The 144179-nt window shown below is 39.4% G+C and overlaps 5 protein-coding genes across 12 annotated transcripts; 3 read left to right on the top strand and 2 right to left on the bottom strand.

Moving 5' to 3' along the window:
- The first annotated feature begins 15733 nt into the window (after nt 1-15733).
- bnc1 (basonuclin 1) lies at nt 15734-36805 on the top strand. 3 transcript variants are annotated; one of them, XM_007907041.2, is made up of 5 exons: nt 15734-15842; nt 29264-29366; nt 30321-30556; nt 32285-34251; nt 35484-36805. In XM_007907041.2, the coding sequence occupies exons 1-5, from the start codon at nt 15834-15836 to the stop codon at nt 36151-36153; spliced, it is 2985 nt and encodes a 994-aa protein (XP_007905232.2). In that variant the 5' UTR covers nt 15734-15833; the 3' UTR covers nt 36154-36805. The 3 variants fall into 3 exon arrangements, with proteins under 3 accessions (XP_007905232.2, XP_007905250.1, XP_007905240.2); XM_007907059.2 differs by having other exon boundaries at nt 32285-33902; nt 35484-35576; XM_007907049.2 differs by lacking the exons at nt 15734-15842; nt 30321-30556 and having other exon boundaries at nt 29285-29366.
- Nucleotides 36806-62612: 25807 nt separating this feature from the next.
- hdgfl3 (HDGF like 3) lies at nt 62613-84968 on the top strand. The gene is made up of 6 exons (XM_042344047.1): nt 62613-62760; nt 74701-74777; nt 75105-75243; nt 78969-79130; nt 81275-81427; nt 84448-84968. Exons 1-6 carry the CDS (start codon nt 62677-62679, stop codon nt 84451-84453), a joined length of 621 nt encoding a protein of 206 aa, XP_042199981.1. The 5' UTR covers nt 62613-62676; the 3' UTR covers nt 84454-84968.
- Nucleotides 84562-104190, bottom strand: LOC103187496 (transmembrane 6 superfamily member 1). 2 transcript variants are annotated; one of them, XM_007907021.2, is made up of 11 exons: nt 103914-104189; nt 102166-102269; nt 101855-101952; nt 99944-100047; nt 97168-97250; nt 96110-96228; nt 93765-93869; nt 93277-93369; nt 92109-92228; nt 87368-87571; nt 84567-84622 (listed from the first exon to the last, which is right to left on the bottom strand). In XM_007907021.2, exons 1-10 carry the CDS (start codon nt 104003-104005, stop codon nt 87380-87382), a joined length of 1110 nt encoding a protein of 369 aa, XP_007905212.1. In that variant the 5' UTR covers nt 104006-104189; the 3' UTR covers nt 84567-84622; nt 87368-87379. The 2 variants fall into 2 exon arrangements, with proteins under 2 accessions (XP_007905214.1, XP_007905212.1); XM_007907023.2 differs by lacking the exon at nt 87368-87571 and having other exon boundaries at nt 84562-84622; nt 103914-104190.
- An 11680-nt stretch (nt 104191-115870) lies between these two features.
- idh2 (isocitrate dehydrogenase (NADP(+)) 2) lies at nt 115871-126836 on the top strand. The gene is made up of 11 exons (XM_007907006.2): nt 115871-116190; nt 120702-120793; nt 121132-121297; nt 122190-122350; nt 122631-122774; nt 123057-123193; nt 123540-123691; nt 125362-125474; nt 126067-126164; nt 126267-126359; nt 126480-126836. Exons 1-11 carry the CDS (start codon nt 116082-116084, stop codon nt 126565-126567), a joined length of 1353 nt encoding a protein of 450 aa, XP_007905197.2. The 5' UTR covers nt 115871-116081; the 3' UTR covers nt 126568-126836.
- Nucleotides 126837-127407: 571 nt separating this feature from the next.
- znf710a (zinc finger protein 710a) lies at nt 127408-143001 on the bottom strand. 5 transcript variants are annotated; one of them, XM_007906986.2, is made up of 7 exons: nt 142908-143001; nt 137879-137981; nt 136888-136927; nt 133916-135338; nt 130376-130567; nt 128601-128775; nt 127408-128025 (listed from the first exon to the last, which is right to left on the bottom strand). In XM_007906986.2, the coding sequence occupies exons 4-7, from the start codon at nt 135311-135313 to the stop codon at nt 127811-127813; spliced, it is 1980 nt and encodes a 659-aa protein (XP_007905177.1). In that variant the 5' UTR covers nt 135314-135338; nt 136888-136927; nt 137879-137981; nt 142908-143001; the 3' UTR covers nt 127408-127810. The 5 variants fall into 5 exon arrangements, with proteins under 5 accessions (XP_007905177.1, XP_007905188.1, XP_007905159.1 ...); XM_007906997.2 differs by lacking the exon at nt 136888-136927; XM_007906968.2 differs by lacking the exons at nt 136888-136927; nt 137879-137981.
- Nucleotides 143002-144179: the final 1178 nt, after the last annotated feature.

Below are 144179 nucleotides of genomic sequence, written 5' to 3'. Positions count from 1 at the left end.
TTGCAAATGGCCTGACATTCAGTGGAAAACATGACCCACCAACCCCTCACTTACCATGTAACAAACTTGTGTAAACTTTCTGTTCTTTTCTTTGCAATTATAAAATAACAGTGAATTAATTGTCTGTCCAAGTCAGGGCAAATGTCCGGTCGTATCCACTTGTACAGGCCACTTATGACGTACACTCCCAGTAATTTAACTTGAACCGGCATCCAATTTCTCCTCACTCCCTTTGGGGACATGCCTAACCTCAATTTAGCCCATCCCTGGATAGACCTGTAGTTTTGGGCACTCATTGGCTAAGGTAATTTTGGGTTTGCAAAATTGCCTGAATCAATGCCTCAAGCTTCTACCATCTGATGAGCAATTTCAGGGTATTATGTTTGAAAGTGTGGAGAAAATGCTTGCAGGCAGCCTTTCTTCAATAATATATAACTGGATGCTTTAGCATTCCTTTTAAGATGACAGCAGGTGACTGTAAGGTGATATTGGTGAGCTAGTTCTTCCCTGAGGTGAAACATGCAGCATCTCTGTAAAGAGTTGTGACCAACACGGAGAGACACTGAAACAGGCTTTATTCTCTTCTTATGTCTCGTTGGCAGGACTGCTCTCAAATCATACTGCCTAATTATTGTCACATATGACTGGCCACATTCCTGAGAAATAACACAAGATTTACTGGGCTAGCAGAGTAGGTCGGACATAACTATATTTTTATGTACTGAAATGAAAACGCATCAATTTTCTTTGCAGTCATTCAGAATGTAACAGACCAGCTGGATTCCTGATGCCAAAAGTGCCAAGAGTGCAGCAAAATTGTGGAATTCTTTAATACTTGATGGTTGAATTATTTCTGCCATTGACATCTTTCTTTCATTATTGTAAAAAGTAAATTGTTGAGCAAGCGGGCATAATGATGCTTAAGGAACCCATCTAACCCTTTTGCGATGATGGGTTTGAATCCCAATAAAGATTTTCTCCACTATCTCACCTTTCTCCCCTCTTCTCCGATGCTGACTGTTCCCTAATCATATTGGGGTATGACTTCATAGGTGCCAAGAGCTAGTCTGCTGTAAGCCTGAGTATTAAAAGTCTATTCAGCTGTGGAAAGCCTTACATCTGAGTCCAATCCTCTTCTCAGTGAACGTCCATGCATGCTCACATTCCAGTTTGATCCAATAGATCTCTGTCAGGAGTCAAAACCCAAGCTGTTTTTATTTCATATCATTTCCCCTTAATTGATCTCCCCAATGAGATCAACGAACTCAGTATAGAGCGATAGCTGGAACTAGAACGTAATCTATATTGCCTATCGGGTGCATCAGATATTTCCTAGACTCATTGAGCAATTAAAATAATCTGCTTAGAAGTTGCTGTGTTGAATTTTATTTGCTCTCAGCAGAATTACTATGAAGTCCATAGAAAGGCTTGTCATTTGTGGGAGATGAGAATATCTTTTGAGATTGAGACTAATGCAAAAACAAGCTGATAGTAAACAAACCTAAGCCTGGTTTGGGATGTAACTGATTCAAAATTGTGGACCTTGTGAGATCAAGTACTTTCTGGTATATACAGGCACATAGACCAGAGAATTACATGTTGGGGTCGTAGTCTGTGACAAATTAATAGAACTCAGGCAGGCAGAAGGAGATATGCCATCTTAAGTATTCATACTCCATATACTATGGATTGAGAAAATCACTTAAGTTCCCATTCCTGATTACTACCTGCTGATACCTGCCGGAAAGTATGTATATATAGATGTCTGGTGAAGGCCCACAGTCAATTAACTAATCATCATCGTCCCAAGCATGTATAGTGACAGTTTAGGTGAGGTGCTGGTGAATATTGGTCATCCATGGAATTATATCTCAGTATGAATTGGTGCTGTGATGGGGGTTAAAAAAATTGCTTTAAATGGGATACTGACATGTTTCTCTGTTGATATCGTGTTATGCTGAGAATCACATAATAGGAATAAAACTGAAATTAAAAAAAATGCAGAGTGTAATGATGTAACGCCACAGAAAATTATGATTATTATTGCGGCATGAACGTGGGGACCATTTGTGAATTGTTTAGAACTCCCTTTTGTTAGTCACACTGTCTGGTTGCTAAGGGAACATTTATTTGGTGTGCAATTTTTTTAGTTGTGTGGGTGAAAGGAAAAATTTAAATACATTGCATATGTGACCAAAACTGTGAAAATTGAATAACACAGCTATGGTGCAAGTGAGATGGAAATTGGTAGATTGGATTTCTGACAATATTACAAGTTGTTACCCAGAATCTGTAGTGATATATACAATGGTTAAGATTTTTCCAAATGAGCTGCCACCCTTCAGAAGTTGGCAAACTTATATTTCTACCTCTGTTAATCCTTGACATTAAGTCTTGAGAAGCAGGAAAAGACATTGTGCAAACATTATCAGTTTGGCTTGTACACAACATAAGTGAAAACATTTTGCTTCACCATTTCATTCAGATGGCTTTCCTGAGCAGGGCATGGGTATTGTAATTCCACAAAGGACCATAGATGCACATATGAATGAGTTGAGAGTAATCTGGACAGAGAGTGAGTAGGGTGCCTATTCCTTTACCTATGGATTCCGAAAAATGAAGCAGTATTGAACTGGGCATTCAATGGCAATACCGGAACAGCATAGGTTCCAATTAAAAATGCATATACGCACGTAGATGACACAAGAATACTTTATGATTATACTAAATCTAAAATTTCTGTTAAGCATGCGTCTTGCAACTGGATCCTGTTGTTTAAGTTAATGTCCTTAACGCTAACCCTAATGAGTAAGTTCAGGGACAAATAAATAACCAATTGTTACAAATCTATAACCTTAATTTCTGTAGTCAGATGTAAATATCTGCTTTTAGAATAAAGTTGCTATTGCATTTTGTAGATTCGAAATGTGGGTGAGTTAACAAAATTTGCAAACTGATATCTTTAATACTATGCTTTCTAATCAGGCCTGGATAAAACATGAATTTGCATGCTTTACTTCATTTTCATTCTTCCTGAAGATGGAGTGTCATCTCTCATGAAAGATTCCAGAACCATCTCCACCTCTCGGGCTGTCAGGCCAGTCCTAGTGTCCTGACCTTTAACCTGAACTGGCTGGCTTGCCAGAGTATATGTCAGTGCTGTTTACACTGCAAAAGACTGATGGCATCCAGGTGGCCTTCTTTCGGTACTCTGTTATTGACCAGCTATGTTTGACCTCTGGTCTGAACTGCGTAGAGACTTGGTACTGATACAGTACGCTCAATATAGGACTTAAGGACACAGTGATTGCAGTTTTAATTATCGTTTCACTGAGAAGAAATCAGGTAATTTTTACAATTTTTAAAATTTTATATATTTCAAATTATGTGATGCAAGACAACTGTGTAGCATTGTGATAAATGGATGAGTGCCTTCGTTGCTAATCTGTAAAGGACAAAGTTCTGGAATTCTATTTTTCAATTTGGTTGAAATCTGCATAACTTCAGTGCCCAGATGGCTTGCTGTTTTTTTAACAGGAAATTACACTGCTCAATTTTGGATTTGATCAGAAAGTTAAACCAGGTAAGAAAGAGGTTCAGTTTGAAGGCTGAAAAAGAGCTTTCACTCTACCCCTATAAAAAGCATGTGTGGTTTGATATCAAGTTACTGCAATATTCATTTTATTTAATCTTGTTTCTGTGATCTCTTAAGCATCTGCTGTACAGCCATTTCTATGAAAATGTATGTTAAACAAACTCAGAATAGCTTTCTAAAAAGCATAGCAAATATGTTTGTGTGTTAACTCTTCAGTTAAGTCTGCAATTGTGTAATATTTGCAACAAATCCTGTGGAATGCTTTGAGATGTCCTCTCGCCTTGAAAGGCACTATGCGAAATGCAAGATTTAGGATTTATTATAATCATTTTATTAGATGCAATTGAAAATGTTTGATTGTTTTCTACATTAAAATCTTACAGAATGTGTGTGAGTTGAAGAGAATTAGTTTTCTGGTACATAATGTTCTGGGAGAAATTGGAATTGGGGCAACTTAGTTAAATTGGAACTGATAGCAATTTGAAGTCTTAAAATAAATAGGTTACCAATGTGTAGCACTATGCTATGGAGATATGTCGGGTTTATCAAGCCTGCAAATCTCACCTGCACACAAGGAAGTGGAGTGGAAATCGACCATTTCCCTTTATTTGATTGGAGGGGAAAGGGAATCTGAAATCACCCATGGTGATTCACTTTGTGACTGTTTGTGGGACATTGATGTGCCACACAAATTGGCAACTGTGTTCGATTACAAAATACATAGCCGCTATAGTTTACAATAGATTACTCTGACATGACTGGTGCAATGTCAAATGTATTATTATTTGGCACGAACTTGTTGGGCAGGATGGCCTGTTTCCGTGCTACATCATTCTCTATAACTTTTACATTCAAGACTGTTTTCTTAACTACCAACCTCTTGTTTTTTACTCAGGTGGCTTAGGCTTCCACCGATTTGTGCAACTGAAAGCGGGTGCGGAGAAATCAAATTTAATAAGTAAATTTGCAGCGACCTTAATACTATATTTGTTTCAGTGCTCTAAACCTAAGGGAGGATATGCATGATATAAACCATGCCTCCTTCAAAACCAATCTCAAGACCCTCCACTTCGACCATGCCTTTGGTCACCCTCCTACCCCTACCCTCCCTGCCCTCTACCCCTCGTGATCCCAACCACCTGCTCGGGTGCAGATCCCTGACTATCCAGTACCTTGGGACATCCTCCAGACATGAAAGGCGCTATACAAGTGTAATTTGTTGTTGTTATTGTTGTTGTTAGCTGATGATCTCCTTTGTGATTCACTCTTCTGATAAATGAAGGACATATGAATGGGGTGTTGATGCTTTTGGATCAGTATTATCATGGAAAGGTAAAACAGAAATTGTCCTAAGCTTTCTTCCTGATTACAGTGCCAACTCTCCTACATTCTAGGTTGGGAGTGTTAAGATTGCTTCTTGATGAATACCACATCCAAAAAGCAAGAGATTAATAGGCCTGTGCCTAATTTCGAAAAGACTATCTCTGCAGACATAGAACATTATGTCAGATGCATCTGCTGTATCTCCAAATGCTAGACTGCTGTGACAGAACAGATAGAAAGAGATGGCTTTTTGGCTCCAGTTAAAAGTTATGCTTTTTGAAACTATCTGGTCTCACTTGAAGTCGGACATAATAAATCAGCATGTTCCAGGATGGGTCTCCCATGGCTTCTATCTGGAAAGAGAAACAAAAACATCTTGCTATACTTCTCCCTTGTTGATTGCAAAGTAGTTTTTTTATAATAGGGTATCGTGCATTTTATAGATGGGAAACATTATGTTATGCAGTGTAGCTGTGTATGTGTCCCAGTTTCACCATATTTAGATGTGTTTTTTTTCACTCAAAACCTTAATGATGTTATTAAATTGCAAAAAAAATCTAAATTCATTGAAACCTATCTGCGGCAAGGTCGTAGTTTAAGTAACAAAAAAGTAGATGTGGATGATTTTACAAATGGTCCACTTGGACTTTTTCAACAAAGTGTGAGTCTGGTGGCAATATCCATGTTGACGGGGAATAACCCATTCTATTTTATTTAGTGTAAAGAAACCAGTCTAGATGGAATTAATAGTAAAACCAAATTAACAATGCATACTGATAAACAGTATCAGATAGGCAGCAGGGTTATATTGTCCATAGAAAAATCTAATTGGCAACATTTATTTGTGAACATTTTGAAAACATCTTTTAAAAAATAAAGCTCAAACCTACAGATGCCTCAATATCCTGTAGATAGGTAGACAGTTGTAAGTAAGATGGTGCAAATGCACCCATTATTATGTGTATGATCAGATTGTCCTAAAAGCATTATAATTTGCTGATGCACTAATCAATATCATAATTCTGTTAGTAATAAGGTAAAAGCATCCCTTTACATGAGCGGGTATTCCCGTAACAATGGGTCAGATATCAACCATCACCAGCTTGACCTAAGCTCTGCAATGGCACAGTAAATGGAGAGAAATTCTGGTCAGTGGTCTCTGAGATTTGATTTTCAGCTTTAAAAAAATATACATTATCTGTTTAAATACTTCCAAGGCCTTTTGTTTTAATCGTCTCTATCTATTTGGGTGAATCACTACACATTCAAGTGATGTCACATAGCACTGCTAGTAAAGTGGCCAGTTGTGTTGGGGCATGGCATTTTACTGAGGAAGAGTTTATAAGGCAAGTAGTGGGGAACTGGTAAGTATCTTTGTTACTCTGTCAGTCGCCTTTTGAAGTTGAAAGGGACAACGAAGAGCTGTGCCACAGAAAGGTGCATCACATAAGTATTCATGTCGGTGAGCTCTAATCGCAAGCCATGTCTTACTTGATTGGAATGACGTGTGTCGCACAGGTGTGTTGTGTCCACAAGTTTGTACTTGACATCTTCTGACTGAGAGTGAATTTGTAGATGGTTCTCAAGACCTATCTGTTAGAATAGTGGGTCAGTGCAGAAAAATGTCAAATCATTTTTAAAAAATCAGCAAATCATAATTAGGAGAATCTCACAGGATTTCTGCAAAATATGAAAAGATCTAAAGAGGAGTGACAAAGACTAAGTGGTATAATTGTGTTCCTCTGTTTCCTACTTTAAAATGAACATTTGATACAGATCATCATCAGTGTATATAATTGTTACCAGCAGCAATGCTGCACAGTTATTACAGAAATGGATTAAATGGTGAAAGATGAAAAGGTGTTATATCACTTGCTTTAAGTTTATTTTAAATGTTCAACTTGTTTGGCCCTTCCTATTGTTTCAATAAACGGCACTATTGGGATTTCCCTATATTTTCTAACAGCACTATGATGCGACGATTGGATTCCTATTTGAGCTGTTCAGTCTGGATTCTATGGCAGGATGAGAGAGCGGAGGGAAGAAGTCCTGAGAGCAGAAATGTTACTAGCTGTGATCGTAATTTGTTTCAATCATTGAACACTTCATTTTAATGGCACACTTTAATATTGTAAACTTCAGGTTATCAAGTATCATTTTTTCCCCAAAGTGTACAACTTATTTGCCACTTATTCTTTGGCGGGCGGTGGCAGTGTGGAGATCTGTTTTTCTTCACAATAACTGTCCAAGTAAAAAATACAGTGCAAAATAGTCTATCTTGAACACGGTGGCTTTCAGTTAAGATGGAGCACAGTTGCCTGCACTGTTTTAGGAGACTATCTCAGGCATGTCCAGCTCCACTGAACATCTCGGCCCATCAAAAGAAAACCACAGGCGGTGCGTGACCCTTTTACATCAAATCAAGCAAAGGAACTGTTGCAACAACGTAGCATCATTTTGCCCACAAAATATACAGTCAATTCACTTTACAGTGTATTCTGTGAAGCGCTTTGAGACATCTCGAAGACGTGATAAAGCACTATATCAAATGCAAGGGTTATTATTATTATCATTGGGTTACAGCCAGGACCACTTAAAAAAACAAGGAGATAGACTCCTAAAGAGGCACCTCAGAGACCTCCAAACATGTGTGTAAAACTCGTGAAAACAGTTTGCCAAAATGACCAAACCAAAATGATCACCTGAGAACTCATTCAGTCATTCAGCACTTGGGGTAAGACCAGTATATCTTAATGTTACAGTGAAGGAAATGGCATCGATTTTCAAACATTTATTAAATACAATATTTATCCTTTGAATGATGTGAATCAAAATTTTTATTTTTTTTCTGCTAAAGTATATATGCACCTGTTTATATTGGTTTGGGTTTAGCCATTTAGATACTCACCATGATGTTTTTTTGGCTGGCAAAGCTACTGTGCTGCCTCAACTTAATTTAGAAACAAAACTGCCTGCTGTCAAGGGATAAAAGGCTCCGTTTTTACAACTCTTGTTTCAAGAAGCGTTCTATAAAATGGGTTATTTTATTTTATACACTGAGACTGCTCAGCATGCTTGTGCAAAACTGGGGACATAGCTAACAACATTTGTAGTCCACTTAAATGTTATCTGAGTCCTATTGCTTCTGGCTATTTTCTTTAAACTCAAGGATGGCATGTATGCATGGGTGAACAGAAACACAGGGAAGGTAATGCAATTTTACCTAAGTGATAAAGAAATGGCTCTTCTCAACATATTATAATGTTTGTTTGCTCCAAAAAAATGTGTAATGATTATTCAAAATATTTATATTTATTCTTTAATGTTTTGATAGTTTCTCATTGTTCACTGAAATTCATAAGTATTAGGTCATCAAAATATCCAACTGTGTGTGAGTACATCAGTTCCTAGAAAACTTGTACATAGAGATTCACCCATACATATAACATACTGTCTAATGTCTTACCCAATGTTACTTGTGTATTTTTGAATCGTACATTTTCACATTAAAGTGATACTGTATAATCATTTAATATAATAGAGGTTCATTGCTAGCTGGCACAAAGCAAATGTTAATCTTCAAGAAAATAATGCTAGTGTTCTTTGCTCCTTAAAGGCATTATTACATTGAAATTGTAATTGTAGCTTAACGTCGTACACTAATATTATAGGCTGGTGTACAACTTTGCCTGTTATATACGAAGCATAGTAGAACTCAATGGAATACGTTATAGTACTACAATACCTATTTGTTTCTAGTAATGAAGTGTACAGTATGACATTATTACAATTGTTTAGGTAATACAATTTGGAGCAGATCCATTTGTGCTAGAGTTCTTCAGTATGTTATGTATTATAAGAATATAACCAAACCATTACTATATGTTCCCTATTAAGCCCCGCATTGATTGACCATGTGAAGGAATCTGCCTTCCTATATGTCTGCTTATTTGCTGAAGAATGCTGCAGACACATTTGATAGCAACTCCCACAATGAAGGGATAACACCTTTTATCATTCTCTTTGAGAGTTGTCCTCCCGAAATGAAAGGTGCTTCATCAAATGCATTGATAATTATTATTTTATAAATTAGCTCCTTAATTAGGACCAGTGCATTACAAAAACACAGCCAAAATCTTTGATAGAAAATGCAAAATACTTAAAATTCCATTGTTGCTATCTTACTCCCTTATTATTTAAGTGGAGAAACGATCTCTGGCTTCCCTAACCTTGAATTCATCTGGTTTGTCTTCCAAATTAGGTCCAAAATATGAGACGTTGTCTTCTTGCTAGGTCTGTTAAATTGTACAGCCTGTTGCCTGCTCCAACCGTGACTGACAGCTGAAGTACAGGTTACTTGAAGCATTTAGAAATTGTAGCGTGGCTAACCCTCATCAGATCAGCACATCCTAATAACACTCTTAATTTCTGTTTCCAGAGCGCTTTTCGGAAAACATTGCCTCAGTTTTAAACTGTGTTGGAAACTGCAAACCTCCATCTATAATGAAGGATTCTTTTGTTGTCCGTAGCAATTGCTGCTTCCAGATGTTGGCAGGCTGTCGGGAATATAGCCAAACTCCCAAAACCCATCCCGTTTGAAATTATCAAATGCCTGTAGGGTTCAGCTTCTGTTCCCTGTGAAATTTGACTAAAAGTGGCAGCAGCACTCTGAGCAAAATTTAAATTAATAATCATTAAGTTATAGCGTGCAAGAATTTTATGCAGATCTTACTGTAATTCTTCATTAAGATCACATGCTACTGGATGATTGGGTTTGTATCCCAAAACTTGTGATAGACATTGCAGTGCATCTTAACCATGCTTGTACGATGTACTTGAATATATAAAATGAATAGTCTCTTATTTTAATCTGGCAACATCTGCAGCTTCATATCTCCCCATTACACTAGTGGAATTCTATACCTATTGGTACATGTGTCCTTTACCTTTGGGTAAAGTTCTTCTAATCCCTTCTCTTTGCTCCCCATTATTTACATCTTAAACCATTGGCTAAGATTTGTATGGGTTCCTTTTGCTTGCTTTGAATGGAGAGACTGCATGATACAGTGCATATGTCATACTGAGTGGCCTTTCTATTTCTTGCATGTGGGGAAAAAGTATACAGTACTTTAAGGGGAAAATAGAAATCTATTTTGGGAATGGTTTTCATTCTCATCTCAACTAGGACTTAAACTCCCTTGGAGATGAAAAGGACATTGTGGTTTTGAATTTAATAAATAGTTTGTTCTCAGTTAATGGAGCTTGATAGCCTTTTTTTTAGTATTGCTTGATATTAGTTTCACATTTTATACTGTACCATTTCAGCCAACAGAAGAATTCACAGGTGAATTTGCTATTGTCATGGTTGCAAACAGTCTATCTACTTCTTAAAGAATGCATTCTGTCCCCTGAAGCTCACATATCATGAAGTAGTCTACAGACTACGACAATAGTTCTGAAACTTAACTTAAACACAGAGTACCTTGGAGACATTCGTTTTAAGGTTTATTCTGCTGTACTCATTACCCTTGACTGTGTAGTACTTGCCCCTTGAGGTGCTGTCAAAATGAAAGGCATTGATTTCTTTGGAATAAACTTCATGGATCAAATGAATAAGTGGTGCACCTCAGATGCACTCCTTTGAATCAGCATGTTCAGGGCAATGCTCTGCTCTTTGCCTCAATTTCAGTCAGTTCTGGTGAAGGCTTGGGTAAAGTGACCTTCAGAATTGAGGTTCTCTGCTAGTTTCAGAGACCATGTGGTATCTAGGTCTGTGCTTCAGCAAATTCCCATCCCACTGATAATTGTGCTGCTGATTTCTTCCTTATGTTGCTATCCTTTGGCTCAACTAGAAATTGATCTGTTGCCCAGCATGCGGTTAATTATATTGACTTTATCACAGCTGGGCTCTTGTTGAGCCTGTAGGTGCAGTGTAGAAAGGCATGCAACCAGACCTCACTGTGCTTTAGCTCTCGAGCCAACCTCCTCAGACAGGAATACTGTAAATGCAAACCAGCATGTAACTGCCAACCTTGGCACGTTAGTAGGAGTGAGGTTTTCGAAGTACAAAGAGAAAGATATATTACAAGTCCACTTTAAATATGTGGGATGTGTTTATTTTCAAAAAAATTGGGGCACACAAAAATGAATTCCATTTTTAAACCAAAAATAGGACGTCTCAATGTGAAGAATGAGACTTGGCAGACCCTCTTGTAACCTTCGAATGCTGCTTGCACAAAGACGTTCAGCAAAGGTAAATATTGAGGTCTAACTTGCGACATTCACAAACCCATTCAGAGGTGTTCATTTCAATCTTAGGTTTGCAACTTCTGTTTCGTGAAATTCACTGGCACTGAAATGCAGAATCGCGGACACAAAGTCGTAAAATTTTTTCTTTCACGGAAAGCAGTTAAGAATTTCCCACCGACATTTTGCTTGCAATTCTTATTTTGCATTTTTCCAACATGGTATTTGCAAATTGCTGTCTATGTGTTTAGCAACCTAAATGTAGTTACCACAACAAATCCGTTATGCGAATGTAGCAGATTAGAGACCCTGTTGTCTTTTATGACTTTTTTTGAGTACACCGATTACTTTTAAAGAAAGACCAAATTTCAGCAAATTTCGGATTGAGAGGAGTGAAGTCGTTGGAATTCAATAAACACTCTCATTCATATACCAGCTCATTGCACTAATGACTATAAAGGCTGATATCCGTGCTAGCGGCAACATTTACATACAAATAAGCAACGTGAGGAAAATTAGGGGCTCCAGGGGAGCAGACATATGGTTTGTCTAAAATAGAAGCTGGAATTTTGCAACTAGTAGTACTGTACAAGCAGTTAAGAGTGGTTTCCAATTGGAAAAAGCAAAGCACTTAATTAATTCTGGAAGCGAATTAAAAGGGGAAGTAGATGATTTTTTGCTGCCTCTGAGGCTCACCCAACATGGCGGTATTAAATTATGGTCATCAGTGGGTATAAACTGGGCAAAATGTTGGCCGGTGCTACAGAGATTTAATGTTAGGCTTTGGCATGTGAGGTATTTGAGGAGAGGTAAAATGGCACAAGTGATATACTCGCCCTTTGAGATGACTCGACAACGTGATAAGGCGCTATATCAAACACAAGGATTATTATATATTCTTACTCTCTCTTACGTGAGAGGGTCTTTAATCCCTGACTCTGTTAATATAAACCTCAGCTCAGAGAGAGATGTTTCATGGATTCATATTGGGAGCTTTGGTTAAAGTTGCCAAAGTGCAACAGTGTGATCACTGGCAAATATAAACTAAATGGTAATAGAAAATATCATGAATAAATGCTCAAAATATTCCATATGTATATTTGCAAGTATTTATACCTTCTCGAATTCAAGATCCTCACCCTCACCTACAAGGCCATTCACGGCCTTGCTCCCTCCTACCTCTCCGACCTACTATCCCCCTACCTACCTGCCGGTACCCTCCGTTCCTCTGGCTCCGGTCTGCTCCACATCCCCCGCCCCAACCGCCCTACCATCGGTGGCCGGGCCTTCAGCCTCTCAGCCCCTCGGCTCTGGAACTCTATCCCCCAGTACCTTCACCTTGCTTCCTCCCTTTCCTCCTTCAAGGCCGGTCTCAAGACCTTTCTCTTTGACCGAGCCTTCAGCTCCCCTCTCGACTCTCTACCCCCTCCTCGCTCCCTCCTTCGCTCTCCTCCCCCTGACCATTTCCCCCTTGCTCGGGTCCTGACCCAACTGTACAGCGCCTTGGGACGTCCTCCCGACGTGAAAGGCGCTCAATAAATGGAATCTTGTTGTTGTTGTTGTTCTTCAATCTTTTCCTCACATGTGGCCAAGAGCTGCGAACCTGTTTTTAGGTCTTGGTAAAAGACTCTCCACCAAGGGCTGGAAGATGGATAGGAAGATCTAATTTTCCCTGTGGTGAAGTTCATGGTCTCTGCTCAGTGCTTCTGATAGACATTTGCGATCAAGAATCTGCCATTTCTGTCCTAACGTTGAACTTGCACAGCGAGACTTAGTTTTCAGTGGAGAAATAATGTTTTCTTCCCTACTAAATGAGCACTGAGTTTGGGTATGAGTTTACGTTTGCTGAGCACTGTGTGAAATCGTGTTATTGACATTTTACATCAGGAAAAATCTATGCTGGACTTTGGAGCTATTCATGCTGGATTCCTCTTTGCAATACTAACTCAGTGACATGAATAGTTTAAGCATCCCAACAGCTAGGACTGCAACATGATAAAATAAAGATCTGTAAATTAAAAGTCAATTTTAAAAATCCTAAAATAAAGAAAACCTTTTTTTCTTTTGGCCTTCATCACAGAGATTAGACCTTGCATTGATATATCACTTTGAGTGGAGCTTCTCAGTGCTTACTGTAAAGTGTAGTGACTGTGTATTTTGTAGGTGGGAGCAGCAGCCAGTTCTGCACACATCAATGTCCCACAAACAACCATGACATGAATGGATAATTTTATCTGGGAGATTGCTGGACAGAACACCCTTTTTTCGAATGGTGCCACGGGATTTTTTATATCCACCAGAACAGGCAGATAGGACCTCGGTTTAACATCTCATCCGAAGGATGGCACCTCCAACAATGCAGCACACCCCCAGCGCTGTATTGGAGTGTCATCTTAGACTATATGAGTTTGAAGACCCAAGGTGGAACTTGGAGGGTAAAATGCTACCAACTGAACCAGGCTGAAATTAGGCTGATGGGATTTTCCTTCTGACTGGGCACATTTTATTATGTTTATTATTATGTGCATTAATGACCTGCTTCATACTTTTGCCTGTTTGGCTACCTAAATTTTACAAAGTGTAGGCAGCTCAGCGAAACCTTTTGGTTCCTCTCACTGTCAGTCATTAGATGGGGATTTACAAGCCACTTTCCTTGTTGGTACTGAAAACTAACATGAGCAAAATCTCCACACACACACACCCCTTCAAAAGCAGATCTGTAATGTCCTAAAATTTATAGATGGAACACATAAAGCAATGATTCTGTGCAATTAAATTTATATCTCTTGAGATACTACAGAGTGATACAGGCAGGTAAGATATTCAAGACAGAGATAAAGAACAAGTTTCTCTTTTAAACAAAAATAACTTGAGATGCCTCTTCTCTTCGAGTACATGTTCGTTTCAGTTTGATTTTCAATTGTACATTTCCTGTTGATTTGAAAACAAATTGCCTTCAATGATGGTTTAGTCTCCCCCTACCCCCAAACACCCCCCTCCCCCCCAGACCCTATCCATCCACCCACACCCCCAAGAATAGCTATAAGCTGAAGTGACTGTCAAAAGCTTTTAATGACTGACTTTAAATGTAGGTAATCTGGATACATTCAGGACCTGAGGAAAGCAATGGCATTTTGAAACTCCCAGCCACATCCAGACGAATGCTGAGTAAACTAGTGCCTTACCATTGTTTCACCAATCGGCAGGATTACACACATAATTTATGAGCTTTTAAAACGTAGGTACACAACACCCCCCTTCCTCTTGTAGCTGTCGGAGTATTTGCAGTATAGAGAGCTTGACTTGCCTTTACTCTTTCAAGTGTTTTCCAGTCTGCCTTCAGATCTCACCTGACTTGTGTGTAAATCCCAGATCTGCTGCAAATGATCAGGTCAATGCTTATAAGTGGGCGATCTGGATCTGGCTCTGTCTGCATGCACATATACAATCATTGTGCCATCAATGATCGTCGGCACTACCTGTGCTACATGTGGCCCTGTAAATATTTTACAACGACCGATTAACGCGAAGTCAAATGCCAGTGTGAAGAGTCATCTCGGGGAGAACGCGACGTTTCTGTGTGCATTGAGTGTATCCTGTCTCACAGCTGTCAATGCAGAGATTAAACACTACATTACCCTTCCTTTCTATTCATCTCAAGGCGTGCAATTAGCTGTTCTCTTTTTTTATTATCTGGGAGCACACCTCGCCGATGATCCAAAGTCGTTTTCCCTGTTGGAAAAACATTCTCTGCGGACTGGACGTAGAAAGTTAAATGAATTTGGGAACGTCAAAGCAGTTCAGAGGTGCTGTACGAACAGCCAGAAGAAAAAAAACACGACAATCGCAGAGTGGGTGGGTTGTAAAGCCGACTTTAGTGTAATCCATGTGGCTTTTTTTTTTGCAAAGGAAAAGGTGAAAAAAGATGCTTTTCTCCACCCCCCACAAAAAAAGCTTTAACTGCATTGATTCCAGCTGCCACCGTTTGAAGGACAATCTGTTCATTTCCCCCCTTGCTCGGGTCCTGACCCAACAGTACAGCGCCTTGGGACGTCCTCCCGACGCGAAAGGCGCTCAATAAATGGAATCTTGTTGTTGTTGTTGTTGTTCTGACTGCATTTCACAGGATGCCCCAAAAACAACCCCCCCCCCATCCCCCACCACCCCCCCCCCTCCAAAACAAAAAGCTTCTGCGATTCTTTTTGATCAAATCTCTGTGAAAGATGAGTGAGTGTCATGCCCTGTTTCAACCAGCTGTGAAGGGACTGCCCTGTGACTCAAGAGGCATTGCTCAGCACACACTGGGCTGGGGGGGGTGGTGGGGGGGGGGGGGCTGTGAGGTGAGAGTTTGCTCCAGAGGTGAGAAGCACATCCAGCCTCATAACTCTGGAGAACACAAGAGAGTGGGAGGAGAATCTCATTCCACTCCCCTGTGCAGTGGCTGAGCAGAACTGCAGCTGAGATTCAAGCCACATTCGACGTGTTGCTGGCAACTTGTACAGACAGGAAGAATATTGATGCAGATCATTTTTTTTTTTTGCGTGTTGTGTTGTGTGTTGTGCTGTGCCTGTGTGTGAGAGAGAGAGAGAGAGAGAGCATGCAAAGAAAAAAAAATCGTTGAGGAATGGCAAACTGTGTGGTGGCTGTGGAAGTAGAGGAGTCGTGAAGAATGTCCGAGGTAAGTAAGCAATTGAACCATCATCGTCTCCAGGTGGAAACTACCTGTTAAGTCGCCAGTTCGGTGCCAGTTGAATTGCAAAAAAAAAGAAAAAAAAAAGGCCTTTTTCATCGTTTATTCTTTTTCCAGCCAGATACAGCCTTTTTTTGCTCGTCACACACACACACACACACAAAAAAATCTCAATCGCTCCAAACACTTCTACCTTTCGACTCGTGCACCAGTGAGGACGTGTGGGAATTGAACCCTGGAATTGGGGGCATGAAAACATTTTACTGGACAAAATAGTTTTCAAGTGAAAGATGAAAGAAAGAGGGAGAGTGGTGGTGGGGGGGGGGGGGGAAGAGAGAGAGAGAGAGAGAGAGAGAGAGAAAGAAAAAAAATCCCTTGCACTGGATCATGTGTGTTCTGAATTGCTGGAACCGTTTCTGGTCTTGATAGCTTAGATCTTTTCTTATTTTTTCTTTTGACTTGTTTCAAGCATTCTTGGACTTGGGGTGCAACCATCCCGCCTTCAAGAGAAAGCTGCGTTTAAACCGTTTGCCTTGTCTTTTTATGTGTGTGCAAAGTGTGTGTGTGTGTGTGTGTGTGTATAGAGAGAGATGTGTGCAGATGTTATTTTCTTTTAAGCTGTTGTGCTGATAGCGGTCGGTTTCGTTGGTGCCACATCAGTTGCGCTCCTGGTGTTGTGTTCACTGCTCCAACTTGTCCTGTAGCGCATTCTGCGCCGCTCCGGCTGTGGGTGAGCCTTGTGTAAGGATTTGTCAGCCCAGATGTGACAAGATCATCATCCAGAGTCTCGGAAAGAAAGGATCTGATATTAATCAGCGCATAGCTCCCGGCTAAACTTTCTGATACGCAGTGTGCTAACATGTTTTTCTCATTTAAGCACTCTTCGGTGTGACCACAAAACTGCCACAGTCTTTTTCGCCTGTTTCTGGCTGAGGGGTTTTTTTTTTTTTTGGGGGGGGGGGGGGTGGGGGGAAAAATCCCACAGAAAAGCCCTATTGTGGCAGAAGCCAAAGCAGCGATCCAAGAAACAGGCGACAGCGTGTCATTTGGCATCTTGGCTCCTCTTCAGCAAGTCCACGAGTTGTCTGTCTGATGGCTCAATTTGGAAAGTTACTTTGCTTTTCTGCTAAATGCTTCATACATTCCCCCACATCTGTGGGAGCTAGTTGTTTGCCTGCTGTTCCTTTCCACCCCCCCCCCCCAACCCCTACCCTCAACCCACCCAATTTTTTTTCCATTTTACTTTTTTCTTTTCTACTCTTAAGTCTGCACCCAGCAGTCATGGAGAGCAAAGTTTGTTAATTACCAGGACGTTTAAAAATTGCAAAGGTTAATACAGACTTCACTACTAATATATTCACAAAGAATTTGAGATTCAGGCAAGTTCACTGCTCTTTAATTTAATTCGTGGGTGAAAGTTTTTGTTGGAAAAACTCAAAAGCTACTCAAGGTCTCATCGTTCTTTTATTCCTTTATTGTTTGGAGGGAGGGGGGAAAAAAAGCCCATTGGCATTACTGAACTGGAAGAGTTAAATCTCGTTTCATGCATGACTATGAATCGCCATCTGTTCAGTCCAAAACAGATGCAACTGTTTTACCTGCAGGTCTAATTTAGTTTAGTATGCATAGTTTTAGTGCCTGCTTAAATAAATGGATCTTAAGAATGAAGCCCTGCCAAAATGTGCTATTAATGTCACAAATTTGTTTACGAAAGTTTAGATGTAGGAGGCCCCTACAGCAGCATGGGAGGGTTAGACTTTTAGTCATTGTGATTATACTTTTAGTCACTGAGACATGTTTATGTAGACTGTGATAGAGTTGAGTTTATTCCAATCCCCTTTGATAAGCCATTCCATATTGTATTTCTGTAAGATATTTTTCTAGCAATTGGTATCTCAAGTTTCTCCATTGGTGTGTGTAAATAATGTAGCTGAATAGGAAAACTGAGTCCTTCCATGCATAAACAGTGTTAATAATAATAGAATAATCCTTGCATTTGATATAGCACCTTATCATGTGTTCCAGAAGTCTCAAAGCGCTTCACAGAATACACTGTAAAGTGAATTGACTGTATATTTTGTGGGCAAAACACACTATGTGGATTCAATAGCAAGAGATTCCAAAAATATTTATGGTATATTATAGCACACATTCTATGGAGTACACATTCAAAATCCACATACTAAGTATGAGCAAACCTGAGGCACTGCCACCTGAGTTCAATTGTATTAGCCCAGGAAACTTGCTTGAATAATACCAATCATAAATTTATCTGCAGTAATTCTGAAGGGAAGAAATCAACAACAACTTGCATTTATGTAGCACCTTTCACGCCAGACGGAATCTCTGAGCGCTTTAAGCAAACTTTCATTTGGGGATGAAAGTAGGATTAAGATATTTTGTCCAAGACATAATACAAACTTAATGTTTTAAATCTTCATAGAATGTGTTATAATAGAGCGGTAGGAAAATGCAGAGAAGTACTGAGAAGTATTCATTTTTTCTGCCCAGTTCTACAATGTGCACCAAGATGTTTGAGTCAGTAAATGGCCATATATCAGTATCAAAGACTAACATATAAGCTGATAATTGAGATGGACAGTGGTATTTCAACTTGAGGAACCACGATCAAAGTAGCTTCAATCATTTGTTTAGAGGCATGAAATATTGTGCAGTTAATTATCTCAACATAAAATGCCAATTACTTATTTGTAGTTGTGAAATTTGAAATGACTATGTTGGTCTTTTGTTTATTTCATATTGCAATTCCATTGAAATTTCAATGCCTGATAATTTAGGAATACAGAAGAAGAATGTAGAATAAGAAAGAAACATGCAATGTGCAGAATTCTGAGCCACTTTTCTTTTCTCAGTCATCAATCTGAACTTTTTGGATAATTGGCTTGTTTGCAATTTGAACGATATTTATAAAGATGTCTGCGAAGCCATTGGGGAACTAAATCCCTAGCAGGTGGCCAGGGTGAAAGGAGAGTATGTCAGAAGCTTGAGAAATATAGTCATGATTTGTGATTCTTCAAAACATTTCACTCTTAAGATTCTGGTCTGATATTCTGACTCTCTTCCCCCAACCCCCACCCCCACCAACCCCTTCAACTATTATTCAATTTCTTGCATTATTTCTTTTAGACTTCACAGTGACTTCAACAGAGCAAGGTTATAGATTAGCTGGACAGAAAATATTAGAAAACTTTTTATTATGATTAAAAAAAATCTCTTTTTAAATGTAGTTGCCAAATTTTGACAGAGTTATCAACGTTTTAAGATTTATACGCTGCTTTTTTGTTTCTTGTCTGTGACCTACAGTAAGCTATTCAGCAATTCCTAAGACATGACATACATACTGTGCTTATTATTAAGTATTGTTAAGATAAACTTGATGATAAAGGTGTTGTGCATGGGGGCAGAGTTATCAAAATTGATTGATTTTGGAAATTGGAGAAATAAAATTCCACCATCATTTTTATTTTGCTTTAAACATATGTTGCCTTTGCTTTTTGTTGGGAGGACAGAAGCTACAGCCCAATAGCTTGTAGATTATTAGTTAGAACAGTACAACACCAACAACTTGCTTTATATAGTGCCCTTCATGCCGGACAGTGTATCAGTGCGCTTGAAGTTAGATGTATGGGATGTCCTCCCGATGTGAAAGGAGCTATCCAAATGTAATTTGTTGTTAATAGCATCAATCATAAATGTGTATAATAATAATCCTTGCATTTGATATATCGCCTTATCACGTCTTTGAGATGTTTCAAAGTGCTTCACAGAATATACTGTAAAGTGTATATTTTTAGGCGAAATGCGGGAGCCAATTGTGCACAGTATATGCAGCAATTCTGAAGGGAAGAAATGAAAGTAGGATTCAGATTTTTTTTGTGCAAGCCATAATACAAACTTAATGTTTTAAATCTTGATAGAATGTGTCATTTAAGCTATTGTTTGCACTTTAAGTCTCCTTTTATATTCACGGTTGTGGCACCTGAGAGAGAGCTCCAGTCACTGGAATGCATTTTTCATTGAGGAACCTGACCAAGGTAGCATTACAATTTAATTACATATATTACACAAAATCTTGCTCTTGTAAATATAAAATGGCCACCAAGCTATTTGAAGTACACCATGGATGGAATTTCCTCTCTTTTCCCAGTGTTTGGGGAGATAGAATTCCCCTTTATTTGCCTTTCTGGCTCTGTCAGCTTCTAATGTACAGAAAAGCCCAGTATAGTGTGACTTGACCACAGAGGAATTTGACGTAGAACATATGTGGTCTCTGTTTTACAAAACTCATTACTTGTGGATTAGTTTAAATAACATTGGATTTGTTGCTTCTTCTGCTATTTAATATTTTTTTTACAGCTGGATAATTAAAACTGCAGTGGTTGAGAGCTTCCATTAAATATTTAACTTTCTTGCATCAAAAAAACAGCAGGATCTTGTGCAGAGCTGCTTCTGATTTCGAGCCCTTTACATCTCCAACCCTGTTGTACGAAAAATGATTGTGTTCCTATCGTACTGTCTTCACACTTGTGAATCTTTAGCAGAAAATTAACTCCCTCGTCGAAATTCCCCAATCTTCTTCCTTGTGAAGTGAGATAATAAAATACCTACAAGTTAGTTGCAGTGGACTTACGCAACAGAACAATTTGGGTTTTGTAAATTGTGAGAGCATCTTATGAGTCGTTTTCCTTTGGAGGCTCCAGGCTTATAAAAATTGTTACCATCTGTTTCTGAATTTAGATGTTTTAAACAAAAGCCCAGATATATTTAATTGTCACTGTAGTTTAGTGTTTACTGTAATACCACTGCAATTTTTACCATCTCTAAATTTATCTAACAAACTCCCTGACTACCAAAAGGATACAGCCAAGCTTTTCTATAATGTTATTTTTTTCAGGTAAATCACAGCATTATTTACAATTTTATATATGTTAAACTATATTCCTAACATCAATAATAGAATTCATGAGTTCATTGTACTAATAACTGTTAGCACTGCAATAGGATGTTTTGATTTTAGAAAGCACTTAAATGCTAAACTAAAAATCTTTACCATGTATGCAATTGAAACCCATTACATGTACTTAGGCTTTTCTCAAGGGACTATCTTACTCAGAAGTCACATAAATACATTGCTCAATATCAAGTGGCATGAATGGGCTACAGCGTTTTAATTGATGGAAAATGTGCTAGTGGTATGGGATGTGACACCACTTCTAACAATTTTATCGATGTGCAGATTTTAACTGTGCAGTACAAATATTCTTAAGCTAATTTGCATCGTCACTGTGCTCTAACCAAGTTACATATTTTAAGTAGAAATTTCATCTGCAAAGAAAGCTTGTGATTCAGTTCCCAATGTTATACGGTTAAAGAGGGTCACACTAATAATACTCCATGCTGAGAAAGAGGGAGAAAATAGGAGCGAGTATTGTGATATTCAGTTGCTGTCCAGGTAAAGGAACAGATTATTCATTGCTACATAGTGCTAGTGCCTTTCAATCCAACTGACTTTAGATGTGAATTGTGTACATAGAAGAGTACTGAATTATTTCTGCAATGTACATATTCTAAATTAAACCTTTGTAGTTTTATAGCCTGGATTATGCATCAGAATATACTGTAGTTGGTTTAACTATTCAATTTAACAAGTATCTTATGTTTGTGGCATCAATAGGAATGATCTTTTGGGAATAAATTAAAAAATATGCTCTAGGGTGAGTTCAGCTCATGGTCCTTCAAAACTGCTTCTTAAAAATGTTCTTCACCACATTGTGATATGTGGCAAAAACAGCACTTCATAATTAATCTTACGACAAATCGAAACCTCTTGCACCTATATTAATGTGCTTACACTTATTAACAATTTAGCTAACCTATCATTTTAAATGCTCACTTTAAACTGCCAGAAATAACATTTGTGTAACAGGTGCTGTGTCTATTGGTTTCAAACAGACCCGAGTGTGTTTTGTAAGTGACTCTTTTAATCCACGGATTGTCTGGAAGTCCAGGGAAACTCATTTCTCTGGCCTGGTCATCTTTCTTTGTTTTCAGATTGCATAGTATGACACTGAAGAATGCAGTAATATAAAGGAATACAGCTACTCTGTTTTGCCTCCCAAGATACACAGTCACTGCACTTTATAGTAAATCCTGTGAAGCGCTTTGAAGAGTACTCTTGACTTGAAAGCCGCCGTATCAAATGCAAGGATTGTTTATTTATTATTTACACTAGCTTTAATACAGTACAGCTGCTGTAAGACTAAAATATAATTTGAGCATCTGCAAGCTTTGCCTTTTGTCTCTTCATTCTCACTTTTTTAATCTTGTAGAGTCAAGGTGCATCTATTTATTCTAACCTTTTAAAAACACCTCATCACCTTCCTACTGTGTAGTACTGTCTATTAATTGTACTTAGCACGCATTGAAGTAAAATCAGCTGGAACCAAAAGAAAGGTTGGTAATTCTCAGAATACAGCAAAACATTGAAGCATTTGAAATGAAGGAAAAAANGATTTTATAGTGCCATCACATGTTGAAACATGTCAAAGCGTACTTCAATAATTGTAGGCCCGTGAGGTAGCCAATTGTGGAAGCAAATAGCCATGATGTAAATGGCTGATCAAGCTGAAAGATTGTTGGCCAGGAACTATTAATTTTGAGTTCAATATATCCTGTAGGCATTCTGTGTTTAAAATATAAAATTGTACTGTGGTTACTTTCAAAATTATGGTGTTGCGCAAATTCAAAATAGTATTTTCATACAGTCTCATTGAATCTTTAAGTTCCACCTGAACAAGCAGATGCAACGTCGGGTTTTCTTAACGTCTTATCTGAAACATGTCACCGCCAGCAATGTAGCCATTACTGTACTGCATTGTCAGACTAGACTTAAGAGCTCAAGTCCCAACATGTGGCTTGAGCCCACATCCTATTGACCCAGAGGCAAGAGTGCTAACAAACGAGTCAGGCTGACACCCGATGTGCAAAACTTTAGACGTTAAAATAGTGTTGAGTAAGTAAACATGTGTTTAAAATTAATCAATTTAAATTAATCATTTAAATACAACATATCAACCAACAACATCCTGCGTTAATATAGAAATTACATAGCTACTTTTAAAATTGTAATGCATTGTTTAAAATATTGCAAAAGGAATATGTCAGCCTGGCTCGGTTAGAAGTACACTCATCTCTGAATCAGAAGTTTGTAGGTTTAAGCACCAGGACTCATATAGTCTAAGGGGCTGACAATCCAATGCAGTGCTGGGGGTGGAATTGCTGTCTTTAGGATGAGATGTTAAACTGAGGTCTCTTCTCCCTGATCGGGTGGACGTTACAGATCCTATGGCACTATTCATAAAGAGAAGGGAGTTTCTCCCAGTGTCCTGTCCAACAATTCCTCCAGAAAATAATTGATTACTCCCTTTTTTAGCTATTTGTGGGACATTGCTGTGGGCAAATTGGCTCCCGCATTTGCCTACAAATCAGTCACTAAGCTTCACAGTACAACTTCTGAAGCACTTGAAGACATCATTGTGACGTGAAAGGCGCAATGTCAATGCAAGTATTATTATAATTAATCAAGTGCTGATTTCTCCTTATAACACTGCAGCATTTAACTATTGTGAGTGAACTGATGAAAAAAACTGTGATTTCTGTGGCAAAACCCAAAATCATATCCCAAGGCCCTCTTTCTAAGCTGTAATCTCAGTATTAAGAGGCAGCTCATATTCTTTCATCTGAGCCACAATACAGTGCCGTCATCCATACCTACCCTCTAGTGCAGAGCTATAATGCCTCGTCCCAGGTTATCTCCCACCCCACCTAAGAACAAATGTGGTTCAGATCTGGGCCAGCCCCAAGATACATAATTCAATCAGTTGAGCATGACAAAAATAACAAATCAGACTTAAAAATATATCTCGACCAATATTATGATACTGAATCTCTAACATGGACATTTAATTTTCCTTCTGAACACTCTGGAACTCCATCCCACGGTCCCTTCACCTCGCTTCCTCCCTTGCCTCTTTCAAGGTTGGTCTCAAGAACTTTCTCTTTGACCGTGCCTTTGGTCTCCCTCCCACTTCTCTGCCGTCCCTCATCCCTACACTACCCCCCTCCCCCATGCTCGGGCCCCGACACCGGACTGTTCAGCACTTTGGGACGTCCTCCCGACGTGAAAGGCGCTCTATAAATGTAATTTTATTGTTGTTCTAATCTTTGATTCTTGCGTCTGCACGAGTGTTAACCAGAATTATGGTTGGTGGGAGTATGTCTTTCATTTCAGACCTAATTCTGAGCAGGTGACCATTTATACAACTTAATGTAATAAATGTAACATTCCTTCTGTTAAGAAGGCAGTGTTAAAATCGCAGTGACAAATTTTGCTAATCACTGAATTGTCAGCGCACTCTTCAAAACCGCAGGACTTATAGCACAGATCTGAAGCTTTACACCTATTCAGACAATGACTGAACACCCCATTGCTGGAAATTCTCAGGCACAAGGAAAATTGCTTTTTCCCAGCCTAATTGACATTGGCGATAAGTGCTTAAGTGCTGTTATCAGCGGTGAGCACAGTGACCTGACTTGTCACCAGTATAAACTTGTATTGCTTTTTTTGTCTCTACTTCTCAAAACCCAATTTCCCTTTGTTCCTCCCAGTGTTGTTTTGTTTGTGACTCGTCTCTGACATGGGTGTAGAACAGACGACCCATTCCATTTCAATGGTAAAAGCTTATTGCCTAGAGTGGTTTGTCAATTGCGAAATGCGGACAATTTTACTCTGTGGTCCCTGTGCTGTGACTTCTGGTGAAATGCTTCTGTGGGATAACAAGCAATGTAACATTAACTAACTGTAACATTTTTCTGTTTCACTTGAATACCTTTGATGATCAGGCAGCATTTGTTTCATCAGAAGATTGAGGGGTAATGCGGGGTGGATTTAATACTTGGATCAATATGACATGATCTGTGGAAGGAGCAGGCTAGATGGGGAAAGTGGGCTTTCCTTGGTCCATGCTGCTATTGACAAGGTCAATGTATTGGTGCTTTATTGTATGGAACCACAGGAAAACAATTGTTCTAAGAAAATTTCTAAAGATAACTGTTACAGTACTGATGCGAATTGGCTTCTGTATTCACCTACAAATACACAGTCACTACATTTTACCATAAATCCTGTGGAGCGCTTTGAGACATCTCGATGAACTGCAAACAACCACATTGAATGCAAAGATTGTTATCCAGAAGCAAGATGTAAAGTTTTAAAATTTTAGCATTTCAATATGCTTCTTGCCTTTCAAAGTAATCGTGTCTTGGCTCTTAGTATTGATGGCAGAATTCCGGGCTGCTTTATTTCAGCCAACTGGGTTGCCAAAATACTTTCTGCAAATAATTTGTTTTTTTTGTTCTGGATGTCCAGTTCCTATTCCTAGCAGAACACTTCTGTTAACATTGTAATTTGACTGGTGTGACATGTATGAGATGGCTTTACCCTGCTCTCAATAATCCACGTTGCTCATGATATTCAGCCAGAATGAGACATTCAGGTAAGCTGAGTAACTGAGCAGAAAGAGTTCAGCAGATTGAATATGACAGGAATGTGTATGTGACGTTGCCAAATCAAGGATGGAACCAAGCAATAGGTTAAACCTAATCATTCAGCCCAGACCTAAATTTGCAAGGCATCACAAGAGGTGCACACATACTTATTCCACTGTTGATAACATCAGTTGCATTTAATGGAAAGTTAATATATATGACATTTAACTGAACTTTAAATGGACAGAATGTTTTAAGTGAAGTGAAAAGTGATACTGTAGTGTGCTGGTTAAGTATGCATGACAGCATCAAACATGGCACAATCAACTGTAATGCAGGATTCCCCCTACTTTTGAGAGTTTAAGATAATCTCTACCGAGTAGATATGAACAGGAACAGTATTTTGTAATGTGACTCTAGTGCTATTAATGACACCACTTTGAATCAGATGGTTTGACCTGGAACTGACTGACTAAAAGTACAAACAAGAAAACACTTGCATGTGTAGACATTCAAATAATAATAATAATCCTTGCATTTAATATAGTGCCTTATCACATCTTTGAGACGTCTCAAAGCGCTTCACAGAATATACTGTAAAGTGAATTGACTGTGCATCTAATCTCTCCAAACTAGAAAGTGGCTCACACCAAGCCACTGAAAAAAAATTCCTCCCACAACCCTTTACCATTACTCCAGTCTAAGATTTAAATCCCTTTATTTCCTTGAGTCCCATTCCTAACCTAAGAACAGTTAGTCCTAAATTTCCAATAGGTTTGCATCTCGGATTCATGTAACGTTTCACAGGAGCTAAGCACTCTTACCTCTGGATCAGATGATTGTAAGTTCAAGCCTCAAGTCGCAACCTTTGAGCTCAAGCTCAGACAACAAAGCAGAGCTACATTGACAGAATTGTTATCCTGCGAATGAAACTTTAAAACTAAGGCCAAATCTGTCAAGGTGGATGTTACAGAATCAATGATACTATTCAAAAAGAGATGGGAGTTTCTCAAAGTGTCCTAGTCAACAATCCTCAAGCTAAATTTGTCATTCACATCTTGGTGGCTTGTAGGTTATGCTGTGTGCAAATTGATGTTGTATTTTGTGTGCATACGCACTGTCACTAAGCTTAACAGTAATTATTATAATGCAATTTGAGACATTGCAGTGTAATAGGCACTATATCAAATGCAAGGATTATCTTAAAGAGAAGATTTTCATTTCCTTTTTGGGGGCTAAATCTTTGGGCTTCTAAAGGAGAGTGTTCACCCAACCCAACATTTGTTTTGTTCATCTCAGCAACCCAGCAACAACCAAAATGTATCATCTTTCACATGCACTTTGTGAAGGAAATATCATTATCCCACTTCCACAGCAGTGAACGTAAAAGCAAGGGACTTCTCTCGTGTTAGGAAATGTGGAACAACAATCAACTCAGGAACTGCTAATGTTCAATCAATGACTCACTGTCCATTTTACACTTCTACTGATGTGTAATTTTGACTGCTAAATGAACCTGTTAGACTTTAGACACTTATGGGGAGAAATTCTATCTGGACCTAGATTTATATTAGGTAGCATTTTAGCGTGGTCAGAATTTGGCAAATTCTTAAATACAGACTTTTATTAAAGTAGGTTTTCTGTTGGTTCTTTTAAGAACTGCAGAAAAAAACTATTTCAAAGTTCAGACTGAATTCAGCAATTTTCCAAATTCTAAGTGCTCTAAAATGCTAAATAAATAGAGCAAATCTACACCTGGGTGGAATTTCTCTAGTTTACTACACAAAACTTATTGCAGCTTAAATTATATTGGTATATATATTGGCTCATTTGTGTGCAGTTGCTTTTTAGCCATGCATTCGAGTAGTAACCAAGGTCCTGTCCATATGTTTCATGAATCAATGTGTTGTAGAGTTTCTTTCTGCCTTGAAGAATTGTTTAAACATTGCTTTGTGAAATAACATCCTCCATAAGTATCAGAGTCCTGGACATCTGTTTCACATTTCATGGCAAACTAATGAGAGAATCTGCACGTTAAGTAAAAACATGAATTTCTCCAAGCTTTCTTCTGTTAGTTCTGTAAGTTCTGTTAGTTCTCCAAGCTTTCTTCAGGTTAGGTACAAGTTAAACATTAGTATTTACATTATTACCTTAATTGGATTAATATTACCCAGATTACTTACATGATCTGGGTTGCATTACCATTTTGTTAAAAAAACAATATTGTCATCATTATCAATAGGCAAGTGTTTTTCAGACTTTCTGTGGCTATGAACATAGCCAAACTTTTTTTTCAAAACACAGCTAGTCTTCTAGTGCTTCTAGACTGTGGACATTATACATTGTGGATGACACTGCCAACTCAGATGATGTATGAATTCTTTGACGTTTGCAATCAGTAGAAAACTGAGTTAAAACAAATGTTCTAAGTTTCTGAATTCAAGCCCTTTCAGCGCAGTGCATAAAATAATTGATGAAATGAGAATGGTAGAGGGATTGAATGGCTTTGAAAAGCATTGTATTTGTTTAGATAGCAGCAGTGAAATCTTCAGCCCTTGGAAACATCAATATACAGTTGCTGGTGTGGAACACAGATTTGAATCAAATGTAGGAGTGAGTGTCCCTAGTGATTGGTTTTCACTTGCCCTCCCTGAGATTCTTGCTTTTTCTTCACTGCACTGTACTGTACCTTCAATGGGGGAAAAAAACACATAGCTGAAAATCAGCTTCATAAGCTACAGGGAACAAACAGCAAATCAATGCACAAATCTCCATGTTATCTACATGAACTGATAGATCATTCAAGTGCTGTTAACACAGTCTCAAGCAAATCCTTTGTTGTTTAAAACCAGATAACCGAGATTACAAACTACATAAACCAGCTTCAACACTTAAAACAATAGCATGGATGTTTTTTCCATAATTACTAATATGCTTTAGAAGTAACAAGGAAGTCCTCTGTGTAATGGGATTATATTAATTTCTGTAGGCTCATTGTGGACCTAATAGTGATTAGGATTTTAACCATTTTTAGAAGTTCGGTCACACAGATTGTTTTATCGTTTCAAATGAAAATTGCGTATCTTTCAGGTGTTGGCAAGTCGGGAGGAAAGAATTTTAGTAATTGATCTTTAATGAGAGTCACTCTTATTAGAAACTAAAATGTATTTGCGTACTACTAAATTGTAAAAATTTAATTCAGACAGCTTCATGTTTAACCCTGGAAATTATGTTAGTGTGTTGTGTTTTTAAAGACATTGCAATTGCTTAAACATGTTCTGAAGGATTGCATTAATTCAAGTCCAAAATAGCACGCAGAACTGAGGAGCAGTTGAAAGATAAATGAACCAACTGCTAGAAACAATGTCTGCCAAAGTACTGATTTTCACTGCGAGATTCAAATGCGTCCAACTCTTTGCTACATAAAACCTGGAGTATTTACTTGTAACAAGAGACTGAATATGTGCATGGTTTTCCCATGCGCCACAGCCTAAGAAAGTGTTTGTATAAAGTGATGAATGATTTTAACAATCTGTATTGAATAAGGTATTTTTTTATATGGTAATTCCTAATTAAAGGTCACTGGGCCTCCAATTTGAATCAAGGCAACCCAGGCAGCTTCAATTTAGCGAAATTATAAAGAATTTTGGCAAACAGTTAAACAAGTGAAACGTTCATTGCTTAAATTTTGATTTCTAAAATGTTGTAATGTAATTTTATACAGGACAATACTACAAAAATGTGTGTTTTGCAGGCATGTATTTTATGGTAACTTGCAACTTGTGGTATAAGTGTTTAATGAGGAATTAATACTTTTGGCACATTGTTTTTTTTATTTACAGGCCATCCGCTGCACACTGGTGAACTGCAACTGTGAATGTTTTCAACCAGGAAAGATCAACTTGCGTCAATGTGACCAATGTAAACATGGGTGGGTGGTACATGGTAAGCGAAGCACTTGAATTAAACACACATCCAATTAATGTCTTGCCATAACTTGTATGTTTTGCTGTCGGTGGTATTTGGCACGTCTACCTTTGGATGTGAACATACAGAGCTGATCTCGATGCTCAGAATATCCGCCCAGTGGCATTTATTTTTTAGGAAACTCTTTCAATAAACGGTTAAACGGAAAAAAAATTAGCCTGTATTATCTTACAGTAAAATACAATACAGTACAGAGTCACTAATCCAAGCAGGCCCAGACTGATCACAATCCGGATTAATGATTTGTTAGTTAGGATTAGCAGTCAGCAGCAAGTCAGTGGGAGCAACATGAGAGAATATGGTATTGGTAGACCTTTTACTGTGGGTCAGCCAGAGTTCATATTGCTGGTCTGTCCCAATGGTTTCTATTTGCATCAACAGTAATGGGAGGTAAATGCAGTAAACTCCTGATAAGTTGTCGCTCCAAGGAAAAAAGGCCCAGTGATGAGTTATCAGGAGTGACGATTTAAGCATATATATAAAAATCCATAAATATGCTGGGATATTGACATGATGAATTAAATGGTTAGTGACAAGTTAAGCAAGGGCCAACTTAACAGGAGTTTACTGTAGAAGTGCTACCTAGGTTAATATTCCTCTGTATCTTAAGTAAAATCATGAGGCAACAAGCTGATCATATGATTGACTTGAAAGACTGTTTGCAAAACATTCATGGGCTAAAATTTCAGTCGGAGTTACACGCAGTGCTTTTTGAGATGAGCAATTGTAATGGGGAAATCCTACTAGTAGCCAACAATACCAAAAGCATGACCCATCAAGCGACATGGAAATTCAGCCCATCATTGTTTCCAAACACTTTTCAACTGTCAATATGGTTGTTTTTTAACAATCCTTACCATAATTCAGGAGAGTGTATTAATACTAATGTTTGTTTGCTGATTTAATTTTCAGCCCTGGACAAACTACGTGTCCATCACCTATATCAGCACAGTCAAGTGGAGATAGTCCAATCCAATGTGGTTTTTGACATTAGTAGCTTAATGCTGTATGGTACCCAGGCTGTTCCAATCCGCCTCAAAATTCTGCTGGATCGCCTGTTCAGTGTACTTAAACAGGAAGAAGTACTTCAGATCTTGCATTCACTGGGATGGACGCTCCAGGATTACATTCGTGGTTATATACTGCAGGTAATTGATGCAATATAAAAAGTCACATAAAAACATTTAATGAAGCATAAATGTTATTCGGCTGTGATTAGGTTAGAGGGATGAGGAAGTTGTGAATCTTGTGTGGGGAAAAAAATGCAGATTTTTACTTTTTGGCTCAATATAAACTCATTGGTATCTTTATTCTGTCAATAGCAGACATTTCTTTCCATCATTATGCACAAACAAATCTCTGCATTTTCTGACATAGGTGATCTTGTTCTTCAGTTTTGCAGCACTGCTTTATATATATATATATATTTGTTTTACATAAAGTAGCAAATTCAAATGCAATTTAATTTCCTCTTGAAATTTGCTACAGGCAAAACTATTTTATTTAAAAGCCATTACTGATGATTAGTTACAGATGAATTGATACTGAAGAAAGTCAGTTATTTGATGATGACATTTTTTATTGTTGTAAATTGCAAAATAAGAATATTTGCCAATGTTAAAAGCATGTTTCTCCAGTTCAGCAAGGCAGTCAGATATGTAGATCATACTGTAGCAAAATACTCCATCTCCAAAATACTCTTTGTACAACTAGAGAGTTAGTGGAAAAGCAACGAAGGACATTGTAAAGGGGTCCATTACATAGTGCAGTTTGAAATTCACTCTGATGTCTAAAACTTTAAAAAGTAGCTCCCAAGTCAGAGGACATACTTATGGGATATAATGCATTTTACTGGCGATAAGAAATATCCATTTTGATCGAGGCGGATTCTATCCTGTATGTTCTCAATTGAAAGTAAGGTGTGTCTACTTTTGTTTCTGATGCTGCATAACATGGGAATAGACAGATTCTAATATCATATGATCCCAGGCAATGTACACCAAAGTTTATTTTGGGTCAAAGCCACAGGTGTCATCTTGAACATCATCCAAAATTGTACTGACTGAATCTTGAAAGATCAGGAGAGAGTCCAAACACATTGATCTTGAAGGTATCTTTGTCTCAATCAGAAGACTCAGAGCTTTGCTTCACCCCTCTACAGGTTTTGGTTCTACAAGGGGCTGCAGTATTGAACTGTTAACGGCACTTTGCATCCTGTGGTTGAACATCCACATACCTCTTTTTATTTTGCACCATTTTTCCTGTTCAAGCAGTTACTCACGATGCAACTTCCCACAGCTGTGAAAATGGAACAGTTTGGGCAAAATGTCTAGCCCAATACCACATCAAAGAGGCATAAACATACTCATTAGATTGAGTTTAACAATCTGCATTTGCCTCCCACTTTCCCTCAGCAAGATGGGATACCTTCCTCCTGCACAATACTCCATCTAGTGGCCTGAATTAAAGCTGACAAAATGGGCCAATTCTAAGGCAAGAGAGTTTTGAGTGACACAAGAAGATTTTGTGAGTGCTGGAAATCTGTAGCAAGTCAACTAAGATCTGAAAGACAGACAGGAGAGAGGTTAATGTTTTGGATGCGTTCTTTGTCAGAAATGTATCAAGACAGGTGTGCGTGACAGGCTGAGACTTGTGAGTTGCTGGTTGCTGGTCAAGGGATGAACTGATTGAACATTGCTTTGAGCAAAGGTGCAAGGTGTATTTTAATGGGTTGTCAGTTGTATAATACGCCCTTTCATACCATGTAGAAAAACTAAAGTAAATTGCAGGGGAGGGAGGGGGTTTATAATTATGAATGACAAAGCCTTACAATATTTATTGTTGCTTTTAATCCATCCAAATGTTTTTTGTTGCAGGATGTCTCAGGGAAGGTACTTGATCGTTGGACGATAATGACGTACGAGGAAGAAATGGTCTCTTTGCACCAATTCCTTCGTTTTGGAGAGACTAAATCTATTGTCGAACTTATGGCTATTCAGGAGAAAGAGGGTCACTCCATAGTAATCTCATCAACCAAATCGAATTCAGATATCAGAGCATTTATCGAAAGCAGCAACCAAACAAGGAACCCTGGCCTATCCACTCATGTGGAAAAAGTAAACTCAAACAACATTCATCACTTTGAGAACATTGTGAATAACCTGGCTTTTATGTTACCTTTTCAGTTTTTTAATCCCATCCCCATGCCTCTGTTAGGGACCTCCCCCAATGGATTTCTCGTTGATCAATCTGAGGATAGGTCACAGGAAACCAAACCAGATATTCAAATTCCTACCAGTAAGAGTCATCTTTTAAGTACCAGTCCTGCTTCATTTCAGAGTGCTGAAGACAGCAGCAAGAGTTCCCAAGACGGTACCAATCAGGAGTTGAAGAACGATAGTAGAAGTGAGTGTAGTCCTGTCGCTTCCCCTTCAGCTGGTGTCATACTAAACCGAGAGCCTGAAGTCACACATCTGCCCTCTCCCACCAAAATTAAGCCTGTGGAAAAGCCTCATTCAGCAACAAAGAAAGGGCGTGTTTATTGCAGTGCATGCGATAAAACCTTCTATGATAAAGGCACATTGAAGATCCATTACAATGCTGTTCATCTGAAAATCAAACATCGCTGCACAATCGAGGGTTGCAATATGGTCTTCAGTTCCCTGCGTAGTCGCAATCGACATAGCTCCAATCCTAATCCCAGACTGCACATGCCAATGATGAAAAACAATCGTGACAAGGACCTGAGAAGCGATTCTTCACCAACCGTCATTCAACTAAATGACAAAAGGCTTGACATCAATAACTATCTTGGCACAGACACTCGACCTGTTACAGGTTTCGATAATAATTGTGCAGAATCAAATCTTCAACATCATGTTCAGAGCAATGTCTGTCATGCTGGACACAGTGGGATGTTGTTTCAAAACCTGAAGACTGTACAGCCAGTTCTGCCTTTCTATCGGAGTCTTGTAACACCAGCTGAACTCGCCATCACTCCAAGTCCACTTCCTTCCTTGCCTCTTGTACACGCTTCTGTCCGAGAACAACTTTCAGCTGGAGAACCATCAACTGATGTCGTGCCAAAAAAGAAATCCCGTAAATCCAGCATGCCTGTCAAGATCGAGAAAGAAACTGTGGAAGAAATAGACGGCGCTGAAAATGGTATCTCAGACGATGACACACCTCTGCAACTTAGAAGTGAGATTGAGTTTAAGAGCTTGAAACATGATTTTGAAATACGTATTGCTGAAAAGATTGAAAGCAGCCGAGAGTATTCGCCTGACAGAGAAAAACAGAGTCTTAAAGTGCAGCCGCAAGATTTAATAACTGCTAATGTTCAAGCCAATTCTGGGAATGGAAAGCTGGAGAATGGACTGCAATGCATCGGAAATGGAAATCCTTGTGCAAAGACTGTAATAGTTTCATCCATTGAGGATGGGCAAAGGGAGACTGAATTGGACAATGGCGGGAAAGTGGTAACTAAATCAGAAGGTTGGTTGCAAGAGGAACATTCTACAAACAAAGATGATAATCCCAATTATAATGAAATGCAGCAGAGGCTGATAAATGGAGGCCTCGGCAGTTTATTACTGAATCAAAGAGTTAGCTTGCCGTCCCTTGACGGTCCACCAGTGAGTGCCTGCATTTGCCCACAGGCAGCCACAAATATGTGGGATAATCAGGGCACCTCTAATCCTAACTATTGCTACGTCTGCAAGAAGGTGTTTAAAAGTTCTTACAGTGTTAAATTACATTACAAAAATGTGCACCTGAAGGAGATGCACATGTGCACAATTGAAGGTTGTAACGCAGCTTTCCCTTCACGGCGCAGTAGAGACAGGTCAGTGAAACGTTGGCTTTTTTTTGTGTTTCTAAACTTCCTAAAACTTTTTTAAAAAAACCTGATTCGCAAATCACATTCATATATTCTTAAATCACTTTTTGAATTGCGTGTTTTCATATTAAAAAAAACTGAGAACGGACTTTTCTTTGGCAAATACTATTTGTGCTTGGACCAGGTACAAAAACATAACTGTGCCTGAGACAATCCTATTGGAATTTTGGCTTCACCACCTTCGTTGGCTTCAAGGGCTATTTTATATGGTGAGAATAGGGAGCAGATTCGGACAGTTCAGGTCTTTTAAGGGACATTTGTGCAATATCTTCTTTTTTTATACATATTCAACACAAGACAAAAATGGAAGTATCCATAAAGACAAATTCTGAAAACAATATCTCTAGGTGGAGATTATATCAGTGGAACTTTTTTTTAAAGTTAGTAAACATCACATTTCTGGCTTAATTTGTGATACTGAGCCATAGACACTGGGTTATTACAGAATCAATTACTCATTGTGTGCAGCGTAAGGAACTCACAGCTGGGTAAAATAGTGGGAATGTGTACACACAAACTTAGCATTCCTGGAAGAGAAGCAAGAGGAACATGCCAAGGGTTGCACTCCTAGTTGTGGTTCAGTGACCCTTTTTGGAATTGCATATGTGGAGTTGGAAGGTTGTGGGTTAAAGTCTTGGCTGACACTCCAATACAGCATTGGGAGGAGAGTTGCATTGTCTGAGGTGCGGTCCTTTGGATGAGACATAAACCCAAGGTCCCATCTGCCTGTTCAGGTGGAGATTAAAGATCCCATGGCTTTTTTTGAGGGTCAGCTGAAACTTGCGGAAACCCATCACCAGGCTTAACTATTTCAAAAAGAGAAGGAATTTTTTCCCGGTCTCCGGACCAACAATCCAATAGATGAAATTAGTCATTCACTTCATGACTGTTTGTGGGATGTTTCAGTGTGCAAATTGGCTGCAAGATGTGCAGTCGATGCACTTTACAGTAAATCCTGTGAAGCACTTTTGATGCCCTTCAAATAGCTCAACACTGACTTGCACGTGAAAAGCAGCCACTTGGGTAAGGTACCAATAGATGGCTGGTGTTTAGTGGAACAAGGTATTTCAGTAGCAAATCAGTAAAAACAGAGGTTAGGTTTGTACCTTTTGCATTTTAATCTCATTCCTGTAAATAGAGATTCATTTATTTGACCTGTCTGCTTCTATCATCCCCAGGCACAGTGCGAACATCAATCTTCATCACAAACTTCTGACCAAAGACTCGTATGAAAATCAGAACAATTTCTCGAACACCGCCCCGGCAACAAAAGAATTTTATGAAGACATTTTGTTTAGAGGTCATCTCGGACAGACTTCATTGCTATTGAAAGGAAGGAGCAGAAGCGACCACTTTGTATTTTCTCTCAATGAAACTCAGGAACAATACAACAGTGCCCACGGAGGCAATGGCATTGATGATGGCACTGTGTTGGATCTTAGCACCACGTCTAGCATCAAGTCTGGAAGCAGTGCCCATTCGTGGGATTCGGATGCTGGGAGTGAGGAAGGTATACCCGTGGAGGATGATGAAGGCTTTGAGAGTTCAGATTTGATAGTGCAAGATAAACTGCACCACATATCCGGTCTAATTGATGAGCCGATTGACTGCTTGATACGATCCTCTTCTGCTGGCTCACCGATTATGTGCAACATCTGTCAGAAGATGTACAGTAACAAAGGAACCTTCAGAGCTCATTACAAAACCGTACATCTCCAGCAGCTCCATAAATGCAAGGTGTCCGGCTGCAATATAATGTTCTCGTCTGTTCGAAGTCGAAACAGACACAGTCAAAACCCTAATTTGCACAAAGATCTCCTCGTATGCAGCTCCAACGAAAGTCACTGAGCATTTTCTGCCACACCTGCCCCTAACATTATAGGTTTTCAACGTGCTATCGATTTTTTCTATCTGGCATTTATTCCAGTGATAGTTGCAGATTCTCTTATGAAACAATCACAGTTTTTTTCAACCGTGTAGTGAGTATCGATCGACCTGTTTTTGCTACCTGATGTAGTTCTCAAAAGTGGTGAAATGCAGCCAAAATATTTGTAGCATGCCTGTTTTATACTTTAACCAAGAACAGGAAGTGTAGCTCTTCACAGACCCCGTAAACCTCATTTTATGAATTTGATCTTTTTTATAACACAAAGATTCTTTATTCTTTATCTGGATCAAAACACACTTCTGATATTTGCTTCCAGGCCTCATCCCACTTGATCAAAGATGGGTTTTCATATGCACTTAGGCCATCTTTTGACATTCCATCTTCAAGACTTCAATCTATTCCAATCAGTACTATTTGATATAAACTATGTTCCTGAAATCCTGTTGAATGCAACCTCCAATGTACATTCTGTTTTTTAAAAAAATACAAGATCACTCCATTTCACTGCTTCTTTCTTTGGGTGATGCTGTGTCTCAAGTCTGAATAGATGCAGTTATGCAAAGTTAAACGTTCAGAGTGAACTAAAGCTAAATGTTTTTCTTCAGGTCATGGTAAGGTTTTGTGAACTACAGTATATTGAAATTAAGAATGTAATGTGTTTGCTGATTGTTTTCTTGGTGCTTTTAACTTATTCTGTGCCATTGTGAATGTCCAACCTATTGCTTTTGTGTTATGAAAAAGTATCTTACCTTAGGATGGTCACAATTAAATCTTAAGATATCAAAACTTGCCAAAGATATATCTGACAATCTGTAAATAACATGGAAACAATATCCTTGGCAACAAAGCGTACCTGAAACATTTGCAAAATTATTTTGATTGAACCCAAGTATCACTTTATTATTCAGCAGTTCACAATTAAGAACTGCCCTAACCTCAATCCTTAATGCATGTAAACATGCTGCACCAAATTACTTTAAAAGGGAACCTTAGACTTAATTATAATTGAGCTGAAAGGAAAGTTTCTGTGAGCCTCGCTTTGTGATAACTGCTCATTCAAAAACACTACATACACTTGTTTTAGGTTATGGCCTCTTTGAAATGTAATAATGTAATTGACAGGAACTAGCTTTTACAAGTATTTCCTACAAATGTAGAGTTGGCTGCCTCTAGTATTGGAAATAAATCTTATGTACCTAGCTGTATAACTGTGTCAAGCAAAATCACCGTGCTTTATGTCAGAGCTGGATGGTGTTAAGATGAGATTGCTTACTCCCCCAACCCTCACTGAACCAATAAATGTAGTTTAATTAAGGGTAATTCTTTGATCATCAGTTAATTTGCTGATGTAAGAAGGTTAATGAGTCTTAGTCACGTGCGTTTATAATGGGATAATCCCTTAAAGTCAAATTGTGAAAATAAAGATAGATACATTTACCAAAAAGTTGAAGGTTGCCTTTTTTCATAGTTTAATAACTAAACACTTGTCCTTTCGTATGATAGGAGCACTCCAGTCTTTGAAGGAAATAATTAGTAACAGCCAGGCCATGTTGATTACATTATCATATTTCAAAGCTTTCATAACCTTTTCTCAGCTCCTATTAGAATTAACATTTCCTCTTAGATCTTGCTGCCTGTCTTTTTGTATAAAAAGTTAAGGAAATAATGCTCACTGTAACTAATCCTCCACAGCGGTGTGAAGACCTTAGCTCTGTTCTTCATAATGTTTATTTTTAGTCTACGTTGCACTCTTCTGCTTCAGGAGTTTCTGATTTGAAAAGTACAGTCAGTGCCAGTTTTTCCCATGGTTGGAAACTTTCAAGTTTCAGAAAAGAACTCTAAAATTCTACTCAGGCCTTGCCTGTAAGATCATTTTGTCTTGTGCAGAATTACAGAAAAAAATCTTAATTTGGACCTTAAAGCCAGTTGTTCAGTTGTTGAAAAGAACTGACTTCCAAATTAAGGCTGAATTTAAAGTGTGTCATCGACTCCCCCCCCCCCCCCCCCCCCCCCACACACGCACACAATTCTGCACAAATTAATGGATTTTACAAAAATCCGGAAAAGGTTTAAATTTAAAATCTTAAATTTTAAGGCAAAATGACCTTAAGGGCCACAGGAGAGTTAAAAAGGCAGATTTCAACCGAAAAAAAAGATGTTTCTAAAATTAGATTTTGAATTGATAAAATCTCTGCAGCTGTTGGTTATTGTTCCAGGTTAGATCATGTTTTTTTAATGCCCAGGACTTGAGGTGACATCAATGAAACAAATTTGTTTATCTTGGCTGGAAACTTTCGTACCTTAAGGGTTTTTTCACTGAAGGGTTTTATACTTTTCACAAAAATACTCTCTGATTAAAATTTGAGCGCATGGAAACCACTAAATGGTAGTGTAGCATCACAGGCTTCATTGAAAATTGGTTCTTTTCATGCCAAAGATTCTGTGTAAACTTTTGATCATTTTAACCCCTGAGAAGTGTCTTCAAAATGTGGTCAGATATGAAACTACAACCCAGAATAATTATAATAATTGTAATACTTTATGGAAGTACTCCAAGCCAAGTGATCTGCAATTGTTTATTATGTCAAAAACAAACAAGCTAAGTAAGTCTGCAATTTGACAGTGATACGAGATACTGATGGGATTGGGAAGTCCACCATTGTATTCAACCAGACATTTAATAATGCTAAGATTTTTATACTTGTGTCCTCCTATCCTTTTGTTCCACTCAGTTGCAATTATTGTAAATGATTCAATATTTTCCATCTGTGACGTAATGGGATATTTCAACACAATGCCTCTCTCAAAGGGCACACAAAATGAGCAAACCAAAGATATTTAAGGTAGTGTTCATTGGTTGATAAATGTATTTACTGTAGACTAAGAACTAAACAAAAGGGTATGTATCGTAATAAGGTCATTCTCCACTAATAAGCCACCAATCCACATGTCACCCATTATTGACGTTGTTTGGAATTGTTTTGTGTTTCTCCCTTTTTTCTTCCTTTTAAGGACATTGAGCAACGTGGATCTTTGTTCAGTTGTGAACTTCTCTATGAAGAACTATTTTGAGGCATGTATTAAGGAGGGCCAGACATTAATATCAAACTTTTCCTCTTTCAACCTCGAATTTAAATGAGTCATTTTTCTTCTTTCTTCTAATATCCAGGCCAAGAACTGACAGCAACTTGTGATTACAAACCTAAATTCAAAAGTTCAGCTGCCTGGACAAGTGAGCCATCCAAAAGATTCACTGCAGTCTTGTAAATTTTCCCACAAACATTTTATTTCTGATCGACTGCCCCTTTTTATATTCACCTGCATCATGAACCATTACCAACCAAGCCTCTGCTAAGTGCCATTTTATTGGCCCTAGCAAGTGCAGAGGAACAGGTTGTTTTGGCTCAAGTTCATCTCCCTTTCCCTGTGAGCTGTCCCTTGCTTCTCTTTCTCTCACTGAAGGCTCAGCACATGGAAAGAGTATTACACTGCCATTGACGTACACAGCCTTGATTTACAATCTGAAAATTAATAGTAGATGTGCACAGTTCGACAAAATTCACATAAAATAAATCAAGATGTAGGTAACTGATGATGTGTGGTGGACACCAAAAAATGTCCCACTTTGGTGGCACTTTCATAGAGAAATGTATACCTAAGTCAATTTCTACCGAGTATTTGTTAAGGATTTTATTCGTTCAACACTTCTGACATCTTTTATTATGATGCAAAACTATATTTTGAATTTGTCTCACATGTTGTATTTTATTGTTATACTAAGCTATTAAACGTATACTATAAACGCCTCCAGTTGTTATATTTTCTTTCTGTTTGCACGGATACAGATCTGTGTGTTTTACAACTCTGAAAAAGTTGGGATCCAGTTGGCAATATTTCAGTATGGTGGAAGTTAGTCATGGCTTGGTTATTCTTTTGAAACAAGCCAATAAGCTGGATAAATTGTGCAAGATGCAGAATTGGCATTAGCTGCGTGCATGCAAAAGCACAGACAGACCTCTTGTTAATGGTGCAACATGTGTGTCCAACATATGTTGCCTATGAATAATGGTTTGTCAGTACAGTTTTGGCATATGTGGTTCAGTTCCTCTCCCAGCAATATTTTGTTTCAATTCTTAACTTTTCTCTGCTTTAAGCCGTCATTTAGCAATGTTGTTATTCTCCCCAAGTCTAATTCTCTTTCAAATGACGCATTGCCTAATTAGCTTCAAGAGCCACATGTAACAATTATTACACGTCCTGTAATAATCCGTGCATTTGACATAGCGCCTTATCACATCGTTGAGACAAAGCGCTTCACAGGATATTCTGTAATCCCCTCGCTTAGCATCACCCCCATCACCACCATCCCTGTAAAGTAGCGCGAGACATTAGGCTATGCGAACGGCATTATATAAATGCAAGGTGCTATTGAATCATTACATCAACAACAACAACATATTGTACCATTTGTAAGGATGATTAATATTTACTGGATATGCCACCAATCCTACAAACAGCACCTCGTACTGGAGCTATCATTGCACAGTAACTGCGGCCCTCTATTGAACGTTGATTTTACAAAACATTCTTATTATAAAATCCACGTTCTGGTATTTTAGGGCACAACTAACATTCCACTACTTACATTAGAACCAACAATAAATACTGTATAAAATACATATCAATGAGGAAGGGAAACAAAGGCATGAAAATAACCAAACGACTCTTTAAACTGGTTTCAAGAGCTGATTGTAATTATAACCAGCTGTTCAGCATGAAATCCACACTCGGAGAGTTGAGTGACCATTTTTGTGGTTTGTGTGCAAGTGAACAGTCTACTGACTGTAGTTATTAACTTTAATGAAACAGTTATCCAAATATATAGCTTTCCCCAAAACATTTGATTACAATAGACAGATGGATATATTGTCTTGCAATTTGTCTAGTGACAGAGATTTGATCCCTAACCCTCACAATTCAGGTCAAATAAGCAATGTGGATGAAAGTATTTAATGTAATCAGAAATAGTGGCTTGCAAAGTTACTGAATACCGTGTTTTATCATTTTTTAAAAAACCTATGCATTTGAAATTCAGATTCTTATATCCTAGTCTGCAAAATTAAATATTTTACTGTGGATACTCTCTGTAGTCAATAGCCTCACCCTCCTTCAGCGAGAGAATGCACATTCCATTCCATACAAAGGGAAATCATAGAATCATTAGAGAATTATACAGAACAGAAGGAGGACATTTGGTCCATCATGTCTGTGCCAACTCTTTTAAAAGAGCTATCCAAATCAACCCTGTTTTCCCCCATAGTCCTGCAAAGCTGTCCTCTCCAAATGTTCATGCATAGGTGGCATTCAGATGTGAAACTGTCTAGTTTGGACACCCGCTAGCTTGGTAATGCATGTGTCAGACACCCAGTTGATTAAAAAAAGCTGTAGATACAATGCCTCTTTAAAAAACATACACGAGTGGCTACATAATATTTAAATATACTACAAGACAAATATAAAAATAAAATTCCCTCCTGTATGTAGTACTTTATTACCATTTGAGTATGGTTCTAAAGTTGATGGTTCAAAAGTTTCAAAGAAAAGAAAGTTGTCAACTTCCATAACAAATTATTAATGCCATATATCTTACAGCCTTCTTTGTGAATTTCTGAGCCACTGCTTTCAAAGGTTTCTGTTCCATGGTGATTAACTTTTAATTCAAATGATGTGACATGCCTTATTAATTGTTAAAAAGTGGTAATGATATGCAAGGCATGCAATGTTGATGGATTGGGGATTCATTACAAGAGGCACCTGAACCCTACAAAGTAAATATTAAGTGAATTTTTACGTTTTCTTAAAGTACAAAAGGTAAAAAAAATAATCCTTGCAGCAAATATTAATGATGCCACAAGAGTATTCATCAGGCAGGCTATTACAGAGCGATTCTTTATCCTTTCATTGCACGTCAATGCTGCTTGTTAAAAATTCATGTCTGACAGAATTTTAGACTTCTCAAGAAACTGATTTATGGTATACTACGTAAACAATATAAAATCAACAGCTATTGAGTCGGACACAAAGTGAAGTTGTATTTAATTACATCCTTCATTGCATTCTGCAGGCCTAGCACAAGATAATCTGCTTCTCCAGAGGAAAGGAGTTCAAATACGGTATAGATGCTACAATTTAGCATCCTGTTTTGTACTATAAAGGTCAGTCTGAAAAGCATATGTGAAGTAGAACTGGTTGATTCACCAGAGATGAGTTGCTTCCGGTTAGTCCACTGAGAAGTCGCTTGCCTTCTGCTAGTGTCAGATAGAATGACTTGTTTGCCTGCCTTCACACTGAATGAAATCTGGCTTTCATGCACAGAGTATTTAGGATAAGAATGCCCTGCTAAGAGCAGTGATTGAGGCACAATTCATTTATCTTTCAAAAGGCAGCTAGATAAATACAGTACCTAAAAAGGAGTAAACTAAATGAGTATGGGGAAAGGGCAGGTAAGTGGGAGTGAAAGGATCCCTCTTAAAAGAGCCGGCACAGACACAATGGGCCAAATGGCATTTTTCTGCCCTGTAAATTTCTATGGTTCTATTACTTTCAGTTACTAACTATGTAGCTCTGCATTACCAGTGATTTCTGCTTAATTGTTTTGTTTCCAACATTAGTTAATCTTTTTATGTATTTTAGATACATATAATATATATGTCACTGAAAACTATGATTTCAGCAGCTCTGCATTAACCACCATCATATAATGGTAGCCACTTAGAACTGCCCTTCTAAATGCCACAAAAACTTTTTCTTTTACTATTAACACTTGAATAACATTTGACACGTTTGTTGCCTGGATTCTTTGAACAAGCAGTGACATTCAGAGTCTCGGATGGTAGAAGCTGGAGAGTTTCTAAGAGAATCATTAGTGAGGCAATTTCTTGTATTGTCATCTAAGAAGATGTGACTTCTCGAAATCCCAGTTCAGATTGATTAACATGCCAAACCCATTGCCATACTTCCAACCTGTCTGATTTCCAGTCCTAAATTCCCATTTGATTACGTTTGGTTACTCTGAATAATTTTGTCAAGCATGAGATGAGATGTAGCCTGGAGCTGGGGATTGTTGTAAAGGTTTCCTTCCCTCGCTACTTATTCTGAAATCAAGCAGCTGGGGACCCTGGCTGCCCTATGGCTAATGAGGCATCAGTAACATCAGGCAACAAATGTAATTAATTGACTTTCTTTCTCAGGAACACCACTAGAGGAGATACTTGAGGGACAGGAGGGCAGGCCCCAGAATTTAGTTCACAAAGAACTTCCCCCAATCACCCACCACCTCCCGCACCCGAAAAAACGAGCTGTGGATTATAAATTTGTGCTATGTATAAATTTTACTTAACGAGATAACTCAATATTGCCACTATGTTCAAAAATCTTCAATTATTATTGAAAAAAAGTAATTATTTCTGCTATGTGCCTCACACTCAGAATCCCCCAAAATTCATTTCACTAAATGAGTTCCTGCAGTAAAATACGTTGAGTTCAGAGAAATATAATACTGCTGGTAAATCAGTTGGTAATCAATTGTGAACGGTAAAAATTAATTAAAAATTTAAGAGCATTTGCCGCATTAACATTTTCCATTTAATTTGTGGGCAAAGCTAGTAATCGTAATAATAATTCTTGCATTTGGTAAAGCGCCTTTCACATCAGGAGGACTTTTCAAAGCTCTTCACAAGATTTACCGGAAAATGTAGTGACTGTATTTTGTAGGCAAACCTGGCAGCCAATTTGTGCACGACCCATTTGCAGTCATGAAATGAATATTTTTTTCTCGCGGATTGTTGACGAGGACACCAGGAGATGTTCCCTTTTCATTTTGACTAGTGCCATGGGTTGGTTAATGTCCACCTGAACAGGGAGAAGGGATGTTGATTTAATGCTTCATCCAAAGGACGGAAACTTCAACAATGCAGCCCATCCTCAGCACTGCATTGAAATGTCAGCCTGGACTTGGCAGCCAAAGTGGAACCTTCTAATTGAGAAGCGACAGTGCTACCAACTGAGCCAAGCCGACACCTGTGCATGCATGTAGTAACTGTACATGTTAAATGCTGTCATTCCATTCGTCATCAGGATATTATAATCCAACCTGTTTGTGTCAAAGAAATAGAAAAATAACCATTCTGAGACAAATTGGCTTGTGTTTATTTTCCATTTACTGGAAATGAGGACTGCAGATTTGATCGGAGCTTTACAATGTACATTGCAATGATTTTAAGCTTATCTTGAAAAAGTTTGGCTATTTACACTGTATCTCATTAACTTGCTTAAAAGGCTAAGAGGGAGAGTGACCTGAAGCTTCCACTGTTAGCATATCCAATGTTACATTTATTTAAAATTTAAATGGTTGGAAGGCACACAAAACTGTTTAACATTCTGCTAAGAAGTTGCTGAATGTATGCATTTGGTTGCTGATTATGTAGAGTAGGCCTGTTTACCCTTTGGCCCACGTTTAAGTTTAATCATAACTATTCCAAGGCTGAGTTTTGGTTCATGTGGCTGTTGAGGAGTCAGTGAAAACTGAGATTTGCACACAGCTTTAAGAAAATACAATTCAATAAGAATGATTAAAAAATCAGCCAAATCTCAAGCAAATATTGGTAATAAATAGCATTCCGAATGTAGAAATATAGGCATACAGTTATTAAGTAAAATGCAAGTCAAATGGCAAATTCCTTCAAACAGACTTAAAAAAAGAGACTACTGTTGTTAGTCCAATTGCAAACGACTTAAAAATAACAATATCAATATTTTACACTGTTTGACTCTGAAGAGCAGGAGTTTCTTGACAAGATGCTTCAGAACAGTGTTACAATGAAGTCTTCAGATGTAGCTTAGTGATGAAATATTTAGAAAATCTTTACGATGATTCCTTTCTGCCCAAACTCCATGCTTCCACAAATCTATAAGGAGTAGAGAATGAAGGCAGCATGAAAAAAGTTTCAGATGATTAAATTATGAAACACCCTACCAGTGTATGCCTTTTTATATGGCTGTAATACAGTAATCAATATACGTAACTGCTCACTGTTCATGTAATATTTAGAAAGTGGATTCAGTACATTGTGTCATATGAATGTGATCTAAGTTCTGGTTGATCTAACTTGAGCTATTTGTGATACTGTTGTTTACAAATCTATCAATTTCTACATTCTTGTGGTCACTAATTTCAGTGACAATGGAGACGTGTGTAAAATAAAGCAGAAAGTTGTAACCTTCAGAATAGGGCATTAAAATCTTTGGAGAAAAAGGGAGGTAGTGGTCATTAAAGGACTTCATTAAAGGGCATTACAGAAGAGTTCTTGCAGCATTGCATAGTTGAGAAAAGACATTGAAAAGTGAAGCCCCATGTTGCTAAGCTTTATGGAAGGGAATAGTTCAAAGTACTACATTAATAATAATATCATAATTATCCTTGATATAGCACCTTATTATTATTAATTTTGGTCCATGCGGCTTTGCACAGTTGACATCAGCACGTAGTTATGAGAAAGTACACATTTCCCCTTCCTCCTCCACTCCTCATAAACCCCTCCCCACACACACATTCCCCTGGCTCAGATACCCATTCAACTGTGTAAAGCATTTTAAGTCCTCTTAAGAAGTGAATGGCTCTGCAAGTTGTTTTTGAACTGATCTTAGTTTCTGTCCAAGTGTTAGGAACACTAATGTTTTCATTGTAGGTGAGTATGCCCTGATGAAAAACTGTTTTTACAAGTTTAAGTAGTGCTATTTCTAAGCAGTGATGTGTCAATATGATCTACTTTTACAACTCATGAATCTAACCAGAAATAGCACGAGTGGCTGCTATGTTACAGGTTCAGTTCAACATCTCAAACATTGAAATACTCTTATGTTCGGTTTGTTAAATGATTTTATCTGACTACAGAGAACAGTTGCAAAAAGTTTTCTTTTTGGTTTGCGGATGTACATGGGGAAAAGATCCTGTAATCCACTGCAGCAATTCTACATTTTACCATAAAGACTCACCACCTGTATAAACAGAACTGGAGATGCATTCCTTGGCTGACATGATTTCTAGTTAATGAGCACCACTTTCTTGGCCACCAGGGTAAGTGGCGTTCCCTAACTGGAATTGCATTCAGCTTCTTCATATCAAAGCCTGGCAAAGGCAGACTGAATAGAATTGCTGCTACAGAACAGTCCAAACAAAACTTTTGAAAACACATCATGGAAACTATTATTTGTAAACCCATGTAAGCAGGAAGCATTCACAATCCTAACACAATATTTTTCCAACTCAATACCATTTAACACCTTTCGCCTGCTGAAATGTGCCAACAAAAGTGTCTTCTTTGTGTTTATACACACAATTGCAATATTTTGCATTGTTTCGGTGTCCAAATCAAATGTGTCAGTCTCTAGTTTGTCTGATTCAATGCAAAGCACCTATTATGATGTTAATGATCTGTAAACTGAGAATTATTCCTCTTCTCCCACTCCCTCCATGAGCCCCTCCAGCATGGAAACTGCTCTGGTCAAGGTCACAAATACATCCTGACCATGTGTGACCAGGGCTCCCTCTGCCTCCTCATCCTCCTCAACCTCTCCGCCACCTTTGATACTGTGGATCATTCAATCCTCCTCCACCTCCTCTCCTCCCGCTTCAACCTCCAAGGTTTTGTCCTTGACTGGTTCAGGTCCTACCTTTCACACCACCTCCACTTCGTCTCAGCTAACGGCTTCTCCTCCCCCTCACTGTCTCGTGGGGCATTCCTCAGGGCTCTGTCCTTGGTCCCCTCTTCTTCACCCTCTACATGTTCTCCCTTGGTGACATCATCCGCAGACATGGGGTAAATTTCCACATGTATGCAGATGACACACAACTCTATCTCTCTGCCTCCACCCTGAACTCCAGGAATACTGGCGTCCTGACCGACTGCCTGTCCGACATCAAGTCCTGGACGAGGGACAACTTTCTTCAACTGAACGTCAGCAAGACCGAGGCCCTCCTGATTGGCTCACGCCAGTGCCTCCACACCTTGGGCGCTGGCAGCATCAGCATCCATAGCTGCACCCTCAACCTCACTAAGTCAGTCAGGAATCTGGGTGTCTTGTTTGACCCTGAACTGTCCTTTCTCCCCGACATCCGCGCCATGACTGGCACTGCCTACCACCACCTCTGCAATGTTGCCAGACTCCCCCACTGCCTCACCCCTCAGGCTGCCGAGACCCTCACCTACGCATTTGTCACATCAAGGCTCGATTATGGAAATTCCCTCCTCATCGGCTTTCCCAACTTTTCCCTTCACAAGCTGCAGATCATCCAAAACTCTGCAGCTCGTGTCCTCTCACGCACCGTGACCCCATCACTCCCACCCTCGCCCGACTCCACTGGCTCCCCATCCGTCAGTGGATCAAATTCCAGGTCCTCATTCTCACTTTCAAGGCTATCCATGGCCTTGCCCCCTCATACCTCTCTGACCTGCTGATTCCCTACCAACCTGCCCCCTCCCTCCGTTCAGTGGGCTCTGGCCTGCTCCATGTCTCCCGCCTGACCCACCCTACAATCGATTGCAGGCTTTCAGCCTCTCTGCCCCCCCACTCTGGAACTCCATCCCACAATCCCTTCGCCTCGCTTCCTCCCTTGCCTCCTTCAAGGCTGATCTCAAGACCCTCCTCTTCGATTGTGCCTTCAGTCGCCCTCCCACCTCTCTGCCTTCCCTCACCCCTCCCCCACCCCTCCCCCATGTTCGGATCCTGACCCCTGACTGTCCAGCACCTTGGGACGTCCTCCCGACATGAAAGGCGCTCTATAAATGTAATTTTGTTGTTGTTATTTTAAAACAATTGAATGCATTAACTATTTAGATAATAAATATTTAATAATATATAACAAACATTTAGCACAATAATTCATTTTGAATGAAAGCAGTAAACAACAACTTTAATAGGAATATTAATAGGAATCTTTTTTAATCTTTGTGAAGTTAAACTCCTGCTAACGCGGTGGAGACTATTATGCAGTAAAAGAATGTTATGTTATGCACTGGAATTATTTATGTCAGAATTTGCTGTGTAGCGCAAGAATATCTAAAAAAAAATGATGGAACCTTCGAATGATCTCAAAAATGAAGGAAGTAACTGGGTAACAGGCTGACTTGCAGTTGTTGTAACATGAAGTAATGAATGTTAAAATTAATGCATTTGCCAGTATAAAATCACCCCAGTACTCAAGTCTGCGTTTTACTTCAGCATGGATAGCTTGGGGTACATAGGGGTAGTGATGGAGATTCATATCTCCATCACTACCACTTCAAGATCAGCTAACAGAAGGTGTATATCTGTGGGGCATGATTAATCAGAAGACTTTTTGATACCATGTCAGTCCATTCTGACAGCTAGTCCAAACTGATGACCCTCTACCTAAAAGTGCAATGATGGATCAATCTAACTTCTTCATCCTACATCAATTAACTTAAATGTAGCTCTGCAAAGATTGGCAGCAGATGGCATGAACCTATTCTTTTTGTTGCAATTGTGTATAACTGGTATTGCTTGAATTAAATGTAAATTAAAATGTTTCGGATCATTAAGTCATTTCCGTTGACCTGTGGGAACTCCACTCCAGAAGCAAATGGAGTCAAAGGGAATTCCTACACATCGGGGTGATGTACTTCTGGTTATAGCGGAATGAATCTCATTTGCACAAATATCCTTATTATAAGATTCCTTAGTAAGGAATCCCACTAAGAAATACCACAAATTTGACCATGCAATCTATGCTTCCACAATTATAACAGCTGTAGGGAATGTCATGACATGGTCCATTCTGTACCCTTTCCGTTGCAAAGAGGCTGCAGAATTTAAAAAAAACACGAGGAAAAGGGGAAGTTTCCAAAATTGAATGGTTTAACAAAAGCAGCTTTCGAGCATAATGAGGAACAATGTAGCAAAGAATGTAGCTTCATTCCATTCATAAAATGGGAGACGACAGAGAACCCTTAGTGGAAATATGTGAGGATGGTGCTTTGATTTGAAGTGTAAGCCTTGATCAAAATGTCTTCCAAATGGATACACTTGATTTGATTTCTATTTGCCATGTATCATGTGTAGAGAGTTATTCCCTTATATTGATTTAAAAAAATGCTGATGCTCTGGATAGAAAGTAATATTTTCCAGGGCATTATCCAACAAATGTCTCAAAATCTGCTGTCTGTCCACACAGAATCCTTTTGCAGACATATTTGCTACGACGATGACATTTCAACTGTGTACATAATAAATGTTTATTAGGCAAGCCCCCCAAATAGCTCGAAAATCTGCAAAGATCCCTATGCTCTATCGTTAAAGAATATAATTTTACAATAAACTACAGCAATTTTCCATCCTGTATCATGCTACACATGTACCAGAGTTGATCTACGTAACTTCACGATTGCCCTCTGTACAGCTGTTTTTGAACAGGCATATAAAATCTGCACTAAAGGGTTTCTAATTTCATGTGAAAGCTATCACTGAATAAGGAGAACTCTGTGATCTCCTTTTCCTCTAATACTATACTGTGCTAGCCTTCACTAGGACTTAATTTGTGTATTTAACATTCACATTAATGCTGTGTATCATGTTTTTTATTGTGCCCTGTCCCACTGACCTGCACACTCTGGATACTGAAACAAAGGAGAAATACTTATTGTTGGAAGTGAGGAAGGACTGGAGAGCAGCAATGGCCTGGTCTATCAAGCTCGTATCATTTTCAATGCTGTGGGTAAAGGATGATATATTTCTCGAGAGCGTAATACTGTACTTATATCGTGGACACTCACTTAGAAAGGTGACAGTCATCCGTTATGTGCTACCCGGAGGGTACAGCATGTGTATTACTAAACTTTGTCGGTCAAATTTCCACGGTGTCTTAAGATTATGGGTTAACATTTGTCTCACATTCCAGAGCCTGCTGGAGAGTTATGATGGCAAGGAGAGAAAATAATGTTGTGGCTTTTCCTTCATACTAAAATGTCACAGACACACACACACACACACACACACATAGTGCTTACCTCTCAAAACTGCTTAGACATTTTTTGATCATGTTTCTGGATTCTTTCAGCCAACAAGTCTGAGCCAGAATTGAGCACTTTTGCTTTTCTTTTGACCAGCATTCCATTCTCCAGTGTCTTCCATGCCCCGAGGCCTCCAATTAACTGGATTATTCCAGGAACCTGTCAGTTCTATGATGGACAAGAGCTGAGGTATTATAGTACTGTACCAGCAAGCCACTCGGAAAGGCAGCAAAGAAACTCAAAGTGCCACAGCTGTGATGCTACAACTGATGTATGAGCTCCAAAAGTAACATGTATTTAAATTATTTTATGAGCATAGGATTTCAAGTAAGCAAATGATCGTCTTAATGGTTTCAAGAATCAATACCGCTCGATTATTGGGAAAAATTATTGGGTAGAATTTTAAGCAGTAATTTACTGGTGGCTCGACAGTAGTGACACACTGAAACTTTCACATTTTTAACTTGTGAGCTATACTTGTGAGCCATACTAACGCAGAGGATTAGGAACATTAAGTCTGATTGTAAAAGTTTTTACAAATATATATATTAAGAGGAATAGGCTAGTGAGGGTAAATGTAGGTCCACTTCAGTCAGAGACGGGAGAAGTTGTAATGGGGGACAAAGATATGGCAGAGTCCCTAAATGGGTACTTTGCATCTGTCTTCACCCTAGAAGACACAACAAGTCTGCCAACAATAGAGATGCACCAAGGGGATAAGAACTGGGAGCAACTTAGGGAAATTTTCATTAATAGAGTAGTAGCACACTATGGTGCTAGGAAAACTGCTAGCACTAAAAAGTGACAAATCCCCTGGTCCGGATGGCTTGCATCCCAGGGTTTTAAAAGAGGTAGCTTATGAGATAGTGGAGGCCTTATGTCTGATCTTCCAAAATTCCTTGGATTCTGGAACAGTCCCCATGGATTGGAAGATCGCAAATGTTAGCATTCATTATGAATGGATTAGAGTATAAGAGTAGTGAAGTCTTGCTGCAACTGTATAGGGTCCTGGTGAGACCACACCTGGAATACTGTGTCCAGTTTTGGTCTCCTCATTTAAGGAAGGATATACTTGCCTTGGAGGGGGTACAGCGTAGATTTATTATGTTAGTACCAGGGATGAAAGGGTTGAGTTACGAGGGTAGGCTGACCAATTTGGGCCTATATTCTCTAGAATATAGAAGAATTAGAGGGGATCTTATAGAAACCTATAAGATCATCAAAGGACATGATAGAGTAGATAGCGGGAGATTGTTTCCCCTGGTTGGAGAAACTAAAACCAGGGTTCACAACCTTAAAATCAGAGGCAGCCCTTTTGCATTGAGTTGAGGAAGAACTTCTTCACTCAAAGGGTGGTGAATATATGGAACTCATTATCCCAAAGGGCTGTTGACGCTCAGTCCTTGAACATATTCAAGACTGAGATAGATAGATTTCTTATTGCAAAAGGGATTAAGGGATATGGAAATAAGGCAGCGTTAGGTTATTAGCTGGAGTTAGATTAGAAGATCAGCCATGATTGAATGGTGGGGCAGGCTCGAAGGGCCGAATGGCCTACTCCTGCTCTTACATGTTATGTTATGTTAGGATTTTATATACGATCTATACTTTAACTGCCTGAGTTAGTCTTTTTTTTTACACAAAGTAGACCGTATGAAATGATTAGATAGATACAGGTTGAATGTGTATACACCTTATAGCTTCATGTGTCCTCGGAATTTTCTCTTTCTAATAAGTAAAAGTAGCAGAGGTCTGCATCTATAAAAGTGACTTGATTCCTTTATTCTTGTTCCCACTTCCACCTACAAGTATTAATCTTAAAAAAGAATTGAGGAATGAATAAACTAATTATAGAATCTTGAGGTTTAGTTATTATTGGGTGTCATCTGAATCTCAAGATTATACAATTACACTTTATTCAAACTATTAGAGTATTTAACCTTTATAATTGTAATCCTATATAGTCTTAGAGTGTACCAGTAGCTTTTTAATGATAGGACTTAAATATGGCAGGAGAATGTGTGTTATATAATAATTTATATCACGTATTGTATATTTTCTCCCATAATAATTTCTGTTTCTTGGATTCTTGCTACTTTTCGATTCTATTTTTTAAACGTGGAATTATACACTGTTTCAATAATAAATAAACCTATGATTTAATTGACATTTTCAGATGTCATAAGCCTCAAGAAAGGATCTTAAGTGGCTTATGGAAACTATCCGAATTCTGACATTATATTGTGACATTAGACTCTTACTAACTTTTATCGTCTATTATGGATTCATGAAGATCAAAACAATGATAATCTCAAGCTCTGATTTGAGCCCCAGCCACATAAACATGCTGTCATTGAGCTATAAACACTGGTTGACTGCAATCCCCAGTGATGCAGGTAACCTAGAGATGTGTAACAGGCTAAGCAATAGATCAAGCAGTTCAGATGATATCATAAATCCTGAGAGTAAGGCTTGAGCACTTTATCAGCATCCAAACTTTAGGATGTATTGGAAGGTTGTTATTATAACAGCAATAAAAGACATCAGAAGACATCTACAAGAGAGGGAGTAATGGAGGTGAATTAGAGCATGAAAAGGAACTACATATTGCTAAATCAGTTGAGTTCAGATTCCCAGATGTCATACTTAAGCTATATACTGCAGTATATATATACATACCCAGAGTATATATACCCAGAGTACTGTATACAGTTCTGTTCGCCACAAAGGTAGAACAGCAACAGGAATGATCCCAGTGTTAGAGAACTATGACCAATGGCTGACAAGCTAAGGCTCTTCAGTCTTGAGAGAAGATATCTCGGATAAGACCTTATAATTGTGAATATAATTGTAAATGGGATTGAGAAAATAAATCCAAAACAATACCTTTGGATGCACCAAAACAGTAAAGCAAGAGGAGATAAGTTTAGAATTGCAAAGGGCAATTTTAGAAAGACACCAGGAAGTTTTTCTTTCCTCCAAGGGTAATTAATGACTGGCACAGCTTATCAGGAGAGTGATGGAGTCCAGGGCACGGGACTTGTTTAAAAAAGATTGCTGCTGTGATAGGGAGGCAGTATATTTATAATATAAAAAATAATGTAAGTTGTGTGGGAGAGAGGTAAGCAAAAACAAATGGGGCTGAAGTTGTCTTTGAAGGAAGAACGTGGCAATGCCATGGTATTCCAACGCTGCAATCATGAACATAAGGGCATTCTTCAATCCTGCAAACCAAAGACCTAGAGGGTAGGGTGTTCCTAGCTTTATAGGTATCATGCTGCGTGGTTACATTGTTAAACTGATATAGAGACACATTGCAAGAGTTTTCATGCGGATAAATATAGGGAAGAATTATTACCACAGTACTAACACAAGCATGATGTTAACAGTAGCAAAAATCTATTGCACATGCTCAAACATTTACACCAAGTCCACAGAGCTAACAGTGAATCTAAAGTATTTAATAATAATAATAATCCTTGCATTTGATATAACGCTTTTCACGTCTTCTAGACGTCTCAAAGCGCTTCACAGAATATACTGTAAAGTGAATTGACTGCACATTTGTGGGCAAAACAATGCAGCCAATTGCACACAGCAGTATCCCACAAACAGTCGTGGAATGAGCGACCAAATTTTTTTTTTTTTGAAGGATTATTATCCCTCGAAAAGCAATCCGCCAATCGACTAACAACCGGTTTTCTACTTACTGCTAGGCAAACAGAGGCATTGCTCAACATTTTGCCCTAACGGAAATCCAATCCAGTTCTTTCTCTTACGAGGCAAGTGCTCTAACCACTGAGCTACAGGATTCAAATTCAAATACAGGACTATTTGCTTCAAACATAAATACTGTACACCTGTTCGTGCTTTTGTCTCTTTATTGCTTACTTCACAACAATATTAGTATCTACTGACCCCTGCTGGCAATTATGAAACCTCATATTTAACATAAAATGGCATAAAAAGGCATTGCAATGTTTAAAAGTGATAGCAATTTTCCATGTGTTTTGGAACTGCTGCGTTCCTATTGATACTATTTATCCCATAAAATGACTGATTGTTTGAGAAATATCTTATGAGTCATGGATTACTATTATTAGTATTCCAAGTGTAATGATTTTTGCACCTTTCAATGCAGTGGTTTGTTTCCTATACATTTGAAATTACACAATCTTGTTAGAAATTTCTTTTCATTGTTTCTCATGTATGCATTGGGATTCTTTTTTCTTCTTTTCATATACAGTTTCTCAATTCAGCTCAGAACCTCTGTGTTTTGTTTGTCAACATTAGAAATGATACTGTCTGCAGTTTGGCAGAATATTATCCACTTTTCACTATCATGTATTCTTGTGCCTTGTGTCTGTGTGTATTTGCATGAGTGTGTTTTAGTCCATTTATAATGAAATGTCTAAGGTATAAGAGGTGAAATGCTAAAGAATTTCTGTTTCTGATTTGTTGGAAGTCTTGCAATCTTGTTGCCTGCCTATGGATTCTGACTGGAATCAGAAAGATTTTAAGATCAGTCTATTTTATCTTGTGGGGGATGGATTTGGGGAGCCAAGAGTTGGGAAAGTTGGGTCTGGAGGTGACAAAGGCTTGGATAAGGATTTCGGTTGCACTACAGTCAGCGCCTGAGGTGAGGAGACACACTTTCCAATTAAATTAAATTGGCAAAAACACAACTGCCAATTTATTTATTGATTCCTTTCTCCATGACACTCCAAAATAATTTCTGTATCGGACCCCAGATTGCTACGGATCCCAGATACTCAGAGTCGGAGGTTTATTGTAATAATGTTTCACTATGGGAGCCTGATACACTCAAAATAATTGGATCAAATTTGAATGAAATGGCAAATAGGAGAATGGGATAAGTAAACGTTGAAACAGAAATAAATATTCTCAATGAAAAATCACACTTATGCTGGTGGGATGGAACAAGTTAAACTTGGAACGAGGAACAGTGGTGCATGTGTGCGCTCTCTGCTGGCAGGAAAAGCTTATCACACTCAAAATCACCCGAGAGATTTGGATGAAGAAGGCCCTTTGGCTCATTTGATCTCATTCTTCCAGCATATCCACCCTACTGCCCTAAAAGAGCGGAAGGTACATTCTGGAATACAGATCCGGAGAAGGTTACATAGGAAGGGTAGGATGAAAAAGAAAGGAGTAAATGAAAGGGGAAAAAACACTTTATTGATGGATTAAACAAACAACAACGAATAGGAATAATAAGGCCTTGGGCAGCTGAATGTGAATGGAGATGATGGTTTTGACAACAGTGTTAGAAGAATATGTTTGAAGCTGCATGTTAGACAGGAATATCTTCAACAGCAGAAGTGATAGTGGGAAGAGGGGTGAACATCATGAAGATATGACCATGGGCAAACCTGAAGATATAAGGGTGAATTTAAGTTAGAATTAAAGAAATAATTTGAAGCTAGAGGGTATGTTTAACTAGCACATGGGCTGTAATTATGGTCAGCCTTACACTGAGAGCCTTCAGGGATATAATTCAATTTGCAACTGACAACACCAAGTGCGTTACATGTAACCCTGACTGAAATTTCAGCCAATGGTGCAATTGAACATAGCTGCCTAAGGTTAGCTATTAACAGTAAGCTCTAATGTTTGATGATAACTTTCAATTTCATTTTCAGGTTCCACACTGATCCAATGAATATTTATTAAAATTGCAAGTCTGTTGTGCAAGATTTCATAAACACTTTTTAAAAGGCAAGATTAAATTTTGACCCTCTTAAACCGTGCATTAACTTATCCTCAAAAAAATGACTACAAAATAATAATAATCATTGCATTTGATATAGCGCTTTTCACGTCTTCTAGACTTCTCAAAGCGCTTCACAGAATATACTGTAAAGTGAATTGACTGTATATTTGTGGGCGAAATGCGGCAGCCAATTGCACACAGCAGTGTCCCACAAGCAGTCATGGATTGAAATGACCAATTTTTTTTTTTATCTTGAGGGATTATTATTAGGCATGTGGAGTAAGGAAACTTGGCCAAGGTTTCGTCCTGCCAGGAATCGAACCCAGGTCTTTCTCAGTTACAAGGCAAGTACTCTAACCACTGAGCTACAGGGCTCCTTAAATACATGTACTTTATGAATACATAAAAGGCATGATGTACCTTTTATGTATTTATGCTGGCTTCAGTTTTTTACCTTTCATGGGACTGATTCGATTGTTCTTTCAATGAACCAGTGCAAACACAAAAGGCTGTAAATTTCTATGATTCTATGGATGCTTTTGAATTGTTCCCTTGAAAATTAACATCGTCAAACTGCTTATAATTCTTATAATAATAACAATAATAATAATCCTTGCATTTGATATAGCACTTTTTACGTCCTCTAGACGTCTCAAAGCGCTTCACAGAATATACTGTAAAGTGAATATATTTTGTGGGTGAAACGTGGCAGCCAATTGCGCACAGCAGTGTCCTACAAACAGTCGTGGATGAGTGACCAAATTATTATTGCTTTTTTTTTTGAGGGATTATTATCAGGTGTGTGGAGTAAGGAAACTTGCCCAAGGTTTCACCTGCCAGGAATCGAACCCAGGTCTCTCGCTTGCAAGGTGAGCGCTCTAACCACTGAGCTACAGGACTCCAGAATTCTTCCTTACATTATCTTTCTAACCTTTCTTTACATAAGCTTAGATAGAATGTTACAGCTATGAAATCGCTCATTCGACCCAACTCGGAACTAGTCTGGGCTCCACGTGAGCTTCCAGCCCTCCTATCCCCCTCCCCAAATGCTCCCGGATGCCACCCTGCATGAAGGGCGCTATATAAATGCAAATTGTTGTTGTCAAGCCTATCTATTGAAGACTGATCTTCAATGATTAAAGTAATTCTAGTTGTTTTCAAGTCTTCAGATGCCAACCTTGTGTCCCAGATGCTGGAAATAATTTCCTTTGAAGATGCCTCAAATCAAAGATTGGTGTTTTGGTGGTATTCTGCATAAGATAAGATTCCCATCAACAGTACCAATAATAGTATTATTATTATTATTATTAACAGTAGCAGTTTGGTGAAGTTATTAAACGGGCCACGAGAGGACGCTATAAATACCCTCATGGTTGAAATTACACAATGGCAAAGCAGCCCAGATCAATGGTTGCATCACTGCAGCTGGTGGTTGAGTGAAGAACTCTTTGAAACCAGTTCCTCGGATGATTTTTAATAGGAATTCGACCAAGATAAACATCCCGCACACCATGAAAGTTGAAGGTTAACTGTATTCATTTTGGAAGGGCTATAAGAAATTTCATGGAGCTGATGGAATAGGGTTGGGGGGACAAAAAAGCATTCCTCAGGACAGCAGTGATATCAAGACACCACTATAATTATTGCATTCCCCAAAACCAATCTGGCACCTCTCTGACTCTTTTCAAAGTGTATTATAAAAGTATATAATTAAACTTTGTTCTGCAGCGATACAACTAAAAGAGCGATGACTTTATAATGTATTGCGAAGAGCAGGAAAGCTAGTAATAAGGTTCTAGACTGAGGTGAATAAACTTCAAGTATTAGTTTCTATTGTGAATTACTACTGTTTTATAGAAGGGCATTAAGTTAGGAAATCAAACGCGTTTCTTAGAAGTTAGACACGTGGTTTTAATCCGGGGAGTTGTTTGGAATATCTTAATTCAAACTACTTTTATCTCAATGGTTTAGTTAAAAAAGGTTTAGTTGCATCCAAAAATATCTTGTATTAATTTATTTCTTCCAAAAGTATTGATAGCTTTATTCCAACGCCTTTACTCCTTATAATCCCACATTCCTTGGAGGAGTGGGAATGCGTTAGGACAGACTATTTGTGAGTTGATCAAATACAGATGTTGCTGTTAGCCCTGTAATTATCTTACATGGAAATTCTACTTTTTGTTTCTGCCAATTGGGTTGTGGATGTGCACCATGGTGCATTTTTTTTTATTATTTTCTTGCCTAAGGCAATACACATGTTAATAAATTTAGGTGGGGGGGGGGGGGGGTCTCATTTTATGCTATGGTTGCATTATTATACTGCATTAGCAGTAAGAATGGGAAAATAGACAATTATTATGCATGTTGTGTGGTGCTGAATTCTGTGCAAGCTATACTTTAAGCGAATGAGTTCTAAGGACTTGCTGAGCATGTAATTAAACCACTCAACTGCCTCTTGAGCCCAGCAACATTGGAAAGCAGGATGGGTAAGTCAGAGAAATTGAGTGGCTGATGGAATGGCCCTTTTTATGATATGATGCGCATGTGGAGTTAACGAGTTTCTTCATGTCCTCAAGCCTTTCCCTCGCACTCCACCACTTTAGGTGCTAAATAGCCTTCCGTAAGAGCTACTCACAAGGAAAATCGTATCACCACCCCATGTTATCCCCCTGTGAATGAAACAAGGCACGTTTTGATACAATACCAAAATTATTTATTAAAATGGTCAGAAAATGTTGATCAATAATTTACGTTTGAGCAACATTGTATTAACGTACAAAAATTTGCATTTACAAGCTCCATACGTTGTAAGGCCTTCATGTCATTTACAAAACAATCCTAGTTTTGTTTTAAAAAAAGGCATGAGGTTACTTGACAATCCTTAAATAAACAAAAAATAAACACTTAAGATAAAGACAAAAGGCTGGTCAGCAACTTCATTCCCTCCAGCTAAGACCAATGCTTTATTTTTGTGGTCCACATATTGAAACATTTGGAAACGTGCAGGAACAATGTGGCAGTACAAGGCTCATAAATAACACACTTGTTTAGTAATACAAACGATGAAAATGCCCCTGGAAAAATAAAGCAATAGATATATAAGAGCAACAAAACAGAAGAACCTAATATTAGCCTTCTACATACCAGAGAAAACTCCAGAACAATAAAGTTCAGTGGAAGCAAAAGTAAAATCTTTTTGAGTAGCCTGAAGCCTGGCATGTTCAAAGTTTCAATCCTTTCCCAAGGTGGAACAAAAGCATTTCAAGTTGCCTTCAGATTATGTTAGAAAGACATTGTATGATGCAACAAACCAATGACATTATTGCCTTCGGGTAAGTTAACTCCATGCAATATTTTTATTGTTGCAGACAATGCAGAGTACAGACCTCCCTTCATTTTATCCCCCACCAAATATTTGAATTTAATCGTCAAGAGGCTCAATATTTTCATTGTGACCATGTATGACAGTTGCCCTTGAAATCAATCTGCTGGGAGACACACACACAACATAACACACAGTTACATTTGTATAGCGTCTTTCACGTCGGAGGACATCCCAAGGAGCTGGAGAGACAGAGTTACGGATCCAAGCTGGGGGTCGAGGTGGGGGAGGGTGGAGGGAGAAAGTGAAGCCTGGTGAGGACTGGGGTGGTGGGCCTATGCAAGTGGAGTTTCAGATAAGTTGGAGTTCATATGATAGTGGGAGCTAGGGAGATTGGCAACAAATGCATTTAAACAGTCCACTGGTGAGGTAATGAAAGCATAGATAAGGGTTTCGGTGGAGTTTGGTGTGAAATAGGGAAGAAAAAAGTAGCCTTGGTCAGGCACTGGAGTAAGAGAGCAGAGGATCTTGATGGGCAACATGCTGATCATCACTGGTCTGTTTAACACTTTGAATAGCAGGTGACACCAGACCAATGGAGAGCAGAGATCGGTGAGTTCACTAATTTATAAGATCTTTTTTTGAATGACAATTGTTGGTCAGTTTTTTCATTCAACATTAAACCTGTATTATACACTTAAATATGACCATTATACAGTCAACAGATAAAAAAAAGCTGCTACTTATCATTCATGTTTTAAGTCATTTACCCGCAAATGGAAATACTGAAAATTAGTCTTGACCTTATATTGTCACTGTCAAAAATAAATGTTTCATGCCAAATTCCCACTCGTGTTTGCCTTTGTTGTTTGTTTCCCTTGTACCAATAACTTTTTATGATATTTTCCTTTCTGATGTTATGTTTAAAACCTGGAGATAAATGGTTCATATCATTGAGTGAAGTTTAAGCATGTTAATACATTCTGTGCAGAAACACTGGACAGCTTTTTTGTTATGGAAAATGCTGTATTATGAATTAACATTGGCACAATTAGGTTTGTTTGATGTACAATCAATTCACTTTACAGTACATTCTGTGAAGCGCTTCGAGGCGTCTCAAAAATAGGCACTACATCAAATGCAAGGATTATTATTGTTATTATTATTAATAGACATTGGAGCACACAAACTGTATTCAATTGAATCCTGCAAAAGGGAAACACTAAATTAAATGTTCCTGATTGCAGAAATAGTCAACCGCTCGAGATGCTATTTTATCGCCTCCTTAAGTTACTTGCAGTGCTTGGGTAAACATTACCGCCTTATGTTATCCATCAAGACACCACGAACAAAAAAAAATATACAACGTGGATAAGAGTGTGTTTGTTTCTTGGGAAATTCAAACCGTCCCCTTTTCCCTCTTTCTCCAACCACTGTTTGGGGGTGAGGGGGGGGGGGGGGAGTACCATTTTCAGAAGTTGCACAGTGAATTGCAATCGACCAAGGTTTTATTTTGTGTGCACTGTGTCTCTCTGACCTTTTCCCTCTCTGGAGCTCATGTCATTTGAACATTTAACCACAGTCATCTCTTTTCCGAGGTGCGTGAATAAACTTCCTGGGTTGACCACTTGGTTATGTGTTTTGTGTGTGTGTGTGTGTGTAAAGAGGATGTAAACTGAATCGAACTGAGGGGAGGAAAGAGGGAGAAGGAGGGAGGGAGGGAGGGAGGAGGGGATTGTAATGTTAGAGGTTGCATTTAGATGGGAACCCCCCACCCCCACACCAAAAAAAAGGGATCGATCGGAGGCCTGGTCCGTGATATGTTTCCGTGGCCTTTAGCAGATGTACTTCCTTCGTGTTTTTTGAACGCCATCATTTACATCCACAGAGAGAAAGAAACACAGAGAGCGAGAGAGAGAGAAATGTGTGTGTGTGTGTGTGTGAAAAAAACAACCCCAGTTAGTCTGCGTTTGAAGTGGATCACAGCTTAGAGAGAGAGAGAGGGGGGGGGGGGGGGGGGGGGAGATGAACAGAGAGGAGAGAGAGAGATAGATAGAGAGAGAGAGGAGAGAGAGATAAACAGAGAGAGAGAGATAGAGAGGAGAGGGGAGAGAGAGATAAACAGAGAGGAAAGAGAGAGAGAGATAGATAGACAGAGAGGGGAGAGAGAGATAAACAGAGAGAGAGAGAGAGAGATAGAGAGAGAGAGAGGAGAGAGAGATAAACAGAGAGAGAGAGAGGAGAGAGAGATAGATAGACAGAGAGGAGAGAGATAAACAGAGAGAGAGAGAGGGGAGAGAGAGATAAACAGAGAGAGAGAGAGGATAACAGAGAGAGAGAGAGAGATAAACAGAGAGAGAGAGAGAGACAGACACACACACACACATACAGAGACAGAGACAGACAGACACAGACAGACAGAGAGATACACATACATAGAGAGAGAGAGATAGACAGAAAGAGACAGAGAGAGAGAGAGAGAGAGAGAAGCGGTAACTGTAGCAACAGCTCAGGCGCCTGTGAATGAGGTGTCGGTTCAGTTACATTGTATCCAATCCACTGAGTGTATCAATTCGCCGCCGAGGACTCACCGACACACGGAAGGAAGTCCCTGATTTGCCTTCCAGGAGGGGTTTATATATATATATATATTGTTAGGGGGGTGTGTGTGTCTGTGAGTGTGTCTGTGGTGTTGTTGTTGTTGTGGTCGTCGTCGATCGCTTTGCTGCTTTCGAGGCGGAAATCCCAAAGAGTTGTCTGTGCAGAAGAACGACCAGAAGAAGAAAAAGAAGAAGAAGAAGAGGAGGAGGAGGAATAGAAGCCGTGGACGCAAGGGGAGGGGAAGGGAGAGGGGGAGAGAGGAAGGTTAGGAAGGGAGAGGGAGTGAGTGAGAGAGAGAGAGAGAGAGAGGAGAGAGGAGGTGGGGGGGGTGGGAGGGGGAGGGGGAGAGAGAGGGGGAGTTTAAAAAAAAAGGGTAGAGGAGATTTTTGCTTCGAATTCAGGCCTTCGATCTTCTCTGCCCTTCATCTCTCTGAAGCCTCGATCCATCCGATCGCTTCCCAAGGCTCGATCGTGCGATTTGGGGGTCTGCTCCCCCTCCCACCCCCCCTTCTCCTCCTCCCCTCCCCCACTCTCTCTCTCTCTCCCTCCCTCCCCCCCCCCCCCCCCCACCCACACCCAACACCACCACCTCTCCCGACCCTGTTGGGGAGGTTTATTCTCGGTGTGCTTGATTTTTTTTTAACCCACCCACCTCCTTCCTTCCTTCCTTCCTTCCTCCCTCCTCCTTCCTTCCTTCCTTCCTTCCTACCCTTCCTTCCTCCTCCCAAAGTGGAAGAAGATGACTCGACCGAGGCCGAGAGAATACAAGGCTGGAGATCTAGTCTTTGCCAAGATGAAGGGCTACCCGCATTGGCCGGCGAGGGTGAGTAAGGAGGAAGGAGGTGGGAAGCGGGCACTGAGGTCCAGGAAGAGAGGGACTTGAAGTCATGAGGATGTAGCTTTGGTTTGGATGTGGGAGGGGGCGGGGGGGGGGGGGGGGGGGGGGTTGGGTGGGGGGGGAGATGGGGGTTTTTTTTAGGGGGGAAATAAAGGATCGGGACCCTTGGACTTATTTTTGTGTGGGGCTTCACCATCAGGTCCTTTCCTGCTCTCGCTCCAGATCGTGGGTTGACATTTTGTGTGTAACATTCATTCACATCACAAAATGTATCAACGTGAGAGCGATGGGGGGAGATGGGGTGGGGGTGGGGGGGGGGGGGGGGGATTGGATTGGGGGGGAGGGAGGGAGGGAGGGAGGGGGTGCAGATGGCAAGTGTGTTCGTTGCATCGGGACAGTCGGATGTGGGTTTGATCCGAAATGCGTTGAAAGACAAAACCACATCGACACATTATCTTATATTCGGATCTCAATGTATTCGGGAGCGTTTCATTCATTCTCTCTTCCCTCTTAAACTCCCCCCCCTCCCCCCCCCCTCCCCCCCACCATCACCTCCCCTGAAAAAAATAAACACAGCAAAACGTAAAAAGGTTAATTAAAACCATTTAGGATTAGAAAATCGGCTTTTCAACAGTCCATAAATCCGAGTTAATCCCAATAAAGGTGTCAGATAACTGCTGCAAATACTAATTGTGGGGGAAAAAAAAGCAACATAGAATACGTAGTGAGAATGAATTGATTTATTTGTAACTCGTTCCCACATGACGACTGCACAGTATTGTTATAGGAGGATCATTAGGATCATAAATAAAAAATGGCTAGTTGGTTAACACACAGCCATATGTCTTTTTTAGGTGGACAATTATTGAAGTGACCAATCAAGCAATAAATGCCAGCCTTTACCCAAATGTTATTACCAATAAATATTGGTGCTAGGCCCCAGGAAAATAAATCTGGCGATGAAACATCACAACACGTACTGTACTGCCGCCTCCATAAAGAACTACATAAATGATAGTATTTGGGAATCATAATCAGCAATAAGTGGTTTGTTTTTTAACTCATCTTCGTTCTGCTTTGACCGGTGGAAAACAGTGGGCACGCAATGATGATGATGATGATAATAATAATAATAATAATGCTTGTATTTGATACAGAGCCTTATCAGTCTTTGAGACGTCTCAAAGCGCTTCACAGAATATACTGTGAAGTGAATTGACTATATTTTGTGGGCAAAACGCGGCAGCCAATTGGACACAGCGGTGCCCCTCAAACGGTCGTGGATTGAGTGATGGATTTTTTTAATGTTTTATTTGAGATTAAGATATCTTCCTGCTCCTTAAATCAGTATCATGGTGTCTGGCATGTCTCATTTGGCGTTGGGAGTTGGGTGGGGGTGGGATGTTTTTCTTTGTGGGTTGGGGGGGGTAAAAGAATTAAGGAAGAAATTGGGGTCTGATTACCAAGCATGAGATAAGTCACTGTAAACCTCTGTTGCCTACAGTTAAGCTCATTTAAATCAAGAATCAAACCACTTAACTGGCTTCATTGTAATAATAATCCCTCCAAAAAAACAAAACAATAATAAATTGGTCACTTCAATCCATGACCGTTTGTGGGACATTGCTGTGCGCAATTGGCTGCCGCGTTTCGCCCACAAATATACAGTCAATTCACTTTACAGTATATTCTGTGAAGCGCTTTGGGAAGTCTAGAAGACATGAAAAGTGCTATATCAAAAGCAAGGATTTTTATTATTATTATTCATTCTGCACATACAATGAAGAAATGGAGTACGCAGGGAAGAGTTCAGGGGCAATATTCTAAATGAATTTTAACGCACAGTTCAACTCTATTGAAGAACTTCTGGAAATGCCAGGGATGAGTTGTACAGTATATAAATCGCAAGGTCAGTTTGGAAAGAAACCCATAAGGTGTTGTTTTGGAGAAAAATCCTGGAGTGCGTGGTAGAAATAGATTCGGAAGGATATGTTTGGAGGCTGCTTTCAAGTGCTTGGGACTTTACCCTGTGTGAGGGGTATTATATAAATGCAAATTGTTGTTGTTACCTCTGTCTTGCCTGTTGACAATTGCTCAGTTGATACTGTGTTGTCCGTTCTCTGGAACTCCAAAATATTTAAGTTGAGGCTGTGGGCTGCTGAGTTGGATGTTGAACTTTACTCACTGCAGTCAGGCTGGTGTGTTTGTGCCCATCTTTCAATTGCAAAATAATCATGGGGGAATCTCTCGAACTCTGGTTTGACAAATGCCACAGGGACTGACAATAAATTAATCCATAAATGAGATAAGCTTGACGAATAGCAACATGCAACATCTCCTGTGCTGATTTACTGTTCCCAATAGAATTCATTCAAAAAAACAGGGACTCCAAGATATTTTTATATTCTGAAAACCGCCATATTCACTTCCCTATTACACTATAATAATACTAATAATTCTTGCATTTGATATAGTGCCTTTCCTGTCAGGAGGATGTTTCAAAGCACTTAACAGGATTTAATATACAGTGTAGTGACTGTGTATCTTGTAGGCGATACACTGGAATGAATTTAGTATAGTTATCTACCCTGTTGTTGTATTGCCTATTTAGCATGCTGATACTGTAAACATTTCTGTTTTATTCAACATGCTAATATACATTAAGGTTTTCGCAAAGCTTTTGTGGTTGGTCCACATGATTGAGAGGCATGGGTGTGGAGTGGTGAATAAGTGGAAAAGACTATCCAGGGAGATGATGCAGCCAGATAGTGTCAGAAAATTCCAAAGGGAATTAGGCACTACAGTATTTGGCAAGGAACAGTTTAGAAGTATGAGTGATACAGTGTGTGTAATTTGTTATTCACTTTGGGACTGGTCAAATGAACTGCACTGGCCTTGTTCAGCCCTGTAAGTTTTTATGTTCATATCTGCTGTACCTTCTTTTCTGGGCAAAACCACACACTTTGAAAGATATTTTGTGCTTAAATTATTTTAACTGCATGTCACTTTGCATTATTTTAAGTGCTACATTTTCAAACAGTTGTAACCTGCATCTGGGATACTGCATGTGATAAACGATAGAAGGATGCCTGAAGTGACATATGCATCAATTTCAACATGTTTGTAGGTTTAAACAGAGGAAACGTACATATATCGCCTTCCAGTATAATGCTGCCTTGCTTCTATAAGCACTGGTGTCCTGTGGACCCACGTTAACCTGAGGCGAGTTAAAAACCCAGAAAACGGCCGGTTTCCTATTCATCGGGTTGCCGCTTATGCACGCTAAACACAGGAAGCACTTCCAATGTCACGGTGTGAAGAAGTGCTACCTGCACATGTCACAACATGCAGGACATGAAGTCGTCTGTGACCTGATCAGTCAGTTGTTTGCTATTTCGCTTAAAACGCACCCTCTGAGTAATTGAACCAGGCAATTGTGTTATAACGAATCTCCCTGTACAAATGTATATAATATATATGATATTTATTGTTGATGTAATAGCCATTCAATTCAGTGAAGTTTTATACCGAAATGTGTAAAATCATTTAAAATATTATAAAATATTATACCTTACAAAGCAATGTTAACTAATACAATGTTGAAATTAGTGTTTGACCAGCACTGTTTATCTTTTGTATATATTCTTCCACGAATTATTGTGTTATATAATGGACAGGAACATCTTGTATATATTAGCTATTCAGTTCAATTAACTGTATAAGATTAATGTGAGGATAACTACAATTAACTCGGTATTCGAATTTCATTTTCCAGCAATCGTTGTTAATTTGAAAGTAAATTTTTCTCACCTGTTATGGGTGAGAAATCTATATTTTTATATATTGATTATATCAATGTCTTCTTATTCTCCTCAACGCTTGTCATTTATTCAACATGCTGTGTGAAACAGAGGCCTTCAGAATGACCGTTGTTCTCCCTCCTGGTGCTAAGTTTGACTTTACAGTATTCCCCCGGAGGCGGTTTGATTTGTGTCAGTTCTGACCCAAACAGCTTGCCTTTCCGATTTGTTTTCATTCCTGCCGTGTCATTAAATTGCACTAAGTTCATATACAAAAAAATTGTTACACTAAAAGCAGAGAGCATCAACGTAGGGAGGGGAAATCATCACTTTTATTTCAAGTTGCTTCCCCTGAAATCAGAATGAAATGCACACCCCTTGGGACAAATTTGTTCAGAACTATTGTAAGGAATTGATCAATGCACTGACTTCATTCTGCTGACATAAATTGAGCTGGGGACCAAGTGTGATTTACACTTTCAAATGCAAGTCACAACTGATCAGAAAGGGCAAGCAGCCTAAAGTTAATACAGTCTACCACCATCTATCCTTCTGCCCATAATTGCTTTATTTGGTGGTTTTTAGTCCACAGTTGTGAAAAGGTTCACTGTTTTGGTTTTATCTGTGGGGACAAACGCCAATTAGCTTTGCTGCCATTATCTGCAATGGCAGCAAGTCAGTCTAGAAGCTGGTATTGGGCGCAAAATCAGCAACGAAGATTTTTTTTAGCAGCTAAATAGAGGGTTTGAGTCATAGCCAGGGGTGTTCAGAAGACTTGCAACCTCTCATCAAATGCATTATCTCCACTGAGTTTGAAACCGAAAGAAAAAATTACCTCTTTTCTAAGGTTAAAGGTTATCTGACTTTTCTCCCAGCTGTCACCTTGCCCTTTGGAAGGCGGGAGCAACTTTTCTTTAGAGGCGATTTGCATTGGCTCAGAACTTATTTGACAAGCTGATTTTGCACCCAATGAAAATGTAGAAGATGTCAGATTGACAGAACAGAATCGAACACACTGGTGAACCCCACAGAGAGACCAAGCCACGATTTTAGATACGTGAGAGGCAATGTAAGATTTAAATAGAGTTGGTGCCTGTGTGCTTTGAACTGGAGCCCACCTTTAACAATTCCTTAAGAAGCTGACTTGGACATGACTAAAATAACGATGTGTTTTTTTTCATGACTAACATAACAGCAATAGCAAAAACATTCTCAGGCCCCAGATATGTCAGATGTTCAGCAAGCAATAACGGAAGAGTTATTCAAAAGCAGGTTATTGAAAAGTAGCATCCACTAGTCCTAATTAATATTTTCAGGCAGTTTCAGAAAAGATGTACGTTGGTAAAAAATGGTCTAGTATGTGGATAAAAATTCTTAACGTTCTTGCAAGTTATCGTAGAAGGTGACATAGAAAATGTAAAGTTTATGCACATTCTTCACGCTGAAACCTGCTCCGTGATCATTTCAGTTCAGGTGTTTATGTTCGTGCATATTTAGAGGTTTTTGGTGGTACATGGTGACGAGCTGATTGTCAATTCAGAATAGATTCAATCAAAGACAATTCAACTAGTGGATGATGTGATAATTGCCCACCACAGTAGAAATTTATGCCCTTGCCCTATTTGCAGTTTGGTGCTATGTATGTTTCTTTGACTGTGAATGCAATTGCAATGTCAATACATGAGTATAGACATACTGTTGCAGTGCCATTTAAGACCACTGCCACCAGCACTGCCAGCCCAAAGGTGATATTGTAACAGGAGATTAGTGTTATGCTTGTCTTACAAAAGAGGGAAATTAGAATAACTAACATTGCTGTAAAGCATGGGGTACATGTAATTCCATATGAAATGACATTGTTGTCTAAGTTTTGATACTCGTGACTTACAATTGGTGAAATTCTTACAATATTTGTGCAAGTAATGCAACAAATCAAGTTTACAGTTATGGCAAATTAGCTCCCGATAACTCCCTGAAGAAGTGTTTGTATTTCTTTGAGATCATTTCCTACTGAATAATAATAATAAAATAATCTTTACATTTGGTATAGCACCTTTCATGTCAGGAGGATGTCTCAAAGCACTTCACAAGGATTTACTGTATAGTGCAGTGACTGTATTTGTAGGCGAGCAGAGGGTACCAAGAGGAAAAAATACACTTCACATTAATGTCACTGGATCTACTTTTCAATCTGTGCAGCGGTTCAGTTGTCATCTAAGATTTTAATCTAATTTATTATTTAACCCTGATAACGCTGGCAGAGTAAGGAATATTTTCAGTCTCTCTGTCTAGCGGGTCTAGCACTTAGTTTAGACACTATGAGCAAAAAATGCATTAACATGACCAGAAAAAGCTATTACTAATAGCTTCACATTTGTACCATTACATAGACTACTAAACGAAGCATGTTTAAAATTTTCCACACTTATCAATTATAAGGTTACTCTGTCAAGCTTGGTAAATTTACTGATGATCAGAGAAGCACATTTCCAGTGTTTGTAAATTAACATTGGCTTCTGTGATAATCTGATAGACTCCGTATAGTATAATGAAGGATGCAAATATTACTGGCATCAGATACAAGACAGAGAACAATCTTATGAGTCAAACATTTAGTGTCGTAGAAACTTTGCATGAAATGTTTTTTCTGTTTCCTTTCTGACTTAGATAACCAGTTTTGAGGATTAGAGGGTGTGTTTCATTCCTTGGAACATAGTCCTGTTCTGTGTTACAGTACAATATGGGGCAGAATTCGACAGTTTGCCCACTATTATAGGTCCAGGCAGTCGGCTGTGCCAGCAATCACTATTTGGTTCTCCAGGTTTTAACACTTGGAATTCAGATTCATAATTATTATATATTTAATGATGTAGTAGATGCTGAGGAATTATTAGAAGTCTGAAATTCAATGTTGACTGACTGTTAATAGTCATTAATAATTAAAGTTGTGTTGTAGTCCTTTTTGACATCTTTAGAATTCTATGGTTCAACTCTTTCCACTGGAACCAATTGAACTTGTGCAATGTGCTATGTACACTATTGGTTTTACAAACAAGCACAGACAGATTTTAAATATTCAAATCTTAAAACAACTGTAGTTGTACCAAACCGTTTTGCCTAAAATGACTTAAATGGAAACAGTATGAATGAGATGCTGGTAATCAGAAACAGGTGAAAAAATATTTAAAAATACGTCTGCCATCCTTTTCCCTTAATATAACCTCCTTAACATAAGGGAGCAATTTGGCCACAGTAGGAAATGTAAAAGTATTCTGTTGCCATATGCTGCATGTAATCAAATATCTGGAAATCCTAAATTTACATTTTCCATGGTGAAAAGCACATCAACTTGAAAAGCGAAACAAAAATATATACCAGCCACACTTATAATAGCTAAAACATAGTGTTGGTATTTTCACAGACATAGGCTTGGGAGAATGTTTTTCACACAAAGAGTTGTTGGGATGTGGAATGTCTCAACAAGTAAAGTGGTAGAAGCAGAGTCCATTGCGAGTTTCACTAGGGAAGTAGCCAGGCACACAAAAGGCAAAGGTTTGAAGGGTCTTGGGGATATAGTGGGCCAGTGGGATTGAATGGATAGCAATGTCCCACAAACAATTGTGGATTGAATGACCAATGTTTGAGGGGAGAGATTGTTAGGAAGTCCTGTAGCGTATTGGTTAGAGCACTCGCCTCACAAGCGAGAGGACCCGGGTTCGGTCCCTCGCAGGGTGAAACCTTAGGCAAGTTTTCTTACTCCACACGCCAGTAATAATAATACATCCTTATAATAATAATTACAATAATAATTATAATCCTTACACTTGATATAGTGCCTTTTGTGTCGGGAGGCCGTCTCAAAGGGCTTCACGGGATTTACTGTAAAGGATAGTGAGTGTGCATTTTGTAGGGTGGAAAAAAAAGTTTGTCATGGTGCTATTGGCTTTGTTCATTAGTTTGATTGTAAACCAGTGCTTTCTGATGGATATTCTCTTATTGATTATTGGATGAGATCAAAATAATTCAATGATATATTTTAAGGGTTTGCTGCACATTAAAACATCTCAAGGTTACAGCTTGCCTGATGCCATATGTCTACAGTGAACAATTTGTCTGCACCATCATTAACAATCCCCTTCAAAATTTCTATTCAGTGACCTCTAATGGCACAAAATATGTTTTCATCTCAGGCTCCCTCTATTCCTATATCCCCTAATATTGTCCTCAGGCACTTGGTATCTGGTTCTTTCTGAAGGAATTCCATCAGTGCAGCATCAATTGACCTTGTCGGGAGTGTTTCCATAAAGTTACTATTCCTCGGAGGAAAGAAGTTCACAATTTCCAGCTGTATGTGTAGTTCATGAATTTTAAACGTAAAGCCACTAGTTCTATTCTCATTGTCTAAGTCAGAAGAGCCTGCTCTACATCAATATCATCTCTGCCTTGTAAGAAATATCCTCAAGACAAACGTAATACTTGGTTTGCTTTGCAAGCAGTAGCTTTGTGTTGAATGTATCACTTCAGTGAATGATCAATGAGCACATATAAATCAATTCCCTTTTCTGCTTCTCCTAATCTACACTCCTTCATATTTACTATTCCTCATTCCATTATCCCTGTTTCTTGTTCCAGTAAAATATTACCTCTCATTCATGTATATTAAAATCCATCTGCCAGACCTTGGTCTGACTACTCAATCGCCCCAGATTTTCAGGCTAGTTATCATTTTGTATATTATTTATTCTCCCACATAGTTTGTCAGCAAATGTTATAATTTAAAAAAAATTCCCCCAAGTTCTTTCTGAACATTGTGAGTGGCGAAAAATCAAAGAATAGAAACTTTTAAACCTCACACAAATTGATGTCTCCCAGATGGAGCATTCCTGTCACCTTCTGCTTCCTATTACTAAGCTAGTTTTCGATCCAACAAGCTCATTTGCAATTAATTGCACAATCTCTGACCTTTAAAAGCCTCACATGTTGAACTATATCAAACACTGTCTGAAATTTCATGTAAATTATATCTTCTAGGTAGTTTCTACTAAATTGGTTTCCCAGTGGAAGAATTCCTAATTTGTAAGGCATGACCTATTTTTCTACATCTGTGTCCCCCCCCGCCATGTCATCTAAACATCTGTGCTCTTTATCAGCATCTGTAGAACCCCTTAAGATGGTAGACGGTCTGCAATTTTCATGCTGCTACCTTACTCCTTGTCCAGGATTTTAGCTTGTTTTCCAGGTTGCATTGCCAGAGCAACACTCAACAGTGATTGTTGACCTGCCGTTGTTTGAATGAAGCATTTAAACTGAGGGCCAATCTCCCTTTCTGATGGTTCAAGTGGACATTAAAAATGCCCCCTGGGCACTATGGTGCTTCAAAGAAGAGTGAGGAGACGTGATCAATATACCTTTTTTATCCAAATTTACACAAAACTCACATTAAGTTGTCATTCATTGTTGCTCATGAGACCTTGTGGCACTCAGTTGGCTATTGTATTTTCCTGCATAACCAATCTCTGCAGTTAAAAGCAACTCAATTTGTCGGACAGCTTGAGATGTTTCAGTGTGATAAAGCACTTTATTAAATGCAAGTACACTATCTTTATTTAAATAACAGAATGACAATTGCTATCTCCAGTCTTGGGGATAATGCCAGTGTGGACTGAGCTTTTTAAAATATTAACCAGAGCATCACCCATTGCCTCCTTGAACATCTGGCCCAGTTATCTTATAAGCATTCAAGACTTAAAACCTCATGTTCTACCAATGCCTAGTTGTGTAAAGATTCCTGAGCTAAAGAGAGTGAATCTCAAATCTGAACACAGTTGTCATTTGTGAAAATCTTTCTTATATTCTTTAACATTTCTTCCTAACTGATTTCTTGAAGGATCTAATTTGGTTGACAATGTACAGTATCAATAATGGTGATCGTGGAGAATTCTATAATCTGTTCCTCTTTTTTCAAAAAACAATGATGGCTAAGTGTCAAAGTGTTAAAGGATTCAAAGGATAATCTTGAGTAGGCACTGCACATGTCTGAAATACTTTAGCTCCTCTTTGAAATGTTCTGTTCAATACACTACTGTTTCCCATTTCTCTTCAACTATACAAACATACAGCTTTAATTGTAAGAATACAGATGTTTCGTGAATTGCTTTAGACTACTGATTGTGTGCATGAAAGAACTTGAAGGCACAAGTTATTCTCACCAATATAGGCTGTATTTATTAAAAAAATGTTGATTAGTAATGATCGCTGATATGAGCACTTCCATGACAATTAATTCCTTGTTGAAACACATACTACTACCATGATTCACATGATTCACAGGATGTGTCTCACATAGTGATGTCATGTCTTGTGTTTTGTTTTTATGGTTCCATTCACTTCTTAATCATTTCATAGGTTGCTTTTTCACAAAATGTAGGAAAGAACATTCCATGGTTGAATAAAAATATGTAGGTGGTTCCATGGATTAAACTCCTATTTTTGGCAAAAGTAGACCTCAATAACAAATAAAGTACGTCAATACATTACATCTTCTTTGGCATTTTCCCAGAGTTAGAGCACTAACTGAAATAGGCTCCATTGCCTATTTTTTAACTCAAGAAATCGAATGCATCTGGAAAATATATCATTAAGGTAAAAACAGCATCTACGTTTGTTACAGAATGACCAAAATATCACCTAGTCCTAGCCTCTAAGACTATTTTGTTATCAATTTAGTAAATTCAGTCTTAATGTAGAATCCCATTTCTTTTTTAAAGGCTGCGGTAAATTGGCTTGCAAATTAAGCCAGGGTTTATGAATATTCCACAATTCTGCATGATCTTCAGTTTTAAGATGGGAAGTTTTCACAGGTTGGATGGGTGGTTTTCGGTACTCTAGTTATTTCATATGTTCATTTTTATTTTTATTTTGGTAACCCCCTCCCCATCTTTTGATCACAAAACAAGTCAATTTGAAAAATATCATGAGGTGCTAGGTGCTGTGATGACATCTTGGCACAGGGGAAGCAGGAGATATAAATTTCAATGGTAAAACACAGCAGGGAAACGGAACACACATATATTAATGGCAAAACATTGTTGATGGGAGTGGAACCGTGATGATAGCTATTTTGTTTAGACCTACAACGAGGCTTAAAAATTGAATTGGAGGCAAGTCAAGAAATTCATTCACATTTGAATGGTTTCAAACAAAAGCAACTCAAAACCACATTAGCATCTGTTTGAAGTTTCCCTTGTAAAACAGAACCACCGGTCAACACTTACGTTGAGGAAGTAATGGACACAGACCTCCTTGCCCACCATAGTTCAGATGTAAAAGGACTAGGGATTGAAGCAAATATCAGACTGACCAAAAAAATGAATGCAACAAATAAAATAAATGTTCTGAAACGCTATTTCTTGCCTTCTCCCGACTCCCCTCCCCCTCTTCCCTCACCTTGATAAAAAAAATTGCAAACAAAGATAGCTATTTTGTTTGTTTTGGTCATAATTCTCACTGTAACCCCTGGAGCCACGTTAGCCTGGTGGGTAAAAGGCACCAGCAGTATTTGGATGATATGAACTTGATACTGCAGGACTCTGATTTTGGTATTAGCACTATCGCACTTATAGCACTGGTGTCCTCTGGACCCTTATTAATTGGAAGTACAGTACACTGTTCACATTTGGCATCACCTCGTATGCATTGAGCTCATGATCTTCTGTCCGCAGTGTGTTTGACAGTAGCTGCACATTGAATTTAGTGCTTGAAAATTAGCAGGCGAATAAAGGCTGATAGGTTCAATTGGATATATTTATGCGAGGGTTAGATCAGGCTGTATAATACATACACAAAATTACAAAAACATAAATGGAAAATACTGTAAATTCACAGCAGGTCATTCCATGCCTGAAAGAGGAATCTAAAAGTTTTGGCTGAAACAAATTTATGATCTTGGGTCTCCCTGCTTGATACATGCTTTGTCAAATTGTTCTAAGGCAACGGTGGGAAAAATATTAGAGTTTCTAATGCTGTTTATTAACCTGTACAATAATGAAACAGCGCACATCCTTAAAAGCTGCTACTTGTAGTAAATAACAAGCTTTGTGCACGTCTCTTATCATCTCTTCAACAGATCGATGAACTCCCAGAGGGAGCTGTGAAACCACCAGCAAATAAATATCCTATTTTCTTCTTTGGCACTCATGAGACGTAAGTAGACTATAAAATAAACGAAAAGTCAGGTTTGTTTGTATCTTTGCATGAAAGGAGCTCACTGCTCTGGATGTGGCTCTTGATTGGATCAATTTCTTATTTGATGGCCAGAGAGATTCTGTCTGACAAAATTATGTGCAAATATGGCACTATTAGTTGTTTAAGACTGTCCGAAGCAATTAGAATTCCAGTTGAGGTTTTAGATTTAGTATTCTGTTGAGAATTATGATATGTTTATTTTTATTTAAATTCTATTCGTTCTTTAATCAGAGGTTAAACATCCTTGAAGATTCTTAAAACCAACAGTTGAATGTTGTATTACAGTGCCTTTCTGGGACCAAAAGATCTTTTACCTTACAAAGAATATAAAGATAAATTTGGAAAGTCGAACAAGCGAAAAGGCTTCAATGAAGGTCTGTGGGAGATAGAAAACAATCCTGGTGTCAAGTTCATGGGATATCAGGTAACACCTACTTGGGCTTCCTCTGTATTCTGAAGATGTACAGCAATTTAGTATTAAAAGCTTTGTCATAAGAAGACTCAGAGAAATGTTTGTAATTCCTTGCCGATTTTTAAATGGTTCATAACATGAAAATGTTAATGTATACTGCTTTGAATATTTCTTTAGTGTGTGTCGTCCACACTTGTGTGCACTAATAATTTATATTTTATAATTTGTGTCTGTTTGGCTCAGCTGGATCAGAAAGGGGTGGGCTCAAGCTCCACACCAGAGCCTGAGTTCGTAATACACTCACTGGATGCAACACTGCTGTTGTAAGCATGAAATATTAGATCTGTTAGATCTGCGGGGTCCCATGAAAAAGAACAAAGAGTTTTTCTAGTATCTAGCCCACTATTCCTCCACACGTTCAAAAACAATACATCAAAAGTGAAAATTGTAGGATCTTACCGGGGGCAGGTTAGCTTCTATGTTTTCCTTACATATTTGAAGCTCATACATTTCAAAGTAACTTATTGTGGTTGAAGCACTTTGAGAAATGTTGGCATACAATGCAAGTATTGTTTAATCAGTATCATTCTCAACTGAGATAATCTTCAGAACTGCATTTTATATACAAAATATCAAAGCCCTAGTTAAACAAAACTGATGATAAATGTTGGAAAGTATGAATTGAAGATAGAATGCTATTCAACCATTTGTTGACTTAGTCAATGTATTTAATCTTCTACAGATGGGTAATCCCAGGTGAAATTGCCATATAAAAGCTAGCATTTTGTATGCATTTATTTCTCACTCTTCACCTATTAAATAGCCAGTCACTACATTTTACAGTAAATCCTATGAAGCACTTTGAGACGTCCTCACGGCGTGAAAGGCGCAGTATCAAATGCGAGGGCTATAACTATTACGGTTTCCCTGAGATGATGGGCTGGCGATGAGGCCTCTCTTCAAACCACTGCTCTTTTTGTTATGCTGCTCTGATTCAACCACGTGGTCAATCACAAATTTAGGCCAGCACAGAACTGGCAGAGTTTCATTCCCTGAAGGATATTAGTGAAACAGTTGGGTTTTTACAACCATCTGGCAACTGGATATTTTTCCTGGTGCTCGTTCAAATTACACAACTGCCATAGCAGAAATGAAACCCACAACCTAGTTCTATACCATTACTGCTTCCCTACACTGCCCCTTTACAGAGCTATTTTTTTGAATGGCATTACTACAGTGTGTTGGGATTGCTGTGATGCCAGAGCTCATCAGGCTTCATTGTGATGGAAGAGGATCCAGACTTCAGCATTGCAGACTGACAATGAGAGGTGGACAGTGCACCAAGCAATGCATTTATAGGAATGGAGTAAGCCACCTAGACCTGAGTGAGGATCAGTGTCTGAGCTGCCTATGGCTGTCGGGTGAAGCTATATATAATTGAAGTATCAGAGCTGATACTGATATCCAGGTTCACACTGATTTACCCTTAACCATGAAGATCATAGTGAACTTTTACGGCAGTGGTTCTTTCCATGTTCCAATGGGAGATACTTTGTGAGTCAGTCAGTATCCTGACTTGCCAGTGCCATGAAGAACTAATGCTTTATGCCAAAAGCGGAGTTTTCTAAATGTTCAGCAATTATGCTGGGTTTCTGAGTTTCTGTGTTTATGTGGGAGTGTGTGTGGGGGGTGGGGAGGGGGGTGTCTGTGTGGGGATAATTAACTGCAGGCTTCACTCCTTCGAATTCCCTCCCAGAATCTGTTGATGTGTTATAATCATAAGGGATCCTATTCGCTACATGTGAATTTGGTGTGCAAACATCAATATGTATGCCAAGCATCCTGGGGAAACAAGATGCTTTAATCTGCTGACTGTATCTCCATTCCAGATGCATGTTAAAAAGGGAAGCGGGTCAGGCTTGATGCTTTGATGACCCACTTGATGCATCCTGGCAAAAGATAACCATAAGAATTCTCAGGTTTTTGATCTTTTAACCTTTTCAACAGTTAGCTTTTTGTCTTCTACTTTTGGATGCTCAATTTGCCTCTGAAAGAACCTGTTTATTCTGTAACATTTCATCTTTTCCATTGCTGAATATGTCTATGGATCGTTTTGCTGTTATACATTTTTTGATGTCCTTTTTAATAAGTGAATTAGTTCTCCTAAGCTGATATTTTTATTCAGGTTTAGCACTGCTATTTTCATCCTTTAACTTTTTTTAGTTTTCAGGGTATTTTTAATCTTGCTCGGCTACTGTGGTTCTTGTTCTGCTGGTTTTTTTTCTCTCCAATATACAGGAGGCAATTTTTACCCCTATCCTTTCTCACTTCTCATTTAATCTTACCCACAGCTCTTTCCGTAGTGTCAGAGTTTGTTCTGCTAAGTCTCAACATGTTTGTTGTTACATTTGACCACAATTTTATTGCAATGTCATATTCAGGAGGATATCCATGTGATCCTCACTTGGTTACCGTGCAACAATTTTTAGTGTGTTACTGGATGCTAAATATAATTTGCCTTTGTACCCTGCTTCACACATGTTAAGAAGCGATCACTAAATACATATTTGAAATTGCCTGCCATTCTGTTTGTCCTTTTAATCCCTAATGTGTTCATCTTATCACTGATATAGTAATCACGAATTGTTATCATTTAAAACAACTTTCTTCCTCTGTTACTTGCTTGAGCAGCTCACTATCTAACTGCTCACCTTGAGCTTGTGGTCAAGAAGTGTTGCTGATGATTAATGGCCCTTGTCATTACAAATTTCCAGTGAAATTATTTTTTTTGCCATTTCCGTTATGCTATTGTTTTACCACTTTTCAGTGGATGTTATATCATGCCTGGTCGCTTCTCAGTTTATTTGCCAGCTATAACTTTGAGAAACATTCTAAAGTCTGAATTATTCTGTTTGTATCCAATAATTATGCTAATAATTTCAATATTTGTATTAGCTGTAATGTACCTGAACTTCAATAGTTTGTTACAACTTGTATCTGATTCATAGAGACATACAGTATATGTACTCAAGGAGTAAGACTTCATTAAACACTGAATTCAGGTCCTCACAATATTCTCTCCATCCAGATTCACCTCAGGATAAAATTGTCAGGCAATATTGGGTTTGTTTATGTTAGTTTTCTATCTGGTCAGAAGTGCAAGCTTTTTTTAAACCCATTCTCCGGTTATGGGTGACACTGGCATTTATTACCATTCTGCGTTGTCCATAGATGATGGAGACTTTCTTTGTAAGATGGTATAATCCTTTAGGCGGTGACGCTCCCATGATGGTATTAGATAGAGTTCCAGGGACAATGAAGAAACATCAAATGTACATTTTGCTCACTGTCTTTGTGAGTTTGGGATTGGAAAAATCAATTTCCGCCAACCCAAATTTTTGCTTCTGGTCATTTTACAAACGAGCTTATAATAGCACACAGTGAGGAAAACTCGGTTTAGGCCTGATTAAATCAAACTGACCAGATTGTGACCTAATTAGAAGTGTCAAAATTGCTATGGACGTTTAGCTGGTGAAATTCCTTTTGCAACCAAGTGTGATGTTGTGCCACGTGTGGCTATAATGGGATTTCCGTATAATAACTGCAGGTCATGAAAGTCACTGAACTAGGTGGAATATCATGCCCTTAGTTTCTAGGAATGTGTGTTGATTTTGAACAGTTCAGTTCTGCACTTAGGTATTATCATAAACACATACAATGTTATGTGTTTATTTCAGGCAATACAGCAACAGAGTTCTTCAGAAACAGAAGGAGAAGGAGGGAATACAGCTGATGCCAGCAGTGAAGGTGAAGGGGGCGAAATCATAGATGAGGAAGGAAAAGGTAAAAGAAAAGGTGAAAAAACAGGATCCAAACGAAAAAAACCTGCTTCTTCTAAGGTAAAGGAGTAGAACATTTTCATTTGCTGTAAATATACAGGTGTACACGTGTGAATACATTGACATTCGCCCACAAAACACGGTTACTCTACTTTAAAGTACTGTATATCCTGTGAAGCGCTTTGAGATGTCTTCCCGATGTGAAAGGTGCTGCATCGAATGTAAGGTTTATTATTATTATTTTGTCCTTTGTTAAATGCATTACATTGAAAGTGCAATTTTGCAAGAAATAATTGCTTTGAAATCCCCGAGTACGACTTAACAAGAGTTCACTTATAGCGCGACTGGGGTGTGGACACCGAAATTTACATTCCTGTAGTCAAATAAAACTGGAGTTAACCCTGCGTAGCTCCTCGGTTGAGATCTTAACCAGCGAATATTGTCATTGAGCTGGGCATGTCATTTGAGCAACCAGGTCAAACTACATTGCTAATATCAGGTTGACATTCAGCCACCCAAATTGGCCTGAACGCCAGTCAGATAGCATAACAGCAGCCCAGGAGTTGAGCAACCAAGTTATCTCCTTGGTGGTTGTTGAGGGGATACAAAAGTGTAACTATACATGCAGTGTTTATAAAATGTGTCGGGAAATATCTATTTTTGCATCGTCTCTTCATTTCTTTCTAAGAGCTCCTCAACTCGGACCTTGGAATATATCATGTGTATCAAGGTTTTGAAACATTCTAACAACTTCCAATAGGGCGAAGGAAAACTTGGTCGTTGGAAGAATTCATCAGTGTTGTAATGAGAGGAGTGTGAAATATTGGTCACTGCACAATGCAACACAGCAGGTAGTGCTAAATCATCAGTCAGCTGGAGAACCATTTTCCATATAGCAGCATATTTTGTGCTGAACTGTGATGGTGAATATTCATCAAAGTATGCGACTCGGTAACCTAGAGAACAGCCAATAAAACTCATTTTGCTTGGAAATGATATATGCTCTTTTCCATCATGGCCACAGCAGTGTGTAATGATGATCCCAAAGAAGCGTTAAGCCTGGAACAATTAAAACGCCAAATGTCTTTAAAGAGAAATCAAAAAGGATTATTATTATTATCAAGGAATTGCCAGTAGCCTTCTTGAAAGGTTATCCCGGTCGGATCATGTCAATTACATCATTGGAGGATGCATTGATATTCTGTTAGTTATCAGTTAAAATGATACAAATAAGGTAGCTAAGTGTTATTCTTTCTGAATGATAAAATGGGCCATCTTTCACGTGGAACTCTCAGACACCCCCTTGAATATGACGATGGATTTCCATGTGTGTCAGGCACCGTGCTGACCAAAATAAAATCACAGGCTGTCCTTCTGTATGTTATTTGAGCTGGGATTTAATGCTGATTCCCTTCCCTTTTTTATGCTTAAAGAAGGCAAGAGAGCAAAATAATGAATTGGTCACTTGTTTCATGGCTGTTTGTGGGAACATTGCTGTGCACAATTGTGCTGCTGCATTTGCCTAAATATACACATTCACTTCATTTCACAGTAAATCCTGTGAAACACTTTGAGACAGCCTTCTGACATGATAAGGCGCAATACCAAATGCAAGGATTATTTATTATTATCATTATTATTATTATGTTTTATATTATTATTATTTCCCATGGTTTAATATGGCCCACTGAGAAGGCTGGACTCCATAGAAAATATTGAGTCTTGGACTCGAGTCTGTTAATGGAGATTGTCTTACTGTGACGCACTAATTCCCATTCTTTTTTTGTATGGAGTAATTGGAATAAGTTGCTCGTACCAGCTCTTATGCACAGCTGACAGTGGGTAGTTAACACACCATGAACAACAAGCACAAAGTTATAGGAAAGCAGAAGAGCTGGTACGAGCAACTTATCAAATCCTGTTTACTCTTGTCATTTGAGTTGTGCATGTGTAAATAGATACTGTAATAAGATTCTTCTGGTAAATTATCTTGCCTTGAATAGTGAATTAAGGATGGATGAATACTGAAGAATTGCACAAAAGAACCTCCAAAGATTAACTGTCTATATGTACATAGTCTGTTGAAAGAGTGGACTTGTTGGACCAAATGTGCTTTCCTTATTCAATATTGTTGGAATGTTCTTGACAGTGCCAAAGTACGGAGGATGAGTTTGTTTAAATCGCCTGCTTGGTGTGATTTTCAGAAATCTGCAAAGCAGTCACGGAAATCCTCCGATCAGGAAGGTGAAGAAGGTGACAAAGATGCCAAGGAGGAGGAAAATAAGAGCGGTTCAGAAGCAGGGGAGGCAGTTTGTGATACAAAAAACGCTGCTGAACATCAGAAAATGAATGAAGCGGTAAGAGAGTTTAACGTTACTCTCGGCGTAGGTTGCTGCTCATTACTGCAAACTATATTGTACATAATTAATTTCGGAAGTTGTTGGAAGTCATAACTTAGAATAAATACGTAGCTCCCCCAACAGTGAGATCCACAATGCAGTGATTCCTAATGAGGACATTGAGCCACAAGTATTGTACATCATGCTGACCCACGGGAACTACCCGATGGGAAGCAGAGTCAGCGATGCGGAGCATGATAGTACTAACTTGCATTTATGTAATGTCTTTTCATTTAAAAAGGAAACTTCTCAAACCACTTTACAAAATATAACCGATTCAAAATAAATAATAAGTAAAAAATAGTCCTTGGATTTGATATAGCGCATCGTCGAGACGTCTCAAAGTGTTTCACAGAATATATTGTGAAGTGGATTGTCTGTATATTTTCTATTTTTAATGAAGGCTAATGTGGTTGTATAAGTATAAACATGGCGACTAATCTGCACCAGCAATGTCCCATGAACGTTAAGATGAATTGTTTTGAATTTGGGAGTAGATGTGGATTAGGAGGGGAAAAAAGATAAGGGTGTTGTAGTCTTAAGAGGATAGGTCGTCCCACTGATTTTTTTGTCCTACAGTTGTTACTCCTGGATGATCCACTTACCCAAAAATGCAGACAACAAACAAATGAGGAAAAATCTTGCATTCAGCAAATGGAGTGGAAGTTAAGGCGCGCTAGTCCATGAGTGTTCATCAGATTATTTAAATGTATTTGAAGAACACTTTTATGTCTGGGCCGACAAATCAAGTGTAGGCAAAGCATCCTCAGAGGCAGTGCTATTAATAGGTTCAAATCTGACATAACAAATGTTACTGATCTGTTATCAGCTCCTCCAATGCTTCAATAAAACTGCCCCCTGGCTCCCCAGCCTGGTATGATGTGGAGATCATGCACTGTTAGAAGACAGATTAATGCACAGTTTTAATAAACACAAGTCCCCACAGTGCTGCTGCTGCAATAGTTAAACTCGGGTTTATTTCCACGGGTGTCAATCAATCCACACAGAGCACTGATCCCAACAGCAGAAAATGTACACGCCTGGAACTGTACTGCTTTACACGCAGTTTACAGCAGCAGTGCCACATTTCTGTACAGCTGAAATTCTAAGCCACCCATTCTGGTGGTGGCAGACTTTTCTTTTGTTAACATTGGTGAATCTCAAAGCTCCAGATTCAAATCGCCGTGGTCTAGCTGTCGGTTTAAACTCAAATCCATTGTTTAATAAAAATACCTTGATACTCCTTATTTTGATTTCCCGCTCTCCATTGAATGGGGGGCGGTGGGGGGGGGGCGGGGGGGAAGAAAAGAAAAGTGCACGGAATTTTTTTTAAGTGTTGTTTGTTAAAGTGCAATTGCCTCTTTAAAAGATGTTGATCGGTTTGCGTGGACAATGGGGGAGCGAGTCCAGTGTGATTCACATTGTTTATGCTGTGCGGGTGGAAATTGTAATAATCAGGGCTCCAGCATGAATCTCACTGCTTGAGTTCCCATTTGTACTTTTTGGTACTGAATTTCCCGATCTCTCTAATGTTCTTCCACCCCTCTCTGCTTGTCCCTTCCTCTCGGCAAACTCAGGCTTGCTATGCCTCCTCTCACCATCTCCACCACCATCAGTGGCTGAGCTTTCAGATCCGACACCCTTTACCTCTGGAACACCCTCCCTTTGCTCCATCTCTATCTGTCTTTAAGTCCTACTGCTTAAAGCCTATCCCTTGAACTATGCTGGTGATCACCAATGGTTCCCCATCTCTCCCCTGCTCAGTATCCCATCCCATCCTAGCACAGCACTCAGATGTTATCCTACTTGAAGGCCACCATATAAATGTATAATTATATAAATGCAAGTCATCACTGTTGCTTTTGTTGAATTGCTGCCAAAATGCATGATGATTTGCCATCGACTGTTCAGCATGAAGACAGCTTAAATCTCCTTTGGATGGGAATTTCACATGACAATGAGTATTAAAGCACTCTATGTACTCACAAAACGCTTCAGTAAAGCAAAAGCTTAATTTTACATAAATAATAAATATTTTACTTAAATAGCAAGTAATCTACTGAAGGCTTGAACAAGAATTTTTAATTCAGTTCTAGAGATCAAGCAAAACACAGTCATGAAAACAAAATCATTTGACTGTTCTCCATTTTGGTAATTGAAGAAGCATTTTTAAAAACCTTAAGACATTGATAGCATTAGAGGCAACATCTTGATTCCTTTGGGAGATTTTTTAAAGGTTAAATAAAGCTAGAAACATCTTCAGTTGAAACAAAGATGATATTTATTGTTTCTGGAGAGATTAAGGCAGTTGTTTAGACTGAATTCAATGCACCCAGTCAGTCTGAATGGAATTTTAAGAATGGAAATAAAAGGCCATTTATTTTAAATGTTTACTAATGAGCTTTAGTTGATGTTTTTTTTCCCCCCAGAATTGAGAACTGCGAGATAGTTTGTGGAACCCAGATGACTATCGTTAGAAGTCATCGGGCATATATTTTATTTGGCATATATTGGGGTTTTATTTGGGGTGGTTCAGAACAGGATTCCCTAATAACCCCTTCAGAGTCATACATAGAGAATAATCTGTGTGCTGCTAACCAGAAACTCATCGAGCTGACCAAAGGAATTCCACAATCTACTCCCGAACACAACAGACCAAGGTTTCCCATGCCTCAACAGGAGCAGTTCAAGTTACTGTCAGGATTGTCTTTGTGTGTCTCTGGAGTCATTACTAACATACCCCATTAAGAAAACACCACAATTTAGAAATTATTAAGTGTTATAAAGCACTCTACTTTTTTTCATTCTATCAGAATGATACTGTCGAGAGCTGTTCGCCTCCTACTTCACTACACTTTATAGTAAAATCCTGTGAAACGCTTCGAGATGTCCTGCTGACATGAAAGTTGCCATGTTAAATTGAAAGCTTATTATTGCTGTTATTAATGTAGAATAATTGTCTTAATTCTTCATTTCAGACCTAATAATCGGAACACTGGCCTCTAGACCACTGAGGAAGCAGCTCCTATGGCTGTCAAGTATTCTTGGATTTTACATACATACAATCATTGCTTCTGCCATTGTCGACATCAGATTTGCGGTTTGTGCAGGCTTTTCTTCGTCATGCTATCAATTATAGTTTTACACACATGGCTGCCAATAAAACAAGAAAATGCCTTTTATTTTACATTCTACCCTTCTGGAACTGTGTGAAGAACATTTCATACATACTTTACAAAAGCATTCTTATACTAGGTTTGCTCTTCTGTTATCGGGGGTGGGGGGGGGGGAAAGGATACAATATTTATTTTTTTGATGCTTGCTTTAAATGTGAAAAATAAACTTTTTTCTTCTTGTAATCAGCTCAAGTTTTATTCCTACGTGTGCCATCCGTTTTACAGGATTTTTTAAAGCATTTTATTTAGTACCTTTTACAAAAATGTCTTGTTCTACTCCTGTTCAGAAATGACTTGTAGAATAAATTTATGGAATGCACGAATATTGGCGTTATTTATTTTGCAGCCGGCTGAATGTTTGTGGAGGACACGAGATTACCGAAGCACCAGGCTAGTTGGCCCTATAGCGAGGAGTAATGGGTTACTACTAAAGCTGTAACTTCACTCACTGAGCACTTGGTAGCTATTCTGTTGCAAAGCCAATAACCTCCAGATTAAAATATTTAAATCTTCTTCTTGTCATTTCTATTGCCAAAAAAAAAGCCCCCCCACCCCGACACAAAACATCACCGGTAAAGCGCAAGGGAATGAGCCTTAACAGAGATGACTTGTTACTGTGTTGCGGAGAATCACTTATATTTTTTTTGCAACCTCAATTGGTTGCGTGAAGGTGACAGGTGCGTGAAGAACTCCAGCCGTGTTTAAAATGTGTTGGCTGTATGTTGACTTGAACAGATGCGATGTGAAATAGAAGTATTATACCAATAACATTAAATGCAAGCAGAGACCATTAACTATATTGAGTAGCCTTTCACATGCCCTAGTATTTAGCTAAAAATGCCAGTAAAGTCTTTGAGACGTATCGAAGACTTGATAAGGCGCTGTATCAAATGCAAGGATTATTATTATCATTATTTGGCCAACAAGCCTTTGCAGGTGCTCGCTCTCCGTTGGAGCTAACCAATTCCCTGCTTGCTCCCCCGTCTATTTCAGATTGTTCCACTTCTAATCTTCAATTTCCCTTTCAAATGTGGTTCTGGTCTCAGCCTCAACAGCCACTCATTGCCTGGTTCTAAAACCCTCCCCCAGAAGGTACCAGTATCCAGGGTCGGGTCTGTGGATGCTTATACTATTAAGATTGGAGAAAATCAGCAAAATAAAATTGTTACTGCTGTCAGGTAAAAATCACTCAGCTATAGTTACAATATCCTTAACATTGGCAGAAAGCTTTCCTGGGAGCAGTCTTTGAGAAGTTGCTGAGTTTGGCCACCTGAGGGAGCTGAATATCAGCAGAGAATGGCAGTTTTATGTTTGCTCTGAGTCACAGTGCCATAATTAGGGCTCACCAAGTGAATCTGTGTTGGCACATCAACTGGATTTATACGGTTGCTTCAACAGCACAGCTCTGGGCTTAGAAACCCTTGGGGTGGGGGGTGGGGTGGAGTACAATTATGCAGGTGAAATACATCAGGTAAATGGGATGAAACCATGACTCCCATTGAGCCTTTACGGTGTTTATACATCCCCGATTTCCAGAGACAGTCCCCACATGAGATATTGTGTCTGATCAAATTTGCCCTGTCTTGTGTACAGCAACAAACTGAGCAAGAACAATAAAACTCTCCAACAGAGACACTCATCAGAGAAATACAGCCATTAATCCAACAAACTTCTCCGGTACTGCTAGCATTCGGAATTGTGTTGAGTTCATTTTTTTTATATATGTATCCCTAGATTTGGTTTACAAAATATGGTCACCCTGCTTTATACCGCTCTGTGATACTTGTGTTTCAGATCCAACTCTCAGCATAAATCAGCAATTTACCTGAATGTCTGGCTGTTAGGTGAGAATGTCAGATTACCCCAATGTCATTGATGCCATTTTTTAATATATATATAGATTTAATATGAGATGGTATTAAAGTTAATTTGGTCACTTTTTTATGAAGAGTTGAATGTTGATCATGTCACGATAATTTCTTCATCCACAAAACACACAGTCACTCCATTTTCTAGTATATCCTATAATATAATGCTTTGGGACATTCTCCTGATGTGAAATCCCTATTACAAACATAATGATTATTATTATAACACCAGTGTTTTATATTTCAAGCATTTCAGTTTAGTGAGGTCGTTTCTTTTCCTCCCTCTGTCTCTAACCCATTTCTGCACCATTGAGGTTTTCATAGAGAAACCTGTAGCACCACTGAATTCTGATTAAAGGGAACACACTTAGCTATATATAAACACATTGCATATATATATATATATGCTCAGCAAGTGTATGTTCATATAACTAATGGCTATATTGCAATACAGAACAGAAAACTAACATTAAGAAATCAATCTAACTGCATAACTTACACTATATAAAAACAAACTACTCTGGTTTAATACTGTACCTCTGCCCACTCAAATAAATTTTTTTTGTAAACATCCATTTGAGCACTGGATCTATGGCTATTATTAGAGGCAAGCCCATAACATACTATATAGACAGCAAATTAAGGAAGTTGGTGCTTTGCACTTATATTGTAATTTGACCGCGCAATCTTTTCAACAATAGTAAAACATTGAAACACAGTGTTCAAACCAAACTAGAAAATGAGTTTCATTAACACGGAGCAAAGCACTGCAGAGCTTGCCTAAACAATTCACTCCCAAGTCATGTGGCAGCATAATAAGCAAACAAATTATGCAAGCTTGACAAAACATTTACCATCTTTAGACTTTACTTTGTCTTCGGGTCCTCTTGTACCTTCATAAAGAACTCGGGCTTGTTGACACATCTGTAGGCTAACAACTGTGGCATCAAGCCATAAAGTACATTTATTATTAGAAAGAACAGCTGGGCTTCCTCTAGTACTCTGTACGCATAAGGGGTTCTGGAATGAAGGGATGCTCCAATATGGGAAAACTGTGCCTGTTATTAGGACAGGAGGGGTAAGAGAAAAANGCAATTATAACAATAATATAATAATATGTTACATACTCTGACCTCCTCTGAAACCAATGAATTTGGTCACTCAATCTACAACTGTTGGAACATCGTTGTGCGCAATTGGCTGCCACGTTTCGCCCACAAAATATATGGTCACTCAACTTTACAGTATATTCTGTGAACCACTTTGAGATGTCTCGAAAACGTGATAAGGCTCTATATCAAATGCAAGGATTATTAATATTACTATAATCCTTGTACTTGATATAGTACCTTATCACATCAATGATTGATGCCCAAATGCTTCACAGAAATTACTCTAAAGTTTAGTGGCTGTATTTACAGGCCAATTTGCAGACAACAACAGCCAGGAAGTGAATGATTGGTTATATCTGGAGGACTGATGATCAAAGTCATGACCCGCTCGGCCTTCCCTCAGCTCCGTAACATCGCCTGACTCCGCCACTACTTCACCCCTCAGGCCGCTAAAACTCTTGTTCATATCTTCATCATCTCCAGGCTCGACTATGAAAATGCCCTGCTTGTTGGCCTTCCCAACTCCTCCCTCCACGGGCTGCAGATAATCCAGAACTCTGCAGCCCGTGTCCTCTCCCGCACCAAACTCCGTGACCCCATCTCCCCCATTCTTGCCCGACTCCATTGGTTCCCTATCCTTCAGAGGATCCAGTTCAAGATCCTGGTCCTCAACTACAAAGCCCTCCATGGCCTCGCCCCACTCTACCTCTGCAACCTCCTATTCCCCTACCAACCCATCCGCTCTCTCCACTCAGCCGGCTCTGGCCTGCTCCATGTTCCCTGACCCACTTGCCCCATCATTGGCGTGAGAGCCTTCAGCCACTCTGCCCCCAACCTCTGGAATTCCATCCCCCAATTACTCTGCCTCGCCCCCTCCTTAGCCTCCTTCAAGTCCCGCCTCAAAACCCTCCTCTTCAACCATTCCATTGGTCACCCCCCGTCCCCTCCCCTCCCTTCTCCCTCCCTGACACCAGCTCAGGTCTGAACTGCTGAACACTGTCCAGCTCCTTGGGACGTCTACCCGACTGTGAAAGAGGTTGTACAAATGTAATCTTGTTGTTGTTGATGGCCATTTGAATGTTTTTATTAAAGAGAAAAAAAATTCTAAATCAAAAACAAGTTCACTTAAAAGTTAGCCAAAGTTAATGGAGATGCTAAGGGAAGTGGTTACCCGGATTTGCACCTTCAGAAACATTGCACTTCAAAAAGACAAGGTCTGCACAACTATTTTTATTGTAGATAGCTGACATTTAAGATAGGGTGTTTGGGTATGTCATTGTTTTTTGCCTGCTTCATCAAAAATAAGATCTACAGTGAAATAAATCTCTTGAGATCCATTAATTCTGTTGGGATGTACAACTCCAACTTCAGCTTACATTTTTCTTCCTGAAGTTTAGTTTACCTAAATCCACGATGGTATCCCAACCTTGATCTCACTTTTCCCAGTCTCAATGTCTCCTTTCTTTCATCCCCCGCTCTTCAAAAAAAAGCTCATCATTTTCTTCCAACCTTCATTCCATTTATAGGCCTTAGGATTTGAATTCCTGATCTACATTCTTTCCCTGTTTATTCAGGTATGCTTAGGTTTTGGAAATACAGAATGGACAAGGGGTAAGTGGGGTCACCCTGGAAATTCAAGGCATTGTTAGGTGTTTAATTAATCGATGAAACTTTAAGGTGTAGACAGCCCTTTAATCCTGTGTGGTTTAGGGCTGTGAGACACTCTGAGACTACCCAGGGTGGAGGGCGCAATATAGGTGCATGTTGCAGTTGTTGTTGTAGGGCTGTCCTAACTGGAAAGTGTTGGAGATAACCAGGAAAACAATCTGTGTGTTGCTAGTTAGCTGTATGGAGGAACTGTTAGGCAGAATTGTGGAAGCATATTTTATAAATAGGTCAAAACTAATCCAGGGTAGCACAGACCCATTAACCTCACAGAAATAATTTTAAACAATGGAATCTATTTTAAGAGGCGGGTTGGAGTACTTGTATAGGATGGATTTTAAAAATGAAGGTTAAGCCTTCTAAACCTGTCAGACTTCAGTGTTACAAATAAAGTAAATTGAGGCAATCTGTATGATGTAAAACACAATCCCAATAAACTCATCCTATCCTTTGCATTTGTGTACATTATCACCCATCCGATTTCCCTGCCTATACTATACCACTCTATTCCCTTCTCTTTCTGATCTTTAGATACCAAACAGAAAAGTCTTAATCCTCAATATGGATCACTGCACTTTAATCTATATATTTAAGCAATAAAGATTTGTTTTTGCAGTCAACGGAAACCAAGATAAAATCTTCAGCAAATGCACTGCTATTGGACAGTGGCCAAGTCCACTATCCACACAGTTAGCCTCCCAATATTTGAACTAGGCTTTGTGAGCTGGAGCTTACATTTTAAAAGAGTGCATTATTTCTGTTGCAATAATTGGCAAATGTATCCACATAGAAATATGCTTCCCAGACTGTAATTTAAGTATCATAGTATTTGCATGATGACAATGATCTAACTGGATATACTGCATTATTTAATCATGCAGCTCTGGTATCAGAAAGCAGCATGATAAATTGTGGCAGTCGAATCTGCTGGGGAAAAAAACACCATGAAGTGTCCTTGTGAACCACTGTAGTTATATTGGGGTAATACACAATAAAGAACACTTCAGCAATCTAACAGACAAACAGCACTATTGAACCTCTATTTGTGAATTATGCGATCTGCTAATGTTCCATTATGACTGTCTGTAACATCTGAAAGGTTTCATTGAACTAATTCAGTCTTAAAGCAAGCCTGCTCCTCACACAACCATATCTCAATAACACAGAGTCAAAAGCTACTGAACTCTTGCCTGCTACAATGCTTGGAATATTGTAAACTAGAATCCGCAAATGTCCAGCTTTTAACTTGATAAAACAGTTTTGCGTCCACTCTGGATATCAATTGCAATGTGATGAGTCCCTAATTTTTAACCCCTTTAGAGCCTCTTTAATTTTAAACCTGCTCTGACAGTCTTAAGCCAAGTATCTTGCTTGCTTCTCTATTCCATCTATATCTTTGGTCATCTTAAACCCCTGGATCATGTCCCCCCTCAATTTTCTTTCTATTACAAGGATAATGTTAGGCTGGGGAGAAGGATGGTCCGAATGGAGTGTGATCAAGGCCAGTTCTTGGACAGAGGTCAGTCTGGTCGATACCTTGAGAAGTTTTGTTGGGATAAGCCAGATATCAAAATGTGATGTACTTTTTCCTAGTGTGGAGATGTCACTTAGTCAGAAGGGTTCTGTAGCTAAATAGCCTCCATCTTGTAAGACTTGTGACCATATAGAAATTTAGTTCTCTTATTCCACTTCGTGTTCATAGTTTGTTGGCTGAGAAATTGATAAAAGGGAGCTTTTCTAAAAAAAAGAGAGCAGTTCAATTCCTAAAATGTGCTTTGCTTATTTGCACTATGTGTCGTTTTTTTGGCAGGAGCTGATCTTAGGTGTTAGAATTCCTCAGCTGAGAGTTAGTCACACAATCTAAGAGGAGAGATAGCAACAATATGCAGCAAACGGACGAAGTATGTATCGCAAATATTTTCCAAGATCACACTGAAGGACAGCTAAATTCAGCACTTTGAAAGGGTTATTAGAGTCATTGCCACTCAACACAAAGCAATGAGCTCTCCAATTCCTCTCATTATTATTTCAAGATCTGTTTATGCTTATTATTTCTTCGCCTAAAATGGACGTCTGAGAAAGAAGGAAAGTTGAAAAGAAACAGGCTCTGCTAGGAGAAGATTCTGTGCCAAGTGACCTTCACATTCACCCTAAACAGTGGCATCAGCAGTGGGTTAAGAAGCTGTCCTTTTACTGCAGTTTCTCAATGTTGGCAGCTCATGGCCTCATTAGAAGCCTGGGAAGGGAGTAAAAGCAAAAGGGGGAGAATGATGATAAAAACAACAATAATCCGTGCATTTGATATAGAGCCTTTTCACGTCATCGAGATGTTTCAAAGAGCTTCACAGGATATCCTGAAAAGTGGTTTGACTGTGTATTTTGTGGGCAAAACACCTGTGGATCACCCTTCAAACATGTATCAGCAGAGAGGGGAATAGGTTCCCTCAGTCATTCACTGAGGCCAAGATGTTGCTCTACATGAAAGGCGCTATATAAATACAAGTTGTAATTGCTGTTGTTGCTGTTCAGTGATCCTCTACTGAAAAGTGCATGTGTGGAAAATAGTAGGCTTTTCCTTGATGATCCCTGATAGTTCAATAGCCATGCCAATAATCACACTTGAGGAATAACCATTTAACCAAGGCACCATCAGTGCTGTGGAAACATACCTCACTATCAGTAATTGCTGTCAGGAAGGGAGTGGGTGAGGGCACACTTTGTTAATGACACTTACCTTTGCTTTTAAAAAGCTTTCTGCTGTACAATATCGCACAAGAATCAGATGAAAAGAAATCTAAAGCAAAAGCATTTTTATTACCTGTGCAAGTCCTCCAGCATGAAGGAGAGCAAAGTCAGGCAGCCAAGAACACCCAGGAACTGAAAGACCATAAAGGGAAATGATGCAGAAAGGGACAGTGTAAAACATGTACACCAACATCTGAAATGGAAAGAAAAAAACAATTTTGAAGAGGAATAATGATCAGGCCTCAAAAAACAGTACTGTGGCCAGTTACCTTCAACACTGTTTATTTGCCTCTATTTTGGGCAACACAACAGAGAAATCCAGTCTGAGTCAACTACATCGAGAAATATATGTGAATGATCTGACGTAATTTGTGTTAGTCCAGAGCTGTCCCATTGTCTTATGTTTGCTCCAGAAAGCCTAGTTTATCAAGTGACATATAACTCTACACTTAACAAACTGTACATAAAGAGCAGATTCCAGGGAGAAGCTCAATATAAAGTTTCACTGATGATATTCAGTGCAAGCTGTTTTCTACTAATGTATTGAGGTCCAGTTGCAATGCTTATGTGGCTGCCATAAAATACTGAGATCTGGCTTGAAGGCTGGCAAATCTTGTGCTATTCTAGTCATGATCCTGAAGACAGACAGACAGACACTAACATATTGGACGATAAGTCTCTAACACTCACACTGATCACTGATTGATATGGATGTTGTGTGATATTACGTTAATACAGAATTGTACAGGACTAGTGAAGGCCATTGCTTCATCTGGTCAACCCCAAAGTAAAAAAACAAGAAGAATCCTCCACTCCTCTCACTCAGGAAGCTAAAATGTTTTTGAAACTCCACGTTCGAAACTCCAGTTGAAAATTGCAAGTCATATCAAAATGCACGTGTTATTCCTGAGATGAGATTAGCTCTGGCACCTAGACCAGCTCCCAATTTAGCAGTTTTATCATTATAATGTATAAGTTGGATCAGTCATTAAACAATACATTTGGTTATCTGTGGTACTAAGCATATTAAGCACCGTCTGAAGAAAGAAATTGAGGTGTCAATCTGGCTCAGCTGTATGCAAATTGTTTGCCTGTACAAAATACAGTAACTGTACTTTGCAATACATCCTGTAAAGAGCTTTGAGATGTTCCCCTGATATGACAAGTGCAATATAAAATGTAGGATTTTTTATTGCATAAATTTAGCTTGCCAATTGACTGCAATCTCAAGCCGGCCTCACCTGTATCTTTGGGTAGGCTGCAGGATCTTTCAGGTATGGCTCTTGTTGCTGTAGGTATTGTCGAGACATCTCAATGGGACAATCCAAAACTACCTAGTGTCAATAAAATGGTGCGTCAGACTTGTGAAGTCACAGAAGGAAAGAATGTCAAACTCAATACAATTTTTGAACAGAACACAATGCTCTCCACCTTGCAAGCAAATTATCTTGGAAATAAACAGACTCCATCCTTCGATCTTTATTGCACGATTTACAATAAATTTCTTGCTTGCACTTGCTGTTAAATTAATTCTAAAGCTATAAAAATGAATTAATGTTTAAGTACATTACTGAAAAAAGGCTAATAAATTTGCAGTAACTTCACAAAGAGTAAAGTCAGATTTCTGAAGCAGTTATCTCGTAGTACATAAACATTTTGGCATTTTTAAGCATCAATATGTTATTCTGGTTACTTTTTTAAAAAGTACCACTGATTATACTTTTCTTACCAATCCTCTGAAGATACTGAACGCGATGGCAAACAGGAGATAGATGGTAAATAATAGGTCTAGGGGTCTCCGTAGCAAATTCTTCTTCTGAGCAGTTTCAATAGCCTGAAACAATAGGAAAAATTGGCTTTTGCTTCAAATCAACCAGTGTGTTATTTTTACATTTAATTGTTCCCAACTTTCTGTAAGAAATAGATCCACATGGAAACATCTTGTTTAAAATCTGTGGCACAAGTAGTTTTACAAGCTAAACTTCTAATTTTAACATAAGCATTCTTCCAAGTATGATGCCCAATATTCTACAGTATCACCGATGTTTTTATAGAGCTGATTCAACGACAACAACATGTAACTCACAACTTTCACATGAAGACATTTTTAATATATTAAAACGATTGCTTTGAGACTAGATCAGCTGACAGATGAGAACAGTTCCTTTGCTTCAATAAAAGCAGTTCTTCGAAATATCCAAATGAGCATCCCAAATCATCTACCTGGATGTGGTTTCATACTTTAGGAAGGATATTTGGATCTCATTAGCAAGGGAAGAATGTTTCTTCAAAATGTATGCCATCACTGATCGCTAAGAGATATGTTGTGATCTCCATAGTGGCTCCCTATCCTGTCGTGTGTGAAACTTATGGAAAGTCTTCGAATGTACCCCAGCATCTCTTGGCTGACACCCTGACAGCTGTTTCTTCTTTCCTCCAGGATCCTACTTCACTTTTGCTGATCCTGTAATCCCCATCGTATCTGCAAGACCATGGTGCTTGGAATTATTGCCTCCCCTCAACTACACCTGACGAACAAAGCAATGGTGCCCTCTCTGAACAACAGGAGCAGATGGACGATTTCAACAAATGATGCTCAGCCTTCCGTCAAAGTGGCAGGGAAGCTGCAGGCTACAGATGGAATTGGTCCAGTGAGTATTAAAGAAGCTATGGAGTATATTGTAGCCTTCTTGGCTGACGCAAAGAGAAATATTCATTCTGCAACTTAATGAGGCTCCCTACAACATGAAGTTTACCAAGAATATAGACTACCTTGTGACCTCCTCTCGGCTGGTGGCTAGTGACTCTTCTCTTTAGACTTACAATCTCCTTCCGTAGTTCAATGACTTCAGAAAGACGTGGATATTGCCTTATGACCATTATTAAAAAATAAGTTGAACCTTAACACATCTTTGATCACCAGGTACTACAGGAAACAAATCCCATCTTTCATTGAACTGCTAACATGTTATAGTCTCATTTTAGACTGATTGCCACATAGAAGCCTTCTGTTATTTCTATTTTTAAAAAAATTATATCTGTGAAATGACTTTCAATTTTCATGCCCCTCTTAAAAAAAAGGACTTATATATGAAATATACATGTATTTTTTGGATTTGCATTCCACCGTCTCCTGATTTTATTCCCATATTATTGTCATAAAGAATAGGCCTCCAAGTTCCTGGAATTTTTATTCTATGAATAAATAATGACTTTAAATCCTGAATCATCCTCTGTATAATTGATAGCAAACAAATGCACAGATTCTAGGATGTTTTGTGCTTGTCTGGCTACATGTTCAAACACAATAAGGGAGCTAAAGCAAGCCTAGCTGCTTTTCAAATCTAAACACTTAGAGTTCCCCTTAGAAACATTTATGTTCTACATTCCACATTTAGATTTGATAGCTCACAAAGAACATGTAAAATAGCACAGCAATGATGACACTCATATACAGAAATAAACTGAACAGTGCCAGGAAGACTTTTTTAAGGAAAGCTCCTGGCTAGACCTTTTAACATTTGCCTGAGAGGTTTCTTAATAATTGCTCATTATAATTATTTTTTATTCATTGTAAAAACTGATCTAAAGAAGCTTTTAAATCATTGCGTTCAATCATAAATTTATGAGAACCGACTCCCAGAAAAGGCGACTGATGCTATATTTACTAATTCCTTTAAAAAAGGATAAACATTTGTAAAGTATTTATGGTGGAAATTCCGAAGCAAATCAATCATAGCGTGTGAAAAAGCAAGACAGGGATAAAACTTAAAGTTTTTTATCAGTTGGGTATGAACAAGTAGAAACTAATGTATTCACTAAGAGCTTAGAACTATTTTTAGATAGAGAACTGTTGGAACATAAAATGCTTTACAACAAATGGTTATTGTAGCATAACCCATTAAAGTATTTGAAAGGGAATTCGATTTTTGTTGGATAAATATAGAGAAATTTGGCTGTATTTATGCACGACCTACCCTCAGATAGGAGATTGTCCATGGCTTATCCCATGATTTAAGATCTCAAGTTTCAATTCGTAATGTAAATATCTGATAGTTATTGTGAGTCACTAACCTTGGGTGTGGATTCATTCTTCAAAGGTTGTTTATAAATTCGATGACCAGCCCAGATAGGAAGAACAATGTAAGGAATATTCAGGAGACTGGCTGGATTTAATTTTGTGGCATATTTACCTATTGAATGCGTCAAAAATAAAGAAGAAAAATTAAGCGTCTGAGTGCAAAATTGCAAATGTTATGGTAACAGAGTACCCATCTTTCTTTCCCAACAACCTTGTTTAATGTTGCTGCCAGTCCAAATTAGATGGGCCAGGCTAATTGTTATGCCTTTTGTTTTACAATGCTAATATTTTCATTTATCCTCATTTTCAGGAAATGGGACAATGCATAGTTTCAATGTTTGGAGTTTAAATATTCCAAATGTATTGCATCAATTATCTTCTATGAGATGGAATGAAAGCAGAATGCTGCTACATGAGGAGTGCTACACTCATAAATGAGGAGTTTCGCACTCAGTAAGGAACCATTGGACAAAATCATAGTCTATTGCTCTGATGTTTCGTTCTTTAAAAATCTTCAATTTTGCCTAATCATAGTATTCCTTGCATTTGATATAGAACCCGAGACGTTGAGAAATAGAGAAATATAGACGTCGAGAAGACGTGAAAAGCGCTATATCAAACAAGGATTATTATTATTATTATAACCCTAATATTTTTCAAAGAGCTTCACAGGGAATTGCAGTCAAGTGTGAGTGACTGTATCTGTAGGCAAAACCAATAGCTAATTTGTGCATAGCAATGGCCCACAAACAAGCATGAAGTGATTGATCAATTTACTTGGGAAAATTGCTAGCCAGGACATTAGGAGAAGTTCTCTGATGTTTTGGAATATGCCACAGGAGCTTTAACATCCATCTGAACAGGCAGATGGGTTTAATGTCTCAACCACACCTCCCTTTGTATCCTCTCTGTTACATAATCCTGACTTGATTGCTTACCAATATGTTTCTGTGACATCAACATCCAATATGCTATGTAAATTGTCAAAAGACATTCTGACATATTGAGGGGTGGTGGGGTGGGGGCTAAAAGAGAAATGTGTTGCTCTTACCAACAAGGTTTCCAGGCAAGAATACAATGGTGCTCATTAGAATCGAACCAACCCAATATAAGCCAATAGTCCTGTAACTCTGTCTGTCAAACATAAAATATAATATTCAGAGACTGTGTCAATCTGCAAGGCTAACTAAGACAAAGAATATTTTAGGGAATATCTAAAATTTTGTCCCAGTGTTGTTAAGAGTGTACAACAACAACAAGATTCCATTTATAGAGCGCCTTTCACGTCGGGAGGACATCCCAAGGCGCTGTACAGTTGGGTCAGGACCCGAACAGGGGGGAAATGATCAGGGTGAGGGGAGGGAAGGGAGGGAGCGACGAGGGGGTAGAGAGTCGAGAGGGGAGCTGAAGGCACGGTCAAAGAGAAAGGTCTTGAGACCGGCCTTGAAGGAGGAAAGGGAGGAGGCGGCGAAGGCACTGGGGGATAGAGTTCCAGAGCTTAAGGTCTGAGAGGCTGAAGGCCCAGCCACTGATGGTAGGGCGGTTGGGGCGGGGGATGTGTAGCAGACCGGAGCCAGAGGAACGGAGGGTACGGGCAGGTAGGTAGGGGGATAGTAGGTCAGAGAGGTAGGAGGGAGCAAGGCCGTGAATGGCCTTGGAGGTGAGGATGAGGATCTTGAATTCGATCCTCTGGGGGATGGGGAGCCAGTGGAGGCGAGCGAGGGTGGGAGTGATATGGTCCCGAAGCCTGGTGCGGGACAGTACACGAGCTGCAGAGTTCTGAATGACCTGCAGCTTGTGGAGGGAGGTGCCGGGAAGGCCGGAGAGGAGAGAGTTCCCATAGTCCAGCCTTGAGGTGATAAAGGCGTGGACCAGAGTTTCAGCAGCGTGAGGGGTGAGGTAGTGCCGTAGACTGGCGATATTCCGGAGGTGATGGAAGGCGGTGCCAGTTGTGGCGCGGATATGAGGGAGAAAGGACAGCTCAGGGTCAAACAGAACACCGAGGTTCCTGACTGGCTTTGAGAGGTGGAGAGTGCAGCCTTGGATGCTGATGCTGTCAGCGCCAGAGGTGCGGAGGCGCTGACGCGAGCCAATCAGGAGGGCCTCAGTTTTACGCACGTTGAGCTGAAGAAAGTTGTCTCTTGTCCAGGACTTAATGTCGGACAGGCAGGCTGTCAGGACATCGGTGGTCGTGGAGTTGAGGGTAGAGGAGGAAAGGTAGAGTTGGGTGTCATCCGCATACATGTGGAAATTAACCCCATGTCTGCGGATGATGTCACCAAGGGGGAGCATATAGAGGATGAAGAGGAGGGGACCGAGGACAGAGCCCTGAGGGACACCACACGAGACAGTGCGGGGGCTGGAGGAAAAGCCGTTCGTGGAAACAAAGTGAAGACGGTGGGAGAGGTACGACCTAAACCACTCAAGGACAGGGCCTTGAAGGTTGAGGTAGGAGGACAAGCCGTGGAGGAGGATAGCGTGGTAGACCGTATCGAATGCTGCCGATAGGTCGAGGAGGACGAGGAGGCAGAGGGAGCCCTGGTCGCAGATGGTCTGGATGTCATTGGTGACCTTGACCAGGGCAGTTTCTGGGCTATGGGCAGCACGGAAACCCGACTGAAGGGGTTCGAATAATGAATGGGTGGAGAGGAAAGAGCGCAGCTGGGAGGCGACAACTCGTTCAAGGACCTTGGACAGGAAGGGGAGGTTGGAGATGGGCCGGTAGCTTGATAGCTGCGACGCATCAAGGGAGGGTTTTTTCAAGGTGGGAGTGGTGGTGGCAGTTTTTAAGGGAATGGGAACAGAGCCAGAGGAGAGGGACAGGTTGACGATGCCTGTGATATGTGGGGCAAGGAGGTGGAGCTGGGAGATAAGGAGTGGAGTGGGGATGGGGTCAAGGGAGCAGGTGGTGGGTTTCAGGGATAGGATGAGTTTGGTGACAGAGGGTGGGGAAACGGGTACGAAAGTGTGTAGGGGAGGATGTGTAGGAGTCGGAGTGTGGGAGGGAGGGTTGGGAGGTGGGTGGATGTTGGAGGGGAAGTGACCGCGGAGCGGATTCCCTTGATTTTGGATTCAAGGAAATCCAGCATCTCCTCACAGTGAAGGTTGGAGGAGATGACCTGCGCGGAGTGGCGGGGGGGACAGAAGAGTCGGGATGTGGTAGAAAACAGTAGCCTGGGGTTGTTCTTCGCCTCCAGGATTATCCTGGAGTAGAAGGACGACTTGGCCAAGGCTAGAGTGGAGCGGTAGATTTTGAGGAGGTCCAGCCAGATTTGTCGGTGGACCGTTAGGCCAGATTTGACCCAGGTGCGTTCAGCGGCCCGCACCTGGCTCTTCAGTGAGCGGAGGTGGGTGGTGAACCAGGGGGAGGAGTGAGAGTAGGAGACAGTACGGGAGGTAATGGGGGCAAGAGTGTCGAGTGTGGAGTGTAATAAGAGTATGCATACTTTCCTCAGGAAAGATACCAGAACAAACTTTAACATTAATGAACTTCAATGAAGAAATTTGCAACTGAGGCTTTCACAATTTTAAGTGTTTGTAAACCCACATTAGGCCAGTAGATTTCAATAAAATCCTCTTTATCATTCAATTTTTGACAGTATTGTACTTGGGGTTATGTTAAAAAGACCATCTATATTGTATTGTATCTGCTTGAATTTTCTCCTTTACAAATTCCTCTTCCTTCCCGAAGGGCTGATTTGTTCTGAGGGTATGGTTTGTATTTGACTGTCTAACGTTCCAGAACAAGAACTGCTGGTTACACAACAGCTAATTATTTATTGATTTTGAATGGTTAAGAAGTTGAACATTGTTAAAAAGTAACTTACTCCCAGGCTATAGCTGTCACCATCAGGAGGTACATCAAATAATGAGCTGAACCATCCCAAAAGCAAACCATGTGGCCATGGGCTGTACTCAGATAAGGTTCTCCCTGCACAATAATAAAAGAAAGCGATTGTACAGAAAATCAACAATAAGTATTTGCTTCAATTTTTTTATTCCTCTAAAATTAGTGATATGAGATAAGTGAGGAGAGAAGAGACACTTTCTGCTCGTTCTTTGTTTTCCAAAAGCTATTGCCCAAATCCACAAAAATTCCTCAGCAGAAGAGTTGCTGGCGCTTTTCAGAATGTCCCTCTTAATCATCAATTATCTCTACTTAAATATCGTATTCCCTCTGCATTGCTATATGCCAAGGGGTGGCTGTTGGAACAGACTGTATTGGTATTTCATATCTGCACTGGAGTTGAAATGTACAGGTTAATAGATTTCATCTCCCCTTCCAGCTCAATTTACGTGCTTTGCAAGCAAAGCTCTGTGCAGGAAAAATATGTTTATTTCCCCTTTCGGATTAGGTTATCTGGCATGGATTACACAGGATCAGGCAATCTGAATCTTACTCTAACTCTCTGCTATATGCATTTATTCTGCAAGATGAGTTTTTTATTCTCATGTCCTCTTTTTTCACCTTCAGTTTTCTTAAATATTCTCATTGTCATACACAGCTCATCTGTTCTTTGTGGAAACATAACTGCATTAGAATGAATGTATTTGCCACTACCTAAAAAGAAATTCAAGAAAAGTGAATCATCAAGAGATGGGCCTACTGCCAAAAGAAATCAATAAAAAAGATTCCAGTCTTCCTGGACATCATCCCTCTCTTTACCTCGTCACCGCAAAAAGCTATTAATAGCTTCCCAATGACTTAACTGCAAGAAACCCCTCTTGGGAGTTTGAGTCAGATTTGTTTTCTTGTTACAAGCAAATGGCATCCTTACAATTTGTTTTCAATGCATATTAAGTGGAATGCAAAGTTATTTATAATCAGTCATGCCTTAAATGTGCACTTCTTGTCGGAATATTGCTTTGGTTGCAAGGAAAATCTGCATTGGTGTTCAGATCAACAATTGTATGGGCATTTGTGTTAATGCTAAGGTTAGTAACAAAACAGAGTGTCAGATGTCAATACCAAAGTGCTCATTTGTGAAATATTCAGCATTGGCAACACTGAGAGTTAATTCATAGTGAACTTTCCTCTCTTTTTTCTCAGAACTGCATGAGTTAGAGTTCTAACCTAATGCAAAGCCATTAATATTGGTGCTGTCTTTATTTCACACGCTTAACTGGCTGCTGAATCAAATAGCAGACACATTGCCGCTACTGGGTTTTTTTATTGCAAATTTACATTATTAAATGTTAATACTAAATAGATAAAATGAATCAACTAAGAATGATTGTTCAGCCTTAAAACTACCTAGGAATCTGGTTATTGAGATTGTAGTCATCCTGGAAATTAAAGCAAATAATAAGAGAAATGTAATAAAAACGATTGTGTCAACTCTCTATGCAGCACTGGCAGAAGAGTCATGTCAGGGAAGAAATTCCAACTGGGTCTAGATTTACTCTATTAATATAGCATAAAGCACTCAGAATTGTACATTTCTAAATTCAGACCTATTTTTTAAATCAGTTTTCTGTAAGTTTCTTGTAAGAAAACGGACTCAAAGTTAAGACTGAATTCAGCAAGTTGTCAAATTCTCCACATCCTAAAATGTTAAGTTAATAGAGAAAATCTAGACCCAGGTGGAATATCTCACCATTTATTCTAATGCAAGCAAAATAACTGCAACACAACTATGACAAAGAGAGCAGAACTTCTCCCATGTTTTTCTACCCAGATTAGCGATGACCAACACCTACAGTATGACAAGATCGGTGAGTAAAACGTGTCTGTTTACCTCTTTCAAGTAAACGTTCATGAATCCATCAATGAGTCCATCTAGTTCAAGTCCTATAATGAGGTCCACCACGCTAGTAAATGCAAAAACTGCAAAGACTGCAAAGAAACAAAACACACATGTATATCATTTACAGAAATAAATTGACTCTATTCTGATCTTTTTCAACATTTCTGCAAAACGTTCAGTTGGCTTGAATTATATTGAGATAAAAATGTTACATCAATGCAATTTGTACAACATTGGTTGTACAACATGATAATTCCATGTTTCATATCTTTTTATTATATAAACTCACAGTAAGTACTCACGATAGAATAAGGAATCCTTTGGAGGTTTTTGTTTTACCAAAAGAAACGCGATTAATGAAACAGAAACCAAGATAAGTGTCGCAGCAATAAGGTTTGTCCATGATCTGTTAAAGGAAAATAAACTCAGTTAATCTGTTTACAAAATGTTTCATGTGATGTAAAACATCACTAGGCATGAATAATGGGAATATGTAATAACTCCAAGATGACTATTCCATTCACAGTGATTACCAACTAGGGCTGGATTCAACATCTCTACTCATAAGTGGCTCTTTGTTGTCTTTAGTGAAACCTTAAGACTTGAGTAAGAAAAGACAACTTCCTGGAAAGAAATGAATAAAACTCACTTTCAAAATTCTCTCTCAAAATACTATATCTCTGATTGTGCTTTTGGTCGCCTCAACATTCTCCCTTCTGCTTGCTCAGTGTCCACTGCTCCCATTGGCAAGTGCTTTTAGACAAAGGGCACTATATACATACAAGGTGCTCTTCTAAATCCAGAGGAAGATATCTCAAACTAGAGACAAATTGATAGTTACGCTCCTGTACACGTTACCCCCACCATCCTGCACGCTCCCTCCGCTCAGTGGGCCCCGGCTTGCTTCATGTCCCCTGCCTCGCCCGCCCCACCATTGACTTCTGCCACTCTGCTCTCCCCTCTGGAACTCCATCCCGCAGTCCTTCCGCCTCGCCCCTTCACTTGCCTCCTTCAAGACCCATCTTAAGACCCTCTTCTTCAACCGTGCTTTCGATCACCTTGCTTCCCCCCTGCCCTCCACCCTTCCCAATCCCGACCCCCAGCTCGGGTCCGAAACACAGACTGTCCAGTGCCATGGGACATCCTCCCGACGTGAAAGGTGCTTTACAAATGTCATTTTGTTGTTGTTGTTATACATGTAAACAATTCCAGTTCCGATAGAGGAAGTGTATGAGCCATAAAGTGCTTTCAATGGCAAGCTACGCAGTTTTAGCTGGATAAATAAGACTCCAGCAGTACTCTTGGCAACCTGCTCCCGATATTTTCCGGAATTAGGTAAACAGGATGCATCCCTCCGGGGAGAGAGTGCGCATTCCATTCCAACAATCTATCTCTAGCGTTCGCCCACAAATATACAGTCAATTCACTTTACAGTGTGTTCTGTGAAGCGCTTTGGGACGTCCTCCTGACGTGAAAAGCGCTATATCAAATGCAAGGATTATTATTATTATTATTATTATATGAAGGTGGGATGCATGGAATTCTCAGTTTGGTTTGGATACTCTTAAGCGTGTTGATGGATTTTTGCGCATGTCAGACAACCGGCTGGCTGACCAAAATAAAAATTCTCGAGATAACATATTGCCATTTCGCCCACAAAATACACAGTCAATCCACTTTACTGCATAACATGTGAAGCACTTTGAGACATCTCGATGATCCGATAAAGCGCTATATCAAATGGAAGGATTATTACTATATTATATGTTGGGGATATATGGGTGGCATTCTCCCCTCCTCACACTAAAATAAAACAGTGTGTGCTCTCTGTACGTTTAGTTGACACTGCGACCAGTTGTTCTGAAAATAACACTTAACAGTTTCATTAGGGCTTCTCTCTTTCTTATGTTACCACAAAGCACAAATGACGAGCTAGTGAATGCCTTCCGCTACCGACTGCTTTGGAGAAGTTTTAACAGTAACGTCTCTTCCTCATTTTAAACACATTTCTGTACAGTAAAAAAAGACCTGAAAACGAACAGCCACTTACCTGTTATTTGCAGATAAAAAATTGAACAGATAAGTCACTGGGATGGACAGGAGAGAGAGCACAAACACTCTGGTGGCAGAAGAAGCTGACATTTCTGCTCCACTACTAATAATGAAAAAAAAACCAATAGCAATCAGAAATATTGTTACCGACGAGCCCAGAGGCTGCAGGAGGTTTGCTTGCAATTGAAATGTGCAATTTGTTAACACTATTCTGCCAGACGTGTGACTTCAAGTCACACCCTCCAAGGTCTGAATGCTTTTGCTGCTGGCAGCTGTCAAGGTTATATAAGTAGCTCAGCCAGCTCAGGTTGGCAAACAGAACAGGATTGCTTTTGTGTCTGTCCTCCTTCCTCAACGGTAAATGGCTTTATGCAGCTGGATCAATTGTAAGAACTCTTCTTCTGCCTCCCTCTCTCCCTCTCTCATGTTGTCTCCCTTTAAAGCTGGGACTTTAAAGCACAGTGACTGTGCCAAATCCCAGACTGCAGGTTGGGGCAAAGATAGAGAGAGAGAGACACACACACAACACAAACACACACACACACACACACACAGAGAGAGAGAGGCTTGTGACAATCACATTCCTGCTGAAGGTCTGAGTGAAGACTCCAGCTCAGACCCAAACGTCACACTCTCTGCTCCACAGCACACACACACACACACACACAAAGGTTTTTTTTTGCTGGGGGGTGGGGGTAAAGTCTATTTTAGGATCTAGCAATGAATAGCAAAGTGCATTTGGAGACGTGCTTTGCAACGCAAACACTAGGAGGTTGAGAATGAGAGCATCTTTATTTTAACCTCTGTGTGACAATGGGTGGCTGACCCTTCCTGAGGGATGCTATATAAATGCAATTTGTTGTTGTTGGCAATAATACTGAGCACCCCACACACACCCTTAACTACCCTTCCCCCCCCCCCCCCACACACACACACACAGAACAGGGCTAAAATACTACACTGTAATTTATTTGCAGATCACAGCAGTCCATTTCCAGCCAAGCCCAGGAATTATTCCCGTGAGGTAGCTTTGTCAATCTATTTGGTTTTGTAATTTCTAATTTGCAGATCATTTTCTGGGCCATTGTAACCCAAATTCCTATTTCTATTCATTGATATTTCTCTTCTTACAGCGCTGTTGGGATCAGGATGGTATTGTGAGTATTGGGAATATTGGGACATGACAAATGGGGTGAAATTGTATGCGGCTTTATTTTTAAGATCGGCAGACATCCAACTGGTTTACATTTTAACATGAGTGTTTGACACCCCCTGATGGGTAATATTAAGATCTCTTTGTCAAAACGAAACCATGAGCTGGCATTAACTGCCGCTCCACACTAACATTAAGTGATAAAATTGGCCGTTATAGCTGTTTTGGGGACATTGTGTGCAAATTGCCTGCCATGTTTGCCTATGAACATATCTTACACCTTACAGTAAGATTCTGCGAAGAGCTTTGAGAAGTTCCTATGTTATTATAACAAATATGTCTTTGAAAACTTGTGTAAGTAACAGTGTATAAGAAAAGAAAGCACAGCTACAGAAAAGATTCACACTCACTTTGGGAGAATAATAATGCTACTTTTTTCCCCCTAGTTAACTGACTGAAAAATGATTGTGAAACTTACTGGCCTGCATTATTTTTTTTTCAAATTCTCAAATGTTTGCCTGATATATCAAGATGATGTGTTCTTTCTTTATTCCCACACATTTTTGGAATGCTATAGTGTCCTAAAATAACACAGCATGCCATGGGAACTCTGAATACTGTACTGTGTCAAGGTTCCCTTAATTTCAGGGCTGAACTGAATATAAGGGACCTGCAAAACACACCTTTGCTTTCAACCGATTAACCTATCTGTAATTTATGAATGTACTGAGTTACACTACTTCCTATGTTGTAACATCTGTGCCTTCTTTGGTTCCAGAGTGGGTTCAATTGATCTAGACTTCACTTTTATTTTCAGATGCTGATCCATTTTAGATTTTTTCACAAAAGTTCCACATTAAAATAGCCAGTTGTAGACAAAATAGCAAACTTCCAAAGACAGTAATGAAAATAATTTGATTACAGAGCAACTGAAGGATGCGAAAGTGGCCTTTCTGATGAGTGGTACAATTGCCACTGAAACTATTAATGTTTGAGGTTTTAGAATGTAAAACACGAGACACTCTAGGATGAATGGTATCTACACCATACCAGTTTGTTCAGTTTGCTTGTCACAGACTAAATTATAATATCTACTTCACTAATGTTTCAAATTAAATGATGCTTGGAGTTTGAGGCACAATGATACACTAAAAAAACAAAAAAATCATTTTTTTAAATTAATAACTGCATACCCATTCAGAGATACTCCAAATTCAGAGAAACTACTGTCAATTTAATACCATTTTATTTTGATATTATGAAGTTGGAGAAGATAGTCAGACAAAGTGGTTGTCTCACATTATAGACCAACACCGATGCAATGCAACTGTTGACCTTGGTACGATTATATCTCAGCCTTTTGAACTACATCAGAATTACACACCCTTGTTTAAAGTCTATAATAATAATCCTTGCATTTGATAGAGCGCTTTTCACGTCTTCTCGACGTCTCAAAGCACTTCACAGAATAGACTGTAAAGTGAATTGACCGTCTATTTGTGGGCGAAACGCGGCAGCCAATTGCGCACAGCAGCGTCCCACAAACAGTCGTGGATTGAAAATGACCAATGTATTATTGTTTTGTTTTGGTGGAATATTTGCGTGGAATATTTATTTGTAGGAATCTCAACATTTCAAATGTTTAATATTTATTTTTTTCAGAGTTGATAGTGCATTGTTAGTATTGCAGACATTTTGGTTTTGTGAAATACTTAAGTAGAAATAGTGACCTCTTCAGGCTTTGTAATTTTTCAACATTTTGGAATTTTCTTAAATTCTGAAATATTTCATTTAATGTTGCCATTTTATAAGGTTTCTGTCTCTCAGCCTCCAAAAATATATCAGATGGGAGCAAGGTGCCACCTTGTGGACTATTTTATATGATCTTATCCACAACTTGGTTTCAGACTACACTTTTGCAGTTGTCCTGATAATTTTCCTCAAATAAGATATATTCTAGTTTCCTGTCCGCACATGAACTGTGTAGTAAACACATGCCACTAGTATCGTGTGCTATTCAAGGTTTTCAAAATATTGTTCTGTGTCTGATAAAAAGTGCTGTAAATTGTTTTTGGTTTCCACATGAATCAAAGATAGATTGTGCCCTTCAGAAGCACGGAAATGAATAATTCATCAGAATGTCCACAAGCATGTGGTTTAAATGGAGATATCATGCAACGATAAATGGGTAATTTATGACTTGTGATGTATTTTCATGTTTGATGAGTAAAAGTCAAATTATTTTGTATCTGGAAAAATCTAACGCGGTAGGCCGAGGAAGTTGGTGATAGGCCCTTGATATAGCACCTTAGCATCGGGACATCTCAAAGGCTTTACGGGATTCACTGTGAAGTATAGTGACTGTATATTTGTGGGTGGTTATCATAGCCAATTTGCATACAGCAATATCTTGAAAAAAGCAATAAACTGCAGATAGCCATGAAGTGAATGAACAATTGCATCTGGAGGATTGTTGGTCAGGACAGCAGGAAAAACTCTTTTGTCTGTTCGAATAGTGCCATGGGATCTTTATGTCTACCTGAATAGGCAAACGGAATTCGGTTTATCATCTCATCCAAAGAACGGCAGTTCTGACAATTCAGCACTGTCCCAGCAATGCATTGGAGTGTCAGCTACCTTGAAAGGCCCAAGAAATTTTGTTTCAGATAAAATCTGTTTTAAACTGTTTAAATCAGATAGTTTCTGTGTTTTGTGGTGATGAATTATTGACCTTGCTGGAAAGACCTTAAAATAAATGTTGTTTCATAGTAAGTTGAAAGGAAAAAGGCTCCATATGCTTGTACCAGTGCCATGCTGACCTTCTGGAGCATTGCCAAAATTCAAGCCCGTCGGATGACCAGAGAGATGGGTTTCTATGGTTTGACACAGGCTCTAAAATAGGAAATAATCACAGAATGAGACTGATTTGTTATTGTATGAAAAGGTAATATCCAGTGAATGCTCTGGTCTTCATCTGATCTTTCGCAGACTACGGATTATCAGCAGTTAGTGATTTACAATTGTTCAGGTATCCTTTGCAGCAAATCTCGCATTGAGTTTGGCAAAAGTTTCCCTTATTTTCCTATACAGCTTAATTATACTGTTCAGTTTCTTGTCTGTCCTTTTCAGTTGTCGGGAATATAGGTTTTGGAATGAAGAATATGGACTGGAATAGTGATAGCTCCAAAATTTATGCTAAATAACTAAAATATTGTTTCATATTAAGTTGAAAGGAAAAAGGCTATATATGCTCGTACTAGTGCCATGCTGAAATACATCCATTCTTTAACATGTTTGCCATTATTTACAAGATTGTTCTTCATATCATGTTAATTCATTCAACAAGCTCTGGGTGTAAGTACATTCCTTTAGAAATATTTCTCCATTCCATTCACCTGACGCTCAAGAATAGTAACTTGTTCGTACTGGGAAAGAGAGTAATGATAAGAGTGTGGTACTTAACGTTTTCAGATCATTATTGCTATTTGTAGAACAAATGCTAGTTGTGGTATATTGTAAAATACCAACTCTGAGAGCAAGGGCTGAGCATGCGTTGGCATGTTTTGATCGGCTATAAAGCAATAACATATTGTAGAAAATATAGCTAGCACAATTCCTGTTTGAAAATAAAGATATTTTTCTTGAAGATCTTCAAGGCATGTTTATCTTTAAGTGAACAACTTTGAGGCCTTCAGTTCCAATTAAGGACTGGGGAAAGTAGCTTCTAAAATAATTTTGAATTTCAGTTTTCCTAAATTCTATGCAAACTTAATGTTTAAGACAATGGTCTTAAGGATAAAAGGACTATTAAGTATTTGAGGATTCTCATGTGAAGTAGGTAAATGAACAATGCCGTATTTGATGATGATAATTATTGTTGGATACCAAAATCAAAACTGCCGACTTCTACAAAAAACTTAATCCTCCAGCTCTTTAATAGCCAAGTTGCTTTCATGGAATTCAAGACATGTAGATGATTTGGTTAATACGGTAATTATTTTCTGAATACAGTGAATAATAATAATAATAATCCTTGCATTTGACATAGCGCCTTATCATGTCTTCGAGATGTCTCAAAGTCCTTCACTGTTTAGTGAATTGACTGTATATTCTGTGACAGCCAATTGCACACAGCAGTGTCCCACAAGCAAAACGTGAAATACTGTAGATGCTGGAAATCCCACAAACAGTTATGGATTGAGTGACCAATTTCTTCTTTTTTTTATTACTATTTTTTGAAGGGATTATTACCCCTGGAAAAACGATCTACCAATCGACTAACAGCCGGGTTCCTGTTTATTGTTAAGTAAGCAGGCATGTGGAGTAATGAAACTTGCCCAATGTTTCACCCTGCTAGGAATCAAACCAGGTCCTCTTGCTTGCGAGGCGAGTGCTTTAATTTGCCTACAAAATACAGAATGAGACATTCCCTCCCCCAATATAAAAGTCACGATATCCAATTTAAGCATTATTTTTATCATTTATTTTCTATGGGACAAGAGCTAAAAAACACTATTGAGTTGTGATTCTCACACTAGGAACATTTAAACACACAATAGTAAGTGGTTTGCTAAGCCTCACTTGGGAATCTCCTTTGACATTATTTGCTTAGAAAATGGCAAACAGTGACTGCATCACTGTCAGTTTATGGTCTGCTGGACTTCGGCATTGATATAATTGTGCACTTTGCATCACACAGGTAAGATTGAAATAGTCAAATGTTTTTTTTTCCAACTTGAACTTTGTACTTCCATGTGTACCAGAACATTTGTTTTGTCGACTTGTTTCTGAGTCCCAGAATAGTTGTTTTTAAAAGGCAACAGATAGGAGTCCAGTTGGATAGCTGTATGCTGTATATTTTTGAAGGATACACATACAATACAACTAACATTTATATAATGCCTTCACATCGGGAGGATGTCTCAAAGCACTTAAATAACATTTTTGGATAGACACCAGAGCTGGCGGTGGAAGCCAAAGAAGATGCACAATAGGAAAATGTATTACTTTTTATAGACATACACACAGGAACCAGTGGATACAAGAGAGCAGTTTTGAGGAGAATATCTACGCCTTTGCAGTTTCTAAATTCAGTTAGAAGTGCTGCTCCTGTTATAAAGAGCCCTATAATAAAAAAATCTTGCATTTGATATAGCGCTTTTGATGTCTATACTGTAAAGTAAATTAACTGCACATTTGCGGGCAAAATGCAGCAGCCAAATGCGCACAGCAGTGTCCCACAAACAGTCGTGGATTCAAGTGACCAATTTTATTATTGTTTTTTTTTCTTGAGGGATTATTATTAAGCATGTGGAGTAAGGAAACTTGCCCAAGGTTTTGCCCGGCCGGGAATCGAACCCAGGTCTCTCGATTGCGAGGCGAGTGCTCTAACCACTGAGCTACCGGAATCTCTGGGTATATCTCATTTGGAGTATTATGTTCATAATCATACAGATTCTTCATTGCAACATTATTCAAGTATCATTTGGCCACAGAAATTCCACAGAAATTTGAAATGTATTGTTTAATGTAAATACTGAATACACTGCAGCATTTTAAAACATAAACATAAATAGCAATAATACTGTGTCGTCATTCACAGTTGTATTTTCAGAATACTATATTGTATCAAAGTGTAACATGTCAACTGCGACTTTCCTTTCAAGCTTTATCTGAAAGATACTGTTCTAAGAGCTCAGAAAAATACTTTTACAATATAAAGATAAAAAGAAATCATTTAGCCATGCATGTGTCTTCAAAATCATTATTAACTAGGTGGCTCCGCAAGCAAATGTGCTATGTGTGGGGAGACTTATTCATAATGGCCAAGAAAATCCCAAATCGTGTGTCTGATCTGAAATGAGTGACCTCAACGTCAGCAAGAAGAGTGGTGTGGGCACCACTGATGGCCAGTTAAGAGAGGAGAAAAGTACCAGTCAGAAATCCTGTTCTTGATCACTATCCAATGAGTCCTGCTGGAAATTGCACTTATAGGAACATAGGAATTAGGAGCAGGAGTAGGCCATTCAACCCCTCGAGCCTGCCCTGCCATTCAAAAAGATTATGTCTGATCTTCTAAGCTAACTCCACCTGCCCGCCTTATCCCCGTATCCCTTAATCCCTCTATCCTTTAGTAATCTATTAATCTCAATTATGTTCAAGGACTGTGCATCTACAGCCTTCTGGGGTAGAGAATTCCATAAATTCACTACCCTCTGAGTGAAGAAGTGTTTCCTCAACTCTGTTCGAAAAGGCTGTGATTTAATCTTAAGACTGTGACCCCTAGTTCTAGATTCTCCTACCAAGGGAGATAGTCTCGTACTGTCTATTCTGTCAAGCCCCATAAGAATCTTATATGTTTCTATAAGATCACCCCTATTTCTTCGATATTCTAGAGAATATAGGCCTAGTTTACTCAACCTTTCCTCATAGGTCAACCCCTCATCCCAGAAACTAACCTAGTGAATCTACGCTGCACCCCCTCATTCTATATATTGTGAATAAAAAGGCGAGTATGCCCTTTCTTAAATAAGGAGACCAAAACTGCACACAATATTCTAGGTGCAGTCTCACCAAGGCCCTATGCAGCAAGACTTCCCTACTTTTATATTCTAACCCTTTTGCAATAACCGCCAACATGCCATTAGCCTTCCTAGTTGCTTGCTGTACCTGCATGCTAACTTTTTGTGACTGTTGTACAAGGACTCCCAAATCCCTCTGAACACTTTCACTGTCTAGTCTCTCCACTTCTAGAAAATAATCTGCTTTTCTGTTTTTCCTACCTTGGTGAATAACTTCGCACTTCCCCACATTATATTTCATCTTCCATCTTCTTGCCCACTCATCTAGCCTATCTATATCCCTTTGCAATCTTTTTGTGTCATCCTCAGGGCTTACTCTCCCACCTGGCTTGGTATCATCCGCGAATTTAGATATTTTATGTTCTATGTCCTCGTTCAGATCATTGATATAGATTGTAGATAGTTGAGGCCCAAGCACTGACTCTTGTGGCATTCCACTCGTCACATCGTGCCAATCTGAGAAGGTCCCGTTTATCCCTACTCTCTGTTTTGTTCCCGTTAGCCACGCTTCGATCCATGCCTTTAATTCCTTGTGTGGAAGTTAGATGGAGACATGATACGCTTTAAATTGGTGCGCCACCAATCCTATAGACTTGTAAAACTCACTGTCTGTAAGGTTTTACATGAAGCATGACCACTTTAGTCTATGAAATCAAATTCAAACAAGAGTCACCTTTAATAAGAAGAGGAAACCATTGGGAAGATAGGAGAGAACTTTACTTTGCAATATATCAATATTTACTTTGCAGTATATCAACTTTTACAATTATTTACAAACATAATGATTTACATTTAACACACAGTGATTGTAATGCCTCAAATCAATTCTGATACATTTTAGGGGGGGTTATCTTGTAGGCTCACATGGAGGTATTTAACAGAGGATACATTACCGGAAGAGCAACAAATAGGATGCTAAAAAGCTTTGGCTCAATGAGTGACTCAATGAGGGAACTCCCTCCTCATCGACCTTCCCAACTCTTCCCTTCACAAGCTACAGATCATCCAAAACTCTGCAGCTTGTGTACTCTCATGCACCAGGCTCCGCGACCCCATCACTCCCACCCTCGCCTGACTCCACTGGCTCCCCATCCCTCAGAGGATCGAATTCAAGATCCTTGTCCTCACTTTCAAGGCCATCCATGGTCTTGTCCCCTCCTACCTCTCTAACCTGCTGACTCCATACCAACCTGCCTGCTCTCTCCGTTCAGCGGGCTCTGGCCTGCTCCATGTCTCCCACCCGACCCGCCCTATCATCGGTGGCCGGGCTTTCAGCCTCTCTGCCCCCACACTCTGGAACTCCATCCCACAGTCCCTTCGCCTCGCTTACTCCCTCGCCTCCTTCAAGGCTGGTCTCAAGACCCTTCTCTTCGACCATGCCTTTGGTCTCCCTCCCACCTCTCTGCCTTCCTTCATCCCGACCCCACCCCTCCCCCATGCTCGGGTCTCAACACCTGACTGTTCAGTGCTTTGGGATGTCCTCCCGACGTGAAAGGCGCTCTATAAATTTAATTTTGTTATTGTTGTTGACTGGGGAAAGCCTTCACCGCAGAAGATATTATATTTGATTAGCACAAATTAGCAAGCAACCTTTGAAATCCATTTGTTTTTAACCTTGGATCAATGTTTTAAATATCTGTCAGAGCAGATATGATATCAAACACATTAACATAGCTCCACCGAGCTAGTTTAGTAGATGAAGACACAGATCATGCAACATAAGGTCATATGATCAGAAGTCATAGGATCCAATCCTAGCCATAAAATGGGGCATTATGATTGCCCTCAACACCACTGATGGAAGATCTCCATACTTGGACATCAGATGAGGACAGAATGGGCCTCAGTTGTCATACCCTTCCCCCCACCCCCCAGTCAATGGTACCCATATGAACGGTATGAATGCGAGTTGCATCAACAACAACTTGTATTCATATCACACCCTTCACATAAGTTAACTTCTCAAAGCGCTTCACAATGATGGAGTCAGACCCCATGCAAAGCAGAAGGGGAGGTGAATTTTGCCACCCTTGATGAGGTAGGTTTTAAGGCGGGATTTAAAGATAGATCAGGAGGTGGTGAGGCAGACAGATATTGGCAGGGAGTTCCAGGTGAGGATATAGTGACAGAATGCTCAGCCACCGATTGTGGTATGGAGGGAACGGGGTACGTGGCAGGTCCAAGGGAAAGTGAATCAAAATACCATCAGGAGAAGAGAACATTAGAGCAGGAAAATTGGAGGCAATTAGTTATTTAATCAGTTATTTAAGACATTTCATATCCTTCTATTAATTCATTTTTAAGTGTAAATTATATAGTTTGGTGGAAAATTGCCACTATTATTCTCTGTGGCATAACAATTTCAAGGAAACCACTATAATGTATTGTATGAAACCCAGTAAATATTATTTAGAAAGCAGTATTGAGGTTTTGTTGAGTAATAATACCAAAATCAAAGGTTATAAAACCATTCAGTGGTTAGTGTGGCATATAAAATGATTGAAAGGTTTTTTCCCTTCCCGTCTTGTTTGTGTTCTACGGGTAGTGTTTTTTTCTTACTGTGATGTATTACTATTGATTTATTCCCGGACTGAAACTCAAGGTCGCCACCCTCCAATTACCTCTTTGACTGACTTTTACAGATTGGTTCTTACGTTGCACTTGAGTTTAGCATAAAGCAGTGCCAGCATAGCCTGCCCTGTTCAAACTTAATCAAGTTAATGCTGCCAACAATGTTAATTATACCAGTTGCATGCATGTCCCAATGTTCTTAACAGCAACAGAACAGGTGCTAGAAATGGTAACATCATCACACATACTATGCAATGACATAAGCTGCTGCACACACACACACACATATTTCATAATAGATCCCCCTCACAAACGCAGAGTGAAGCAAAATAATGGTAGCCTAAGTTCCTAAGTCGTCCAAAGTGTGTACTCCAAGGCACTGCTGATAATAGACTAGCCAGCCTGGGTCATCAGCAGTAGTTGGAGGGGCAGACTGGTCACTGGGGTCAGGGATTCTTCTCACGCGGTCAAAACCTTAGCAGGTAGGGTGGTCCTGGCTGGACAAGATGCAGGAAGCTTGCCAGGCAGTTCTCTAAATGGTAAACTATGCAGTTTTAGCCGGTTAAACTCCAGTACCCAAAACCAAACCCTGGGCTCCCCAGGCCTTGGCCTTGAAACCTGCACCTAATTCCCTCTGGGATTAGGTAAGGAGGGAGGAAGGACGCATCTCACTCCAGACACAGGGAAATTGGAATGTGTAGGTGGCACACATATGTGGACCTTTCAGTTCGGTTTGGATCCTCTTAACAACTTCCACCTGTGTCAGCCGCTCAACTGACCAAAAAAAAGACCCATTCGTGTATTGTAATACCCCATTCAAGTGTAATGATTACGAAAGAGGTTTCTGCAGATCCATTCTTTTGATCACTTCAACCAATTTTCGCCCGGTCTCTACACATCACAGTACATCCCGTAAAGTGTTTTGAGATGTCCTCCCACTGTGGAAGGAGTTGTATTGAAATGCAGCATTAATGTAAAAAATAATATTATTATTATTATTGCTTTTAATAGTAGTATAAAAAATAATGATAATAATATTATTGTTGTCTTTAATAGTAGTATAAAAAGCTATCTGCATCATTCTGATTCCAACAGCATGTGTATTTATTAACAGAACCAACCACATAGTTGTTTTAAAACCCAACAAATATTTTGCCGGAGGCTAATACTATATTGCTATGTTAAAGACAGAGGTTAAACTTTATTATATGGGGTGAGTGGAAATGGGCGATGAATGAATGAATAAATGAATGAGCATAAAAGTGAAATGGATCTGTTTTTTTCTGAACAGAAAAGTGTGTGTGTGGGGGGGTGTGTGTGGGGGGGGGTGGGAGGGAAGGAACAAAGTTTTTTTTGGGGTGGGGTGCGAGAGAGAGAGAGAGAGAGAGATGGAGAGGGGGGGGGGGAGTGTGGGGGGTGAAATGAATGCAACAAATGATCTTGTGGTTTGGGAGTTGAATTGGATTTAATAATGAATGTGTCAAGTGTGGGTGGGGGGTGTGTGTGTGTGTGGGTGTGTGTGTGGGGGGGGGGGGGGCAGAGAGTGAGAGAGAGAGAGAGAGAGTGGAGGGTCAAGGCGAGCAATGAGAGAGAGAGAGAGAGAGAGAGTGAGTGTGTGAGAGAGAGAGAGAGAGAGAGTGAGTAAAGTGAACAGACGTGACTCACGTAACCGCCAGGCGACAAAAAAAGGGTAAAGCGGGCGGGGGAACCGGGGCAGAGCGGAGCTGGAGACCAGAGCAGCAGCAGCAGCAGCTACAGCCGCCGCAGCAACAAAGTATCAACCCCCCCCACCACCACCACCAGCAATAATAATAACAATAACAACAGGAGCAGCAACAGTAACACCAGCACCAGCAGTGCAATGGCAGCTTATCTCAAGGTCTTCAATGCCATCCGACAGAGTGCCATCAGCAAACCCCCACCGGCAGTGCTGACTCCTGCTCTCTGCCAACATGTGCAACGAAGGAACTGTGAGTCTCTCTCTTTCTTTCTTTCTCTTTCTTTCTTTTTCTCTCTCTCTTTGTGTTCAGGACCGCATTTTTATTTTTGCACTCCCCCCCCCACACACACCCCCACACACACACCCACACACACACACACATTCTCTCTCTCTCTCTCTTGTTTTGCGGGGAGGCTGTTTTTTGTTCTCTCTCTCTCTCTTTCTTTCTCTCTTTCTCTCCCTCTTCTTTTCCTCCTCCCCCACCCACCTTTTTTTTTCTCGCTCTCTCTCTCTGTCTCTCTATCTCCACTCTCTCCCTTCCACCACCCCCCCCTCTTTCTCTCTCTCTCTCTCTCTCCATTCTCTTTCCCTCCACCCCCTTTTTCTTCCTATCTCCACTCTCTCCCCTTTTTTCTTCTCTCTCTCTCTATCTCCACCATTGCTGCTTCTATTCCTGTTGGCTTCCCTTTTTTTCCCTCTCTTTCTCTCTCTCTCTCTCTCCTTTTTTTTGGCAATAAAGAGGTCACTGCAGTGGAAGCAATGCCTCTCTCTTTTGGTGTGTTTTTTGTGTGGTGTTCTTGCCTGTAGCTTTGCTCTTTCTCCCACCCCCCACCTCCATCTTGTCTCCCAACCGAGTTGGTTTTGATAGTGTTGTTTGGTGGTGAATAACAATTATGTGTAATTTTTTTTCCAAAAAAAAATGTGTGCTTTTGCTTCAAAAATCTTATTTCTGTGCATTTGCAAAAAAAAAGGTGGTTTGAGAGAGGGGGGGGGGGGGAAACCATTGCTGCTTTCATTACTGTTGGGCTTGTGTGTGTAGTTTTTTTTAATTCCCGTTATATGGGGGGGGGGGGTGGTGTGTGTGTGTGTGTTGGGGTGGGAGAGATAAAAACAGGCATTTTTTAAAATTCAATTATTTTAATAAATTTTTTTTTGTCACTTAGTTCAATGTAAGGCAGGAGTTTTGATCCTTTGCCTCCACCCACTTGTCCCCCCAACTCCCCCCCCCTTCTCCAGGCGCAGTTAATGTCCTTGTGGTTCCACTGAGTGCTCTTGGAGGGCGCAGTGACATTGAAGCCACAGTGACAGCTGCTCCAGCTTTGTGCAACCTCCAAACCCCAACTCCATTTAAAACCCGGTCTTTCAATTGCATTGCTGTCTTTCTTTCTTTTTCTCTCTCACTCACTCTCTATCTCTCTTCCCCTCCCTTAACCCACCCCCACTTTGCTTTGCATTAGAGGCTGCCAATCTAGATCAGGGCCTGTCCCCTTCTCTCCCCCCCCCCCCCACCCTCTCAGTGGGAACAGATCCTATTGCAATGAGTTGGTCAGAGGAGGTCAGTTCAAGGACGTTGACCTTCCTCTCTCCTTTCTTTCTCTTCCTCGTTTTTTTTTCTCCCCCTCCCCTCCTTATTTTATCCTGAGCCTTTAATTTAAGAAATGCCGCTATTGAGTAGCAAATGACGTGGCGGGCGGGAGAGGAAAGGGAATCAATGACAACATGACCTTCTGGTGTATTTCAAGTGATTTCTGACTTGCCACATTTTGCTGTATTGCGTTGACCTGGGTTTATTTTTGTACCACCATAATTCCACCTAACTCTCTCTCTCTGTCTCTGTTTCACTCCCTCTGTCTGTTTGTCTGTCGATTGCAAATAACTTAAATTCCTTTCTTTAAATATTCGCTGCATTTTGTTGACCTTTTGCGGAAATCCTCTCTCTCACCCACCCGCCCACTCTGCGCTTAACTGCGGAAATCCTTTGCTGTATTGGTGTTATAAAGAGTCAGCAGTTTCGCAGCTGAGAACTGCGTGTAAATTAGCGTTTCCATTTGCAAATTGTGGGAAATCATTTCCTGGGACAAAGAGCTGCTGCAGTGAGTCCATGATCTTGATTTATTCCTGCCTGGAACACTCTGGCAGGATCCATTTGCATTTAAAGACCCATTCGTGGAACATAACCAGCTAAAATTACTCCTGTGCTTTTGGACTGTCTGTCGACTTGCAGGAACACTTTAATCTATTTGAAATGTTTGCAAGATTCAGCTGGTGATTAGAGGTATTGCCCAATATAGATTAAATAGCTGCTCTGAAATGCCAGACATTGCTGCCCAGAGTTTGCTTATCTTCAGTCCATTGTTGCCTTAATAATAATCCTTGCATTTGACATAGCGCCTTATCATGTCTTTGAGACGTCTCAAAGTGCTTCACAGAATATATCGTAGAGCGAATTGATTGCATGTTTTGTGGGTGAAATCGGCATAATAGAAGGGTGGGTGCCTTTGTGGATAATTTGTGTCTTGCCTGTCACCTTGAAGTAAATCATTAATTTGTACCATACGTGGCTTAATCAAGATTCTCAACTAAAGCGTTTTAGTGAAAGGGAGGTCCCATGAAGCCACCTCTTCTTTGTGGGAGCAGCAGGTTAGCTAAGACAGAATCAGCTTTCATCTGTTTCAACTTTTAAGAGGGCGTCTTTATGCTGCATAATATTTGAGAAAATGTCCGTCTCCATTCAACATTAATGTAATAACGCAGTATTAGTTTGAGAATGATTTGTTGTCAGCTTGGCTCAGTTGGTGGTGCTCGTCTCTGGGGCACAAGGTTCTGGATTGAAGATTCACACCCACCAGTGTGTAAACTCAGAATGTAGAATTATGCAGAACGCAGCATGGAAACGGCCCACATTGCCCAACTCACCTGTGTCTGGCTATACGCCATGAAAATCCATCTCTCCTGAAGCCCTCTCGCAACTCCTTCGTAATGCTTGTCCCTCATGTGGACTGACTCCAGGATTCCTGAGTTCTGCATTGTGGAAAGAGCCCTCAGGATGATGGTGGTACCATTCATATAGTTGCTGTTTTTTAAAACGTATTGTTGGGGGCAGATTGGCTGCCTGCACACAAACTCAATGCATTTAAAAATAAATGTTTTCAAAGAGCTTTGATCTAAAGCATCATATTAGTTAAAGTGTGTTGTAAGAGTGCTGTAAATGCACAGTGTAGGATTAGTCCAGCTATAACCCACCTTGTGAACCTTTGTCTTATGGAGTTGAGAATAGACTTCTTGTCATTGATGAGCCACGCAGGTGAATAATTGAAAATGTCTTAAATTACTTTGGAGCTTCTTGCCAGATGTCTGCTCGGAGCCAGATCAGTCCAAGCAGATCCTTTTTTAGACTTGGTATTCATTTTTAGCAATACCGAAGAGGATAAGAACCCCTGAGATTTAAAACTAGTCCAAAATCTGACGGTCACTTGACTGGGTGTGTATTACTGGTACATCTGATAAAATCCTTAATTCAGGTTATTCCTGCTTCAACTGTTGGATGATGCAATATGTTAGTTCTTCTTCATTGCTTTTTGGCATGATTGTTAATTTAAAATGCTGTCCAGACATTTTTTACCTAGAACGCGGAAGTTTTAATTCTAGTTGTCTGAATATTGTGAAACTATCTTTCAGTCTCGCTTTAAACACTTTCTTGGCAAAAGGGAAGAGAGAATTCAAGGAATAGACAATAGAAGCAGTGCAAATATTTAGCGTGCTATGTTTACAAATCTCTCTAGCTTCAGAGAAATGTGGAGGCTTGAAGCAGACTGCATATAATGGGCTTTTGATTTATTTTGCTTGTTATTCTGTCGTATCGAATCTGTACAATACAAATTTACATTTACACAGTCCATTTCCTGTCAGGAGGACATCTCAAGGCACTGAACAACTGAGTTTGTACCCGCTCTGGGTGGTAGGGGAGAAAGATGGCTGAAAGTGTGGTCAAAAGGAAGGTCTTGAGGTGGATTTTGAAGGGGCGAGTCAAAGGGATCCAGGATGGAATTGCGTAGAGTGGGGTGGCGGATATGCTGAATGGGTGGTAGGATTTTAGCAAAAAGGAAGCTTTCTTATAGCACTGCAGCTTGTGCTGAAGTGCTCGAGTGATGTAATTCCACCGTTCATTGGAAGGTGGAAGACTTTATTCTTTACAAATTTAATTCAGAACTGCAGTTAAAAAAAATTGGGGGAAAGGATTTTGAAGCGCTGTAAGATTTAAATGTGTTATTAATTCAGTGACTCTTTTCTTGCAGCCAGGGGGAATTACATAATGCCACAAAACCTCCACACCAATAAGCTGAAGTATGTTGTGTGTATGTACGTGCTGGATTCCCATTGCCTTAATTGTGTAGCTCTGTCTGCCTCTTGTGGTAGAAGTCAAGTATTAAAGTGCTGTAAGCGGCGTGCGTTTTTTCTTTGGGTGTGATGACCAGTTTCTTTCCTTGCTTTCCTTCACCCCCACTTCCCACTTTCTCACCATCTTCACTATCTTTACTGACCAAACACTTTTCTCTTTCAAGCTGCTACGCTGTGCGAAGGGTGCTGTGCGAAGGGTGCTGTATAAGTTGTTGTTGGTTCACAGAGCACGAGTTGCTATTTTTTTTAAAAAAAGTCAGCTTTTGCCTGAAATGAACTAGTATCGAACCAGTTTACGTAAAGAACCCATTTGCTCACTTTGAGTTGCCAACCTGGGTCAATAGTCTTCTTTCAATCAAACAGATGCAGACAAGCGCATCAAGGTGGCCAACCCCGTGGTGGAGATGGACGGTGATGAGATGACCCGCATTATCTGGGCATTTATCAAGGAGAAGGTAAGATGTTTAACAACGTAAACAACCATTTGATTAGACTTTTTCTAATTCTATACTCTAGCGGTCGATAACTACTTTGATTGAATATTAATAATTGGCACAATAATTAATGGTGATTTCTGTACTTATCTACCTTGATCTTGAGTTTATTCATCTCCTCCTCCGCCCCCACCCTTCCATTGGTCAGCTTATAGTGTATTGTGTAAACATTGCGACTAAAACAGTTCCAGTTAAACAAGATTAATGGCAGTAGTGTTTTTTTTGATCGCAAAGCGTAAAAGTCGACAAGTATGTAAATGGCTTTGCTGGAATTTGTATTGGAATTTCTCTTTCCACAGCTCATCCTTTCCAATGTTGATGTGGAGTTGAAATATTTTGATCTGGGTTTGCCATACCGTGACTCCACTAATGATCAGGTTACCATCGACTCTGCGATTGCAACCCAAAAGTACAATGTTGCAGTGAAGTGTGCCACAATAACTCCCGATGAGGACAGAGTAGAAGGTAATGTAAAATAGTCAACCCACAGTATATCCTGCAAAGCACTTTGAAACATCTCAATACAATAAAAAATTACATTTATAAAGCGCCTTTCATGTCGGGAGGATGACCTGAAATGCCAGGAGGTGGTATATTAAATGCAAAGTATTATTATTAAGTTGTGTGTTTCAAAAATATGACTGTGAACCTTCAGAAATTTGCAAGTTGCGACTATTGTGATCTACAAGCACCTACAGTCATATCTAACGTCAGTCCCACCCACTGTGTCACTTGCTGGTGTCAAGCTACTACAAAGAAATCAGCCTTGCTTTTGGGTTATTCATTTAATACGTCTGAGCAGTTTTCTAATTTTATGCAGAATCCAACAGTGTTCACACAACAGGAAGTCTGTACCACAGAATTTAATCAGCTGTGCTGTTCATCTTGTGAGCTAAATAGAATTGCTAACGGGGCTGTACTAATCTTCCTAAATAAAGTGGAACATTTTCCTGAACTGACTTAAATTCCCGATCATGACATATTTTGACAGAAATGCAGATCTTGGTCAACACTTTGGAACTTGCTAAGTACAGTGCAAATGGTGAAATTAAGGCCAATTCCGTTATAGCTCCACTTTATTTTGTTGATCCTGGCGGGAATTAACAAACCGTAGTGAGGAAAGTAGAACTACAGTCTGAACCTGTTGTGAAATAATCTGATGGAACCAAAACATATGGAATGGCTGGCAAGGAATTCACTGGATTAGCATTTGAATTTTGGCTTCTTTCATTTTGGATTATCTATTCTCTTTTGCTTCAGTTTTGAGGCTGTCCAAGAATAATTTGGTGTACTAAATGGAATTAAACCTCCTGCAATAAGCAACTCTTCTAAACTCTTAATGATTTGTGTTTTGCAGAATTTAAGCTGAAGAACATGTGGAAGAGTCCAAATGGCACAATTAGAAACATCTTGGGTGGTACCGTTTTCCGTGAGCCTATTATCTGCAATAACATTCCCAGACTTGTTCCTGGTTGGAGTCAGGCCATTACCATTGGCAGACATGCACATGGTGACCAGGTATGTAGGCAGATCTTTGTTCTAATAGTTAGCAAATAAAACCAAATAGACTATTTTTACTATTGTTGTAATATGTTTTAATGAAAACTTCAATAAATGTTCTTTAGAAATTAAAGCTATTTTCTTAAATAGTAAGTGCACATTATTTATTGGCGTGTATTGTTGCAATTATAATAAAATGTTATTTTGTTTAAATGTTTAATGCAGTTTTTTTGTTAAATTGCAAAAGTATTTGCCTTTTTGTGGTCTAATTTTTGTGTCTTGAATCTGTACCCTTCAGTACAAAGCTGTAGACTTTGTGGTGGATCAACCTGGAAAATTCAAACTAGTCTTTACTCCCAAGAAGGGGGGTGCTGCACAGGAGTGGGATGTGTATGACTACCCTGGAGGTGGTGTTGGTATGGGCATGTATAATACTGATGAGGTAGGTTATCACTGCAACTGGCTATTCAGTAATAGGCCCTGTGGTTTTAAATCAGTCTCTTTTCAATAAGGAAATAGCTGAAACTAAAAGTAGATTTTATTTTTGTGTGGACGCCTTCAATTTCTGCTTTGTTGTGTGTGTAATACAAAATTTATTTTGAATCTAATACTATTCCCATCTTGGGAGAGCAATGCTGCAAACATATTTTTGCTGGCATTTGTAATGGTTTTGTCAAATGTTTCTATCTTGACCCAAGACTTTTTTTAAATTTGCTTTTTCTAGTCCATTACTGGTTTTGCCCACAGCTGCTTCCAGTATTCACTGCAAAAGAAGTGGCCACTCTACATGAGCACGAAGAATACTATCCTGAAGGCCTATGATGGGCGCTTCAAAGATATCTTTGAAGAAATCTATCAGCAGTATGTAAAAATGTTTTCCCCTTCATACCAATTTTTTTGTACTGCATTTTGACCAAAATAGAAACATCTACCATGCATGAAATTGCATAATGTTAATGTTTAGTCCTGAAGGTTTACAATAAAATCGAGACCCAGGTGGAATTTTATTCCACCAGTGTCTACACCTACACAAGTTTTGCTATATAGTGATCAAAGTGGGATCCTAGTTTAATTTAGTAATTGAGACTCAATCTTGAAATCTTCTAACCTGAATAGCTCCGTGCAACACTGTGGTACCTATTGCCTGCTAGGTCATTAAGTAGGTATACTTTTAATATTAGTTGAATGATACTGGTTACTTTTACAGAAATTACAAGGGCGATTTTGAGAAGGCTGGTATATGGTATGAGCATCGTCTTATCGATGACATGGTAGCTCAAGTGTTGAAGTCTTCGGGTGGATTTGTTTGGGCCTGCAAGAACTATGATGGTGATGTACAGTCTGATATTCTTGCCCAAGGTAACTTGACTATTTTTTACTCCTGTAGATTCCCTTTTGGGGTACAGTAGAGGAAGTTGCATCTACATAGATTGATGATTAAGTTTTTGTTTAAAAGCTACAAAAGTTAGATTAATTTGTTTGCATAACCTCTTGCTTGTTGTGCCTTCTGCTTGCTGACCATAGCTGTATTAGCTAATTAATTGTAAAGCTGCAATAAGTCCAAAGTATGACCTTCCTGAAGTTATGCTGACTGATCTTTTATGAAACTGTTTTTCAGGTAGTTCTCAATATTTTCAAACTTTATGTGCTTTCCCAATCACTAATGAGTAACTGGTCTGTAGCTTATAGATGTGCCTTGATATTTTGTAAATAATGAAATGGTGTTTGTACCGTTTTTTCCAATCCACTGGAAAGCTGAGCTTTGTGTTTTCAACCTTGATCTGTCTTCTCTGAGCTTAACCATTTCTGTTATCTACACACTCCCTAGCTTCACTCCAGTTGTCCCTGAAAATCTCATCCTTGGCTTGGGTAACTCTTCAGGCTCTTTGTACAACAAATTCAAAGTAACTGTTTAACAACTCATTTCTTACCTCCTGATTTCAAATCTCCACCATCACCGTTATTGTTGCATGAACTAATCTGCCTTTGCTTTGTGTGCGTGCATGTAAGTTTGTAAACCTCTTTGCTACTTACTCAAATGTATCTGTTTAAAACCTCTTTGCTTCCAAATCCTCCTTCGTAGATTTCCTAAATGCCTTTTTGCTTATTCTTTGTGCCACACTTCACATTTCCTTCCAACTTCACCTCTCTACTTGGCTTGAGCACATTAGGTTCTATGGCCTTTTCGGGTACTTTTGTCTTCTAATCATACAAATTTAGATTGCAGCTTCTCCCAATTGATTAAATAGTTCAAATGAATTCAAATATGTAGAAAATATTTAATCAAATGGGAGAATCTGCAATTTAAATTTGTATCATTGAATTCAAATATGTATTCATTTTGTATTCCTCAATTCTATTTTAAGGTACTTTTCTTCATACTTCTTCCACCCGTGTTTCAAATGTATTCGACTCTAGGTGTCTCCCAACATAAATCTTACTGAGAGCCATTCAGTTGAACTAGATGGGTCTCTATTCATAAGGGTACAGTAAATGTATCGCTCAGAATAGAAGTTAAGTGCTTACAGTAAAGTTAGAACTTCAAGATATCATCAATTGTATCTTTATAATCATAAGCCCCAATGTGAATTTTTAATGCAGAATTTAAAGATTTTCCTTGTAAGTTTAAAGCTCAAGTTAAAAGGTTTCACGCATTGGAACAAGTGGCCATTGAGACTGCAGCCATTTTATAATTTTTTTTAATATAACAGCGGTGCAGTGAATTGGGGTTAGAATAGTTGCAGCCAGTGAACGAGATGGCACCAGAGTAGGCTTATTGGGATTAATGGCTAATGCTATAAACTATTGACTGATGTGCAAATTTACTCCAATAATAACTGGGAAAATTAGCTGCCATTGAAATATATTTCATTGGAATTCACACTGACAAACAAAAATGCTTCACCAGTACTTCTGTATCTGGGGGTGAAGGTGAAGAAGACATATGCCGCTGAAATGAAAGATCTGCCTTGTAACTTGGTTCCTAAACATTTTTTATAAGTTCATTTTCTATATGATCTTTTTGCTAGGGTTTGGTTCTCTTGGGTTGATGACCTCTGTTTTGGTTTGTCCTGATGGAAAGACGATTGAAGCAGAGGCAGCTCATGGCACTGTTACACGTCATTACAGAGAACATCAGAAGGTAAGGAAAAGGACATTTTGTTTAGGACTGAGTGAATCAATTATGTGTTGCATCACTTGTGTGAAAGTTAGATGATGTCATTTCCCTTAATACTACAATGCCATTTAAGTAACAAAATACTTTCAGTATAGTTTTACTTTTCTAGTGAAATAACATATTCAGGTCAGTAAAGTAGATAGGATATTATAATAATAATCCTTGCATTTGATATAGCGCTTTTCACGTCTTCTAGACGTCCCAAAGTGCTTCATAGAATAGACTGTAAAGTGAATTGAGTGTATATTTGTGGGCGAACGCGGCAGCACAACTGCGCACAGCAGTGTCCCACAAACAGTCGTGGATTGAAAATGACCAATTCATTATTGTTTGTTTTTTTTGGAGGGATTATTATTAGGTGTGTGGAGTAAGGACACTTGCCCAAGGTTTCGCCCTGCCTGGAATTGAACTCTGGTCTCTCACTTGCAGAGCGAGTGCTCTAACCACTGAGCTACAGGACTCCATACTTCATAAGATGCTCTTGGTTTTTTCAGAAGCTACATTGTGCAAATCTTAAGCTGTACAAGAACAAACCCAATTCTTTCATCTATTGCAGGGTAACCCTACTAGCACTAACCCAATTGCAAGTATCTTTGCTTGGACTCGAGGCCTTGAACACCGTGGAAAGCTCGATGGCAATCAAGCACTCATCAGGTAAAGTAAATGTGGGCATTTGACAACCTGAACTAATTGCATTGATGTAGATGCCTTGGATTAAACTTGAAATAAATTTTAATTTTTTTAAAAAAAACACAGCTTTTCCCAGACACTTGAAAAGGTTTGTGTTGAAACTGTGGAGAGTGGTGTCATGACCAAGGATCTGGCTGGGTGCATCCATGGCCTTCATCAGTAAGTTTATTTTTATTAAAAAAAACTCATGTACCAAAATGACCCAACCCAAAGAATAATCTAGTTTTTTGTTTTTAAATGTATGGAAAATTCTCACCACCACACTAATTTCTCTTCTAGTGTCCGTCTGAATGAACATTATGTGAACACCACTGACTTTCTGGATGCCATTAAGAACAATTTGGACAAAGCCCTGGGCAAGAAGTAGATGGCTGATGGATAATTATTGTAACTCAACTCACATCAAACTAGGGTTTTTTTCTCCTCAGAAGGGGAAAGCCAGTCATTTACTTTTTTAACATTTAAATTAAATTTATAAATAAGTTTTTCCTAGTGCTACTGGGTGGACTTTGTACAGAAAGGTTAGACTGGTATCTTTTGTATTGTCAAACAGTTCACTCAAAATCTGTAATATATTTTGTCTATCAATGAGGTACATGTGTTGGTATCAAGAAGGCAATAAAAATCTTTAATCCACTTTTATTTTCCTCATCTTTTAGGACTAGAAACTCCTCTCTTGTGTGCATGAAGCATTGCTACCATACAGTTGTGTATACCACAGCCTGCTGGCTGAAAGCATAGTCGCTGATGGTGGAGGGAATTTGCAACAAGGCAAGCAGAGGTGGTGGGGAGTTTGCAGATTGGAGGGAGGGAGGGACCGGGGTATGAAGGGTAGGAATATGAGGATCCTAAAGTTGTTCTGTGATTGGGAGCCAGTGAAGCCTGACAAGGACGAGTGTGATGGGGATTTAGAGTTTAGTGTGGGTGAGTATGTGGGTCAGATTTGTATGGACACTCATTAATAGTCTGCATTTCACCTGTTTGGAATTTTGAAAGATCAATAATGGAATCAAGTGTGTATCTTACATTAAGGCAGTGCTAACTGTATACAAGTGGAATGAGGGTAATGTACATTTCTAAACTAAATCCCATGAAGCTCAGACATTCTTCCAATATGAAAGGCTCTATTTCAACCATAAGGATTAGCAATTTAGTTTAAAACACTGAGTAAATTTTAGAACAAAAAAAGTACAGGGGGAGACCTAGAACAGATCTGTTATTTTATTGCTAGTGTAGCCAATACATAAGTCCAGTAAGAAAAATAAATCCACAAAAGCAACTCCACAATGTAATTCAATGAATTACTGCAACTGGATGTATATATACATAGAACCTTGTTTTAAAGTTATATTTTACACAGTAAAGACCAACATTGTTTTGGTAGTAGTCAACTGCTTTGGTCCAGAACGGACCAGTTTTTTAAAAAAAAATCTCCACAGAACCCTGAGATTAGTAACGTGTAAAATGGATTCACATTACAATTTTTTGTGAAGCATGTGCTTATTGGAATGTAATTTTAAAAAAATCTGCAGTTGCAGTATTAATAAAAGCTATGCACATGAACAATGGTCAAAGCACGGTATCAAAATATGTTTTTGGCTTCACTTAAGTTAAGGTTTTAAGTCTATCCCATATCTTTCAGCTTCTTTCTCAAAGCTGAAGTACATGTCTTTCATACTCTCTTCATCAGACATTTTAGTTGAGTCAGAAGTATCATCACCAACTTTTCTACCACCTGTGAAGTCAAAAGAATTTTCTTCATAATCATCAATGTCCCCATGGTGCCCTTCTAAATGTTCGGCATTTCCAATATCTAACAAGTTTTCTGTTGGGAGAAAAGACAAAATGGTGTCAGAGCAGGTTTACTTATTTAAACATTGAAAGTATAAGATTTCAAGCAATTCTGATCTATTGTACAGGAGACTACAGGATAATACCCAATTTGAACTAATTACAGTAAGCACTCAGTCACAAATATTCCTGAGAACTGGACAAATTAGATTACTACAGGCATACGTCTGCATTGCGATTTGTCCTCAGTTTAACAATGTTGACTGTCCACACACAGCGCTACACTTCAATACCATTCAACTCAAGATTTTCTCCAAAAGCTTCCCTGTGGCAGAGGACTTCACATTTACGTCTAGAATACTAGCTGGTCCAAGTGTCCTTGGTGGTTATTTATACTGCTGGACTCACATTATTAAGGAATAGTTAACTCATATTTTACATTTCCTTTCCTGTCAAACAATTGGACACCAAAATGGGAATTTAAACAGTATTAATTGATTGCAAATGTGCATCTCAAAATCCTATATTGAATGGATGTTTTAAACAAAAGCAAAAAGAAGCCTACTGCTTGTGCAATGGTTTTTTGGTGTCATTAATAAAATACTATACCTTGACCATCAAGGACAATATCCATGACACCATGTTTGACCTTCATATGCCGGCTTAAGTTGCCTTTGAGGGTAAACTTGCTTGAACAGTATGGACATTTGAAAGGTTTACTGTCTGAATGAAGATGCATGTGACCCAGGAGATTGTACATCCGATTGAATTCTTTTCCACATACCTGAAGAGAATATGAAAACTATTAACCCATCTAACTCAGTTAAACCATATTGAATCTGAAAAATGTCCAAAAAAAACCTTCAAGAACAATTTGAAGCCTTGTATTACTATAGCCTTTGCTTGCAAACCAAGGAATTAATAAGTTCTCCCCCTCTGATGTCTCTAGTTTGTTGGTGACAGAAAAAATAACTTTCTAGCCCTTTATAATCAGCTGCCACATTTTACACTAGTTTAGAGTTTATGCCGGACATTACAGTACAACACCCATCAGATAGGAACCTGCATTATAACTGTATCCAACTGCATTCTTGATAATGGTTTATCATTTCATTCACTCAGTGTGTTTAAGGGGCTTTTATTGCAACAAGATGTTGAACTGAGAAGAATTGCAAGCATACATATTGCCACTAAAATTTAAGTGGATTGTGCACTGTAAGCAGACCAGATGCACATTACACAGTATATTTCCTTCATAACTAAAAAGGTAAAACTTACAAATGAAAAATGCATCAATGCATTGTGCAATAAACACTTCTTATACAATGGTGGAAAGACACTAGACCGTGATGGAATTGCACTGGATATTTTTATCCAATGGTATTTGAGATTAAAATCAATCTTGGCTTTAGCTGGTTCCATGCAAGGAATTCATTAACAAAGGTCAAAGTTCAAAATGATACTGCCACAAAAAAGTCTTGCCTTTTTGCACTGTAGGGAATAATTCCTTTTCCAAGAACAGTATATTAGATTTTTTAAAAATACAGAAACCTTCAAACTGCTGCAAAGCAATTACTGAAGCCATTCAAAACTAGCCAGGATACAAATTCTAGAAACAAAATAATCAAGTCTTATCTTCCTTTTAGAAATGTCACAATTTACTGATGGTTAGTATAATGAAATCCCTACACTGCTCCAAGTCCACCGCCACTTGGCAAGACCAGAAGTGGGTAAGTTACAGAGACTCCAGTGTTCCCATAGGAATATATCACCACAGCTGATAATGAATAGGCTGAAAATGGAAGGCAGGATTCACATCCTTAGAATCTTCAATTGAAAAACAAATAAATATGATAAGCTTTGGTCAATTATTGGTCAAGGAAGGCGAATTATACAAATGTGAGGCAAAAGCATCTGGACACTGTATAATCTAATCACATGACTCATAATTCATAACAAACCTGCAAATCCAACTACATGATTTCAAGCAATGTGTGATTCTGAAATTTAAGCTTAGCCGCTTAGCTTTTTTAATGCACAAGGCATCTTAAGTATGCTATGAAGTATCCTATTTATCCTATCCTATCTAACTCCTGAGGACTTAGAAATGTAGTCAGTCCCATCTTAGGCTTGTTTCAGTTTTGGGACAATTTGGACAATTACTCACTATCGGTTTGACCACTTCAGGTATTATTTCTAATAATGTGAGATCTTCAGAAACTTGGAAGATTATTTATCAGAAAACTTCGGGCAGATATCTTCAGGCTATACTCAGTTTTATATACTCACCTCCTTCTCCCCAACCATTTCCTCACTCCCATTGTGTTTAGGGAAAAACTGAAGTTACTGTATATTGAAGCAAAACTAGTTTAATATTCCCTTACCTTGCATTTGAAGGGTTTAATTGGTGAATGAACAATCATGTGAGTCTTCAACGTCTGCTTTTGAACAAATGTTTTAAAACAGATGTGGCACTGATAAGCTCGGACACTGGTATGGATCAACATGTGTCTCTTCAGGTTTGCTTGAAGTGTAAACTCACGTCCACATACCTCACACTTGAATTCTTTTACTCCCTGAATGGGGAGAAATTATAGTAGGTAAGTCTGTGCTCATCGTTTAGAACGTTAGTTTATTTTAAATTCAAATCTTTTTAAAATTGTTTTAGAAAACAAAGTTACCAAAAATAGGAAGACCAAACTGGATGCTATGGAGGTGCAAAGCTAAATAAGGGCTACAAGAGGGAGTTCCAAATGAGATGCAATGAGTTGAGTCAAACGAGTCTTCCCCTGAAATTTTCTACATTAATTACTGATGTTGCTGAACTGACTATGAGTGCTTGTATATAGGGAAGACAACTAACCTAGCCTGCCTGTTTCTCCCAGTACTGGCTAAGCAATATTATGGTAAGAATCTGGTGGCACATTTGCACTCCACATCCCTTTGTTGGAGGTATTAGAGGGGGAAAGACAACAAAAGAAAATGCAAACTAGGTATATTTTTTAAGTTTCCTTTTTTTAGCGCAGCTTCTCTAGAAACAGGTGAGTGGATAGACAACCTACTCCTAAATCTCTGTGGTTCCACTAAGAACTGCTCCATTTCTGTTAGAAGTACTAAGTTACCAATTCACTCTGTGAACCAACTTTGTCATGCCACTGGGCTACTTTAAGTAGCTTCTAAATTTGTATGGAATTGGTGTTCCCAGAGAAGGGTTTGAAAACTGAAAATGTGAAATTGATCAATTCTTATTGCTGAAGATGGTAAGCAACTGTTTTCTCTGGTGAGCGAATAGAGACCATAGTCTTAAACCTGAGGCAAAACCATTTAAGAGTGAAATAAGGTAACATTTTTCATGCAGCGAGTAGTGGGAGTGTTAAATTCATTCCCCCCCAGAGGGCAGTGGAGACAGGATCAATTGAAAAATTTAAAAGACAAATAGATATACAGGCGTATCAAGTGATATGGATAGTGGGCGGGGAGGTGGAATTGAGTTGTGGATTGGCCATAATCTTGGAAGATGGTGGGATAGGCTTGGTGAGCCGAATGGCTTACTCCTGTTCTTATGTTCCTAAAATTGAAAGAATAAAACTATTCAAAATACAAAATTAAAAAATTCAATAATTATTGATATAATTTTAGTAAACTATGAGCAATCCATGCAGCATAAATCGTTTTTCTCCATTTTGTTGGATTATGGAAATGAAACAGGACTTTGGTCGCAAATTCAAGATCAAGCATAGTGAACTCAATGAACTAACTAACTCCAAAGTCCTAAAACATTGGGTGTAGATTTTCTCTGCAAAAACAATAAACATTTGGATTACTCTGAAGCAGTGGCATAGATAAGCACATCTGCGCTTCATTTTTCCACTGAAAACTACTGCAATTGCCTAATGCCACCATGTTAGCAAAAGGATGCACTTTTTGTGCCATCTGGTGGTCAAATTGTTAAGTGGAAAAACTAAGTCCAGTGTTGTCATTTAGTTTAATGTGTTAGTAAAATATATGCAAAAACACTTGTGATGTTTCATCGCCTCAAATTGTGCCATAAATCACTCCAGCACTTCACCATAGTGTGACACAGCTCAAAAAAGACCATAACGTTTAGGACAATCAATAATTATTTTCCTAGCTGAATATTTTCCATAGCTCGGGCATACAATGCAGTACAAACATTTTCCAGACATCCATGTTACAAATACACTTACTGAAAATCTAATGGGAAAATTGCCTGCAGTGCAAAAATATCACAATTATTACATTTGTGAAAATCCTAAAATACAGATTGCATATTGCCTTATTATAGTGATTCAATCTTTCACAATGTAATTCAAGACATTTTAGTGAAGACCACTCACAAATAGAAATCTTACCTAAAACAAAGGGCTCATTTTTAAATTTTGTCAGGTGATGGTGAGAAAACAACTCTAAGTCTTAAAAATTTGAAGGGCATCCACAATCAAGTAGAAATGACAGTGTGGTCTCATTAGGTGTTCATCTTTCTGTTCTCTTGCTCACATCTACTCTTTCCTATCAAGTTTATAAAGTCAGTTTCAACAAATTGAGTTAATTCCCTCAAACACAGCAAGTATAAAAAAAGTACCAAACTACAACAGCAGCAAATATTGACCATATTTATGAGACTGTGCATGTGACATTGTCAAAATCTTTATTTAGTATATAAAGCTACAACACATTCAGAAAATAACTGTTTAAAATGCAATCCCTATATTTTTCTTGAAACACAGATTACAAAATAATATGAAGCCGTAGGCAAGACAATTTGCTGTTCTTTGTACAGGATTTGGTACAAGGTTTAATCACAAGATGTCTCAACATTCACATACAGTATTAAGTTGTGTGAAACTGCATTGATCCAAATAAACATTTAAAAGATCCCTTGATAGTTGTCTTAGGAACAGGACATTCTTCCAGATCGATATTCCTCATCCAATTAAGCACCTGCACAGCATTTTTGTGATTTCTACATACCATAGTACGGTCTTACAAAGAAACAAAAATCTAATGTGGATAAGACCAGAGAAGCTACAATTTAAATTCAGAGAAATATTCATTCAGAAAATTAGTATATTTAAACTTGTTTCTTTCTCAGTGAGTGTACTAAACAACTTTTGAATACCAAGACATAACTAACAAGATAAAAACATACAAGTCCCTATTTATGTAGATTTTAATGTTATTCAGCATTATAATTGGCAAATTTGTCCCAAGGATGATTGTTTATTAATCTGACAATGAATGGATAATAAAACATATTTTTCAATTCTTTAAAAGATGTAGTTTCCTCAAGTCTGTCACAAATCCAATCAACAACTATCCCTCCAAAGTTTCCACTTCTAATCTTTCATTTATTGACATTTTTGGCCTCACTATCCTATGATCTGAAATGGAATGCTCACATCTACTTCATCTACCGAGCAGCTCAGTTTCTTCTTTCATACCAAACAGTTCCCACCTCTCTCACCATAACTCTGAAATACAAATCTGGCTGAGATACCAATGCTACTCCCATTATTTGGGAGGTTTTTCTAACATGTCTCTCTTAGGCCTGGATAGAATAGAAAATGTTAATATCAGACATATTTTTGAAAAAAACTCTGGTCTCCAAACTCCATTTCTTTTTCGGTCACAACGTTTTTGGTCATTTTAAATAACTTGTTCCTTTGAAATTTCCTCTTGTTCCAACCAAGTTCCTAAAATGCACTATCCTAAAATGCTCTTCCTTCTCCCAATTCTCCATTGTTACTAAAAGAGTTCACTGGATTAGGATCAGGCCAGCTACTAAGCAGCAGTGAAATCCCAAGGCTTGACCATCTGATTCTTCGAGAGCAAGGATGCTTTTATTGACATATATTACTCCTAGTTTGTTAAGCACTCAACTTGTTGAGAGAAAACAGCCTTACCTTGTGTGTGAGTGAATGTTGTTTCAAATGATGAGGTTGGGTAAACTCCATACCACATTCAGTGCAGACATAAGGGCGGATGTTCTGATGCTTCATCATGTGGTTCTGAAGCTGACTTCGGTAATTAAAAGTTTTATCACACTCTGCACACTGGTATGGTGTGGGGCCTTGATGTGCAAGAAGGTGTCTTTTTAACTGAGAGAGTGTTGCAAAATCTAATCCACATTCAATACAAATATGACATCTACCATTTTCATGTTTAGCTTCATGGGTCTTTAATTCACTGGGATAAGCAAACCCACGCCCACATACTCTGCAGCTGTATGGTTTAATCTCAGAATGTAGTAACATGTGCCGTTTGAGGTGACTTGTCTGTGTAAAGGCTTTGTCACACACTTCACACTTGTGTGGCCGTATACCTTCATGAGTAAGAAGGTGCATTTGTAAGTGACTAGGTTGTTTAAAAAGCTTGCGACAATGAGGACATTCATGAGGTTTAATGCCACTGTGGCCCAAAATGTGAGTGACTAAGTTATACTTTGAAGTATAGGATTTTTCACACAAACGACACTGCCATCGTTTCTGTCCATCACCAACATCTATACAATAGGAATCATCAATCTGAACATTAATATCCAGCCGATCTATTTGAGCTCTTCTATTTCGCTCTTCCTGTTCAGCCGCTGACAGCTCTACTTCATAGGACACTCGGTCTTGCCACACAAAATTGCGATTCTCCTCATTCATGGATGTTTCTGCAATTTCTTCTACTGGATCAAACGTATGAGGATCATCTGTATCGAAATAAGTGCTAGTTAGTTTTGCACTTGCAGGATCATCTCTGTCATCCTGATCAGCAGAATTATAATGGAGATTGTCTACCAAGTGCTGAGAAAAGGCAACTGGCTGGACCCCTTGAATCCTTTCACGAAAGGAACGATGCATTTGTTTTCTTTTGAAGTTACTTATATCAATCATTTTTATTCCATTTCTGTAAAGGACACCATTCGTTTGAATTTCATCATACATCTCAATAACTTCTTCTTTACAATTCTCATCATTCTTCTCAGAATGTACCAGCTTTACAGGCTGCCTTTTTCTCCTCCTTGTTTGCCTCTCAAAAGACAAAAAGCCATTTTCTCCTTCTAAACATTCCTCTTCCTGCTGTTCAAAATTTTCTGTTGCATTAATCCCATCAATCCCAGGGAATTGTCCTGTCATGTGTTCAGGTACAGTATTTCTATCCATTGGTGGAGCTGGGGTAGGATACAGCCCATTCTGCCTGAATGGAAAGTTAAATGGCCCATTCTGACCCACAAGACCCAAGGCAGCTGCTTGCGCAAAGGATAGTGTTACAACAGGATCAGTTTGAGTTCCAGTGTTTACAAGGTGATCCATGACTCAAAACATTACCAATCGTTCCCTAATCAAAAAAAACAGAAAATAAAATGTTAAACCAAAAATACCATTTTTTAAAAAAAGTTAAATATACTGACCTTAAAGAAAAACAGATATTGTTCCAAAATGCAGCAGATGGAACTTGACATTTGAATCTCTTTGTACCTTATACTGCATTATAACCCACTTCCTAAGTCACTCATGCAGCTTATGTAAGCATCCAATGGGTTCAAAGTGATCAGAGACAGCCTTAAAGCATGGACAAGATTTTCTCAGTTGTACAGTTTCACTATTAAGTGCTAGTTATTCAAAAGGTTTCTTCAGAAATAATATCAATAATTCCAATGTTCCCAAAGTTAGGATGATGTTCAATTAGATTTAACTCTTCAAACCTGCTAATGGAGATGCCTATTCACATCAGTAACCCATTCCTGGTTTGATCTGCAGAACCATATCTGATGCTGAGCTTTCAAGTTTGGGCCATTGATTGTCTGAAAAAAGCTTTAATGACCCTTAGGTGACTTTCAGCTTCTACTTTGACCAGTTCTATTCTGTCCATGGAATACTTGGGTCTTCCTTAAATTTCACTGCCATTATTCAGTTGCAACTTTTTCTAACTGCATTTTGTAATAACAATAATAATCCTTGCATTTGATACAGTGCCTTGTGGCATCATTGAGACTTCTCCAAGCATCTCATAGAATATACTGTAAAGTGAATTAACTGTACATTTTGTGAGCAAATGCAGCAACACAATTGAGCACAGCAACAACTCACAAACAGCCACAGAGTGAGGGACCAATTTTATTTGGGGGATTGTTGGCCAGGACACTGGGAGAAACTCCCTTCTCTTTTTGAATAGTGCCATGGGATTTTTAACGTGCATCTGAACAGGCAGAAGTGACCCCAGTTTAACGTCTCATCCGAAGGATGGGAAGATTTTCATTTGGTTAATTTTTAAGTTCTTAAAATTCTGAGGCATCTTCCAATACTTCACTGCATTTATTCCAATCTGAGAAGTCCCCTAATCTAGGGTACAGATATGTTTTACTGGGTTTGGGGGCTTGTAGGGAGAAATGGAATTAAACTGCAATTCTAAGGCTCACTTTGACTTTAGTGGTATCTTTTAAGAGAAAAGCCCACACTTTACATTCAAGCAAATTTGGTAATTTCCCCTCATGCGTACACATGGAATCTACAGTCATTTTAAAAGTGGCAGGAGTATTTGGTTACTGTACATAACCAATGAGCCCCACCACAGTTTCATGTGAAAGCTGCTTTTCAGTCACATACCAACATGGTTTAGGAGAGACAATCAATAACTAAATGCACAAATTGTGCCATTTCTGCTTAATTTTTTTTTCAACGAGTACTTTGATATTTTTTAAAAAGAACTAACTTAAACAGATCAACATCTCTGTGGTCACACATCTGAATCACAGAAGTTCCTAGCACTAGATATATCAACTGGTTATGGGGTAAACTGAAATGCTGTACACTGTTCAGCGCCTTGGGGCGTTCTCCCGATGTGAAAGGCGCTATACAAATGTAATGTAATGTTGTATTCTACATACCAAATTGTCAATTCCTGCCTGTCCTATTTGCTAGAATGCCCTGCAAAGCGAAGAGTCTCATTTGAAAAAGAACATGAACAAAAACAGTCATGATTATGTAACAAGCTTAACTCTAGTTGGCTTGCAGCAAAGAACACCATTCAGAAGGTTTCTGAATAGAACCAATGATGATCCTAGATAAATCTGTGCACTCTGATCCCACTATACAAGCTACTCAACACATACTTTAAATGATATACTACTGGGGTGTGTGGGGTGAAGATTTTTTTTACCATAAATGAATTTAGAGTTGGTAAAACAGTAACATTAGTTTGTATTCCACTCCACCCAAAAACTAGATAAAAGCTAGTTTTTTTTAAAAAAACTAGCCTGCTTGGGGGAAAAAAGTCTAGTTATCCTCACAAAAGCCAAAATTAGAAAAACATTTTGGGGTTCTCTTTACCAAATTTAATGGAGGAGAATTACAAAAATAAAGAGAAAAGACGAGGACAAAAATGCACATGCTTCAGGGGTGGGGAAACAAATTCTTAATCGGAAACTATGCAGATGCTGTTTCAAGTTAGTTTAATTTTTTTTAAAAAATTACAAAATTCCCCTCAAGACAGTTTTTACTAAAACCTAAAGGTTTTAAGGGGAACCGCTTTTGAATTTACACTTCCTCTTATTTTGTTAGGAAGTTACGTTTCTGTAGTCATAGTGCAATTTTCTTACATTTTAAATCAACGCTTCCTTACTCTCAAGCATTGCACATATTCCAAATATGGGCAAACAGCTGGAGAAATATGAACAGTACACATAAATGGAGATGGATATCTTATGTGAAACATGATGTAAGATATTCACACTAGTTAGAGCAGCACATGAGGTGGAGCAGAGCAGTAAATGAGGTTGAGTAAATGAACAATTCACAGACTAGCATTTGTAAGATACACAGATGGCATTAATCTGCTATCCGAACATAATTTTTCAGGCCATACAATAAGAAACAAACGTTTTAGCGCAGTACAGCCTCAATTTGGTGAGCTACTTCAATCTCTCCAATTGTGCACCGTCGAGTCTTGTAGCAGGCATAACAAGCCTACTGTGTCTGTACCCTGAAACATATCAATGAAAGAGCTCATCAGTTTGCTGCAGGTGGGCAACAACTTTTTGTTACTGCTGTGAGGAAGCTCCAAATTGAGGGTTTTTTCTTTTTTGGGGGGGTGCGGGAGAGGGAGAGGAGGAGGATAGAATCCAAAGCTACCAATTCATCTCATAAATGTATAAGGAATCAAGATGACACTGCCAAAGCTCATTCCTTGAATACGTTATAGTATCTATTTGTATTCTGAATAATTGCAATGTTTTCCCCTCTACTGGAAGATTATTCAAAACTACTCTTAAATAGAGCTTTTTTTCTCACATTGATTAAAAATTTATGAAAGTAAAGCAGCTCACTTGCAATAGTTTTGAATAATCTTCCAGAATGGTAATGCAACACCGGGTTTCAATGTTCAATTTATTACTGTTCTTCATTACTCTTTATTATATTAAACAATAAAAATGGTAAACAAAAAGTTACTAAGATCCTCTGTCCCTGCTTTGAAGTAATGCTAAATATAGTATATTTGCTATATCATATGTTAAAAGTATTCAAACTTACAAGCTTTGTACTACATCCACTTAAATTTTAGATCAATCTTCTTGCTCTCTGCTGTTCTTTTTCTAATGGAAATACACCTTGGTTTGTGGCATCGTGACCAAATAAGCCTTAGGTGACTTTCAACTTCTTTGGCTAATTCTATCCCATTCGTGGAATACTTGGGTCTTCCTTATATTTCACTGCCATTATTCAGTTGTAACTTTTTCTAATTGCATTTATATAATAACAATAATAATCCTTGCATTTGATTTAGCGCCTAATCACGTCTTCAAGACGTTGTTGTTCAACAAGTTGTTGTTGTTGTCTTAAAGCGCTTCACAGAATATACTGTAAAGTTGATTGACTATATATTTTGTGGGCGAAATGCGGCAGCCAATTGCGCACAGCAGTGTCCCACAAATAGACGTGGATTGAGTGACCTTTTTTTTTGAGGGATTTTTACCCCCAGAAAAGCAATCTGCTAATCGACTAACAACCAAGTTCCTACTTACTGCTTGGTAAACAGATGCGTGTGGAGTAAGGAAACTTGCCAAATGTTTTGCCCTTCCCAGGAATCAAACCCAGGTCCTCTCACTTGCGATGAAAGTGTTCTAACCACTAAGCTGCAGGACAGCATCCTTCACACAGAATTACTTCTAGGAGCGATGCAGTGGCGGATTTGGATGCTGAGCAAAGGAAAAGGGGAGCGGGAGTGATCATAGGTATGGTCAAGGAGGTAGGTCTTAAGGCAGCAAATAAAGATCAATAGAGAAGGGTTGAGGCAGAAGGATTGAGCCAGTGAGTTCCAAAGATTAGGTAACTAATGAAGGAACGGCCACCAATGGTGACCTGCAGGAATCAGGTCTATGCAGGCTTGTGTTAGTTGAGTGAAGGGGGTCGGGCAGGTCAGGTAGGGAGGTGCCAGGGTATGAAGATATTTGTATACAAGGCTGAGAATCTTAAAATCAATGCTTTTGGAGACAGGAAGACAGTAGAGTCTGGCAAAGATTGGAGTGATGGGTTTGTGGCATTTTGTATAAGGATGTGATCAAAGGAGTTTTGGATGAGCTGGACCTTGTCGATGGTATAACTGGGAAGACCAGCGAAAAGTATGTTTGAGAAGTGAAATCGAGAGGTGACAAAGGCATGGATGAGGGCTTCAAGGGCAACTGGGAGTAGATAGGGTCATAGATGGGCAATACCATATGTATCAAACATTTTGGTAATTTACCTTAATAAGAGTATCCAAACAATGACCTATAAATCGACAAGTACACCTCAAAGTCGTACAATCATACCAACTACTGCCTTAAAAAGGACCAAATAGAAATAGAAACAAAATGCAGACATGCTTATCTTAAATGAGAACAAACACTAACCCAAAGATTATGGGATAGCTATCCCATAAGCTAAAAGGAATCCCTGTGGAGCATTCCTTTTTATTCACAGGGACCACCTATTCTAAAAAATTAGACACCCCAGTAAAAAAACGTACAAATAGAATGTTATCAAAATTATTTTGTGATGAGACAAAATATGTATGCTGCAATTCCACTGACATTTGCCCATACCAATAACAACAACTTGCATTTTTGTGACACCATTCATGTTGGGAAAATACCAAAATAATTTACTTATCATACATTGGGCAAGGGGTAGAAGAGAAGATGCTTTCAAAGTTCATGTCATTTTTTTCTCCCTCTCCATTCAAAATTTATACTTACAGTCTCCAACTGTATGATACAAGGATTGTGGTCCAATCAAAAGGATTTGAGCTGTGATTTTATCCTTTATTTCAACCTTATCTGTTGTCAAAACCCTGGCATGTACAAGCAACCATCCATTAACTTATAGGGAGCAGGGATTCTTCAAACTTGGCTTATATTAACCCTGAACGCTAAAGTCTTAACAGGACGTCCCAGCACCTTGGGACATCCTCCCGACGTGCAAGGCGCTGTACAAATGTAGTATTGTATTGTAGAGTGGTCCAACCTTGACAAGCAGTAGGAAGCTTGCCAGACAGTATTTTTAACAGTAAGCTATGGAGTTTTAGCTGATTAAACTTCAGTAATACCCAATTGTATACTCTGGGGTCCCTATGCCTGGGCTCTTGCCAACCTGAAACTAATACTCTCCAGAATTAAGTAAACAGGTTGCATCCCTTCTGGAAAACAGTGCGCATTCTATTCCAGACATGAGGAAATTTCGATGTACAGCTGCTATACATAGTTGGAAATCTCAGAATAGTTTGCATACTCAAGCATTCTGTTGGGATTCAGGATATGAATGATTGTGAAAGGATGATACAATCCCGATGAGCATTTCTTGATAGGCTTCATAATATAGTATTTTCTTGCAACGGGTTATGACCAGGACTCCACTATTCAAGAGTTAGAATTCAATGTTGGTTCAAAAAGACAAGGAAGAACCTCTTTGGAAAGAGAGAAAAAAAAAATGTGAACTGTGGCAGGAACGTAAGACAGGCCAGTCAAGGTCTCTCACCTCATCCTTAATTCAGCAGCATAATAAATGTATTCATAAATACTTCTGAACCAGAAAAGTTTCATACATTATATCTAAATGGGTGAAACAATTTAAGTTATAGACCATCAACATTGCCCATTTAAAGTTTGTAGACACGTTGACTGACTAGCTTCAAAACCAAACTAACACAATTCCTGAAAGAACATTACTCATTTCCATTTGACAGATGTATTCTAATAGTATTTAAGTATGTTAAAAAAACGTAAAGGTACTGCACAAACTGTACTACTAATATAAAAGCAAACAATTTATTAAAACTCCTCAAGTTTCCATTGTCAGCCTTTTATGTGAACAGAACAACTCTTTCTAGTTCCTGCAGCAATTTAAGTACAACCCTCCCCCTCCCCAAAATCCCAACATTATTCAGGGGGGAAAAAAAGCCTGAATAGAGAAAGGGAAAGAAAAGAGAAAGGAAACAAAAGAGAAAGAACTGCAGAAAGGGAGTGAATGAAAGCTTTGAAAAGGGAGAATGCAGACAGCTTGCATACAGTGCACACAAAAGAAATTTGGAAAGAAAACATTTTAATAAAAAAACTATTTTATGACAAATAGGAGATAGGGTTTTTTTAAAAAATAAAAAAAACATTGAAAGCTCATTTCTGAGCAACATGTCCTGAAAGGATCTTTCAAGGAGCTCAGAACAAAAAATTTCAAAGCAACTTGGGAGGGGGGATAACAATTTTAAGGTCAGCAGAATTAATTTCCTTTTCGTATGTGTCACATTCCTCTTCACACCCATAAAATTGAGTTCTCAGAAGTTTACTCCTTCCGGTAAACAATTCTTCAAGACAACATCTGGTCTCTCACACCCCCCTCACTCAACCACCCCCTTCTATTTCCCCTCTCTCGCTATCTCACAACCACCCCCTTTCTTTCTCTTCTCTCTCTCTTTCTTCACATCCACCCCCCCCTTCTCTTCTCTCTTTCTCTCAGACGCCATCTATCAGACGGCTCACAGTGAGGCAGGCAGGAGGGAATGTGGAAGTGAAAGAGAAAAAAAGAGAAAGACGACATCTAAAAACTGGGGGAGGAGAGAAAGAGAGTGTGAAAGAAAATAGCAGAACAGAGGGAGGAGAGATGGCTCTGGAAATGAGCTGCGCATCGGCACTGGGGAACGGGGGAGAAGGGGTAAAAAGAGGGAGGAAAAGAAAGGATGGGAGAAAGGGAGGGGATGTGAGGAATAGAGGGAAAGGAAGAGAGGAGGGAAAGGAAGCGAGGGGAAGGGGGGGAAGAGAGGGTGAAGGGGGAAGAGAGGGGGAAGAGAGGGGGAAGGGGGGAAGAGAGGGGGAAGGGGGGGAAGAGAGGGGGAAGGGGATGGAAGAGAGGGGGAAGGGGTGGAAGAGAGGATAGAGAAGGGGGGGAAGAGAGGGATAGAGAGAAGGGGGGAAGAGGGGATAGAGGAGAAGGGGGAAGAGAGGGGATAGAGGAAGGGGAAGAGAGGGAAGGGGGAAGAGAGGAGAAGGGGGGAAGAGGAGAAGGGGGAAGAGAGAAGGGGGAAGAGGAGAAGGGGGGAAGAGGGGAGAAGGGGGGGGAAGAGGGGAGAGAGGAGAAAGGGGGAAGAGAGGGGAAGGGGAGAAGAGGGGGGAAGAGAGGGGAGAAAGAGATGAAGAAGATGGGGCAGGGAGGAAGAGAAGGGAATGGAAGCAGAGAGGAGAGGAAAAGGGGAGAGGGGAAGGGAGAAAAGAGGGTGAGGGAAAGAGTGGAAGGGGGAGGGAAGGAGGGGCGCGGAGGGAAGGAGAGGAAAAGAGAAGAGAGGGAAAGAGGGCAAAAGGAGCAGAAGAGAGGGGGAAAGGGGAGGAAAGAAGAGTGAGGTAAAGAGTGGAAGTGGGGTGGGGGGGTAAGGAACAGCACTAACCTTGTCTGAAAGGGAGGCGTTCGAGCCGGGGCCGCTCCCAGGGGGCCGTCAGGGGAAAAGGGATGAGGAACCGGAGAGAGAGAGAGAGGGAGGGGGAGAGGGGGGAGAGGGGAGGGAGAGGGGGGAGGGAGGGAGGGAGGGAGGGCGATGGGGATACCGAACGAACGAAAGCCTGAACGAACGAACGAGGTCTCCTTGCCCCCCCCCCCCACCCCCTCCACCGTCCCCCCCTCCCTCCCTCCCTCTCTCTCTCTTCATATAAATATGAATGTATATATTAATATATTTTTTTTATATCTGTCTGTCTGTGTATAAAAAAGCCGGGTTAAAACGAGAGAGAGAGAGAGAGAGGGAGGGAGAGGGAGGGAGGGAGAGAGGGAGCGAGCGAGTGTGAGAGAGAAGAAGACTTCAAGGTTCCCAAGTTCAGCGGTCGCTTCTTCCCTTTCCCTCCACCCCCTGAAGGAGGGAGGGATGGAGAGAGGGAGAGGAAGGGAGGGATGGAGGGAGGGATGGAGAGAGGGAGAGGGAGGGAGGGAGGGAGGGATGGAGAGAGCGTGGGGGGAGGGAGCTCAGCCTGTCACTGTCACCAGAACCGCCACCACAGCCGCCGCCGCCGCCGCCGCCGTCCTCTCACTCACAGACGCCGTGACAGCTCGCGCGCTCGGGGTCGGGGAGTGAAGCCTCGGCGACGATGCCCCGAAAGAGAAACCAAAAGTGAGCGGCCGGTGGGTGGCTGGGGGGGGGGGAAGGCAGTCGGCGAGGGTGGGGAGGGGGAGAGAGAAGGGAGGGGAGGGGGTGGAAGGGGGAGAGCGCGAGCGAGCGAGCGAGCGAGGGAGAGAGCGAGCGCCGCGCCACACCACACCGCGGCTTTCCTCTCAGCAGCCGCGACATGGCGGGTCAACGTGGCTCACGGTCGCGGGGCCCAGGGCTCCGTTCTCCGCACCGACACAACCGCCGCCTACTCCTCCCGCCGCCGCCGTCGTCGTCGTCGTCGCTGCTGCTGCTGTCGCCGCCGCCATCCTCCTTCCTACTCTCTCGCTCGCGCGCGCTCCCTCTCTCTCTCTCTCTCTCCTCACTGACTGACTGACTGACAGTCAATTAGCGCCGCCCGGGAAAAAGGGGCGGGAGGGGCGGGAGGGAGAGCGAGACGAACGGGGGGGGGGGGGGGGGCGGGGGACGGACTGAGGGCGCGAGCGCGAGACACACACACACACACGCACACGCACGCGCGCGCGCGCTCTCTCGCTGCAACCTACCGCACCGGCTCCGAGC

This window comes from Callorhinchus milii, unplaced genomic scaffold (assembly GCF_018977255.1).
Source record: "Callorhinchus milii isolate IMCB2004 unplaced genomic scaffold, IMCB_Cmil_1.0 Scaffold26, whole genome shotgun sequence".
NCBI lineage: Eukaryota > Metazoa > Chordata > Chondrichthyes > Chimaeriformes > Callorhinchidae > Callorhinchus > Callorhinchus milii.
The sequence above is the reverse complement of the archived record's forward strand: the minus strand, read 5'-3'. Positions and strand labels throughout refer to the sequence as shown.

Excerpts from the sequence above, each read along its gene's own strand:
- LOC103187496 (XM_007907021.2), bottom strand. The coding sequence starts at position 104,005 with ATGTCAGCTTCTTCTGCCACCAGAGTGTTTGTGCTCTCTCTCCTGTCC. Across the intron at positions 97,251-99,943 it reads GTGACAGCTATAGCCTGGGA|ACAGAGTTACAGGACTATTG; the intron begins GTAAGTTACTTT and ends TATGTTTGACAG. Across the intron at positions 96,229-97,167 it reads CTTGCCTGGAAACCTTGTTG|GTAAATATGCCACAAAATTA; the intron begins GTAAGAGCAACA and ends CGCATTCAATAG.
- hdgfl3 (XM_042344047.1), top strand. The coding sequence starts at position 62,677 with ATGACTCGACCGAGGCCGAGAGAATACAAGGCTGGAGATCTAGTCTTT. Across the intron at positions 74,778-75,104 it reads TTCTTTGGCACTCATGAGAC|TGCCTTTCTGGGACCAAAAG; the intron begins GTAAGTAGACTA and ends GTTGTATTACAG. Across the intron at positions 75,244-78,968 it reads TCAAGTTCATGGGATATCAG|GCAATACAGCAACAGAGTTC; the intron begins GTAACACCTACT and ends TGTTTATTTCAG.
- znf710a (XM_007906986.2), bottom strand. The coding sequence starts at position 135,313 with ATGGATCACCTTGTAAACACTGGAACTCAAACTGATCCTGTTGTAACA. Across the intron at positions 130,568-133,915 it reads AACATTCACTCACACACAAG|GGAGTAAAAGAATTCAAGTG; the intron begins GTAAGGCTGTTT and ends CTCCCCATTCAG. Across the intron at positions 128,026-128,600 it reads TATTGTCCTTGATGGTCAAG|AAAACTTGTTAGATATTGGA; the intron begins GTATAGTATTTT and ends TTCTCCCAACAG.
- idh2 (XM_007907006.2), top strand. The coding sequence starts at position 116,082 with ATGGCAGCTTATCTCAAGGTCTTCAATGCCATCCGACAGAGTGCCATC. Across the intron at positions 125,475-126,066 it reads ATTACAGAGAACATCAGAAG|GGTAACCCTACTAGCACTAA; the intron begins GTAAGGAAAAGG and ends CATCTATTGCAG. Across the intron at positions 126,360-126,479 it reads TGCATCCATGGCCTTCATCA|TGTCCGTCTGAATGAACATT; the intron begins GTAAGTTTATTT and ends TTTCTCTTCTAG.
- bnc1 (XM_007907041.2), top strand. Across the intron at positions 29,367-30,320 it reads ACATGGGTGGGTGGTACATG|CCCTGGACAAACTACGTGTC; the intron begins GTAAGCGAAGCA and ends TTTAATTTTCAG. Across the intron at positions 34,252-35,483 it reads TCACGGCGCAGTAGAGACAG|GCACAGTGCGAACATCAATC; the intron begins GTCAGTGAAACG and ends TATCATCCCCAG.